Source organism: Phragmites australis, chromosome 11 (assembly GCF_958298935.1).
Source record: "Phragmites australis chromosome 11, lpPhrAust1.1, whole genome shotgun sequence".
NCBI classification, from domain to species: Eukaryota; Viridiplantae; Streptophyta; class Magnoliopsida; order Poales; family Poaceae; genus Phragmites; species Phragmites australis.
The window spans coordinates 29,769,589-29,876,312 of record NC_084931.1 but is presented as its reverse complement, the minus strand read 5'-3'; the positions used below and the strand labels follow the sequence as shown (position 1 = coordinate 29,876,312).

The following is a 106,724-nucleotide window of genomic DNA, read 5'->3' as shown; positions in this document are numbered from 1 at the left end:
GGCCCGTGCGGGTGTTGCCCGTTGAGGAGCCGGCTCTGGCGGCACCATGCTGAGAAGTGGCGCAAGGACTCCCGGCCTGCACCTGGCGACGAGCAGTGCCGACCAAAGCGACGACATCTTGTATCCACCGGCCTTCCGGAGTGTTTGGCGTGGCCTGAACGGGCGGGTGCCAGAGGAGAGCATGTGCTGCAAGCAGCGCGCTTCCTGGGCTGGCCTCGCTGAAAGCGAGCCTGCGCCGAGGCGGCACCCGACGTGGTCCAGAGGCGGACCTAGCGGCCGGGGATCCGACCACCTGCTGGGGGTCGGAAAGTACGTCGGCAGCGGCGGCGGCGGCCCTGCTGGGCCCAGCGCCTTGATCCCCTTGCGCGGGAAAAACCGCGCACGTGGATGGCGGCTGCCGCTGGTACGCAGCAGCGACGGGGCTCTCTCGGTCGTCGGGCAACGCTCCGTCACTGGAAGTGGAGCCGGAACGCTGGAGACGGTGCCCGCCGGCCATCTTTTCCTGGGAAAAAAAAGTGAAAACAAACAATCCAGGGATACTCCCCCCTACCTGGCGCGCCAGCTGTCGGAGGGTGAACTCCTGTCGCAGGGATCCCGAGAGACCCCTTTTTAGAGATTCGGCCGGGGGCATGATCCTGGAAAAGCTTGTTTGGGAAATAAGCGGGAACGGAAACAAATGCGATGGCTGGCGAGAGATGATTGCCCTAATGCGAGGAAAAGATGGGTGCACCGGGGTTTAGACAGGTTCGGGCCGCACGGAGGCGTAACACCCTACTCCTGTGTGAGCGCTATATTTATCCTTGAAGGGAATTCTTCAAGGATGTATCTGGTTCTAAGGGGAGAGCCGTTTACAAAGAGCTTGAGGCTCTCGTGTTCTAGCTTGGCTTGAGCTGGTTCGAGCGTCTGCGTCCTCTTCTTCACACACTTTCGGTTCCTTCGGTCTTGTTCGTCGGGGGGGGGGGGGTCCTCTCTTACGTGTTCTCCATCCTTTCCTTTTATAGGCGCGCCGACCTCAACATATCCTGAATGGGAAAGAGGGGACGCGAATGCCAAGGTGCCACGGAGAAAGGCGCAATCATTTCGTCTTGGCGAAGTGACAGGGGCGGTGGAGAAATGCGGCGCGCATCCGACCACCCGCCACTGTGGAAGCCCTCGGGCGCCATAAAGGGGGCCCACCGGGAAGCCTCAGAGGTGCCCGGTGCGCCCACCCTGTCTTGTTCTTCTGCCAGGGCAGGGTGGCAGGCGGAGCGCTTCGATTCTGGCAACGTTATCCCGAGGCACCTGGATGAAACGGGACGGGACCCGTGGATTTAATGGACCCACGCCCCCCTGCCAGTGCATGGCAGGGTCTGACACTGGGGCGTGGGCAGCTGAGAATGTCAGGATATCAGGATGTCAGACTGCACGTGCCTATTAAATGCGGCATTGGGCCTTTGACTGGATGACACCCTGACGACGGGACCCTTCGGGTCGTCGAATGATCTTGCGCGAACCTTCGGGGAACCGAGTCCTCGGGGGCTGCTACGTTCAGCCCCGAGCACTCTCCCCCGAGTACTTGAGTGAGACCTTCGGGGAACCGAGTCCTCGGGGGCTGCCACGTGCAGCCCCGAGCACTCTCTCCCGAGCACTTCGGTGGGACCTTCGGGGCACCGAGTCCTCGGGGGCTGCCACGTGCAGCCCCGAGCACTCTCTCCCGAGCACTTCGGTGGGACCTTCGGGGCACCGAGTCCTCGGGGGCTGCCACGTGCAGCCCCGAGCACTCTCTCCCGAGCACTTCGGTGGGACCTTCGGGGCACCGAGTCCTCGGGGGCTGCCACGTGCAGCCCCGAGCACTCTCTCCCGAGCACTTCGGTGGGACCTTCGGGGCACCGAGTCCTCGGGGGCTGCCACGTGCAGCCCCGAGCACTCTCTCCCGAGCACTTCCTTCTTGGTATTTGGGCTCTGCGGATCATCGGGGAACTAGGGTGCTCGGGAACCAGAGGCGGCGGCCCCGAGCACCTTCTCCCGGGACTTAGCTTCTTCTTACCTTGCAGGGTGGTGACATGTGGTGGATGGCCGGCCTGGCCTCGGGACTTAGGGACCCCTGGTTCTGAATACACCGACAGTAGCCCCCGGGCCCGTTGGTAGCCGATGGGACGGAGACTGCGAATGGGCCCTTCGTCGCGACCGAGGCCAAGGCTGGCGCGGACGCCATGTGGCAAGCTTTCGAGAGGTGGCCCTTGCGGACCTAGACTTCAAGTACGTTCAACGGGAAAATGAGTGGACGCGTGTCCACACAACTTCCGAAGGGTATGATAACCATACGGGCGGCACGCGCGGTCGCCGCGTAGATCGAGGAAAATACGCCTGGCAACCGCTGACATCGCGCGATCGGCGGGAGATTCGCCTGGCAGTTGCGCCGATCGAGGCGACGCTTCGCCGAGCGAACCGTTCGGGCGGCAGTTTTCGAATTTTGAGATATAAAAGGGGGAACGGATCGGTCCGTTCCCCTTTTTACGCTCTCTTGCACTTGTGCTCTTGCCTTTTTCGTGCTCTGAAGCCTTTAGGGGATTCTCAGGCAACCGGAGCATTCTTCCTTCTTTCTTCCTTCACCACCAAGAAACACCTTCCATCCTGTCGAGATGACGAGGGTTGGAGGAGGTCACCGGGACAAGACTTCGGACAGCATTTTGCCGGAGTCTCGTCTGAGGAACGAGGAGGCGGCGGACAAGATTAGGAAGCTGCTGGTGCCGGAGGGTCAGGAGGGTGCTGTGGCGGTGAGGCCGGCGACTCTGACGCCGGCGACGACCGTCCCTGGGCAGACCGTCCTCTTCACCTCCTTCGTGGCAGCGGGGCTAGTGCCGCCGTTCTCCGCCTTCTTTCTGCAAGTGCTGGAGATGTATGGCATTCAAATAGTGCACCTAAGCCCCAATTCCATCGTGGCGTTGGCGGTCTTCGCGCATCTCTACGAAATGTTCGTGGGGGTGATGCCGTCGGCGACGCTGCTTCGCCACTTCTTCGCCCTTCGGCCGGTGGGGAAGAAGAGGGGGCACTCCACGGTGGATGTCGCGGGGTGCTGCAACCTTCGGCTCCGGGAAGGCCTGGGGGACCATTACATTCCCCAGGTGATGCGCAGCAAGTGGGAGGAATGGCGACGGGACTGGTTCTTCGTCGACATCGACCCCCACGAGCGCCTCGAATTGCCAGAGAAAGCGGCGGAACCTCGGCGATCAACGTGGGAGGCGCCGCCACCAGAAGATGCGAGACTGAAGCCAGTGCTGGAGCGCATTCTGGAACTGCGCGAGGGCGGGCTGACCTCAGTCATGGTGGTTGTGGACTTTCTGCGCCGTCGGTTGGCGCCCTTGCGAGAGCGGGCCCGGCCAAGCTGGTTCTACACCGGGCCGGAGGACATCACCAGGACCCAGATTGGCGCGAGCTGGGATCTGGGGCAGGCGGAGCTGCGGGGGATGACCCGAGTGATCACCGGAATGGAGGACATGAGCCGGACGGAGCTCCCGTGGCCGGAGATGGCGCTCTGTGCCAACCCCAGCCGGGTGGCCATTATGGCGGGGCTGCCGGAGTTCGATGCCCAGGGGCCCGTGGACCGGCCAAGAAGCCGGAGTCCTGAGGCCTCCGAACTCCCCGGGCTGGAGGAACTACTTGGCGATGAGGTTGCTGGTAGTTCGGCGCAGGCTGGTGAAGGGGTCGCCGCAGGCGGCAGCCGCCGTGCCAGAGAGGAGGGCGCCACTGAAGTTGTTGAGGAGTTGGCGCCGGGAGATCGGGGAAAGCGTCCCCGGGCCTTGATCCTAGTGCCGGATTCTCCGCCGTCGCCGACGGCAGCGGCGGCATTTCCGGTGCTGGAGCCGCGCCTGGTGCGGATGGGGCCTGCATCGGCGCCCGCGACCTGCACGGCGGAGACCGAGACCCGTGCGGCGGCACCCGAGGCCCGCACGACGGCGCCCGTGGCCCGCGTAGTGGCTCAGCCGAGCCCTCAGCGGAAGAGGCGGCGGGAGGAGTCCGGACCGACGGCGTCGGACCTGAACATCAGGCTCCCACGGCCAAATGGCGGTATCGGTGAGTCTTCTTTCTTGCTTTTCCATGGGCATTTTCGGCCCGAACTAAGTTTTGACAATTTTCACTTGTCTCCCGTAGGCCGGCCGCAGGCGCTGCTGCGACGGAGAGAGAACAGGCGCCGGGGCCAGAGCCGAGCCCGCCCACTGCGCCGACGGAGGCCGGCATAGGAACGGCGGAGGCGCCAATTGACGTGGTGGCCCCTGGAAGAGAGGCGGAGGCGGCGGCCAAGAGAAGGGCGCCGGCGGAACCTACCCCGGGCGCGGAGAGCCCGGGGCGGATAACGGTGGAGGTGGATGTTCTGCCGGGGCCGGTGGACAGGGCGGTCGATGCGGGAATGCGGCCGCCGTCCGAGACCTTGGCTCCGGCGGAGCCTACCCCGGGCAGGCAGAGCCCGGGGCGGATGGCGGTGCAAGGCCCTGCAGAGAGCTCGGCCCCCCTGGAGGCACTCTGCGGAGAAGCCTGGGCCCCACCGGTGCCCGGCCAGCCCGCCGATCCTTTCCTGGTCGCCATTGAAGGTGTCCAAGTAGCGGTTGGGCGGCTGGGCGCAGTGGTGAACGCCAAGGAGGGGGAGCTCGAGGCCGAGCGCGCCCGCCTGGCACTGGAGAAGGCGCAGCTGGCGGGCGCCCAGGAGGAGGCCCGTGCGGCAGCCGCGCGGGAGCAGAAGCTCCTAGAAGACATCCGCGCGGAAGCCGCGCGGGAACGAGAAACTCTGAAGACCACGCGGGCAGAGGCCGCGCGGGAACGAGAAGACGCCGCCCGCTTGGCCGAGGCGTCGAGGCAGCAAGCTGCCGAGGCCCTTGCCAGGATGGGGCAGGCGCAGGAGAGGGAGGTGGCTGTCGCAGCCTGGGAGCAGGCTGCGGAGGAGCGGCAAGCCGAGCTGGCCCGCCGGGAGGGCGCGGCCGAGAAGACACGCGCCGACCTCCAGCGCTGGGAAGACGATCTCCGGAAGATCAGAGAAGAATTCAAGCGCTGGGAGGAGGACGTCTCCATCAGGGAAGTGGACAATGAGCTATCGGCGTCGGATCTCGGTGCCCGGGAGGATTCGGTGGCCCAGCAGGAGGATGCGTTGGCCCGGCGGGAGAATGAGCTGAGTCGCCGAGAAGGCGAACTGAGTCGCCGAGAGGGCGAAGCAGCTGCTGCGTCGGCCACCGCGGCTACCAGGGCGGAGGAGAACGCGAAGCATGAGGCGGAACTGGCCGAGCGCGAACGCGCCTTGTCCGAGATGGTGGCCAAGATGAAGCAGGCTGCCGCCCCCACCGTGGCTGGCGGTTCTTCCGGTCCGGCCGGGGACCAGGGACTCGAGGCACAGCTGCGGGCCGCCAAGGAGAAGCTCGAGACCTCTTTTGTCTCGCGGGTCAACCTCGAGCATATGCTGGAGGACATACTCCGGCGGATGCGACGGGCCGTGGAGAAGGGTGGTCTTGGACGGCTTGTCGACGACACGAAAGGTGACGGCCCCGCACGACAAGTGTTGGGGCTGCAGCAGGTCTGCGAGCACCTCGAGGCCCTGCCTTGGGCGGTCCAGGAACTCGCCGCCCGGGAGGGACGTGGCTTGGCGCATGCAGTGGCCGAGCACGTCCTGGCCTGCTACCGAAGCAGGGACCCGAACTTCCCACTGGAGCCGGCGCGGGAGGGAGTGGTCGAGGCTGAGGGGGAGGCTGCCCGGGCAGCGGTCCGGAGTACCGCCGCCGAGGTGGCGGTCGGCTTCAGGCGAGAGGTGCCGCCGCCGCCAGTCCCCGGGGATGACTCAGAGGATTCAGCCGACGCCTCTGCCGCCGACTAGATCTTTTGTAGCCTCTTTTCTTTTGTTGTAGATGTAGGAGTGAACCCTTAGAAAATGCCTTGGAAATATCCTGTGAATATTAAATGGCTGTTTTTCCCTGGGCTCGCAACTCCAGTTTCTCTGTGTGTTCGATGCTTCTTCCGATGTTTTACTTCGAAGTCCCGGGGAGTACTCAGTCGGGCCGTTCCCGACCTTCCCGTCCCCGAGGATGAAGTTGTCTTGATCGCTGTTGCTGGCACAGTCGGCCTTCAAGCTCTCACGAATCCGCATCGCCTAAGTTAAGAACAAAGACACAGACTTCCTTGCCCGGGAGATGGATCGATCCCGCTCGAAACACGCCGTGCCTGATGAACACTTTTTCACTTTGCGACCACTCAGTTAGTAGAAGGGAGACGCGTGCGGGCGAGAATGTGACCAAGAGTCCTCGCGGTCCGGTGGTGCCCGGGCTTTAAACGGGCCAGGTCGAGCACTGACAGCCCACCCCCGAGACCTGAGCTCCGGACTACCCGAGCAGCTCGAGCGGATTACCCAGGGCACCCGAGGACTCGGTAGTGCTCGGGGTCCTTAAAAGCGGACCGAACACCACGACCACCACGAAGGGCTTCGGTCAGACGTTATCGCAAGCACGCTACTCTTTTCTGCAGACCGTTCTGTCGTTCTGGGAAAAAGTAGTCACACGGCAGGGTTTTGCGTGCGAGGAGGCCACCTCGCCGAACAGATTAAACCGCGAGAGCCCCCGAGAGTGACTTGAGGACATAAATTTACTTAAAGCAGACTTGTCTGAATATAACCACTCACCGGACAGCTGTCGGCCTTCCGGCTCATCGATCCAGGAGGGATGTGCTTCCGAGCTCGGGTGCCCGGGGACTCTATTCTTTTAACGGAGCGCCTGAGTGCCCAGAGGCATACGAGGCTCCTAGGGTCGGGTGATCTCGACCACCCATGCCTAAGTGGTAGGACCGCCCGAGGACCCTGGAGCTGACCAGAGACCGGGGCATTGAAGCCCTCGCGGCCGAGCTGCTCGTGATCGCCAGCCTGTGACTTAAGAGAAAAAATAGGATTTCTTTGTCTGGTGCGCTCTGTCAGTGCGGTACTTGCTATAGACTGCTCTCGTTTTCGACCCGAGACCTCTCGAATACCCAAACCGGCGGACAAGAGCGGTCAGAGGCATAACTCAGAGGTCCTATGGTTTGGTGGTGCCCGGGTATGACAGACCAGACCGAGCACCGACAGCCCGCTCCGGGGGCCCGAGCTCCGGACTACTCGAGCAGCTCGAGCGATGGGATTACCCGGAGCACCCCGAAACTCGGTAGTGCCCGGGAGCCTGTCACGACACCGAACACCACAGCCTACCATGGCGGACGTAAGTCAGTAGCGACTGCTCACATGCATACCGATCGGGATTCTTTTGTCAGCGGGGAAAAAAGAGAGAGAGCGGACTTTTTCTCGCACAACCGAGCTCCTCACCAGACAGATTAAACATACGGAATCCAGAAAAAGTTTTTTAACATAGCGATTGCTTATTGAAATACTTAATGTGCAATATTTACAAGGTTGGGCGACAACGACTTACCCCACGGGGCGAAGCCTTCAGACTGCTCGGGCGGGGAGAAACCCCCGGCCTTGCTGACCTGAGCCGCGAGCACGACCATCTACAGGTAGAAGCGTCGGAGATGCTCGATGTTCCACGGATTCGGGAGTGGCTGTCCTTCCTCCGTCGCCAACCTGAAAGAACCTGCCCGGGGGACCGTGATCACGGTGAAGGGACCTTCCCACACAGGGGACAACTTATTCATTCCTTCGCGCGACTGGATGCGTCGGAGAACTAGGTCCCCCACCTCGAGAGACCGGGCCCGGACATGGCGCAGATGATAACGCCGCAGACTCTGCTGGTACCGAGCCGCCCGGACAGCAGCACGCCGCCGGCGCTCTTCCAGGTAGTCCACGTCGTCGCGCCTTTGATGTTCCTGCTCACCCTCGGAGTATGCATGCACTCGAGGGGAGCCCAGAGTGAGCTCGGAGGGGAGGACTGCTTCGGCGCCATAGACGAGGAAGAACGGAGTCTCCCCTGTGGCGCGGCTTGGCGTAGTCCGATTGGCCCACAGCACGGCTGGCAGCTCGTCTACCCATCCTTTTCCGTGCTTAGCGAGCACGTTATAGGTCCGGGTTTTGAGGCCCTTCAGTATCTCCGCATTGGCGCGCTCGACCTGCCCGTTACTCCGAGGATGAGCGACGGAAGCGAAGCAAAGCTTGATGCCGAGATCTTCGCAATAGTCCCCGAACAAGGCACTAGTGAACTGGGTGCCGTTGTCGGTGATGATCCGATTGGGGACACCGAAGCGGCTGGTGATGCCGCGGATAAACTGGAGCGCCGTGTTTTTGGTCACCTTGACGACTGGGACCGCCTCCGGCCACTTGGTGAATTTGTCGATAGCGACATATAGGTATGCATAGCCCCCGACTGCTCGGGGGAATGGACCCAGAATGTCCAAACCCCAGACCGCGAAAGGCCATGACAGGGGAATGGTATGGAGAGCCTGAGCTGGCTGGTGAATCTGCTTTGCATGGAACTGGCACGCCCTGCAGCGCCGAACCAGCTCGGAAGCATCCTGGAGGGCTGTAGGCCAGTAGAAACCTTGCCGGAAGGCTTTCCCGACCAGCGTGCGGAACGATGAATGGCCACCGCACTCGCCCTCGTGGACCTCAGCGAGAAGATCGCCGCCTTCTGCCCGAGAGATGCATTTCAAGAGGACACCTCCTGCGCTACGTCGGTAGAGATTCCCATCTACCATGGCATAGCGTTTGGACTGCCGAGCAACCCTTTCGGCAGACGCCTCATCCTCGGGTAGGAACTTTTCTTTCAAGTACCCTCGGATGTCAGACATCCACGAGGCATCTTGAGAACATTCGGCGAGCACAGCGCACTCGCCGGACGGCGGCGCCCTGACGGGGCTTCCCACTGAGGGCACCGCCGGGGTCCCCTGAATTGAGTTCGAGGTTTCCCCTTCATCCTGTTCGGCAGGCAGGACGGAAGGCCGTGCGAGTCTTTCTTCAAAGACTCCGGCAGGGACGTGCGCACGTGAGGAGGCCAGGCGAGAGAGCTCGTCGGCCGGAGCATTGTCGCGGCGAGGGATATACCGTAATTCGAGGCCGTCGAAGCGTCTCTCGAGCTTCCTGACTGCAGCTACGTACGCCGCCATTTGAGGATCCGTGCACTGGTACTCCTTGGATACCTGGTTGATGACCAGTTGGGAGTCCCCTTTGACCAGGAGGCGACGAATCCCGAGCCCCACCGCAGCCCGGAGGCCGGCGATGAGACCTTCATACTCCGCCATGTTGTTGGATGCGCGGAACTGCAACTGTACGACGTACCGGAGCTCTTCACCCGTTGGGGAGGTGAGAACCACTCCGGCCCCTGCGCCTTTCAGCGAGAGGGAGCCATCGAAGTGCATAACCCAGTACCCGGGCGCGTCGCGCCCGGGATAGGTAGAGATCTCTTCTGGGACGACGCAGGGGACGTGCGTCCACTCTGCCAAGAAGTCGGAGAGTGCCTGGCTTTTGATTGCCTGGCGACAGACGAAGTGTAAGTCGAACTCCGCCAGCTCGACCGCCCATTTGACAATGCGCCCGGTGCCCTCCCGGTTCCGGAGAATGGGTCCCAGTGGATAAGTGGTAACCACCAAAATCTTGTGCGCCTGGAAGTAGTGGCGCAGCTTCCGGGAGGCGACGAGCACGGCATAGAGTAGCTTCTGCGCCTGGGGATACCTTGTCTTGGCCTCCCGGAGGACCTCGCTGACGAAGTACACCGGTCGCTGTACCCGGCGGGCCCGGATGGTGGCCCTACCCGGGGGGCTGCCACAGCCCCCAGGGTCGGCGGTATGGTCGGGGCTGGCCGGGCACTCGGGCTCGATTCCTTGGCTGGGAAGAGCAGCATGCTCGGGTTCGACCCCTTGCCCAGGGGGAGCCACGAGGACAAGTGAGTGGTCGGGGGCCTCTGGGAGCTGGGACCCAGCACCCGGCCCCGAACACTCGTCGCGCTCCACCACCAGTACTACGCTCACAACCTGAGGAGTGGCCGAAATGTAGAGCAGCAGGGGCTCACCTTGAGAGGGAGCCACCAACACGGGTGGCGAAGTGAGGTACTTCTTTAAATCGCGGAAGGCCTGCTCGGCCTCCGGCGTCCAGTCAAAATGACCGGATTTCTTCAGAAGCTTGAAGAGGGGGAGCCCTCGCTCCCCGAGCTTGGAGATGAAACGCCCGAGAGCTGCCATGCAGCCGGCGAGGCGCTAGACTTCCTTGAGTCGAACCGGGGGTCGCATCTGCTCGATGGCCCGGATCTTCTCTGGATTGACCTCGATCCCTCGGCCAGAGACCAAGAAACCAAGGAGCTTGCCCGCCGGCACCCCGAAGACACATTTCTCCGGGTTGAGCTTGAGGCGGGTAGAGCGGAGACTGTTGAAAGTCTCAGCAAGGTCCTCGAGCAGGGTGGCGCGGTCTCGGGTTTTGACCACGAGATCGTCGATGTAAGCCTCGACGTTGCGGCCAACCTGCGAGTTAAGAGTGATACGAATAGCGCGCTGGAAAGAGGATCCAGCGTTGCGCAGGCCGAAAGGCATTGACATGTAGCAATAAGTCCCCACCGGGGTAGTAAAAACAGTTTTTTCCTCATCCCCCACGGCCATGCGAATCTGGTGATACCCAGAATTTGCATCTAGGAAGCATGAAAGATCACATCCCGCAGTTGAATCTATAATTTGATCAATGCGAGGTAAGGGGAAAGGATCTTTAGGACAAGCCTTGTTAAGGTCGGTGTAGTCCACACACATGTGATGCTTGCCGTTGGCCTTCGGGACGATGACTGGGTTTGCTAGCCAGTCGGGGTGGAGGACTTCTCGGATGAATCCGGCGTCGAGGAGCTTGCGGACCTGCTCGCGGATAAACTCCTGGCGCTCTGGCGCCTGCCGCTGGACCTTCTGCTTCACTGGGCGGGGGTCCGGACGCACGGCCAAATGATGCTCGATCACCTCCCTAGGGATCCCGGGCATGTCGGACGGTTGCCAGGCAAACACGTCCACGTTAGCCCGGAGGAAGGCGATGAGCGCGCTTTCCTATTTGCTGCCCAGGTCGCTGCCGATACGGACAACCTGGGTAGCGTCTTCGCCCACCTCGACCTCCTTCGTTGGAACAGAGGTGTCGGCGGCGAGTCGGGGTCTGGATGAAGAGGGTCCCGGGCCCCCTGTAGAGCCATCAACCTCGGCCTGCGCTGAGACCAGAGCCATGTATGATTGTTCAGCGCAGGAGACGGCGCCGCCGGAGTCAGCGATCACGGAGATAGAACCTGCGGGGCCGGGCATCTTAACCGTAAGGTATGCATAATGCACGGCCATCATAAACTTGGCAAGCGCCGGACGCCCGAGGATGGCGTTGTAGGGGAGAGGGAGCTCCGCAACATCGAAGAGGACGCACTCCGTGCGGAAGTTGTCCCGGCTCCCGAATGTGACAGGCAACTCAACCTGTCCGAGGGGTAGGGAGTGCCCGGGAGTTACTCCACAGAAGGGGAGTGACGGCTTTAGGCGTCGGGAAGATACTTGCAGCTTCTCAAAAGCCTCTTTGGAAAGGAGGTTGAGGCCGGCACCACCGTCGATCAGCACTCTGCCGACCTTAACATTGCAGATAGTGGGAGACACTACCAGAGGTAGCCGTCCCACGGCTGCAGTACTGACGGGGTGATCAGCCATGCTGAACGTGATCGGAGCATCCGACCACCTCAGGGGTCTTGTGGTCTCCTCGCTCGGGGTTGCCGAACACACTTCGCGCCGCATGACCTTGATGCCACGGCGCGAGCAGGGTGTGTAAGCACCCCCGTCGATGAAGGCGACCGCATGCTCAGGCTCCTGGAAGCCGAGCTCGGCGTTGTTGGGGACGACCTCGGCATCGCCTCCTCCGCGGGACTCGTCGCGCTCCCTCTGGCGCTGCTCCACGAGTCCTTTGACCGTACGACACTCCGTGAGGTCGTGCCATCTGGTCAGGTGTATGGGACACCATTTACCTGGCTCGGGCCCCGCGGGAGCGGGGGCCCTCGCTGGAATAGGAGCTCGGCCAGGGGCCGGGGCTCTTGCTGGAGCTGGCACCCTAGCCGGTGCCGGGGCCCTCGTAGGCACAGAGGCCCGAGGAGGAGCCCGAGCAGGGGCCCTGACGGGGCGCCGATCGACACCCGGCCGACGCTCTTGCCGGTGATCGGGCTCTTGCGGCACCGTGTGAGCGGGGACTTAGGCTGGCTCGACGGGAGCGGCCTCGCGCTTCCTTCTCTTTTTCTTTTCCCGCTTATCAGAGCGGAAAGAACTTGGCTGGTCGGGAGCGGGGCGAGGAGCATGCCACGCCCTGGCCTCCGCAGCCTTGGCGCACTTATCGGCCAGTGCGAAGAGTTCCGCAGTGGTCTCGATCTCGTGCGTACCTAGCTTCTCGAGCATCCGCTCATCACGGACGCCCTGCCGGAAGGCAACAATAACAGCATGGGGGGCCACTCGTGGAATAGTGTTGCGAACCTGGCTGAAACGCTGTATAAATCGCCGTAGCGTCTCCCCTTCCTGCTGCTGGACGGCGTGGAGGTCGCACTCCAAACCGGGACGCGTAAACGTGCCCTGAAAGTTGGCCACGAACTGGTGGCACAGGTCATCCCAGGAGCCGATAGACCCTGGGGGTAAGTTCATAAGCCAAGAGCGGGCGGAACCCCTCAAGGCAACATGAAAATAGTTTACCATCACCTTTTCGCTGCCTCCGGCCGCTTGGACGGCCGTCGTGTAGATCTGGAGGAACTCGACGGGGTCGATGGACCCATCGTACTTCTCCGGCAGCTCGGGGCGGAACTTGGAGGGCCACCTAACCCGGCGGAGCTCGGTGGTGAAGGCACGGCAACCGGTGCCGTACCCCGCAGCGCGAGCGGGGGTCCTCAGTGGCGAGAAGCGGCGAGCCGGGGATCCCCGGTGGCCGCGGGCCGGGAGAGAGGAAGCCTGGTCCTCTGCCCCAACCCCCTGCCTGGTCTCCCGCTGACGTTCGAGAGTAACTCGGGCATCCTCGTGGCCCCTCCGCTCATCAAGGTGTAAACGAAGGTCCCGGGCTTGAGACACGGCCAGGGGGACGGCGCTCCGCCTGGAGACCCCTCGGCCCGTGCGGGTGTTGCCCGTTGAGGAGCCGGCTCTGGCGGCACCATGCTGAGAAGTGGCGCGAGGACTCCCGGCCTGCACCTGGCGACGAGCAGTGCCGACCAAAGCGACGACATCTTGTATCCACCGGCCTTCCGGAGTGTTTGGCGTGGCCTGAACGGGCGGGTGCCAGAGGAGAGCATGTGCTGCAAGCAGCGCGCTTCCTGGGCTGGCCTCGCTGAAAGCGAGCCTGCGCCGAGGCGGCACCCGACGTGGTCCAGAGGCGGACCTAGCGGCCGGGGATCCGACCACCTGCTGGGGGTCGGAAAGTACGTCGGCAGCGGCGGCGGCGGCCCTGCTGGGCCCAGCGCCTTGATCCCCTTGCGCGGGAAAAACCGCGCACGTGGATGGCGGCTGCCGCTGGTACGCAGCAGCGACGGGGCTCTCTCGGTCGTCGGGCAACGCTCCGTCACTGGAAGTGGAGCCGGAACGCTGGAGACGGTGCCCGCCGGCCATCTTTTCCTGGGAAAAAAAAGTGAAAACAAACAATCCAGGGATACTCCCCCCTACCTGGCGCGCCAGCTGTCGGAGGGTGAACTCCTGTCGCAGGGATCCCGAGAGACCCCTTTTTAGAGATTCGGCCGGGGGGATGATCCTGGAAAAGCTTGTTTGGGAAATAAGCGGGAACGGAAACAAATGCGATGGCTGGCGAGAGATGATTGCCCTAATGCGAGGAAAAGATGGGTGCACCGGGGTTTAGACAGGTTCGGGCCGCACGGAGGCGTAACACCCTACTCCTGTGTGAGCGCTATATTTATCCTTGAAGGGAATTCTTCAAGGATGTATCTGGTTCTAAGGGGAGAGCCGTTTACAAAGAGCTTGAGGCTCTCGTGTTCTAGCTTGGCTTGAGCTGGTTCGAGCGTCTGCGTCCTCTTCTTCACACACTTTCGGTTCCTTCGGTCTTGTTCGTCGGGGGGGGGGGGGTCCTCTCTTACGTGTTCTCCATCCTTTCCTTTTATAGGCGCGCCGACCTCAACATATCCTGAATGGGAAAGAGGGGACGCGAATGCCAAGGTGCCACGGAGAAAGGCGCAATCATTTCGTCTTGGCGAAGTGACAGGGGCGGTGGAGAAATGCGGCGCGCATCCGACCACCCGCCACTGTGGAAGCCCTCGGGCGCCATAAAGGGGGCCCACCGGGAAGCCTCAGAGGTGCCCGGTGCGCCCACCCTGTCTTGTTCTTCTGCCAGGGCAGGGTGGCAGGCGGAGCGCTTCGATTCTGGCAACGTTATCCCGAGGCACCTGGATGAAACGGGACGGGACCCGTGCATTTAATGGACCCACGCCCCCCTGCCAGTGCATGGCAGGGTCTGACACTGGGGCGTGGGCAGCTGAGAATGTCAGGATATCAGGATGTCAGACTGCACGTGCCTATTAAATGCGGCATTGGGCCTTTGACTGGATGACACCCTGACGACGGGACCCTTCGGGTCGTCGAATGATCTTGCGCGAACCTTCGGGGAACCGAGTCCTCGGGGGCTGCTACGTTCAGCCCCGAGCACTCTCCCCCGAGTACTTGAGTGAGACCTTCGGGGAACCGAGTCCTCGGGGGCTGCCACGTGCAGCCCCGAGCACTCTCTCCCGAGCACTTCGGTGGGACCTTCGGGGCACCGAGTCCTCGGGGGCTGCCACGTGCAGCCCCGAGCACTCTCTCCCGAGCACTTCGGTGGGACCTTCGGGGCACCGAGTCCTCGGGGGCTGCCACGTGCAGCCCCGAGCACTCTCTCCCGAGCACTTCGGTGGGACCTTCGGGGCACCGAGTCCTCGGGGGCTGCCACGTGCAGCCCCGAGCACTCTCTCCCGAGCACTTCGGTGGGACCTTCGGGGCACCGAGTCCTCGGGGGCTGCCACGTGCAGCCCCGAGCACTCTCTCCCGAGCACTTCCTTCTTGGTATTTGGGCTCTGCGGATCATCGGGGAACTAGGGTGCTCGGGAACCAGAGGCGGCGGCCCCGAGCACCTTCTCCCGGGACTTAGCTTCTTCTTACCTTGCAGGGTGGTGACATGTGGTGGATGGCCAGCCTGGCCTCGGGACTTAGGGACCCCTGGTTCTGAATACACCGACAGGGAGTACATGAGGACAAGAGGATCCCGCTTCCTAAATGCTATACGTGGTCTAGGTGGGTGTGCCCCGCAATGGAGGGGGTACGACCAACATGCCATGGACCCGTCTCGTGCCTCCCACAACAGGCGGTCATCCAGTGCTCGTGAGGAACCCGTCCGGTCAGAATCACGACATACATCTTCAGCTTCGGCGCGTCATGTCTCATGTTCCGGTGCTGAGGCCGAGGAGTGCACGCAGCCTCCTGTGCCCGAGCAGGTTACGCTGGGTTCACTAGCACCTCCGGCTACGATGACACCTCCGGCTGCAGCATCTACTCATCAGGAGGACGTCGTTGACTACACGCAGCAGACCCCTTGCTGGAGCGACCCTAATGCTTTTGACTGGGGTGCTGCAATGCATGCGACCGCCACCTTCACTGATCTACTCGGCGGACAGTCCTCCCATGATCTCAATGAACCTGGAAGTTCACATTGGTACCAGCATGGCGAGCCTTCGGCACACTGGACTCCATCGGAGCACGTTCTAGGGCCGTCCACACTTCCGCACGAGGATCCTTCGGCATGGTACATGCAGAGCCGAGTAAGCGGGGCGGGATACACGTTCGGTGGGGTTCCCACAGGGCAGGCAGATGATGATGAAGACGACCAAGGGCACGCAAGGCAGGGGCCTGCGCAGGCTGCTGGGATGAGAGCCACACACCCGCCAGACGCTTACACGCCTGGAGATTGTGTGAGGCATCGTCACCGTTGAGTAGCCAGGACAATTTGTCATGACACATGTATTATTGATTTTAATGCCGAGGTCATCCCTATTATGTCTTATTCACTGTATTGTTAATTTAAGAAATTCTCAGTACAGAGGAAACAATAGTAGTTGTAAAGCATAAGTAGCATGGAACCCGGTACAGAGGTTACACATAAAGAGCGGACAACAACAAACATTATCATGTACAATACGCATAAAGAACATAATAACATGCCTTAAGGGAATAAAATATATAGGGTTACAATAGATGCTTAGGGCGAAGGAAAGTGGTGACGCAAATTACCGTAAGAATTCCAGGTGCGATGGTCAAAGCTATCCGGGTAAGATGGTTGTCGTCTCCGAGGTGGTTCTGGGAAGTTGTAAAAATGAGTACGAGCAAATCCATCATCATTTTCAGGGTCATCGGTGTCCTCTGGAGATGGAAGCCTCGGAGGGCGGGGTCGTTGTGGCATGAAATCATCGTCATCGTCATCATCATCATCTTGAGGTTTCTCCAAGGTGGTACCACGTCCTATTTCCCTATCAGTTGTATGGCATCTCGATGTTGTGCGTGAACGTCCTTTTGCAGTGTTCCTAGAACTTTCTCCTGTATTTCTGTTTGAACGTCTAGGCATGGGGGGCATGAAATCGTCATCGTCTTCGTCCTCGTCATTATCTGGATGATTCGTAGAGGTCGCCTCTGTACCCCTTTGATTCGCTGACTGTCGTCGTCTTCTACGCGAACCAGGCATCACACCCCCGCCGAAGAGCATATACATCGTCAAGAAGTGTGAGATTTCTTTGTTGATCAACTGTTCGTCTTCCGGGAAAGCCTGACGCAGAAGAGGACCGTTCGAATCAATAGAAATAAGATAAGTAGGGTGACCAAATGTTTATATGACATACCTGAATATGGGATGCATACTGGTCCGGTGACATTAATATCGTTCTTTGCCTCCTAGAGAAACCTATCACAGAAGGATGGTCGGCCAGTTCGCGGACCCTCAGATACATTTAACGCCGGTGATACAAGAGGGCCCTAAGGTCCTCGGTGGTTACACATTGGAGCGGCGCGGTTAACCTAGAACATATGGGTCTTGCATGCAATTTCGCCACGGCTTGGATTATGTTGTTCTCCTTTAACGGATCATCGTTTCCTTCGCGCACAACCTGTAAGGAGGCATTAAATGCTATAGCGATCGTTGCAGGTGTCCATGGAAAGCCTGTACTAGAGGATCCCGCCATAGATTTCTTGCTCACTGACTACCTACGCTCTGTCTCTGCATCAAAACACGGATCCATGAATATTTAAGAAACACGAAATAAATAAATAAAATTACATTTACAATACAATGGTCACTTCTTGTCTAAAGGGGTACAGTGCAAACCACATAATGCACAATAAGTAGTACAACTAACAGGTGAATAACATTTTACAATACAAAGTCTCTAAGACAGTTCAGTTCGACAGTGGACTGATAGTTTACTGACGGGTCGGGCAAGTCCTCCTGTCATGGCCAGGTTGTTTGCAAAATTTGCACCTGCGTAGGCCATCAACAGCATCTGCTTCATCCATGTCTCCTTGCAGCCTCGTAGATCTAGGCCTTCCAGGATCTGTGCGTCGTGCTCGTGGATAAGGTACCCACTTAGGGCCCTCGATCGATTTGTAGTTGGTTCCGATGTTAAAGGACCGCATCTTTGAAAGCCATGTACTCCTCAATGCTGTACAAGCCGCGGTCGTACACCCTCTAAGATAACAGTATGGGACTGCTGGTTCACACGCAAAAGGCGCATAATATGTGATTTCAGGCCATCTAGATCAATAGGTACCTCAACCGAACTCTCTATGTGCTGGCAATTCTGAATTATTACAAGTCTCCCGTGCAAAACTGTGGGACGTTCTCCATAATAAATATGGAAAATCATACCGTATCTCCTAAATAAATGTACATGTAATAAATAATAAGTACAAAAATAATACTAATTAAATAGTGTAATATACAACTAATATGCATCTTTGTTGCTACTGGACACTATCTTCTACGGTTCTACCAAACCTAAGTGATTAAACTAATTAATCAAATTAATTGATTAATTATATTACTTTAATAAAACTAATTACCTAGATTAAATCACGAAATTCATGTTACTATATTAAGTAAAGAATCTAATCACACTTACTAATAAAAATTATATAACCCAACTAAATCATTAATTTAAATACTCTAATTTACCAAAATAATATAATTAATCAAATGTACTTGAATAAATTTAACAATATACTGACGAAAGGACTAATATACTTCTGAACGAACTAAGAAAAATCTAATTACAATTACTAATTAACTACGTAATCTAAAAACTTACCTTAAGGAAATTGAGCGCGGCTGCTGCTCGCGTTGATTCTCTCCGGCTGCCCCCTCTGCTCGAGCTGCTTCTCCTAGCGTTGCTCCGCTGCTGCTCTCTTCTCTCCACTGCTGCTCTCTTTTCTTCTCCCTTCTCTCCTTTGCTGCTCTCTTCTCTTCTCCCTTCTCTCCTTTGCTGCTCTCTTCTCTTCTCCCTTCTCTCTTCTGCGAGCCAGGGCTTTTTATTAAGCGCAAAAGCAGCATCCCGCTGGCACGCACACACCGAAAGCATCGACAGGACGTGAAAGTGACATATGCACTGAATTCGGCAACTGAGGTGCCGAATACGGCACTGTGGGCCGTATTCGGCACCTCAGTTGCCGAATACAGCAGAGTACAGGGTGTATTAGGCAACTGAGGTGCCGAATACGGCCCACAGTGCCGTATTCGGCACCTCAGTTGCCGAATTCAGTGTTTTCGGAATTTCAGTTACCGAAATCCAAATTTCGGAATTTGAGATACCGAATACGAGTGCTAGATTTGCAAATACGTCGACATGTTGTCTAATTTCGCAAATACGGTTGCGTATGTTGTCTAAATTTCCAAATTTGCCGTTGGCTGAGTAGCTTGGCTCGTCTGGTATCGTTTCCACCCCTATTTACAATCACGTCAATCTATTAAATAGATAGTCAGTGTGGAATCAAATGTTTAGATGAATTTAATATTTTAGAATAAGAACACGTTGTTACTTCATAACTAGAATAACATTGCTCTCAAATTGATACTACTGACACTACCATGACACTAAGTAAATCTACTAACCAATAACTACTAACACTACTGAACAACTATCGATCCTATTGGCAACTACTGACCACTGGGGCATGAACCAGCTACTGAACAAAAACTACTAACACTACTAATACTATTTGCAATTACTGATAACTATTGACATAAACTACTGAACAATTTTACTATAACTTGGAACTATTGAACAACTACTGACAAAACTGAACAAAAACTACTGACACTACTGAACAAACTACTAATACTACTAACAACTACTAGTTCTACTGACACAAATTACTAAACAATTTTACTATAACTTGGAACTACTAAATACTGACGACTACTAGTGCTACTAAATAATTTTTCTATGACTTAAGACTATTGAGCATCTACTGACATAACAATTGAGCAAAACTACTGACAACTATTGAAGTATCCGAATTCTAAAAAATTACCGCATAACAACTACCGAACAACTATTAAATGATAACTAATGAACAACTATTGTGTTGGGCGGGTGGACAATTTTTTTTAGCCCTTTTTAAACTAATATTTTAATAATAGCCTGCCGGGACTTATATTTTCAGAAATGGCCCCTTTTGTCGCGCCAAATGATTTGGCGTGACTCACCACTATGTCACGCCAAAGACTCTGGCGTGACTCCCGTGCCACGTCGGCGGGCCGTCCGCCCTGTGCCACGTGGTCGTGCCGACGTGGCAGCCCGAGTCGCGCCAGGGGGCGTGGCGCAACTGGTGTCACGCCAGACACAACGGCGCGACAGAGGCGCCTGTATGCGCGAGCCCGCCTGCCCCTCGGTCACGCCAAGGGCGCTGGCGCGACTCGAGTCACGCCAGTCCCTTTGGCGTGACCGAGGGATATACAGAAGGGGGCGCCGGCCCCTTCTCCCGCACGCACGCATTCTTCCTCACCAGCCGGCGCCTTGCAGGAGCTCCTTGCAGCGCCGCCTCCCCCTCCCCCACCCGATTCTCCTCCGATTTGAGACCGTTTTCAAGGAGATTTGAAGGGAAAGCGAGCTACTAAGGTATCTCCTCCAATCCCCTCAATTTTTTTCCCTTAAATCGGTGTGCATTGCTAGGTTTTGCAATTTTAGGGTTCATAGTTTGATTTGTTTGATCTACGAAATTTCAACGTTTCGGCTTAGATCGGTGGTCATGAATCGTGCTATGTATGTGTAGGAATGCATTTGTATCGTGCACTTTTCGTTGCATGCAATCGGTAGACCGTAGAAAATTGAAATTCGTATATATGTACGAAATGTATATGAGGAACACAAGTTTTTGCATTTGTTTGCATGCGGAGGATATTATGCATTGTAGAGATGTAATGTAGTCGAATAGAAATGTTTAATGTGTAGGTTGTTAACGAATTTCGAATAGATGTAATGTAGAGATGATGAACATGTAATTTGTGGATGGTTTGTGTAGATGGAAAGTATTGTCCGTGTTTTTTATGGTGGCACGGTTAGTTCAACTGGGGAGATCGACAAGATGCGAGAGGAAGTGTTGAAATTTGGAAGCGTTCCTTGCTTCGATGAAATAGTTGGCAGGGTTAGGGAAGTTTTGAATGTTAAAGGGGAAGGGAGTAATGTAACCGTTCGGGGAAGGTTGGATGCTGGCAGAGGTGGTAAGGCGCACTATATTGTTATGGAGGTAGCGTAAGAAAATGACTGGAAGCTGTATAAGGAATGTTTGAATGGTTCTCAAGTCTGTTGCGCGGAGTTGGTAGTTGATGTTGCTGTAGGCGGAAGCTCGATGCCTTCGGTTGATGGTGTACCGGCCATAACTAGCCAGGATGTTGAGCCTATTGAGCAATTGACTCAGGAACTTGCAGGGACCACCATACTCGCGGATAGTACAATTGCAGAGTTACCACGGGCATATGTTGAGGAGGCACATGCTGGTGGTGCAAATAAATTTGACCTGGCAGTTGTATGTAATGATTTCGATGATGATTATTTTGAGGATGAGGAGGCTCAGGAAAATGCAGAGGAAACTGAAACATTTTCCTTCGACAGTGAGGACGATGTACAGGATGATGAGGCAGAAGAAGTTGAACATGTTAGGTAACGACACGGTGGTGTTGAGGCGGGAGCAGAGGCGGGAGGGAATGAGGAGACGGCTTGGTGGGACGGAATTTACACGGCGGAGGAAGTAAGGACACTGAAGGCGGTACATGTGGATATGCTCGAGGTGCCTGCTTCCGAGGATATTTCGTTGACGAAGAATGCTCTATGTGACAACGGCCTAATGTCGATGGAGGAGGAAGAAAACAGTGAGAATGAGTTGATTAAGAAGGGGATGGTATTTGATAGTTTTGATGAGGTGAAGTTTTGGTTCAGGGACTACTCAGTTCGGCACCACCAGCCGTACGAAGTTGTTCGTTCGAATGCGAAGGAGAGGTACACCGTGAAGTGCCAGAAAGGTTGTGGATGGGGTGTATGGGTCCAGTGTATCCCAGGTGACAGCCACCGATGGAAGGTCACAAATGTAAAGCAGCCTCACACTTGCGGGTCTGCGAGACCGGAACAAGTGCACGGCAAGTTATCTTGGTCGACGCATCGCCCCAATCGTTAGGGCAGACCCGGACACGACTGTGGCCTCTCTAATTGAGTCTATAGTTGGGTTCACAAATTACCGTGTATTGTACGGGAAGGCATGGAGAGCCAAGCAACATGCCATGGCATTACTTTGGGGAGATTGGAAGGAGGCGTACGCGAGGGTCCCTAGGATCTTGAATGCAATTGCATACATCAATCCCGGGACGAAGTGGTTCGTATGGACTGGTGGCATGATGGCCAGCGATGGCGGTACCATTAAACCCGTAATGCAGCATGTGTTTTGGTGCTTCAATCAATGCGTGGAAGGCTTCAAACATTGCCGGCCCGTGGTAAGTGTCGACGCCACATTCTTGACTGGAAAGTACAAGAGCGCACTGATGATTGATGTTGGCATCGATGCTGAGGATCAGTTGATCCCTCTAGCATTTGCGCTGACAGAAGGGGAGCGGAACAGTAGCTGGTCTTGGTTCATGTGCCTGGTCCGCCGTCACGTAATTGGAGCGGGACGACAAGTCTGCATGATATCGGATCGACACCAAGGTCTCCTCAACGCAGCAAGGGAACACATGGAAGGTTACCCTCCTCTCGTGCACCGGTGGTGTATGCGGCATTTTGCTGCGAACATTTGGAGAAGACAGAAAAGCAAGGAGGTACTTGCCAAACTCAAAATAGTTTGCAAGGTTAAAGAAGAGAGACTGTTCGAAAAAAAGCTAGTAGAATTGGAGAAGGTATTGAACGAGCCTGCGACAGAGTGGTTAAAGAGCGAACTACCTAACAAGTCGAAATGGGCGCAGGCTTTTGATGCGGGAGTATGTAGGTACGGGATTATAACAACAAATATCTCTGAGGTATTCAACAACGTCCTTAAAGGTATCCGTGCAATGCCGGTTTCTGCCATCGTTGAGTACACCTTTCATAAATGCAACTACTACTTTGTTGATCGGTGGAAGAGAGCACGCGCAGGTATCGATGCTGGTGACATGTGGGGAAAAGCCGTTGCTAAGCACCTCACGTCGCAGGGGGAGATATCATCTGCACAGGAAGCGCAGCTCTTCGATCCAAGGAGCTATGTCGATCCGCTTCATAACTACATGGTATCCGTATTTCGCCGTATCGTTCATTCTTTCATGTTTTGTACTCAATTTTACGTATTGCGTCGGTTTTGCAGGGACAGCAGCTCGGGCGGCTAGCCAACGAGGCTGGCCAAGCTTTGTTTGTCCCTCCCGGGTCGGCACAAGAGGTTGGGCAACTGCGGGCTTTTGTTGAGGTAATTGTTGGCTAAGTTATAACTGTTAAAATCTAATACGTACTTGTGGTCACACTCAATTATTTTGTACAATTTGTTTACAGAGGGTTCGTAGGAGCTGCCGTCGCCTTGCTTACAAGATGAACTGCATGACGGCCCCCGATGTGGCGTTTGCGCACGGTGCGCATTCCTCGGATCCATCGGCTGGCCACACGGGTGCTTCGACACAGCAGCAGACGCCGGTGCATTACGGCACCCAGACTCGCACCCGCAGCAGTAGTGTGGCTCGAACCCAGTCGCGCAGCATGACTGGAGCCGGCTCTACTTCCGTTGGGGCGGCTTCACGAGGCAAGGCCCCACAGGACCAGAGCGAAGAGAGCGAGGATCAGAGCTCCGACGATGAAGACCCATCGTACGGCGCCGATGTTATGGGGACCTCACAGCTCGGAGGGGCCCCTCCCGCTACCCAGCCTTCTCAGCCCCCACGCCGTCGCCGAGACAGGACAGACATCGCCAGTGACAATGTCCTTCCATCCAACACAGCCCGCGAAAGGCGGAAGAAGAAGCCCTACACCCCTGGGATGTGACCGACTCCATTGTTCGCTGCCGTAGTTGGTTTTGCGTGTTTGTGGTTGCAAGGACAACATGTAATGTTAAACTTCGACTTGTACCATGTCCCGTTCATCTTTGTTTGTTACCCGTCACCTGAGCTACCACGACTTTGTGCTCCATGACTTGGTTTCTGCTTTAATGTCTCGAATGTTAAAGAGATTCGATAATTCTGTGTCATGCTCTATGGGTCGTCACTTTTGCAAGTCATCCAACTTTCGTACTATGATTGTTCAATTTTAGTTTCTTTATGTTCAATTCTTTGTCGATTTGTTTTACCTTCAATTAAACTCGGATTACCCAATCTTCAAGAATTCGAGCTTCCTTTACAGTGTTTAACGATTTTTGGTTTTTGCACTGTCTGCTGAGTTTGTCGCGCCAAGTCAAATGGCGTGACTCCTTACTCAGTCGCGCCATGAACCCTGGCGTGACAAACCCAGCAGTCACGCCGAGGTCCCCCCTCCCACGGCCGAAGCTGACCTTTCCTGAAAATTAAGGGTGCCTGGCGCGACTGAGTAAGGAGTCACGCCAGGGAGGGCGGCGTGACTCATTGCCTGTACTGGATTTTGGGGACCTACGGCGTGACAGTGTACTGAGTCGCGCCAGGGCTCCTGGCGCGACTCAGTACACAGTCACGCCAGGCTGTTCCCCCCTCCCAAAATGATCCCCAGGGTACTGCAAATTGCCAAGGCCTGGCGTGACCCATGCATCTGTCACGCCAGGGAGGTTGGCGTGACAGAGAGCAGGCATTTTATGACATTGCTCTTAACTGTTCCTTCAAATTCTTTGCGCCCTTGGCATCCAATTAGCATCTTTTTGCTGGATTCAAAATTCCCTGGCTCATTTCACAAACTCTGCCACCGAAGTTTACAAGGAGGTCGAACGCAACATGAAGGTATGCGAGACAGAGAGCAAGGGACAGTAGTGTTAAAACTAATACTACAACATCCATTACCACATTACGCCCGAAATTGAGCAAAAAACATTAAATTTAGGTCCGACATACAAATATTCATTCCTCGTCGACGAGGATTACATATCACGTTCATAAATAGGCGACACACGACAATTTGTGCTGCTCCGTCTAATTGTCTAGCCCATCATATAACACATCGTCATTATCGTCGTCCGGGATAACCACGGGTAACTTACCGACAAGCGCCTTCATTGTTTCTATTTCTACCTCTGTAGCCGAAACATCTTTACCCGCCATGGTACTATTTCTTATGGGAGGATACAAAGCATGGTAGTAATCACGAGTTTCTTTCTTCCTGTTATCCAAATAGCTTGACAGCACGTTTCGAGGACGCTTACTCCGCCATGCAATCTCATGATCAACCACTCCTTTATCGAGATACTCCTCCCACGAACATTTCCGTGTTCTCTGCTCAAGGAAATAGATATGCACAACAGGTAAAAATATGATAGCGCATTATTAAATATAAATTAAACGCATTAACCAACCATATCGTTGCCGACCACATGGCCGCAGTAGTACCCCACTCCAAGTTCCGATGGCACTATCCCGTGATTCGCATTCACACCACAAGGACACTTTCTTGGGGCACAAGGTTCTATAACCCTTTTCCCCTTCACTTCATCTTTTTCTTCATCTTTCCATAGACCGTCAGGTCCGTACAAAGGATCCCGAAAACCACATGTTGCACCATGGCGCTGCATTACAGTTCGACATACATGTTACGCAACAAACTTCTCAACCGCACTCATATCGTAAACAAGGACTCCTGTACATTTCTTACCCTTGTCATCCCTTCGCAACGAAAGTAAGGCGACCCCCCAGAAGGTTCACAAAGTACGCTTTGCTTTTCACAATTGCACAACGGAGGATCCGCAACACGTGCAGTCTTCAATTGCCACTTCTCTTTATCCGTTAATTTTGGGGGATTTGGTGGTGGGGGGACCCAACGAACAAACTTCTCAAATGGCTTCGGATACTGACTAAACCGTTTCACCTAGAGAATCCTCTGATCATACATATCGGGCCCATCTATCCATTGGAAGAAATAGCACATCTCCCACTCCTACAAATTATTAAAACATCACATATGTAAAAGTATTGACATTTCCTTCTACCATTATCTTTAACAAAAAACCACTCACACGATAATCCGAGCACAGGTAGTAAGCCCGACCGGCAGTATCTTCGTGCAGCGACTGAAGAACCACGGCTCGCTTACCACAGTCACAAGTCGGAACAGGGAGGGAGGGGGGAACCGGAGCATCTTTGCAACTCACATCGGGATACTGCTTACCGATATGTGCCCACTTTTGCTTGCGCCATAAGTTCGACGTCATACCGATAACCTGCATGAATATCGAAGCTACTCATTATTCATCTCAATTCTACTACAAATCATCTCACAAATGCAAAAACTTGTGTTCCTCATATACATTTCGTATATATATATGAATTTCAATTTCCTTCGCTCAACCGATTGCATGCAACAAAATCTACACGATAGATATGCGTTTGTATACGTACATAGCACGATGTATGAGCACCGATCTAGAGCGAAACGTTGAAATTTCGTAGAACAACCGAATCAAGTTCTAAACCCTAACAACCCAAAAAGTTGCAATGCAAATCAATTTAACCGGAAAAAGTTGGAGGGATTGGATGGCATACCTTCCTTCACCTCTTCCCGCTCAAATCCCTTCCTATTGGGCCACCAAATCGATTGGAATGCAGAGAGAGGGCGCCAGGGGGGTTTTGTGTTCTGCCTCCGTTCCTGAGGAAGAAGTGACTTGCGTGCGGGAGAAGGGGCCGGCGCCCCCTTCTGTATATCCCTCGGTCACGCCAAAGGGACTGGCGTGACTCGAGTCGCGCCAGCGCCCTTGGCGTGACCGAGGGGCGGGCGGGCTAGCGCATACAGGCGCCTCTGTCGCGCCGTTGTGTCTGACGTGACACCAGTCGCGCCAGGGCGTGGCACGACTCGGGCTGCCACGTCGGCACGGCCACGTGGCACGGGAGTCACGCCAGAGTCTTTGGCGTGACATAGTGGTGAGTCACGCCAAATCCTTTGGCGCGACAAAAGGGGCCATTTCCTGAAAATATAAGTCCCGGCAGGTTATTATTAAAATATTAGTTTAAAAAGGGCTATAAAAAAAACATGGTTGACATGTGGCAACGTGAGGCACATATCACTCTAGACGCTTCGATTAGCTCAGCTATCACAACGGGGTGGTGGCGCAGTTGGCTAGCGCGTAGGTCTCATAGCTTGTTGAGTTATCCTGAGGTCGAGAGTTCGAGCCTCTCTCACCCCAAATAAGTTTGGCCAAGCGATGATGAAACGCTCGTGACACATGGGTCGTCACTATTAGTCATCTTCTCAGATGATTCGAGCTCCTCTGAGCTTTGGTCCAAAGTTTTTTTGTTAATCTCGTTTAGGGTTATTTAGATTTATGTTATTATAAATATTGTGATTTTAAAATATGATATTATAGATTTGATACTTAGAAATATGCCACTATAAATATCTTAAAATTAAACATATTTCGTAATGACATATACCTAATTTTAAAAGATTTATAATAATATCTTTCTAAATACCAGATTTAGAATGGTATATTTAAAAACGTAATATTTATAATGGTATGAATTAAATAACTTTTGTTTTCCTGTCTCAGCCTTAGGAATGAATCTTGGCCGTTAATTTCTAATCTAACGAACACGATCACACCGGAGCCGATCCATTCCGACCGCAAGAGTGCTAATCTAGTTTGCTCGAGCCGCCGCCACCGCCGTCGTGACGGCACAGTCCGCAACGATGCCGCCGCCACCGCCGTCGTGACGGCACAGTCCGCAACGATGCCGCCGCCGCCGCACTCCCACCTCTTCCGGAGCCAAACACTAACCCCTCTCCTCCGCCTCCGCCCCAGCTCCAACTCGTCGCCTCCGCCCCTATGGCGGCCTAGGCGGCACCTCTCCGCGTGCGCATCCGCCGCGCGACTCGCCGACCCGCTCGCCGCCGCCGGTTCCGCGACACCACAGCAACCTGTCCTTGGTTAGTTTTTTTTCTCGTTCCCTTGTAGCGTGCTTGTCACTTCGTGGCCGTGGCGGCGATGGTCGGTGAGTTTGCTGTAACCGTGGAGTGGGTTTTCGTTGCAGGGGTGGAGGAGGCGGTGGTGGGCTTCGTCACCGGCAAGCGGAAGGCCACGGAGGTAGCCCACGCGTAGGTACTAACACCATTGTTGCTTAGTGCGTAGGCTTCTCTTCCGGTGCTGAAATTAGCCACATGGAATTCTTCTGAAGCTAACCACCAACTCACCCAGTCCAATTTGAGCCCGATGTACTGAGCAACTGTGGAAGGAAATTTACATTGTCTGACGTAAATAGTCCCCTTGCACATAGATATAGTATAGAACTCTAGTGAGATCTGTGAAAGAAGCCATTTCCTTATTTCTCTAATACCTAATTTTGTGTGTTTTTATGATTAGGGTGTGGAGAAGTGTTGTTCAGAAAGGGGATACGGTGGTTGATGCCACATGTGGGAATGGCAATGATACGCTTGCTTTGCTTAAGATGGTGGCTGATGAAAGGCGACAAGGGTGTGTTTATGGTATGGACATTCAAGAATCAGCAATCGAGAGCACTTCCTCTTTTCTGCAAATGGCTATCAATGATGGCCATGAGGTATGTTTTCGTTGTCGTTGGACCTTAGTATTTTGAAACAAAGAATGATTGTCAACTTCTCATGAGAGCTCTTTGTACTTGTTGTGACTGTATTCATTCCATGTTTGCAGAGGGAGCTAGTAAAGCTATTTTCAATATGCCATAGTAGAATGGAGGAAATTGTTCCAAAAGATTCTCCTGTCAGGTGACCTGGCCTTTCTAGTGCATTGCTATTCCAAGTTTTCAACTCATGTAGTGCTATAATTCAACAAACAGTATCCTGAAATTGCCGGTTCAAGTAATTAGAATCTTAGACATGCTAATTAACTGTGGCACATTTTTGCTAGGCTTGTAGCCTTCAACCTGGGCTACCTTCCAGGAGGAGATAAAACAGTAATCACAGTACCTAGGACAACCGAGCTTGCATTGCAAGCTGCCAGCAGAATTCTCAGTTCTGGAGGACTCATAAGTGTGCTTGTCTACATTGGGCATCCAGGTGGAAGGTAAACAACAATTGCTAATATTGTGCCCCATGTTCTGTAATTTCATCGATTGATTGCTGATTGCAAAAAAATATATATAATAATTGTAACTCTAGATGCTGGACAAGGAATGTGTTATTTGATGAATAAATAAATAAAACTTTTTGCTGTTAGTTTTGCACCATTTTGACATGCCAGCACAATCTTATTGTTTAAGAGCACACGGAAGTCTGATCAAATTTTCTTTAGAAGATGAGTTATTTATTTTCTTCTCTGATCCCAGGGATGAACTTGATGTTGTTGAATCATTTGCATCAAGCCTTCCTATTGATACCTGGGTGAGCTGCAAACTTCAAATGGTCAATAGGCCAATTGCTCCAGTACTCATTCTCCTGAACAAGAAATGAAACAGTTTCAATCATAGAGCGACACAATGTTGGGACTTGGGACTTGTGAATTACCACAGTAAGGATTCAAGCTTCACCTTGGCATTTGTTCAAGCTTTGGCTGAGTCTGGTAGCTGGGGACTATGCTTCAAATTTGTGCAGTACATGGAGCGGAATATTAGCAATCTACACAAGCTTTGGGTGAGTCTGACAGCTGTGTTGTAATTTGTGCAGAATTTAAATATCGCCTCTTAATATGTCTTGTACTATTTCACGACTTGTATAACTCACAGCATTGCAATTTACAACTAGCTGCAAGAGTTAATGGTATCAGGACTTGTTGATTCTTAAATGAGTTCGTGGATTGCATACAAGTTCCCAAGTTGGTAATAGTATCTCTTGCAGAAGGCATATTCTGCATGTCTTTGAAACCGTAAAAGGGATTCCAGCATAGAAGTTCAGCTGCACACCCAACTCAAGCACTGGAGCAGTGCTTTTTTTAAAAACGTTGACAGCGACCATGACCACATTAATTATGACATGATAAACTCTTTCAACAAGAACATAAAATTTCGCATTCTGATACTTACACGGATAAAATTACACACTCATGTGCCATCCTAGATTTTATTTATTGCTGAATTCACGATGCATACAAGCACGTATTTCAATCAACATGGAAGCCTTGGTCTCGGCCTTCTAACTCAGAGAGGTTGCAGGCTGCAAGCTGCAATTGAGTCGATGATCCATGCGCTGCTCACCACTTTGCCACCAGAGGCACAGGCCAGAGCCTGAGCATCGGCTTGGCTACGACCAGTGTTGATGCCGTCCTTGGATTTTGATTTTGCCATGTCTTGATTCTCGACGCTGTAGAGGATGAGGATGAGGGAGCTGTCATCCAGCAACTTTTGTTGGTCTCTTGACACAGGCTTCCTTTGCAGAACAGTTCCACCGGCTGCAACCACTAGGTCTTGCAGGTAGCCCCTGTAGGACTTTGTGTAATCTCCATGGAGGTAGAACTGAATGCCGTCAAATAATTTAGGTTCCTGCAGAACAACGAAAGAATGTGATTGCTAGAACATATCCCTGCGAGCAGTCATGCTCGTGCGGATGTTGAGAAATGTTTTTAATCTAGCCTTGTAGTGACATTATTGTTTATGGAAGTGTAGTTAATATAAAACAACTAAATGGAGTATGTAACAATGGCAAAATATGTTACCTTGTGGATTACTCTTTGTCTTCCCAACATGGGACCCTCACTAGTCCCATGTACATCAACGGTCACTTCAAATCTCTGTTCGTCAACAGGTTCCATACATTCCATGCAAGTTTTAACCCCTATAATATAAAGTCAGTATTTAGCAACAAAGGACATCAATTTTACAAATATAAGCTGTTCTGCACAGATACAACAATGTCCCCCTTAGGCAGCACAGTGCACTTACAGTCTATGGAGACGATCCATTTGCCATTCAAGATTGCCATCAGAAACTTCAGTGTGCGCTTGCAAGCACCAGACTGGTCAGTTGATGCAATAACATGGGTAACAGTGGGACTCCAACTTGTTGAAATAGACACACCAGCTATTTTTGCGAATTCTGATACAGTACCCTGAGTGATTTGTTCATTTTGTTTCAGTTGAAACGTGCATGAAGCAAATGTCATAAAGTTAATGAGGAAAATAAGATGAACTAAAGAAAAACACCTTTTCAGCAGCAGAAAGGGCTGAACAGCAAAGAATCCACTTCTGTGGTGATCCAGATGGCCATGTCCATTTGTTACCATAATCTTGACGAGGTCTTACTTGAAATGACCTGGAAAGCAGTTATGCTGCAGTAAGTATGCATATCTTAGTCAATCTTAGACCATTAAACTAATATGCCCCAAACAACAAGCTCTAAAGATACCCTTTTGGTGTTAGTTTCCTTTTAGACTCCTTTTTCAACTCAGAAGTTTCTATGGGCAACTTTGAAGATTGGTGCAAAGGGCATAGCACCACAAAGTTTTCCTGACAGGACAAAATGAGTCAGCAATAAGGTGACAATTTTGGACTTTGCAAAATGTGAAGTTATAGTTGAAAACACTAATTTAACAGCATGATATATTGATATGAACTTACATTATCCCATCTACATTGTGGGATCAACTTAGCACAGGTGAAGTGGAAGCTTTTTCGACAACTCATCTCAAAGCATCCAAGTGCAGCACCTTTAATTCCACAGCAAGCACATTTGATCCTTCTACTTCGAGCCAACTCAGTTGTAAGATTAAAGACAGTCTCATCTTCAAAGTAGACATCAGGAGCCCTTCAGTGAATAAAAATCATACACGGATTAGCTAAGCATGCTGAAAACCAAAATTTTCCCAATATAATCTTGAATTAGAAAGGGTAACATACCACTCCAGGCAGTTCTTGTGCGAATGTATAACATTAGCCCCTCCATTAAATTCTGCAGGCACTTGTTTTCCGTTATGGTAGTGAACCATCTCTCCAGATTCCTTTAAAAAAGATAGATATATTTGGTTGCCTTATTCATTTGGTAAAAGGAAGGATTTCAATTTCAAGGAATAAAACTTTTTGCAAGCCAACTTATCTGTTCGTACCTCTGTGATATCATCAGACTGGCAGAAAGCACAGGAAACCTTGGAAACTTTGTCCTCACATTTCTTCAGGACTGCATTATGTGCAGTGCACAATCTGATCGATCCTGAGTAATCTGATTGTTCAATACCTTTTGCACCACCGTTTTTAAATGAGACATTCTCTATTGAAGGAACTGTGTGTATTGCCGTTTTACTTTGGCATCTCCCAAGTAAAATGTTCTGTGTATTTCGACTAATGTTTGATTCCATGGTCTGTTTGCTTCTACCATCCAAGGGTTTATGTTGGGTGCAGCCTTTTATAAGGTTGTGAAGCTGCAGCATTTCTGTTTCATTTTCAGTCTCTGAAAGAACTCTTATCTTTTCAGCTACAGCATCATCAGACATTCTTTTGATTCGCTTACTTCTTTGTTCTGGTTTATTCTCTGCAGCCTTCACTGTACTCTCCCCTGCTATTTCAAGTTTTCGTCCACTTTTCTTTTGTCGAGTGTTTTTATCCTTTTTTAGGGACCTTTCTGAAAGCTGGTTCTCAGGTGCTTCAACCTCCAAACCATTTTCTTGAGGGCCAAATGCCTCTATAGATTTATCAATAGCACAAAGAATTCTTTTGCTGTTCCTAGAGACCTTGTTTCTTCCACTCCATGGGTTTCTCTCTTTTGTACTGCTGTTCTTCTGGTGTGGCTTTGCAGCGATACTTATAGGGATATTTGTACCTTGTTGATCAACATCAGAACCTTTTGTACATAGCTTACCATGATTGGGCAGTTTTGAATTGTTTATGTTCCTAGCTCTTGCCTTCTTTCTCTTCTGCTTAATATCTTCAGCATTGACAGGCTGAGGCTGAGCTGCATTATTTGCATGATCTAACTTATCAAATGAACCACCATGATGCATATCGCCACCATCATCCTTCTCTGTGATTTGATCTAGTATATTCTTAAATTTGCCCTGAACAGACAAAATAGCTGAGTCAAAATACATGGGAAATGCAAGATATATGTAAATAGTGAAATAATTATAAAGAAGGTGGGAAAGTTGAATGGGAAGTATAGAGCCTCTGCCACAGTTAACCAAAATACCTGCTTTTTCAATGGAGTAGAACACAGCTCAGGGGAGCAAGGTCTTTGACTCCATTCAAAGATTTCACTATCGAAGACTTCTGTAACCTTAGCTTTGCTCTGCAACACACGTAGCCAAATGATAAGAATAAAAGTTCAAGCAGAAAAATAAAAGGCAAAATGCTCAGAAGAACTTACATTAGGAGTCGTATTATTGGGGATTTCATTATCAGAATCTTTGATATCACTAAAAGCAGGTGCATTGTGACGCAAGGGTGTGTCTAATGATAGTGGTTCACTTAAAGTTTCAGCAGTGCCACCTTCTTCTCCTCCTTCCCTTAGCCAAAAAAAAGGTGACAATGAAGGGCTTCCTGGTTTATCAGAAGTCAATGTTTTATCTTTATCCTCTCCAACATCACCATTCAGCTTATTTTTTGGCTCTTCGGGCTTCATAATCTTTTTAGGCTTCATTGGTGTCTCAGATTCAGGGAATGGTGTCACGTGTATTCTTTTGCTCGTAGGGAAAGATGGCTTTGTAGTGGGACAAGATGCAGAAGCTGCAGTAGCCTTGGTTGTATTCTTTTCCTTCTTGGATGCTACCTTCTTCTGCAACCGTTTAGTCTTGCAGCCACTGTTACCACATTCTGATCCATCTTCAAGTAAAAATAAAACAGTAAGCTCTAGAATAATTGTTCATTTTCTCTGAAATTCCATTGCTATAGACAGCCAAATATGCTCAAATAGATTCAGCATATGTGGTTCAGAAGACAGAGATGCAAAACGATCAGTGTAAGTGTGTAACTCATTCTCGCACATATGCCACAGAACAGAAAAAAATTGTGCTAAGTTGCTAATCACCTGCAACTTTGGGTGCAGGAGCCACCTGTGTTGACATAACACTAGTACCTGCTGCGGCCTCCATGCTTTTGAAAACGGCCACCAAATTGTCCATGTGAGGTGCTGGCCGTATTTCTACAAGCAAAAGGCCATCATGGGATGTGAGTTTTGCACCAACAAGAGATCAAGGCATTACCTAATGCATTTCCAGTAAACACCATTTTCATTGAAATCGGATAGTTCTGAATTTATCAGAAATCAAATACACCGATGAAGCCCAAGAAATCATTCTTTGTAGATTTGGAATTTGTTCAGTAAATTAAGGTGGGTGAATTTGTACGCAAAACATAGGCAATTTAGCTACTGCACTAACGGACTAACCTCTTCGGCGGTACGGGACCTTGCACACTGGGCAGCTGGAGGCGGATTTCATCGACTCCGTCAGACAACCACTGCAGAAGGGAAAAGAAGGTGGGAAAGGTGGCGCATTAAATCAAAGTAGACGAGATCGTCGGAAGCAAAAATTAAAAATAAAACGCAACCAGATTGCAACAGAGAGGAATAGGGAGATGGGACTCACTTGCAGAAGATGTGGTTGCAGGTGATGGATACTGCCGAACTCAGCAGGCTCAAGCTGCCAAGATTAAAAAAAAAAGGATCGTCAGCAATCAGATAGACAAATGCAAGAAGACGAACCCAGGATGAAACCAAGAGGAGGCGGAGCGGCGGCGTACCAGATGGGACACTTGAGCTCCCGACCCATCTTCTCGAGGCTGCCGACGTCGGCCATCCCAGTCCCTCGACCTCCCTCCGGATCTCACGACGAGTCTTGGGTTTTTGCGGCTGGGGGGATTTGTGATTTCGGGTTTGGGAGGAGGGGGAATTCGGGGGGGGCGGTATTTATCTTGGCGGGAGCTTTCCCCTCCAAAGTTTTCGTTCGATTTTGGTGCTCCTTCTCTCGCAAGCTGGCGGGGCGCGCGCCTGCGGGCCCACAACTCCTGATTTGAAAGCGCGCGATAGCAACTCAAGTCGTGCGTGATTTAGCTGTCAGAACAAGATGGCTCATAGGAGTAGCCGGATTGGTGCGGTTACACCGCACCCCTTTTTTTTGTTACAAAGAGTACGATAAATTAAGACTAAAAAATTAAATTAACATTTTTAGATATCTCAATATTTATTTATGAATTTATTAATATTTAACACATTCATTTAATTATAGAAAAAACAGTATTACTTTCATACATGCACATAATTTTAACATGTAGACAAAAGTAATACGAAAATAACTAATTTGTTTCATATTTTTTTGAGTTTTAGATATTTTCCTATGCATTTTAGATTATTTTAGCCGATTTATCAATACAAATATTATTTCTTTCGCTATTTTTCTAGAATTTCGAAAAAAATATGTGTATATATATACACACACATGTATATATACATATGTATACCTATGCATATATATATACAAATACATATATGTATCGATATGTGTATACATACATATACTTGGGACCTAGATGAACAGTAGCTATAGCAGCTTGATCTCTGGAATTGCTATAATTCTTGGCCCTTAAATATATGCAATATATTAGTTTTCTGATATATTGAACTGGCTTTCTCTTTTCTTAAATTTTTTGCGCTAAATTTTTTTCATTAATTTTTTCTCAAAACATGTAAGACAAAAAAAAATTGCAATTTTTCTCACATTTTCTGAGCTTACTTTTTTCTAGTTGATTTTTACCTAAATTTTTTTTGTCTTTTTTTTTATTCTCAGTAGTAATTTTGTCCCGGAGAGCAGATGACTCTCTCGCCGCTAACTGTCAGGAGCTGTAGGACATGTCGCTAGCATCTGGCGGAGTAACTCGTGCTCGTGCGTGCGGAGCGCTTCTAGGGCTAGACCACCGATACAACTCGTCTTACCATCTTCCTTCACCAATGAACACAATCTGGATTTCATTTCTGTTTCTCTCTACACCGATCGTGTTAGCCCGTGAAATTTCTATACAGTGTTGCAGTGCTCTGCTCCCCGGCTCCACGATTTCCAGAGCTTGTGCAGCAGCAGCCATGGCTGCCAACTGAGATTCACAAGATGCAACCGGGACGAAGCTCACCGTTCCTGAGTCCCCATGCCGACGGCACTTGGCACTCCGTTCCTGAACATTGGCCAGTCGTGCCGACCCGTTGCGCACTCCATGGCCACTGGCCAGTTGATTCACCAGCCAATGGTAGTACAGAACTGCAGATCTGCTCCCGGTAGACACTGGCAGTCAGAGTGTATGTTCCGCTCTCAGACACAGCGTTACAGCATTCAGCCAGGCGACGATCAGGTTCTCCAGCATGAAAACAGTCTATCATATCATAGCAGCAAGGAATAGATAACCAAGAACCATCCAGCCAACACATTGGGCAGCAAGAGTGCAGGGGGGAAAATAAGACAAAATCAAACGGGCAAAACTGACGCGACATTCTCAATTTTGTCCACATAACATACTCGAGCGCTTACGCTTATACAGATTCACAGCATAGTGCTGCAACATTAGCAAACCTTTTTTAAGTAAAAGTTTTACAGCTTTGGCTAATTCGAATCTAAGAGCCCACCCACGGCACACATTGATGCACAGAGCAACATCACATGTGATGTGACTGCGTAGTGCGAGCCATTCTGCAAACAGGCAGTACAATCCAAAGCGGAAATTAACATAAGGTTAGTAGCTTGATGTGGATACATGCAGGAAAAAAAAAATCTATGCCACCACATCTGACATCTGATCTGACAAAGATAAGGGCTTCCTCAGAGAGAACACCCACAACCACAACAATGGCTTTGCCTCTCGACTCCAACATCCATAAATTAGCACTCGGCTTCTCTTCATTTTCATCCATGTTCTTGCTGAGAGATGCTCAACATAAAAAAGGCATATATCAGTACATACTTGGAGCGAATCCGAAGAAGGTGCAGATTCAGGTATAAAAGGCAGCCAGAAAACTTCTCCATTTGCATGTCATGAGAATGTAATAACATCCTGATAATAGAAAAGAATAAGATTTCAGCAACATGCCAGAAGATTTAATTTATTAAGGGGGTGAAGGGCTTCCATACTTGAAATACTGATTGCCAAAAAGTTTAACATATTTACTTCTTACGTTGTTGGAACATCTGGTGGAACAATTGTTGACCACACCAAATCCAATGGGCAAAATGAAAATATGACATCCAATCTTGCTTTTTATGGAGGTTTATACCATGCATATGCTTGCGAGTTAACAAGGTAGTGAACATTAACTGGAGTAAACTTAGAGATTATTTTTTGGGGCTCCAAAAGTTTCCTAGGGCCCATAAAGTAACTGGTTAACCCTATATTCAGGCAGGCCCTTCCTAACCTCTCTCTTCCATTGCACAGAAAATTTTCCCATCACTACGACACAAAACAGAGGCCCTGGAGCAAATCTAATGAAGTTAGGTGACTGACATGCAATGCGCACCAAAAACTAAGGCGTGGGGCAAAAGATTTCTCGTATTGCTTGGGAAAATATGTAGAAAGTAGTAAATCACTTAACTTAGTACTTACAAGTTACAACAAAAGTATGCAGACCATGGGACCATAATGGAAGATCCACATGATGGCAAGAGATGGAATCACTAGATCCTTTCCAAAACTGAACAATGTCATCTGTATACGGCTCTACGCTACAAGCACACTTGGCTTCCACAAGCTTCACGCCTCATTGACATTTTTTCTTGTTCCTTAATTGAATAATTCCAAACCAGTAATGTCATAGTAAACCTCGATGGGTCGCACAATACAGCTCTTATCAGTTATCATCATGTGTAAAAACAACTGAAATCCACAGTTTGGGACAGATTTTAGGCAGGCAAGTGTGACAGTACGACCCATCGGAGCAATGCAAACACACCTGCATGCTTCTGTAGCAACTAGCAAGGGATTTGGGAAAGTAATTAAACTTATCCAACTAGACCTGTTTGCTTAAAGACGAAGGTACAGTTATGCTTATTGCAAGAAAAAAACGATTTCAATTATAGACTACATTTCTACGAAACCGAATTATCCCTTGTTCATTACTCACTACTGGACTACTGGCTAGGGCATCCGCAAGTTTGCTAGGATCCTGTCGGGTGAGAGACAAAATGTTGTATTTTCAAAGTTCCGAAGGCTTACGGAAGAGGCATCAGAATGAAGTGGCATTGCACAGTGATATAATCAAGCAAGCCATGTACAGGATAGGCAAAATGAGGAAGCATAATATTATACTCGGCACTCAGTATAATGGTAGAACCAGGAACAGGCTAAATCCTACTCAACTAATGAGAACATCTCGTAGTAATCCATACACAAAACTAACTAAATATGGAACAAAACTAAATTGTGAAGAAATGTGCAAAACCAGTGTTGGCTCAACAATGTTGATGCGCGGTAAGGTCACAACAAAGATGCGCTCACAGCATCTAAACATGGCAAGGTCGATGTGCAGCCTCATAGAAAGCTACCGAGAAAGCAATAAAACTGTGTTGTAAGGAGCCAATGGATAGTGGATTTGTGCAGACTAGCTAGTCATGTCTTCCAGTTTTGTGGTCCAGGGCCTTAGGTCTTTTGTGCTTTTGTTTTACCATATGGCTTTTAGATAAGCTTCGATCTGGCCATAGAAGGGCTCGTGCATGGCCAGGGGAGGTGTGCCTAATAGATGTTCCAATTGGATGCTTGAAGGGACCATGTTTTCTCTTGGGCTGGGCTGGGGCAGCCATCTTGGCCACCCCAAACTTAGTTCCACCTGATTGAACTAAAATAGCAATTTTGCAATACTTTGCTTATTAGATACAACACAACTACACCTAAATAGGTCCCCATAAAGCCAATCCAAGACACTTTAACTCATGCCGTATACAAAAATGCGTGTTTGTAGTGGTGACCTGGTTGTACTTGTGTCGCAATTATGCTAGAATAAGATTGGAGCAGTAAGTAGAGGCAAAGAGACTCAAACATGATCTGCAGAACCGTAGTTACAAGCAAAATCAAACAAACATTGGATTTAAGTTTAATGTGAAGCTTACCTCTCACATCTGAAGCTTCCGAAATGCCATCTCCTTCCTCCATGGATTAGAATGAATTCATCTCAAGGCTGTAAGTCCTCCGTTTGAGGAGCATCTTGACTGCTGACTGATATGGCTCCTCAAAGGCATCTAAAACCCAGGCCAACCCATCAGTCCCATTATCAACTGTGTCCCTTGTTGCCTCCTCGCTTGGTTTGATGGCCACCAGCGTCGCACCATTCAGCACCAACCCCCCAGGCAGCTTAATGCATGGTGCGTACCACAGCTGCATGCTAAGCTCAGGCATGAGCGTCCGGTGCGAGCCCCCAGATGCTGATAACGGATTCACCCGCAGCTCCTGCAGTTGCCACTTGTCCATGGTGAGCACTCCCTGCCCGTCCGCGTCCGTCAGGTCCAAGCTATCCAGCGTCGTGTGGTCGGCAATGATCGGCTGCAGTAAGTAATGCCTCGCCGACGCCGCAATCAGCGAGCTGATGGTCCACACCACCCGCAGCTTCAACCCTCCGTTTGTGTAGAACGACTCTGGGATGCTTCCTGAATCGTCAGTCTCGCCACCGCCACTGTCAACAGAGGGAGCTGTGCCCGCGCCATCCGAGACAGCGGAGGATGGCGAGGCCGAGGACGCGCCGAGGATGACGCAGCTGCCGAGCGTGGACCCGAAGTCAGCCTTCCACTTGAGCATCACACCGTCGTCCATGCCGAGCTCGCCCGCCGGGAGCTCGATGCGCAGGTGGCGGAGCTCCTTGAAGGAGCGTAGCACCTCCGAGGGCGAGTGGTGCGACACGTCCCCAGGAGGCAGAGACGACGAAAGGGAGGAGGAAGCGGAGGATGCCGGGGAGACGGGGGCGGAGTTAGCGGGGGAGAGGATCTGACCGAGCGCCTGGATAGGCTTCACGATGCCGCCGAGCACGATGCGCGCGATCTGTGAGAAGACCCCGCGGGCGCGCACGGAGGCAGTAGGAGAAGAAGGCGCCGACGGGGACGAGGAGGAGGGGGGCTCGTCGGGGATGACGCAGTCAACGCGGACGAGGACGGAGTCGACGAGGGGGATGAGCTCATGGAAGCGGCGGGAGACGAGGGAGCAGCGGCCGAGCGCCTTGACGTCGCCGATGCGATTGAAGATGACGAGGAGGAGCGCGTCGGGGAGGCGGTCGAAGTGGTCGTCGCCGGCGGCTCCCGAGAGCCAGCGGTCGTCGCCGTCGGGGTCGCACCTCCAGCGGCGGGATCCCGCGGGATCTTCGGCCATCGGCCGCGGAGGGGAAGACCGGATCTGGAGGAGGCGTGGGAGACGTGGGCAGGCGACGAGGTGACGGCTCGCACTCTCTTGTTTTCGTTTGGGATGATGCAGATAAGCCCCTAAAATCTTTCCGAAATTACGATGGAATGTACAATTTCACAATAACACCCAGTTAGAGTTTTGGTTGAAATTCCTAGTCGAACCTGAACTCTGCCAAAATCAATACTACACAGCTACCGGTAATTCCAACCAACTTGGGCAAAAGTAACGACATTAAATAGTTAGCTTGTAGGGATTTATAGATCAGTTAGGTCGAAGACCAATATCAACAAAAATTAGGTTTATTGGACCATTGTCGGCTTTTTTCTAGGAACCTTGATAAAGTCCAATAAGCACCTAAATTGACAATAACTTGCCATAACTACAAAATTCTTGTGCTAAGGTCATCTCCAGCAGCTACCTTAAATTTTTATTCCCAAAAATACTATTACAGCATCTTCTATCACTATTACAGTATCCCTTATTTTTTCATCTCCAGCAGCTACCCAATTTTCTAACTTCTACTCCTCTTTTTCGCTATCGGAGCCCGTCTGCATTTATGAACATTGTTGCTACAGTACTGCTACAGTACCCGACGCGTTTTTCTGCCTCCGGGCCCACTGTCAGTCCCTGCCAGCAGTATTCCTACAGTACTACTACAGCGATACGCGCTGCCACGGTGGTCCGCAAAAATACAGACGCCGCTCCCTCTCCGCAACACTGTAGCGTTACTGTTTGACACTGTAGCGCTGAATGAGGTACCTGTTGGAGTGCAGTTTACTGTGGTACGGTACTTTGCGGAGTACTGTAGCACTGTATATTGACTTTGCTGGAGTTAGCCTAACTAGGACAAAAAGAAGTCAACAATTAGTTCAAGACTATCTCCAAATACTATATGGCATAGGCTCATTGTCTCTCTTTGTCTCTCTTCCTCTCTGTAATTATCCGAATGCTATTTTTTCTCGTCAATAAAAGTTTCAATGAACTGCCGTAGTTTCCTTTACATAAAGTCCAAGGATATGTTTGATTCATCACATTTCTCCCATCCTGATACAGCAGATGCGTATAATTTCGAAAATAAATTTGTTTGACTACATGTATTCACTGTTGTAGTCTGGTCTAGCAGGTTTAAATATACGATCTCATCCTAACTCAACGACTATAGACTCTATATTCGCACACACAGACTGGCCCACTTGTCATATTCATAAAATCATCTTCATACGAATAATCAATCATAATTTCAACTCTGGTATCCGTTTATACGTTTTCAGATTCAATCAACTAAATAAAAAATCAATTCAATTTATCCAACAAATACTATCAACAAAATACTTTTTTAATAAATATAACTTTATCTAATCTACTTCCGCTAAACATACTTATATAATATCGCTCTACGAAACCAGTGTCAGGAATCAAACACACCCGAGCTACTTTCCTTTCCCTCTCTTGGTCCAATCTGGAAATAGTTAAGAACCGAAGGTATATGGGTGGGATAACGAGGAAAACCCGCTGGGTTTTTGTTCTTTTCCGTGGGATTCTGTTGTAAAGGGTGGTGGTCACCGGCGTCAGTTGCTGACGCAGCCTGCAGAATGCAGATGCTATGCTGACAGCGACTGCAGAACGAAGTTAGGGCTTCATCATCTCATACTATGCTTAGTGGGAGTCATATTTATTTAAAAAATATTTAATTGATTATATTTATTTAGAAATATTTAATTAATCGAACTTATAGTTTGTATGAACTGATAAAAAAGTTAAAATTATGATTAGTGGTTCTTATAAAAATGATTTTATGATATATAATAAGTTTATCCGTATAAATGAATACATGAGCTTGTATCCATCAAGCTAGACTGAATACGTATATTTACATCCGTCAAGTCAGACTAGAACAATAGATACAGATAATCAACATACTTTTTTTTATATTATATGTATCCATCGAATCAGATCGGTACAAATTCAAGCAGCCAAACACACCCCAGGTAAAAATAGGATTTGCCCATGCATAATCCATTGGTAAATTGGCCCGAAAAGGATACACAAATCCAAAACTTTACATGAAATTCTATTTTATCCATATAGGAACATGAAAAAAAAAATAGGTATTACGTTCCACACGAGATTTCTTAAAATTAGGAGCATTTCAAATATGACCATTTCTTCTCTATTCCTACATCATCCACAGGAATTAGATTGTTTCATCTGATATTTCCACGATCCAAACAAAGCCTCGGAACAATCCTATGGCATCTTCTCCCAACGCGATCCAAAATCATCTTTGCAGGCTAGCTAGCACGAGCGCGCGGACCCATCTGCATGCTGGGCTGGTGCGCGCGCATGGTTGACGGTGACGGAAGCTGCGTGCGCCGTGCCGCCGTGGCTCGTCTCGAGGATGCACGCATCGCACGTACCGCTCGCCAGTCGCCACGCCACCGGTAGGAGCGTGGAAGTGAGCCGAACGGCGGCCCGCGGCTGGACCGGATGCTCGGTGTGACGCGCTCTGGCACCGGCAGTGTCGAGGGTACTGGTCGCTGAGTCGTCTGAGCTCGAGCCTGACAGCTCAGGTGTTGCATGTACCCGATAATGCTAGCTGAAGGTGGTTGGTCGTCGTCATCTGGACCGTCGGGCGCAGGATCGGGCGGCTCTCGGTACGATCCATTGCTTGGTCCGGCTGGATATACGCCTGTCGATCACCCAACCAAAATTAGTTGAAATGATTCAGGCTTCTCCACAGCAAACAAACTGTGTAACAGTTTCTTATTCCAATCTTGAATCCATGCACGTACCGATAACCAAAGTATTCGTTAAAAAAATATCCAGTACAGTTGGGAAGGGCTCAGTTTGATTCGAAAGCGATGCAGCAGCAAGCAATGATTCCGAGGCCAGCAACGAGTAAACATGGACCATCCTTTTTTCACGTGCCCCTTTGTTCTTCTTTCAACTCATTTGCTACCCTCTCTTTTATCCACACAACGCAAGAACCGAATGCCAAATGGCCGTGCTGCTGTTCCTGAGCAGGACAGCATCACAGCAAATCCGTTGACAGCGGGACAGGATAGCTGTTCTGAAACAAGTTTCGACACAACCGGAAATGCAGACACAATATTATCATTTTTATCATTGGAGGTACTAACTCTCTATTTTTCTCGAATGCGCAGCTAGATGTCATTTCATTAACAGCAGAAGAAAAAGTTTAACAAAAAACCCAGGTTTTACACAAACCGGGTACTACGTCACTATTCAACCCTGAGCTTTATATTCACCTGCTCCTTGATATGCCTGAAAAAATCTTGCGCCTACACAGGCAGCAATAGATGACATAGCGAAGTACACAAGGCAACAGGGGTGGGCACTTCAAACGACACAGCATGCTCATGAGCCATCAAAATTATCATTTCAGGCGCGAGTTGCTTTTGGAGATTATATCCAAGATTTTCTGATTGTTTCTATTGAATGCATATCCCAAAACTAACTTAAGCCCTGAAAGGGCTAAAGTTCATTTGAAAAAGGGTCGAAGACACAACATACTCATGCTTTAATCTGCCAGCTATTATTGTACAAAAGGAGAAGAAAAATTCTTCTACGTTCTGGACACAGAGGAGGGGGGTGCCTATAGCATGGGGAATAACATCAAAAGGAATATTTTACAAGTAACTTGGCCGCTCCTTGTCTCAACCTCAGCAAGGAAAACAAAAATGTCCTCAAAAATAAGCCGCACAAGGAGCTGGTAGTTGACCAACAGGTTCCAATTGGCACCTAAAATATCAGCCATAAGAAATGTTAGCAACCCAGAACATTAATTGTAATCAGGCACAAGAAGATTAACAAGATAAGTACCAGGGCAATCAAGTGTTTCCACATGAAACAATTATAGAGTCCCACAAAAGGTAATTTTTGTATCAACCGTCAAAATTTAGATCCATAATTAAGTAGCTTTTGAAGAACTACCGCATAAAAGCTAAGCATCCGATGAAAATATGCCCTCAAAGTACGTTCTCAGGCGTTGAATGAGATGTTCCATCAGTGGCTCCGGAACTTTTGACCTAAACATTCTTGCAGAATCTACTAGCTGCTTCCTGCATTACATGAAAAAAAAAACATACAATGTTAGACGAATTGCATAAATGAGCCACCTAAAAGTGGATTTCAAATAAGATACAAGGGAAATGTGATATCATATTTGATCATATGCTTCAAGAACATGGACTAGTCCAGAAACATCTTGAGAATATGTAATCCAACCAAGACCTTATATATATATTTTTTAAAAAAACTATAGAAACTACAGACTATTAATCAGCAAATATCATGCAATCAGATCTAACTATTTTCTGCCACTGAATACAGTGAAGGACATCACCTCATTGCATCAATATCTCGAGGCATGACTGTATTTTGAATACACTGCCTCTTTTCCGAGCGCATGAAATTACAGACATCATCCACCCAAACAGATGACCGAAGCTCAGAATTGGCTGACTCAGCAAGCCTGGATTTTTTTTTCAACAAAACATCCCCGTTAGTATTATGAAATTATCACAACTGAAAAAATGATTAACATTTGATGCGTAGAAGTAGCTAGAGGAAATATGCTAACACAGTCATTCATAAATGGTTCACTGAATAATGTCAGTTGGATCAGATCTAGAGGGATTTGAGGAGTCAAGAGCCTTGATAAACCCTAGGGGTACTTGCAAAGTCTCATTCATTTCTCCCAGAATCTACTCCATCCAAGCCCCATGCAACATTAACACTGTAAAGTAGAAACTTTCGTTTTCAAAATAAGCTCAAAGAAACATTGGTCTGCTTCCGCTGCAACTTAGTTTGCAGCATTAACCAATTATCCATTTCTATGGCAACGTATCGAAATGAATAATATATGTTACTACTAGTTTACAAATCAATTTTTATTGATGTGCAAACCATAATTGAAAGCTGCTAATTTCTGAAAAGTGCAAAAAAACATCTGAATGGAATGGATGTTCAGTATTTCATGGAAAGAAATACAAATAACAAAAGCAACACATAGCAACTAGGGACTTACATTTCTTTTAACTTCTCTTCTTCACGTTGACGTTTCAAGCATGCACTATTTTTGGTCGAAGTCACCACATCCTTTACTGAATTTGCAGACTCTTCTTGGTATAAAACTGAACTTTTAGAGGCAACAACACCAGATGACTGCTCTGAATATCGTTGAGCACATGTGGCCTTAGCATTACTGGTTTCAACAAGATATTGGAAACGAATTGGATGTCCATTTCCATTTGCATCCTGCGATATTCTTTCTGAATTACCATCCATCTTTTTACAAGAAATAGTGCTGTTATCACTCTTTTTACTGGGTTCCGCTGATTTTCCAGTCTTACACCCATTTGATTCTGATGGTATAGCACTCTCATTAACTTCCAGGTTATTTCTTGATGTGAGGTTTACTTTGCCATTTAACTTAAGCTTTTCCGTTGCACTATTCTTCAAGTGAATTGGCTTGATATGTGGACCTGATGCAGTCTTGCCATTTGTCAGGGATAGTGGTGCATTACCTTTGGTCAAACTTGAACCGTTCTGTTTAACTAAAGGTATCTTCTGGGTCTCACTAGATGTGGTGCTTGATATGCCATTTCCATTGGTGCTGAAAGATTTAGCTGCAGTAGAAGAGTAACCATTTGTACTAGGCTTTTGAGTTTTCGAACTCAGTATATAAAATAGGATATAGACCTTCTCAGACAAAACTTCTTGAGAGCTTGATAGGGAGACATGGGAATCATTACAACAATACCACCGACCAATAGCATCCTGCAGATAATGCAAGATCCCAGTTATCGCTTAGCTAGATGTAAAACAATGGGATTGAATAAATCTATATAGTGACTGAATACTTTATTACCTTAACATATGCATAGTAGTGACCAGACTCTGGGGAGAGCCCTGAGTGGACGATACTGCCAAAAAGATTATATACTGGTTGTGAATCCTGCAGCTCCATGCAAAAATGCATAGTTTAATCAATCAATGGGATACTTGATATGGAATATTGCTGATAGTACGACGACATGCACTAAAAAATGTTAGCAAGAGAATATGGAAAGGCATCCTGTCTTGGCTGGACCAAATTTTTATTATTCCAAACAGGAGCGTCACTCTATATGATGAGCAAATTAGCAAAGTTGATACAGACTACAAACAAAGGAGCTTGAGTGGTCTACAATCAAATAACGAAACAGATATTTCAAGGGAATAGAATCATTTAAAGGAATGTCACAGTCCACACTTGCTGTTGCACCTTTGTGATACTCTTGCAAGGGCATAACCTTGAAACTAAATGACATGTAAGTTTGGTTTAGGCTGGCACGTACTTTGGTGCATTCGAAGTTTCAGTAAAAATGACCATGTGTCTAAATTAACAATGTAAGAGGCATGCCAAACACTAGTAAAAGTCCAAACATGGGAACCTCAAATTCTATGAGAACCTATAAATAAAGCATGCATAATAATTAACGACGTAAGAGGCATGCCAAATGCTAGTAAAAGTCCAAACATGGATAACTAGACCTCTTACACAGGGATTAAATGCCATTACAAAAAAGGGTCCTGAACTGAGCAATTGTTTGCCCAACAAATTAAGCACTAGCTCAGACAGAACCTTTGGAAGTAAGTAGCACATATTCTTAGACAAAATTAATCATAAAATAGCTTCTTTCAATCTTTCTGTTTAGTTCATTGGTTACTTGGAAATCAATTGCATTATTCAACACTCACTCATGATTTTGAAGTTTCATGCAGTGAACCTCACAGAAAGTTGACCAACACATACTTGCAAATATTGACCTTGAACTAACTACTGATGCCACCTGCAATAGTATATCCACAAGAAAGAAGCATAGCAAAACCACCAAATGAACAGCAAGCATGTGGTTACAACTTACAACTTAATGAACAACCTAAAACAAGTGAGTAAATAGATTTTATAGACAGCTTTACATTCACGAGATTTGCCTGCCTAAAAAAAGGTTAAAAAATAAGAAGGAAGAAATAAAAAATCATGTTATACCTGTTTTTTATTATAAATGAAGTCAGAAAGAACAAGAGCCTCCTTGAATTCTATATTCCTGTTGATCTTTCCACCATTTATTCCCTCAAATCTCTAATAGCATCATTCCAAACAAAAAACATAGATAATCAGAAACACCTCCTGACCATGTCAAATGAACAAGTTTTTTGCTCAGAATAAAACATCAGGAATGCCTGAATGAGGGTCAATAACCTTGAGTTGTATGACAAGCACCTTAGGTGCCCTGAGTATAAACAGTTGCTTCCGTGCCGAAGTGAGCTTTTTGCATCTGCCATAACCAAAATCACCATTTAAAGCATGTTTGAAACACAGGAATTGGAAATACAGGAGAAACGTGTTCGGATGAGTGAAAAGACAAACACAGGAAATTGTAATCACATCATGAAAAGGCACCATCAAAATAAGCTTTGGATATACTGGAAACTAATACTAAAGCTAACATTAGCTGCTTCATATTTTACGATGTCACTCTTAACTCTTCATTACTATAAAGAGAGTTTATTTTCTCTTCCACTCTATCCCCTGATTTATTAGCAACAACGACATCGAAAATAACATGGATTGGCGGAGATGTAAGCAACTAATGATGCTGGGACTAAGCCACTAACATCAGCATGCAGTGGAGGCAATGACAGTAGCCTGCAATGCGGCATTTCACAGCACTGATGAGACTCTTCCGGTCTTCCCAATCCATGGTTGGTTTTTTTTTTTTACCAACTTTGCCTTGTTGGGCAATGATAATCTGGCCATCCAGGCAAAGGCGCATAAATGTGAGGTTAGCATTTAGCACGGCTAGCTGTGATTCTTTTTGCCTTGGTGTAAAATGAGTGTACACTTTCAAGAAATGCAGAATAGTGAGCTTTTCCTTATCTACGCAAATAGCCAATTAGGAAAGGTTTCAAGAGGTTCGAGCTAATGGTTAGACTCCTGTGGAATCCAAAGAAAAGGAAACTGATCCTATGTTTTTTTACTACAGGGATTATTGCATCGCAAAGAGAGTTCCTAAATGATTCAAAATCATGATTTTGCTTCCTCCAAAATATTAGAATCAACCCCATGTTTTTCATAAAAGGCTTTCGCATTCCAAACAGTGAATAACGAAACTTCCTATTGGATATCGAATCCTGTAATTTTCCTCTGAGAATCCTTCATTCCAACAAGCACTTCTAAGCTCTAAAACCAGGGAACAAACATACCTTTCACAACTATACTTGTTTGCACCCTCCAATATCTCTGGCTGAAAGAAGCGGACAAGGGCATCACCAACGGAACTGCTCCCAGGAAGGTCAAGACTGATGTCCATGATCTCGTCGGTCTTGTTTGACTCTCCCTTGCACACAAGGCACTTCACCTGACTGAGCACCGCCCCACCAAATGTCTCCTTCATCACCATACACGGCCCCTGCCCCCGGCCCTCCTCCTCACCACAGTTTCCATTGGCACCTGCCGCAGGTAGCCGCTTGCGTATGCGGAGACCAGCAGTGTGACAGGCGTCTATGACGTAACGGAGGAACTCGTGGGCATCCTCTTGGCGCCCCCACCGGAAGTGCTCGGCGAAGAGGGGTAAGCAACCGATGACCTTTGCTGGCGAGTCGAGTGCCCCAGCATCCGCCCGAAGCTGCCGAGCGATCTGCCGCTCGAGCACGCAGAACACACACTCCTTGTCTCTGTTCGGGAACACCTTCTTGCCTACAAGCAAACAAACCTACACGAACATCAACCGCTTGACGAATTGAAGGAACACAAGTACACAAGGGGAAAGCGCGCGCTAGGGTTTCGTACACAAATTAGAGTGGCGAGAGGCGAGGCAGAACGTGGCGAGGGGAGGCGTGGAGGCGAGGCACTGGAGGACGCTGTTGAGGTAGCAGGTGTTGCCGAGGTTCTTCAGCCCCGGGGGCGGGCCCGTGCGGGGTCGCCGCGGCGGCGAAGACGGCTCCGCTGTCGGGGCCATCACCGGCTCCGAGGGGCAGGTGCGGCGGGGGCAACACCGCCGCTGGACAGCCAGAGGTCCCCCTCCTCCTCCTCCTCGTCTCCACGTGGCACCGCCGCCGCCGCCGCCAACTCATCCGACCGCATCGCCCACCAGCGGGCGCCGCGCAGGACTGGCCACCGTGCTATTGGCGCTCCGGACGAGAGCTTGAGGTTGGCGCGGCCGGCGAGGCGAGGGCGAGAGGGGTAGGGAGGGCGCGCGCCCTCGAATCGGGGAGAAGGCAGTACGGCGACGAGGGGACGCGAGAGGAGGGAGAGGGAGGGGAAGTTTGGTGGATTTTTCTCCCCTCGGGCTCGAAAGAGAGGAGAGTGAAGAGTTGGATTCGGCCCGCGCGGTTGAGTTCGGCTGCCAGGAGAGCCATCTCCGACGAATCCTGTATCGAGCGCAGCAGTGCGTTTACCGATCGATCTCAGTCCGTATCGCTTCTACAGGGACGGATGCCTTTTTCTTGACAGCGCAGAGTTAAATTTGCGAATAAAAATAGTATCTCGCAATACTGATTATAGAGTATGTTTGTAGATCTGAGAAGAGGACGAGTGTAATAAGAGGTAAAAAATAAGATAGCTGTTGGAGATAGAAAAAATAGATGATGTTATAATAGTATTAAGGGATGCTATAATAGTATTATAGGGAATGAATTTTTAAGTATCTACTGGAGATTGCATATTTTGATCTTTTCAGTACGTACAGTACCTGGCTGTTTCTCAGCAAATGCTGGTTTTGCTACAATTTGTGTGTTTGAAAAAATTATGTCTCCCTTGAATTTTCACATCTTTGATCAATGATGAGATTCGTGTTCGGTTATTATTCTCTTTCAAAAATACTATTATTCATAACTATGTTTAGATCAGAATATCTTCATAATATCTCTAAAACCCACCCTTATATTCTCGTATATGGAGTCTTTCTAATAATATTTTCTCTTTAAATCTCTTTCTTCTTCAACGAACTTTAGATACCTAATTCCCTATATTTTATCTTATATGTCACGATAGATAGATCTCAACCTTTCATCTTTCTCTTTCCTTATTTTCACTTCACGAGCAAACAGAGGACATATTTGGATCCTTTGTCGGCTTGCCTCACCTGGCCTCGTTCGGCAAAGCAAGCGAGTTTTTTTCATCCATTTAGTTGGCTTGTCCATCTCTTTTCTCCCCCTTCTTTTAACCCATGAGGGGAGTCCATGGAGAGCCTAATATGGCACAAAAGAACATGATTCGGGCTACTAGGAGCTCGATTTGATGAGTGAAGGTTGATTTGCGCGAGTGGAGATCTATTTGGTGTTGGTTCGAGGCCATTGCTCCTGTGCGGGAGCTATGGGGTCCGAGTGTGCGGTAATGGTGAAGCAGGCCAGCACTGAACAAACATATGTTACTTCAGTTGATTAATTTGGGGCATGTGATATCATTTTTCGTTGTGTGTGGGTTCAATTCGCAGTGTGAGAGCTCTATTTGGAGGCATGTGGCTCAATTGGCAACCCGGACGCTTGATTTGGTGCTGATAGGAGAAAACGAGAGCAGCATTCCAGCGGGAGGCAGCAGGAGAAGAGAGAGCAAGCGAACGTGGGGCGGCAAGAAGGATGACAGCTGCAAGTGGTCCCTCTCGTGCAGCGAGGCGCCGTCATTGGCGTCGACGTCTTCGTCCTCCTCAGATGACACGCTGGCGGGTCCTCTACGCCACGGTCCGTGTTGGTCCTCGTGCAGATTCTACGGCGAGAACTGGAGGTCGTGCTCCGACGGCTCAGCCATGGGGAGCCCTTTGATGACAAGCTCGACGCAGTGGCCGCCATGGTCGCGCGATAGGTGTGAATAACTCCATCAAGGACAAGGTGCTCCGGGCCAAGGCGGGTGGGTGGGGATGAGGTCGGATAGGGAGCGAGAGATGTTCACCAGAAGTAGTGAGGTTGGAGGGTGATTTTAGGTTTGGTAAAAATAAGGAGTCATATTGGGAAGCTGTTGGAGCCGTTTTTTAAAGTTAAATTCTTAAAATACAGCTATTGAGAATTGGATAGGGCTTCCTTGAGGTGCTCTTAAAACTAAAAATTCAAATTTATTTTAGCCCCGTTAAACAGTTGAGTGGAAGGGTAACCAAGAAAAAGTTATGCCATTGTTGCCTCTTAGATCACATCGTCACCCCCTTAGATCACATGCAGCAATAGACAAGACAACAATAAGTTAAGCAAAAAAATCGACAATGACGAAACACTGAAGATGTGAAGAAAACCGACGAGTAAGGAATGGATGGAGGGATGGCCAATTCACAAAAATGGAGGAGGGGCTACTATATCTTGTTTCGTGAAGAGGATTTTTGTGAGAAATGGTTTTTTTTTCAAGCGCCTGAATGCTAGGCAAATCAATATTTTTTATAGATCTTGTAGTAATGTTAATGTTTATTTATGGCAATATAACTAGAAAATGACTCATCACGCTATCAAGAAAACTCTAATTTGATTGGTGGCTTGTTGTCCAATTGGTAACCTTAATATCTTGGTAAAATTCTGGTTTTACAACGATAGCAAGATGATACGTTGCATTATAAGTATTGTCTCTTTATAAAAGAAAAAAATGATGCCACCTTTTCTACAGTAAAATGTAGGCCAAATTACTAAAATATTTATACTAGAAGGTATTAGTGCCATATTAAATCACTACCTACCTTTTCTTTTTCTTAAAAAAAATCGCGTAGGAACGTAAAGTCATAACTATTAATAGTATTATACACTAACACTTTCATTATTGACAAGCATTTAAACCCCTATCCCATATAAAAAATATGGGGAGCGTCCCTCTTTGTTACTTATTTATCATCGATACAGGGCAATACTAGACTTAGTGATTCAAGCATATTCAATTTCAACTTATGTGTTAGAAAAGAAATCGAAGAAACACGAATTTAAAAACCTCTAAGAAACTCATATACATTGTTGGAAAATTCTTTCTTTGCTTGGCAGAAGCTACAGCAAAAAGGTCTCCGAAAATCGAAGGCAACCAGACTTTCAGTTCCAGAACCAAAAGAATCCGCGCTTAGCTAGGAACCCCATCGAAGCAATCCCGCTGCCACTTCTTCCTCTACCCCACGCAAGGTATCCAAGTCACCGAGCGCCTCGGCACCTCCCGCTCAAAACCCCCCGCCGCACCGTACTCCCCGCTCGCATGAGGTGCGCCTCCCCGCGTCCGCAGCCATGGGAGCTCAGCAGAGCATCAACGCGGGGAAAGGTCCTTTCCCTGTCTCTCTGTCTCCCTCCCGGTTTGTTTGCTGGGGCACGTTTCGTGCTTGTTGAGTCGCTGGCGCCGTCGCTCACCTGTTCGTGGAAATGCCGCAGCCAAGGTGGACGTGCACCTCGACCTCACCAACATGCTGTGCGAGGCGCTGCTGCTGCCGCCCCTCAGGTGCTCGGCCTTTTGCCCGTTAGGGAGAACTGGGACGCGTGCGTGGTTTTTATGGCCGTTGAACCCTCTGACGTGTTGGTTTCCTGTGTTGTTTCAGGGGCTCTGGCGTCGCGTTCTCGCAAATCGTTGGAAGGTAGGCGTGTCTGTTTGCATTCTTTGGTAAATTTCGTTCATGTGCGTTCCAGATTTAGCTCATGCATACTTGGCGTATCTCTGCCTGTCTCTGTGACTATGCCTTGGACCCTTGGTCCTCTGCACACGTTTGTGCTTGCGTGATCTTGCATGTGTCGTGCGTTTCTGTGGCTGTCCATCAGTTCATGCCCGAGCAGGTTCTTGCGCGGTCATTGGATCGGATGTATTCATTCACTTGCCATCCCTGTGCATCTCTCTGTCTAATTATTGTTGGAACTCTGTACCATTGTGTTGTGAGTTTTGGAGTTTTTCCTGTAGGATCTCTCTCAAACACCCGAGCCTCTTTGGGAGGAGCGAGAAGTTGGATGTGATATTGGACAAGGGAATCAATGACTCCAATGTTGTTGTTGCCTTTAGACGTCCAAGGCCTGAGTGGTTATCACAGCAATCATTCGTAATTCAGGTTGGCATCGTGTTCAATGTATCTTTTTTATTCCTTTAAGTGTCGTGTCTAAAGTAATGCTACCATGGTACAGCACGAGTATGCCAATTTTTCATATTGTTATGTTGCTTTGCATGCTCTTACTGATTCTACGATGAATTCATTTACATTTTGGTGTTTCCTTGGACCAGAATTAAGTGAACAGGATCTAATAGAGTCATAGTTGATCCGTTAACCTACATTTTTTACGGGGAACTACGGTAGGCCTTACGGCTGACCTGAACAATTTTATTGCTTCTTGTAAGGGAACAAAAGTTTTTTTTTTTTTTTTTTTTTTACAAAGCAGAAGGAAGGGAGAGGTCCTGGAAGATTACAAGGAAGAATTATTACATGATTGTATTTTTACACCAGGTAACTAGAGCACTTCTATCTCTATAATGAGGAGCCCTATATTTCCAAAGGAGGATGTCATCCTTGATCCTGAAGAAGACTCCTCTAGTCGTCCAGTTCTCAGAGTTAAACCTTTCGCATTTCGTGCCTTCCAAATCTGCCAGAGCACAGCAGCCAGAATCGTGTGCTGAACGATCGGTGACAGATCTGCATTCATGCAAGAAAAAAGATCCCAAAGCATTTCCGGAGAATGAATAAGGTTGACAGAGTTACCATCAAAGCATAAGGGCAAGTAAAACTACTGTAGCTCTACGGGTAGGCAATGTCGAAGATTCGTTCCGACAATGTGTCCGTAAAGAATGGGGTTACCTTCGTTGATTAGGGATCGAGTAAGAAACGAGAGACACAATGTATACAGGTTCGGGCCTCTGATTGGAGTAACACCTTACGTCATGTATGGATGTTGATGTATATGTATTCTTTCGAGTACAAACAATAGAGCTAGACCTATTACAAGAAGTGGATCAAATCTAAACTAAACTAGAGATAAAGTCGTCGAGTATCTCCTATGATCTTGGTGCTCGCGTCGAGATGTGTATGCCTTGAGTTGTTTCCCTCCGGGGGTCTGAATCCCCGTCTTATATAGGGATAATGTATTGTCTCCTATCCAGCCGTAATCGATAGGGAGTTCTTCACCTTGTCCGCCAAGACGAAGCAGATAGATCCGGTCGAGATACTAGTCGTACTCGAGTTGGGTAATCAATCGAGACATTTCTAGTATACACCTTCTAGATTTCTAGGTATATTAGGTACCGCAGATTCAGTTTCACAGTATCCAGAGTTGTTAAGTATGCGCGCGGTGTACCCTGTCCGTATACAGTGTATTCTTTGTGCGTATATACCTTATAGTTAGATAATATTCGACAGTAGCCCCTAAGTCTGCTCAGGAGGAAAGGTTTCTACAAGTGTCCACTCGAGTATTGCTAAGTTTAAACTTGATCGAGTAAGGTGGATCAGGCTTGCCGTCAAAAGAACCGAGCATAAACGGATCTTGTTCCGGGTATCGAGTGGACACATAATTGGGTTGAGCGCCCTGCTGTTAACCGCACTTAAGACTCGAAAGATGACTAAAACTTGACTAATCGACACACGACTCTCGTGACTTTCACCGTTGTTGCCGGTGTCCATGAATTGTAGAACATTGGGCTCTATGGGATTCCGTCTCAAAGTTGAACCCTCAGAAGGCAAATTTGTATTTCAACCACTTGTCGCTGAACAACTGAGGTGAGCTGGGGGCCAGGATCAAGGTTTAAATGTCTATTTTGTAGAACCTTAGCAACCGAGTTATTGTTCTTGGTTACATGGTTGTAGAGGGCGGGGAATTGATCTGTGAGAGCGTGCGATCCAATCCAAAGATCATGCCAAAAAGGTGTAGAACAATCATCACCAATTTGAACGTGAGCCACTGCTCTGAAAGTGATTAGACCAGCTTGAATATCAGTAGATTTGCTATCATTGAGGTTGCGCTGACCAGACCAACCATAATTAGTTCTAAACCACGAAAGCCAGGGACTGGTTTGGGGTCCATGGAATATAATTAGAAATTTCTGTAGCAAGGCATTATTCATTTTCGCTAAATCTTGCACACCAAGACTAACGGCAGGGAATGGTTTGGGGTCCATGGAAGGGCAGTAAGGACAATATCAACCATGACCGTACTCCCAGCTTGAGTTAGCAGCCGACCCTTCCACCCCGGGAGCCTTTTATCGAACTTATTGATCAAGGGTTGAAGATCCAAGTCTCTGAGTTTGGAGTTGGTGAGAGGGAGGTTGAGGGAAGTTGGATAACAGACATCCAGGAATGTTTGCCAGACTTTGACTCTCGTCATGTTCAATGTTCATAGGAACAAACGTGCTTTTATCAAAATTTATGTGCAACCCAGAGAAAGCTGAGAAGGAGTCTAGTATTCCTTTCAGAGTATTGACCTGTTGATGGCCAGCTGGGCCGGAGCAATGATCAGGGTGCCGTCAGCATATTGAAGCACCGGGCAGGGGAGAGCAGGATCGATTGGATGATGAAGGCTAATGCCCTGAGTGCCAGACTGCAACATCTGTTGCAGAACATCAGCCACAAGGATGAAGAGATAAGGAGACAGAGGGTCGCCATGCCGAATGCCTCGTTTGCATTGAATCCATTTGCCAGGTACCCCATTGAGGATCACTGCAGTTTGTCTACTGTTATTCATACTAGAGATCCATTGCCGCCACCAGGGATGGAATCCTTTGTTTTCTAGAACTAAGTTCATTGCATCCCAACTGACCGAATCAAAAGCTTTCTGGAAATCAAACTTTAACCTACATTTGACGTACTACACTACAAAAAGTCGGTATTTTCCTAGTTGTTTGAGGGATTAGCGAAAACAATAGCTTTATGTGCTAATGCTGTGCAATTAAGATTTATTTTTGTCACATGACTTCTGCGGTCAAAGCTTAGATATCGTGATACTTGATCGGGTCATGATTCAAATTGTATTGATAGAACGAGACAAATCTAATGTAGGAGGTCAAAGGACCTTATGTAGTTTTGTTCTAATGCATAAATCATAATGCTAACTATTTCCTTTTAAACATTATTTCCACCCTAGCAAACCTACAATCGTTGATGATCTTGTAAATAACTTATGTTTGCATATATAAAGATGAAATGAATATTTAAGTTGACTTTTCATATTTTTTTCTCACTTGCCTCTGTTTGAGCAATCAGCACTCAATGACACCGGAGATTGCTGTGCATGGATTTCCGGCTGACAACTTCACACGATCAGGGAGCAGAGGGATAAATCTTAGTAGGCTGTCGTTTGGTTTGGAGCTTAATGAACCAGCAACATCAAACTGGACTTCCGGAACCAGTGTTAAGTTTGAGGTGGTCCTCTACCCAAATTCAACTGCTTGCATATTTTATTGCATACAAGTTCTTTATCTGTTTCCTTTCCTCCCAGCATATCCGGCCTGTTAATAATCAGGGTCGCTCCATAGCCAGAGATCATGATGGCTTTCCTCTAACATGCAGGTGATGATTATGTTTTTTTAGGGTATTGGTTTAACACAGTTCAAAGTTCTTATCATTGATCGATACTCTTATCATGCAGTGGTAACCTCCATGACAACATAATTATCTTGAAGCAAGAGTCTGGTTACGCAGATGTTAATGATAAGAGCTTCTTAAGAGTAAGTTCATGCTTGCTTAATAATACCATTTACCATAATGCCTACCCTATATAATAATTCCTATTGGTAGGTTAACTTCCAAATGGAACAAGGATTGCCACTTGTACCCAAATCACTGATCTTCAACAGAGTTAAATGTTCAGTTTCGAAAGGCATGAAACTGGGGCCAACATTTTTTGTTACTAGGTAATACCTGTTCATACTATTCATTCTCTAGAATCTCTTATCAGATGGTACTTCATTTTTCCTATCTTGCAGCTTGACAGGTGGTTCCATTGTGGGGGACATGGCACCATATCAAGCATTTGCAATCGGTGGACTTGGTAGTGTCCGAGGCTATGGTGAGGGCGCAGTTGGTTCAGGAAGACTATGCCTTGTTGCTAACTGTGAATATAAGATTCCTTTGGTATGTAAAACAGATCCTGCCTATATAATGGATTAAGTTTGATGCCTATAATTACTTGAAAAAAATGATTCTTAGAACAAAGGTAAATGTGAACCATACTAAATATGAAGAGAGAAGCAGTTGACAGCAACACATGGAAGCAATAGCATTTACTTTTGGCTAGATGAATGAAGTAGCAAGGTATTTTAACTAGGTAATTTAAGCAGTTAACAAATAGTTATTCTTGATTCCTAACCTTTAACGGGTACCTGTGCACTGTTTATCATGTGATACATATTTGAAGGTCTCTAGATGTTTTATGGTGGTAAAAATTAATGGTTTGATTGTCCTAGTCCATATTTACGAGTAGCACTTGTTGATCAATGGAGCTGCTATGCTAAAAGATCTAAATTTTGAGAGGTGCTTCTATGCGTCACCCCTTTAGAGTTGCACACAGATTAAAGCACTAGACAATGGCTGATATTAAGTGCTCACCCTTTCATTGATGTTGAGTAGTGTAACATCTATCCTTTACACATGATTTGTCTTTGATGATGCAATGCGCTTTTGTAAGTTAGAAATTAGCAATCAGACTCTAGCTAGAGAGAAACAATGGTCATGGTGGTGGTTTTGTAAAAGTAAGTACTGTCACTAAATTTCCATGGATGTGTCTACTAATGTCAGTTCATTGTGAATCATTGACATTATGTTTATATTTGTGTTGTCCGATAAGTGTCTACTGTTCAGAATAGCCATGTTCGTTTGGATTGACCACAAAGTATTGAAACTTATGTTTCTGTGAAGGCGAAGCATCTGGAGGGTTCTATTTTCATGGACTATGGCAGTGACTTAGGATCTGCTCGCCATGTACCTGGTAAAGGAGTAACTTCCTCTGTGTATACTTGTGTAATAATTTCTCTTTGTTTCGAAATAGACTGAGGTTCATTTAATACTCCCCATGAATTTAACAGCATAATTTTTAAAGCAAAATGAGGGGCTTCTTTTTTAGCCACCCACAACTCCACTACTACTCACACAGTTTAGGATATGTGCAATTTAGTTTTTTAAAGCTTGGAAGCTTTACTAAATCTTTCAAAGTAATTATAAATTCAGATCAGGGATTGCAAAGTTTGTAATTTACCAGAAGCTAAAATAGTTTATACTAACCTGCTGTATGGGATATAACCAAAATGTTTTGCAAGGGAATTTATGGAAATGTCTCGATGAGATATTATACAGATTGAACTAAGGAAATCAATAGTTGGCATGATATACATCATTGTGTTGTATTTCATTACGCTTACAGAAATACGATAAAAATAAATGATTGATAACCGATAACCGCATACTCATCTCTAGTTATGGCTCAGGGAACATATATTTTTTAACATCCTCGTGCTTTCTTGGCATCAGATGTGGTAATTTCTATGGTCTTATGGCAAATTATTCCTTCCAGTAAAATTGGTATCATCAACAATTATTCAACACATAATTGCAGGTAATCCAGCTCTACGGCAGGGGAAACCAGGATTCGGTGTTGGATTTGGATATGGAATTCACTTTAACACAAACCTAGGCCAGATTCACGTCGACTGTGCTATGAATGCATTCAGTCGCAAGACCATCTACTTTGGGATCAGCAGTGGTGGTGGCTCATAGATTATGAAAAACAAACTTCTCACTTAACATAGACTTGCAATTCAAATTGATTCTTTCGATACACACAGAATACCCTCCCAGGCTCTTTCTTGACAGGGAGTTCTGGACACGCCAGCAAAAATCATCTTGTTTGTATATGCTGGCATTCAAAAGCTGTATAGTTGAGATGCATGCCCTTTATTATTTGTTGTTGAACTTTTTTTTTTGGTTAGATGCTGAACGCCATTGCCGATAAGATGGAGTAGAACTGCTCCAAAGATGTGATAATTTGTATGGATGAGTAGAACTGCTCCAAAGATTCTTCCAATACATTATAACTTTATTAGGTTTACAAACATATTACAAACAGATATTTATGGTCAAAGTCATATTGTGGAGTTGTGTCCATGTCGGGCGTTATTTATTTGTAATGTAATCGAAGGGCAGTTCGTTCGCTGGGATAAACTGTTTACCATAATTCATCAACCATTTTTATTTAAATCTGTCACCCGTGTGGCAGATTGGATCTGACGTCGTCTCCGATACGGTAGTGATCTGCATCGCTTGCCTTTTGGTTGGGATGTGCTGATGTTGCTGTTGTACCATCCAGCTTTCTGGAGTGTCAGTTGTCGGCACAGTTCATAGGGAAAGGGAAAGAGGGTATCTTTGTTTTCTTTGCCCAGTAGTCTTGTTTGGTAGAGTAATTAGAGGAGCAGATCTTCGCACAAATTTAAATCAAGCAAACAAACCAAACATGCTTGTTTATTCTCTAGCGCTGCTAGATAGGAGTAAGCAAAAGAACCAAACATACCTATAGGCCATGGTGCCATCATCCAAAGCATTTGTGTAGTCCATGGCCACCCACATCGTCCATTTTCTTGGCTTGAAGGAGCCAGCTTCACTTCACTGCCACACACAGAATTTCCACTGTTTGACTCCAGAAATGAACACCTTTCGATGGAGGCAACCCAGGTGGATATTTTGTACTACTAGTATCCAAGGTCAAGCAAATGGAAGAAAAGAAAAATAGGCGCCAAATTGACAAGATAATTGACTTCACATTATGCTCAAAGCTGCAAGCTCAATTCACAAGGCAAAGATCCAAACATTGACGAGGAAATATGTCACAAAGTATTTGCAGCATCACCCAAAGCAAGAAACCAAGAACGCGGCAGCGAGAAGTGCCGGCGAGCTTACACCGGCGAGGTGGCCTCGAGGAGGTCCTCGCCCAGGTCGCCGTCGACCTCGTCGCCGGTGATCCGGTCGAGCACGAGGACGATCCCCATGGCGAACGCGGCGTCGAACCCGGCCCGCACCCACAGCACGAACACGTCCCGCCCCATCAGCACGTGCGCGCCCTCGTCCACCTTCCTCCGGACCTCGGCCACCACCACGTCCTCCTCCGCCTCGCCGCCGTCGCCCACGCCGACCTTGCCGGCCACCACGCGGCAGCACCGCCTCGGGAACGACCCGTCGACGCGGAACTCGCCGTGGGCGGCGGGCGCGAGGAGGTCGACGAGCACCGCGGCGGCCCCGGTCCCGGCGCCGAGGATGGACGAGCGGCGCGCGGAGAAGATCGGCTTCTGGCCCTGCGCCGCGCCGTCCCCGAGGAACCCCTCCCAGCGGTTGTGGAGGCTGGGGCGGCGGCGGCGGACCGTGAGGACGGGCTCCCCCTCGGCCCCCAGCAGCGCGAGGTCCCCCGCCGCGGCCCCGCCCCCGCACACCCCGCCGCGGCCGTAGGTCTCGACGCGGAACGCGAGCGCGCCCGTGCGGTGGTCGTACGCCTCCAGCCCGTCCCCGGGGGTGAAGAGCGTCGTCTTCCGCACCGTCAGCTCCCTGTCCTCGCCCTCGCAGTGCTCCTCCCCAACTATCACCACCTGCTGCTGCGCCATCTCCCGCTCCCCTCTCCGGCTCCTCCGCGACTGGGCGTGCCACACGTGCTGATAGCGCTGCGCTGTGCGAGCGTCGAGTGGAGACGGGCTAGGAGGAGTTTGTTTGGCTTTGAAGGAGGCAGACGCTAGAGATCTCGGCGTTCGCTTTCGCGTCGACCTCTCTGGCCGGAGCCGTTTATACACGCTCGCCAACGCCTCGTCCATGGCGGCTTTGCGGGGGCAGATTTGATTATATTTGCCGTCCGCCCGCCCGCCGTCACTCGCCGAGGCCACAAGCTAGATGAACGAGCAGAGCGGAAGCAACCAAAGAAGCAACGCATACAGGTTGGATTTAGGTGTAGCTACGAATCTGAAAAACAGTTTTTAAAAACTAAAGCTAAAACAAATAAACTGATTTTATAATCTGTTTTTTTTAAATATCATCTTATTTTTTACACAATCTACAAGCTATCGATTGTGACCACAACTAAAATTAATGTCCGTACAAACCTCATGTAATTAATACTGTTATGGTTCCCAGAACCGTTATTTTTCCTTCTCCCCGTCGTATTCTATTTTGTCTCCTCCCCGCCGTCCGCTCCACGCCACCCCCTCCCCACCGTCCTCCGCCCGCCTGTCGCCGCCACCGCCCCCCCCCCCCCTCTCCGGTCGCGTGCCCGCCCGTCCAGAACCCGATCTTCGTCGACCCCAGCGCGCCGTGACTGTGACGGCCGCGCTCGTCCCGGAGTGTTCCGGCGCGCGCGCACCACGAAGACCATCTCCAAACGCAGACTTGGTCCTGGCGAACAATACCGTGGGCGTGCGTCCTCGGCTGCCGCGGGGCGCTACGTCGACAAGCTACTCCGCGTGGCTCCTGAAGATCAGCGATCGCTCGATGCGGCCGGCCCTTTCGTCCTTCCGCGATGGAGGAGGGTGACTTCGCACGGATAGTGCTGACCAGAACCGTTATTTTTCCTTCTCCCTGTCGTATTCTATTTTGCTGGAATCTGCAAGAAGCACGAAAGTATTTGGGTAACGTGGACTATGTTAAATAGACATAAATATAAATTTAAAAAATTAGAGTATTTAGCAAACATCTAATTCACCGTAAGATCCAAAATGACAAATAACCTTTAGCCTTATACTCGTAATACAATACAAATAAACCCAAATACTTACACATGTGTTTGTAATACAAACTACTTTAGTACAATACAACACTTTAATACTAATAATTGACAACTACTTTTCAAAATATCTAGATAAAACAAATAAACCCAGAGTCGATGTGATTGCACTCGAGTTTGCATTTGGCCTAGAGCATATACAGTAAAGTGCTTATAGAAAAATCGGATTTTTTTCTTAACTATATGAGCACATGTGCTTAGATAGTGAGTAACGTACTTATTTAAGTACAACTGTTTTTATTAATACTAATAAGATATTTAATTATAATTATAATTTTTATATAGGTGCTTTACAATATCTTTTTTTTAAATATTTAGTATTGTTCACGCCGTTAGAATCCTGATTAAGCACTTGCGTTTGTTGCAAGATAAGCATCGTATAGATGTGATCAAAACTCACAGAGTAGTTGCTAGCTAGACTTGTCAAAGTACATCACGCTCCATCACATCTGTTCGTGACCGGAGATCGTCGTCTGCCGTGCAGCCCCGGCTCGGCGGCTCCGTTACCACCGGAGTACAGGTTTCTCCGGCGAACGTACGTGTCCTCGCCACATGGCAACTAGTACTACAGATGTGTTCTGAGCGGATCGGATACTCTGCAGTAGCCACTGTATAGAGCTACAGTTAAATGCATTAGTCATTCTGGAACCGTGGATTTCGAGACCAACTACTCGGATCTTCTGCTACATTACTCGCACAATAAATGTAATACAGTAAAAACAGCGTATGGTGAATTTAAGATACTTCGTCAACAGATAATTAAAAATTCGTTCTATATAATATTATCATAGTATTTTTTAATACTATTATATTTTTTTTTTATCTCTAGTAATTATTATATTTTTTATTTTTTATTACACTCTTTTCTTTTAACGTACCGTTATACACTGTGAATAGTGATATAGGAGCTCTATCCTTTACCTGCTGTAGCTCTAGCTACGGGCTCTGCGGGAGGGCGATATGGCCAGCATCCGCGGTTAATACATCTAGTTGTTAAATAGCATATGAAAAATTAAGATCATAAATAACATATAATATCTATATCCTTATAAATTATATAGATCTAGTTGTTGAGTAGCATATGAAAAATTGAGATTACAAATAATAGACAATATCTATATCCTTATACTACAGACCGTCTGATAATTAATAAACGGTATTTCTCTCTTATTTCTTTTTCATCCCTCTCATGAAAAATTCTAGTTGTCATCTTTTCTAAACGACTGTCGTTACTCCAACAATGCACGCCCTTATGCTAAAAGGTTCATAACCGATCATGGTGTGGAATAACCGTCGATATAAACTTCCTAGACAACTAACTTTTATGTGGTGAGACTTACAACTCCACACATTAGGATTGAAGTCCTAGTGGCTATGATTTAGCCACGAGTATTTCTAGCGATTTTTTATAAACCTGTGATAGTAGCACATTCATGCGTCATCCTTGAATTGCAAAAGAAAACTTCGAACTTCGTATAGATACTAGCTGCTTCTCCTAAAAGCAAAAGGGGATATTAACTTGAGGTTACTTCCCATCCAGATTCATTAACCTATCCTATCTACGAATCTCAACAGCTTCGTCTTCCTTGCACTTGTCACCATGTCATTCCCATGAATATATCAACGGAAACACAAGAAAATCAATTTCTGGACGGAAATAAGTTGTTACAGCATCACCTAACAGCGTTAGCGACTAATGTATTAACAGCTATGAGGTTTCTTCATATTCGCTAGAAAGTCAACGATACAACTTCATTTTTTTTCCGTTCTGAAACCAAAATGAAGGATTAACCTACTCAACGTTTCCGTCTAGATTCTTTGGTATATCAACTAGGAACTTCAGAATGCTTACTGTCGAGACCACACGTGAGCCCGGGCTGCAGCATGCTGCTCCCGCTGTGCTGGTCTACGAGTCTGTCGAAGATTAGTAAAATGTTAATGTAGTATTTATATGGGTAGGAATTACTTGGCGGAACTATCAATTGTTAGATTGTACGGGATACGCGATGCAGATATGTTCAGATTTTTCGAATGATAATAACCCTATATCCTATATATTGTTTTAAGCCTTATATTAATCCGAGAAAAATATTGCAATGTAATATGTTAGACCTAAACTCTAAGCACTCAGAGAGTCCTTCAAGCTTGTTAAGTTATTCTCCTAAGCATAAGTTCCATTGAGTGATATTGAATTTATCTAAGCGTACCCCTACCTTATTTATATGGTCACGCAGAGAGTTAGGTGTGTCGTACTCGGAATCTTAAACGTAATGGACTAGTGTGTCTCCCAGGATATTCTTAGTTTTTATTTTCTTATATAGAGATTTTTTTACGTATATATAGATCTAGTACCAGAAAAATAAGATCGTATCGTACTTATCAAGAGGATTCTAGCAATCCATAACTGTACGATGGATGCTCCGTGATCGGTTGCTGGCAGTAAGGAAAGAAAATACCTTTGGACCTGTTGCCCGTCTAAATAGTCGAATCTGGATCCAAAATTTTTAGGATCCCGAGAATTCAGATTTCAGAGAGCAAGATTCTTCTTCCAAACACCTTGAACAAGAACAGACTATGAAGCATTGGCATGTGCAGATGTGTAATTTCCCTTTTCGAGGAAGTGTGCAGATGTAATTTCCCTTTTCGAGGAAGTGTGCAGATGTAATTTCCCTTTTCGAGGAAGTGTGCAGATGTAATTTAGAGTGGAGCTGCTTATTTCTTCGTATACATGTACTCGAAATTGGAGCTAAGGCTGCGCGCCATTGTGTGCTCTGCTGACCTGCTCACCCGAGCCCCCGACAGGTCAAGCACACCTGCTCCATCGCGCGCGCCCGGGTCGGCGTTGCCACCGCGCTCCTGCTCCGCCGCAACACGCGGGCGGAGCGTCGCCGTGTGCCGCATGGCTGGAAAAACACTCACGTCTGTCCTTGCCAACGCCCCCGGCGGGGCCGCGGGGGAACGGCCGTTGTGCCCGTGGCTGTGGCTCTGTCACAGGGACTGGTTGCACGGATCCACCGCGGCTGCCAAGGCTCCAAACCCGACCGTGCGCCCCTCTCCGCCAACGTGGCCGCTACCGCTGAGTCGCGGACGCGGACGAATGCCGAGTCCTCTTCACATATGTAAGTGGAATTTTCACATGCCCACGCATAGTTTATTTGTATTAAGATTTATATAAAAAATACGAGAGAAATGTTATAAGTTAGTTATAAAATAAAAAAGATAAGTTTCATATGAAAATATGATGAACAATGAAATAAGGAATACGTCAGAATTCAGTAAACTTGCATTTTCCCTGCACAGATCTTGCTTGCGCTGGCTGCCACGAGCATCTCGAGGTTGGATTGAAATCCTCTTATTTTATCATAAGTCACGGATGAACAGTAAAATATGAGAGTGAGTAATACTGTAACTTCAAACATTGTAGTGATACTGTAACATCAAATCGAATCCGTCCGTTGAAATTTAACAGTTTACATTAATTTGAAGCCTACTTACTTCACCGGTTGGTGAAGTCAGATATCCCATTCGTTCACCACGGTAGCATCAATTTTTAGTCACTTCTTGGCGGGCAACGATTGCGATCCGACAGGTGGGGCCAAAAACAAAGAAAATTTAAATCTGACAGTCCGGGCCCACTCGAAGCCTCTGTTGACCTGCCCTCTGTCCGCTCCGCACTCACGCCATCCGCATCGCATGTGCGCACCCTTTCCGGCTCCGTCCTCCGCCGCGTCAGATCGGTCCTCGCTCGCCGAGCTCTAGCCCGCCCGCCGCCGATCCCGAACCCGCCCCGGAAACCGCGAGCGCCTTGCGGATCGGAGTCGCCTCGCGGCGGCGGGACCGATGGGCGAGGAGGCCAAGTACCTGGAGACGGCGCGGGCCGACCGCTCCGTGTGGCTCATGAAGTGCCCCCCCGTCGTCTCGCACGCCTGGCAGGCCGCCTCCTCCTCCGACGCCAACCCCAACCCCGTCGTCGCCAAGGTCGTCCTCTCCCTTGACCTGCTCAGCTCCGAGGAGCCTTCCCTCCAGGCAAGACCCCCACCCCCGCCGCTCCCCTGGTCCTCCGTGCTTCGGATTTGATCTGTAGGGTCACCTCGAGCAAACTGAAGGGAACCCGTGAAATTGCTGTGGTGAAGCATGCTTGAACATATCGTCTGCCTGTTTGGGTTAGTTGCATGATAGAAATAGGTGTTTACGTGGATAAGCTCCGGTTGGAGAGAAATGTGCCTACTATTAAGCGGATTATAAGAAATGTTTCTAAATTCCAGGATTGGTTTTGGTTCCCCGGGTTGGATCATGTTTATTTGGTACGAACAGGCTGGGGAGAGACTGATTGAACTGCAGCCATGGTTTAGATGGATGTATGAGATGAGGGATTGACTTTAGTCTGTGCTAGACTGCTAATAGAACAGATTGAATCGATGAGTGATGTTCAAGGGAAACAAGTACTTCTGTTTCGATTAATCATGTAATTGATGTGCTCTGCATACACTATGAAGGGTATATCAGTCTTGTTGCTAACTGCATTGAGTGATTCTGAATGCTTAGGTGTTTTATTTGAAGAGCTGATGCCATACTGGCTCTGCCTAAGTGTTATTACTACTGATTCTGTGTTTGTTTCATACTCTACCTCTTGCCTTTGTTTCATACATGATGCTACTGGAATGACAGTTCAAGATGGACTTGGCTCAAACAAACACTGGCAATACACCAAAGAGTTACTCTTTGAATATGTTCAAAGATTTCGTGCCCATGTGTGTTTTCTCCGAGTCTAACCAAGGTAGGAACCACATTCCCGGGTTTCTTGCAGGTTTACTGCCTGTAACTAGTTGGAAAAGTTACAACTTTCCAGCAGCTATGCATTTTTTTTTAGCTCTTCCAATAGCACCCTATTAGTTCCGGGCACCTCTATTTGTTGCAGGGAAACTTTCATGTGAAGGAAAGGTGGAGCATAAATTTGACATGGAGCCTCACAGTGATAATTTGGTGAACTATGGAAAGTTATGTCGTGAAAGAACACAAAAGTCCATGATTAAAGCTAGACAAGTTCAGGTGGAGTGCTTCAATGGTTATTTTACCTTGTTGTGACATTTTCTAAACTCCAAAGTACTACCATTTACCCTTGTGTTCACCACTTGTAGGTACTGGACAATGACCATGGGATGAGCATGAGACCAATGCCTGGTATGGTTGGTCTAATACCTTCTGGTTCGAAGGTAGTTTCCTCTTCCATTACAGCAGTTGTATACATTGCGTGCTGTTTCCCCTGGTGAGAGATATCAGCATTTTTTAATATGTCTAGGTTGTTGAATGTGTGATGCACATGGACCCTAAACCCACTCTTGTGTTACCTATAGGATTATTGCTTATGAATCAGTCTGCATGTTGAAGTTGCTCTCCTTTTTAGATCTTCATCACATTGTCAGTCTCAATCATGGCTTTTCATGACATATTTAATTTTTTGCTTGTCAGGAGAAGAAGAAGCAGACACCAACGAAACCATCTGATGTGAAAAGAACTCGTAGGGATCGCACAGAAATGGAAAATATTATATTCAAACTTTTCGAAAGGCAGCCCAATTGGGCACTAAAGGCACTAGTGCAAGAAACTGACCAACCGGAGGTATTTTCTGGGCTCATCACTACATTGTTGCTTGGAAAAAGCATCTGCTAAGATAAATAGGTTTCAGCTACAGATACTTTTTAAGGAAAAAGTCAATTTTACTCTCCCGAACTATGCCAGTAGTTTGAATAACCCCTTGAACTATTAAACCATTTGTTTTACTCTTCCAAACTTCGAATACCGGATCACATAAAGTTCGGGGGAGTAAAACAAACGGTTTAATAGTTCAGGGGGTTATCCAGACTACGGGCATAGTTTGGAGGAGTAAAATGGACTTTTTCCTTTTTTTTTATCTGTCATTCTCTGTCTTGTCGTGTACTTACTGTTTGCGGCCTTGTGCTCTGACTTTGTGCAGCAATTCCTGAAGGAGATACTGAATGATCTCTGTGTGTACAACAAACGAGGACCGAACCAGGGGACGCATGAGCTCAAGCCTGAATACAAGAAATCCACAGGGGACACCGATGCTGCTTGAAGATGCTAGTCCATTTAACTGTTGTTGTATGGCTGAGATACTGACGACTTATTGGGCTGACGTTCCGAATCGTTAGTTCTCTATTAATAGCTCTTGCTGAGTGTATGTAACATCAGATAATTCAGTTACATTTGATTGCTTTATGAGGCATTGTTTGTACAGACAAACTGATGCAAACATTGATTGCTGTAAAAGAAAAAAAAAATCTGAAACCACAAGGAAGATTGTGAGTTCCAGGATAAATGTGTCTCATGGGAACCCCGATGAGGATTTGACATGTATAGAGCTTTTAGCCGTTTGGTGCAGAGAAAGGATAGGCTTAATGATGAGTAAATATGTCTCCATACTCCAAAGAACTTCTTGGTGTTCTGTGCTAGACTCCAAGATTATACTGGCTCATGAGAGTTGTCTGGTTATAGCTATCCTTTCACAGCTCTTCAAAGCACTCGGCTGCAGATGCAGCAGCAGCCTGGTCGAGCGCTAGAAGAACCTGCAGATGCTAGAAGATGAATGTTGCCATTCTCAGTTCCAGCATCACTGAATATCCCGGCATTTTGAAACTCTGGTGGTAGATCAGTGTTGGGATCATCTTCTTCAGTTAAGTCCATCTTCCTTAATCGCCTTCCTACAACAATACATCACTGTTGCCTGCAGCATTTCGACCAGCTTTTCCCTGTCTCCATCGGAATCAGTGATTACTTCGGTGAAGTCCCCTCTCCTCATTGAGCTCATCAGTCATCATCCTCTTTACATCTCTCGTCAGTAGAGTCAATTTCCTCAGTGGCCTCGTCGTCTTTGGATCGGAGAGATCCTCTGTAACTGCACGTGACGTAGTCGCTGGCGTGTGGAGCTTAGAATGTCATCCGTGCAGTTATGTCACAGAAACCGCGTCTCTGTGGATCACCCTGTGGCATACCATTGGGTGTCCATTCCTCGTACCCGACTAACCACAGACGTCATCTCCGTCTTTGGTTTCATTGTCTGTCGGGGGAATGAGATTGTCTGACTTCACCGGAGGTGACTTCAGCGAGCTACGAACCATTAATTTGAGATAACGGGTCAAATTTGATGTCACAGTGACGTGAACAGCAAAAAGTTGCTACAGTAGTGGGCGGATTTGCTGCAGTTCTGTCACTACAGTATCGCTACTACCGTGTTCGACATCAGAGACACTGTTTATCCTACCACAAAATACTGTTCCTATCTGACTTCGGTGAAATCAGAGGAATGGGGTCCATCTGTCGGGTGGAAGCTCACTGCCAGGTGGAAATGAACCTTCCGATTTCTGTAACTCGACAGTTGATACCACGCAAATCTGGCGCGTTTTGGCGTGTCTTTAAGAATACCCTTTGATGACGAACTTGATTCAGCACTAGGAAGCTCACTGGAAGTCTTGATTTGTCTGAAGAAATCTATTGAAGCGAAGCCATTTGTAATTCAGATCACAACAAAAATTAATATTTCACAAACCTCCCCTAAAATGATTGATGAAAGACGTATGCCATTGTACACATCGCTGATCATAGAATCTAAAGGAGATCTAGACAGAAACTCAACAGCGTTAACACGTAATTCTTTCAAATCTATAGACCAAAGGTTTGGCCCCAGGGGCGGAGCCAGGATTTAAATGTGGGTGAGGGGAGGGGGCTAAATGGCCAAGTAGACGGTGATCTCAATAGTGCTTGCGATCTATTTGGTTGTAAATATATCGTTTTAGACTTCAATAGGATACTGAAACATAAATTTTATCATTGTATTCTATTGTATTACGAGAATGTATTTTTCTATTGACAAATCTATACATATATCTGATTTTAACATTTCTAATCTAAATATTTAAATGGATATCAGATCAGGTTTATTATCTGCGATCCAATCTTTTTCATAAAGCTCCGTAAAACGGACCAAGATCCAATATTTTACGTAAAACCCTTGAAATGGATTGCAAATATTAATCGTGATCCAATATTTTACATAAAACCCTATAAGATGGATCACAACTATTAATTGTGATATAATATTTTACACAAAACCCTCTAATATGGATTGCCATTATTAATCGCGATCCAATTTTTTTTAATAAAACCCCCTAAGACAGATCTTGCTCAGTTCTATATCTCTATGTTCTTCTTAGTCCGTCAGGAAAGAGTAGTGCCGTCAGACGATCCTTTACATTAATAACAATTAATACAGAGGGATCACTGTTTATTGCTACAGTCCTCTATAATAATTAATCACCTATTACAGTAGAAACAGTATTTCAACGTACTGTGCGGGTATTCTGGTAATGTATTCCATCCATCGCGAAACCGACTGGTCTGAGTGGAAACTAATGAATCCTCTGCGTCAGCTCCTCTGCTGCATAGGATCCGTGTCCAACGCCGACTCCACCAGCGCCGGGAGGCGCCGACGGCCTGCTGCTTCCTCCTCTTACAGCCCTGTTAGCCATCTCAGGTTGCTTGCTGGAATTTCACGCCACCTGCATCGTATGATAATGCTTTGCTTGGCACCGGACAGGCTAGTAACTTGTGAATTATGTCAAGGTAAGGGGGGCTCTACGCTGTTGTTGTTTTGTTGTAGCCTGGGATGACGAGATTCTTGAATTATTTGAGCCTTTGGATGCAAGAATTGTTGTGAGATTCATCTCCTTCAAGCACCTCTAACATGTTCGGGGTTTCTTTCTGTCACCATGGCCTAAGTTATGGTGTTTGGGTGGAGGGATATTTATAGATGGGAGATAGGTCCAGTTTTTTTGAGATTTTTGGTTTGAGGGTAAGCTGGATGGTATGGTCACCTAAAAGGAATATTTTTATCAGATGTTGAATGATTCTATCTATGAAAAAGTGCTAGACAGAGCTATTCATATTTTGGATGAGTTTTTATCCTTGCTTATGTGACATATTCTGGTTGGTCAAAATAATATGTTTTTTTAGCACGCTTTAAATGATATTATCTTTTAAATCGTTTATTTGATATGTGACTTCATTGTAATTTATATTAATAAAATAATATCCCTGTGATTATATTTTGATGGAAAACAGAAAATATGACAAGTGGGTCATATAAAATTTTAGTTAACCTCATATAAATTTTATTTTTCTAACCAAACAAAAAAATTAGATCGTTCTATCTATATTACCAAATAATAAATTAGATCATCTCATCTAATAAAACATGAATGGTTATATCTTATCCAATCTTGTCCTCCAAATAAACACATCTTTAATGGTTAAGAAGATATATTTAGTTTATTATTTATTTATTTTTATTTTTTAGATTTGGGCCTACTTTACCTGGTCTTCTTTGGAGACCTTATCGAAGAATCGTGCAGAATGTGGGATTCTATCTCATGTCGGCTCGACACCTACCTCGTTGCTTTGCCACCGGGCTTCCTGCTCGTCTGCAGAAGATATATTTAGTTTCCTAGCATAGTATGATTTTGGACAAGGTGAGCAAGTGTTTCTCTTGCTTCCTCTGATTTCCTTGCTCACTCCTCAAGAAAGGGAAGGCAGGAAAGATGGTATGAGCATATGTTATCACAGTGAATAAGATCTTTCGGATGACTGTATCTTATAAAATTTATTTTCGGCAAACAAGCGAGCAAAATAACCAAACATATCCGTCGTCTCCGTTACTCTTTTCTGCATGAGCTGGCTTGCCGTTGCTGATCGAGATCCCTGCCATTGTCATTGCCAGTGATGGTCGTGCCACCGTAGATCTTGGTCTTCAGGCCCTGTCCATGTCTCCAAGAACCGGGAGAGACAATGCCTGGACCGACCGAGAACCGGGAGAGACAACGCTGACGTGGGGACGACCATGGCGAATTGGCGATGGACTCAGCGGTGTCCAGAGGTTTTGGGGACTTGGCGATGCGACTTTTTTTTTTTTTTGGGTTACGATGCGTGCACAACAGAGCATAAACCCGATAGAGAACGTTGAATGCCTCAACACACGTCTGCTGGAGATGCCCTCCCTCTCCTACACGTACCGTAAGCATGCGGACACGTGTGCCCCATGCACGCGAAGCTCGCATTCTTGATGACTCCACTCGCTCACAGCCGCCGACTTTATGTGGCACCGCCACGAATCGTCGCCATCTCCGCACGCGCAGCCGCGGCGGCGTAGGACCTCGACCCTGAGGTGACGGTCTGCAAGCGGCAGTGCACGCGGCAGCCTCAGTTCGGCGCGGCCGCCGCCGAGCGGCGGTTACCGCGTGGCGCGGTGCGACGAGTACGGCCGCGCCAAGCGCGAGGGGCGGGAACGGGAGGGGCCCGAGCGGGAGCGCGACCGCTGCCTGCACGAGTGCCGCGCCGGCCCGCCAAAGCCCGGGTGCGTGCGGGCGCAGGTGCCGCGAGGCGTACGAGCAGGCCACCCGCCGGTGCGATGGGCCGCGCGAGGTGGCCGCCGTGGCAGAGCGCCGCGGCTCACAGGGTTGTGGGTCTATGGAGTGTGTTGGTAACCGTGGGCCGTGAGCCCGTGACACAAATAAGTACAGGTGTTCTGTTGAAAATTACTCCATACGAACATAATAAAAGAAGGGAAATTCTGAAACAATTCACGAGCAGACATTCAACAATTCAAGCAGTTAATCAAGTCAAGCATGATCTGAGACCCATATAAATGCCTCAAATCGGAGCTCAAAATGACCAAAGTACCGTGCTTGTTTCTTCTTTATCAACTAGCAAGTTGACACAGGTTAATAGCGTGACTAGCCTCGCTGTAATATTTTATCACAATAACATTTGATTCATTGTATTTTATATTGACTATTTATTTATGTATTTGATTTTTATAATAATTTGATTTTTTCTAAGACTTATTCGATATGGATCCTTCTTTTTTCTATTTAACCCTAATTTTAATTATTATTTATTTCATCTTATTTGTAATTTTTATTTAGATATTTTATTTTCCAAACTATATGAAAATTGAACTGCTAATTTTTTTATAATTTTTAATTGCGAATAAAGAAGAAATTTTTTGTTGTAGGATACTGATAAAATGTGGCTTTGGCTGTAGGGCACTGTCATAGTCGATATTTACTGAAAGACACAATCAAATTGGGTGTATTTGCTGCAAGACACCACCTATTTGCTGCAAGACACCACCAACTGTGGGTGGAGAGAGAACTTTCAAAATCACCATTATGTCCTTAGATTCACATATCTTGAGATTTTTTTTCTCCTTGTATAAATTATAACCCATCCTGAAAGTTTGCAGTGTGATTTTTTTTTAAAAAAAAAATCCACGGAAATTTTGCAGAATAGTCCGAGGGCATAAGGACCTTTTCACCCTCCTTTCTCCTCTAATGTCCCACAGCCAATACTACAATTTGGCAGTGTCCTTCAGCAAATATAGACTATAACGATGTTCTACAGCCAAAGCCATCTTTTATTAGTGTCCTACAACAAAATTTCCCAATAAAGAAGGCTATTAAGGAGCATAGAACTAGATTCACAAGAGAAGCTTGTGGCACCTTTTTTCTTTTGCATGGTTAAACAATACATCTATCGTGAGGAATTCTTAACAGTGACCTCATCATATTATAATCAGGTTGCATAACTCACTGATGATAGCAACTAAGCTCCGAGTAATAAGTATCTTATTGCCAATGCCATACTCGTATCTAACAAATAGGAGTAAATTTTAAAAAACTACAAGTTCTTTGGCATACGTATCAACCAAACTACACACTTAAGAGCATATAAAAAAAAAACCACTACACATTTAAGACCTCATGTTTTTTAAAAAACTATAGTTTTTAGAATTTTTGTCACCTTCAACCACATATGACAAGGATGTCCCACATGTCGGTGTAATAAAATATTACAACTTCCGTTAGATTGTGTTGGGCTGACACATAGGCCATCCTTGTCAGATGGGGTAAGGGGTGACAAAAGAAACTCTTAACCTGTAGTTTTTTATACATATGCCAAAGAACTTAAAGTTTTTTTTAAAAAAAAATACTCAATAGATAAATTGGGCACTACAAACTGGAGAAAACAAATTTAGTTGTTTTAAATTAAAGACAGAACAGCACGTCCGTTAACAGTCATCTAGTAGGAAATATTGGCTGCTGAATGCCTGAATAACAATTCACAAGCTGCTAAACCTATCATTAGCAATCTGCATGCGCTAGCTGGAGAATTTTAGTTCTGAGCAAAACTCTCGGTGTTGTATGGAAAAATGATGTACCCTAGTTCGGAGGAGGAAACCTTGAGACTTTTCGCAGCCGTTGGGGCCGAGGAGGGAGCATCCCTTGAGCACCGGCAGCATCCGTCCCCACCTTGTTGTCACCGAGAGCCCGATGCCACGGCCCTCGATGGCAGGCGGAGGAGAGGTCGAGTCGAGCACCCGCCAGCTTGGGAAAGGGGCAGCAACCAGGGTGGGTCGAACGGGGGCGGTGACGGAGGACAGGGAGGGGAAGCAATGGAGGGGGAGGCGCAACCGGCGATGCCAGGGAGGAAATCTATATCGCTCACGCGGTACCTGGGATGTGTCGTGTTGCACTTTAAGTGAGGCTCGTCATTCTCCTCGCAGACCCGACGTGTCTTCTCCCCTCCATCCCTCGCCTCCGACAACTTGCTCGTCGTCCTCGCCCCTGCATCACCCTTCTTAGGATCCGCCTGTCAGCACCGAGCTGATGCTTGGTTGGCACTTAGATGGCTTCCGCTGGAACTGGTACAAAAGGAGGTTTCATCATCAGAGAGAGGAGGGAACATAATACATGACTTGGTTGTTTCTTCTCCCGTTCTCTCCTCCCTACTATTAATCTTTTTCCTCCTCTAGACCTTCCTCAGTGCTTCTCTCTGAGTCCCTCTCTCTCTCCTATCTGCTTCTCTTCTCCACCCCGTTTCCATGTACCCGAACTAGAGCTCTCCTTCCTTTGTGTTTTCCTCTCCTCTGTATCGATTGATCGGTGTTATCCAGTGGGTTGTTAACAATTTGGTATCAAAGCCACCCTTTCTGGCCACTACGACAGATGAAGATTGCGCCCTCATCCTCGCTGAGATGTGAAAGATGTTCAAGGGATTCGAGGCGCTATCGGATAGGTGGGCTGCTTCTAGTTCGAAGAGTGACATCCACTCTGTCGAGCCCAACTCCGACATCAACGCGAAACTCGACGACATCTCCATCACCTCCTTCGACTCTGAAGGCCTCAACATCGACTCTGAGACCTCCATCCTTTTCGGCACCAGCACGAAGTAGTTGACCGCTGCAATTCATGGAGCCTGAGAAACCAAGTTGAAATATGTCTAGGTTTACTTGTGATGAGTGATTGATATTGGTATTTATTTGGTTTGACGATCTTCGGTTTTGCATGAGCTTTGATGTGATTTGAATTGATTTGAGATTTCATTTGAGCATATTAATTATGGATTAATTGGAATTAGAGTTGGAGATATGTGTTTGGTTATTTCATGATGTGTAGATGATGGATGCAACTTGGCAGTCAATGGAATGATCGAGGCCAAGTGGAGTGCTTGGTGCCAATGATCAAGGAGGCCAAGCGGAGTCAAGGGTGATCCTAGCTGAATACGTGGAGGTCAAGCAAAGCATGAAAGACGGATAAAGACGATGTGTTGACAAAATCAAGCGAAGGGGATGCCGGTGCAAGTGACATGGGTTCTCGAGGGATTGAGAGCGGGAGAGACTTGCCAGCGATCAAGATTACAAGACGTAGTATACGTGTCGACATCGGAGCGCTTACTTAAGGTGCAAGTAAGTGGGGAGTCACGCTTTGAGAAGCATGCTAGGGTTTCGCAGTTTGGCCTCAAAACCGTGGGAGGACTGGAGGAGTACGTGGTACCATCATGAAGCTTACATCAAGGAGAAGCTAAGTCGTGAAGATGTTATGGTTGTCTGATGAATCGTGAAGAAAATAGACCAAAATACACTCGGTGGTAGATAGGAGTGTACTAAAATAGATGAGTATTTTGAGAAAAAGCTAGGAAACTTAGAGGCCAAATTTTTAAGCTTATAAATAGAGGGGTAAGACTATGGGAGGAGATGAACCAACCATTTTGAGCCCCTTATGCCATCTATATGAGAAACTTGTGGTAGGGTTTTAGATGAGATGAAGAGTAGTGTTTAGCCTATGTATTAGGTGGGAGCTTTGTGAGAAAAAAATCTTTATAATCTGCTTAAAATAGGGCTGACCTCTACTGTAATAAAATTTATTTTTCTTCATGTTATTGTGCTCACATACTTCTAGTTTTCCTTTATTGGTCCTCTTGCAAGTTTGCAAGTTTTTCGGTTTCCAGATTTGATTTTCGTTTTGATTTTTGGGCTAAAATTTCAACACCTTGTGAGGTCATTGTTCTTGTTGCTAGAGGCATAAAATTCAGATACACACGCTTATGTGATGGGGTCTTGAATTCCCTCCTCTAGATAATTAACTTGGAGAGTTTCGTTGCTCGGTGTGTATCTTTTCTTGTTTCTTTGCAAGTTGTGATCTTTCAAGTGCTAAGACACATCGATTGATCTTAGATGAAATCTATGGTTCATATACTATCCATGGAGTCATGTTACCTCAATTTTCTCTTGTTAAAACTTCTCTCTATTTGTTGCTTTCTTTTGAGTTTTGAGGTGCGTTAGGTGATCCAAATAGGAGAAGACAATCGATTTTGCAAGAAATTTTTTGAGATGTCTATCCACCCTCTTCTAGTCACCAATCTTGTTCCTACAGAGCCACGTAGATAGAGATCCCGCCACCCATCCATGAGGACGACAAGGTGGAGTCACCGATGGTGCAGTAGAGCCCCTGTGTGGTCCTTGCATCCATCCCCATCATCATCGGCAACAAGGATGATAAGGCCGAGAAGATCCTTCTGAGTATCGATGTCCTGCTCAGCTTCCCAGCTCAAAAGGCATCCGCGATGACCAAGGAGGTCGTCCTCGACCTTGACAACCCTACCACGGCTCCACCGGAAGATGACATCGTCCGCAGCGTCATCGACATCTGGGTGTCCAACAGTTGTTCGATGAAATGCCCAACCCCGACGATGAGCGTGACTCCCTCACCTTATCCAAATCGACCAACTTCATTGCCAACTGGATCAGTCCCATCATCTGCGGATACAACGGTGTCTACTTCGCACTGCCCCCATCTTTGGCCAGATGCTGCACGAACCCACCGATGTGGCCGCAGCTGCAACGGGCATGAGCGACCGTGAGTGGATGGCAAGTCAGAGACCGGGGTGCTGATGACGCTGGTGCTGCTTGTCGACAGCACCAACAATTTCCACAGGACATGGTTCATCAAGGAGTTCTTTGGAGACGCGTGGGAGGCATAGATCAACCTCTAGCTCCAGGAGCCCTTCAAGCACCAAACGCTCCTCAGTCTCCTTACCTTTCTCGGTGGCGGCACGACGCTCGTGGTTGACAACAGCATATCATACACCAACGTGTTCAACGCCAACTTCGACAACTTGGTGGCGACGTTCAAGGCGGTTGGGCATGACGACCTATCCATCATCATCGGTGAGGTCAGCAGGTCCACCGAAGATGACAAGCACGCCACCAACACCTACGTGCAGGTGCAGAGGGACACCCACGCCGCATTCGATTTCTTCCGCTGGGCCAACTGCCAGTGGTGCTACCGTCATGCCCCGGAGGTGTTTGATCCCGACATCGACGAGTACGATACCACTGCTGCTGCGAATGCCGACGTGATGGAGAGGAGCATGGCGTGGAAGCGCGTGCTTCTATGGCTGCACGCGCTCTACATCGATGACGAGTTCGAGCTTGGCGACGGCTCCAACGGCTTCGGGTTTGGCCCCCTGGGCGTGTCCGCGCTGCCTCCCATCCCTGTCCATGGCGTCAACAACCACTAGCGCCTCGCTGACTGTGACATTGGATCCAACTGCAATGCCATCGGCATCCGTGACGACAAGATCTACGTGGTCACCGACCCCACTAACGACGACTCCATCTTCCCGATCATCTTCAAGCGGGACATGGTCATCACGCTCAAGCAGGAGCTCATCATGAACAGCTTCAAGACCATCGACGGTAGTAGCGCTAATGCACATCGCCAACGACACCTGCATCACCATTCAATACATCACCACGAGTTCGTCATCAACCCCACCCCAAGCATCATCTATGTCCACCAGCTATTCGATGAAATGCGTAGTTGACAGCGCCACTGTAGTCAGCGTCGAACTGCTCTGTGTCGACACCACCATGGACGCAGTGGACGCATGGTGGGTGGAGAGGCTTCAACACCTCTGGGTCAGCAGCAAACACGTGCTCATGGAGGCTGCACGCACCATGAGAGAGTTCGCCAAGTGCTACATTGAGCTGCATGGGGAGCTCGTGTTCGACCATCTCGCCCCCTCGTAATGCCACCAGCTACCTCACCTTCGGCCCTAGGCCTGAGGACATCGCAGCCATGCCGGCTCAGATGCCGCTTCTGCTCGACCGCAGGATGAGCCCGTTCTATGCCGTGACGGCCGACGTCATCCACATCACGAGAGAGAAGCTCAACATCCCCGTGGATGGCTTCAAATCATGGCTGGTGCATAGGTTCAAACACTTGATTGGCAGTGAGGAAGTCAGCTCCGAGTACAAGGGAACGACCGACGCGTGCTTCAATTGCATGTATTGGTGTGATGATGAGTCCGTGCTCTGGCACCTGGTCGCGACCCTCGACGATCGAGACGTCCTATGGGATCCCGATGGCGTGACGATAGCGGCTTCGGGGCAAGCCACCTTTCAAGGAGGGAGGAATGTCAGCACCTAGCTGATGCCCGGTTGGCACTCAGCTGGCTTCCGCTGGAATCGGTACAAAAGGAGGCTTTTTCATCAGAGAGAGGAGGGAGCAGAATACACGGCTTGGCTGCTTCTTCTCCCGTTCTCTCCTCCATACTGTTCATCTTTTTCCTCCTCTAGACCTTCCTTAGTGCTTCTCTTTGGGTCCCTCTCCCTCTCCTGTCTGCATCTCCTCTCCACCCCGTTTCCATGTACCAGGACTAGAGCTCTCTTTCCTTTGTGTTTTTCTCTCCTCTGTATCGATTGATCGGTGTTATCCAATGGGTTGCTAACACCGCCGCCAATCCAAACTCTAACAACCCCTAACACTAACCTTGGACCCTAAGCCGCTTGTTGGCGGTGCCACGGTGGTGGCATTGAAGGGGTGAGGGGAGTGCGCAGCATGGAAGGAGGAGAGACAACGGTGGCACGTTGGTGCGAGAGAAAGACAACTACTCCTGCCATGCCATGGAGCGGCTGGGCCGATGCTGTCAAAATGTTTTCTAGTGCTAGTTAGCCCATAATGGCCATGTGTGCACCCCGCAGAAAGTAAGGAGATTTTCTAACGTAACTGTATCGTGACGTGAACTATCCCAGTAAATCACTACCAGCCACGGTGCCCACTCTACACGTGGCCACCGTTTGCATGCATTGCAACCCTACCGGCCGGCATGGGTCGCGGTGCAGTACACATCTGAGCCTACCCCCTAAGCCCGCCGTGCAAGCGCGGTGTACTACACAGTACACACCATGCCATCCATATGCATCTCCCTCGTCACGTCGTACACCACACCACGCGTGGGCCGTCTATATAGCCAACACCCTACCACCCTGACCTGTTCGATGCACCGGCCACCACATTCACGTGCCGACGCAGAGAAGACGTAAGCGCAAGGATCGATCAAGCGCGCGCGGCCTCGCGATGGGAGACATGGGAGGGCACGGCATGGGCATGGGCGGCATGGCCCCGCCGCCGGCAGCGGCGACGCACGGCATGGGCATGCGGAGGAAGCGGTACATGCACATGACCTTCTACTGGGGGAACAAGTCGGAGATCCTCTTCACCGGGTGGCCCGGCGCGCGCGGCGGCATGTACGCGCTCGCGCTAGTCGCCGTCTTCGCGCTCTCGCTCCTCCTCGAGTTCCTCGGGTGCCGCAGGCTGGAGTCATGCCTCCCCGCGTCCGCGAGCAGGCGCGGCGCGGCGGCGCGCGCGGCGGCGCACGCGCTGCGCGTGGGCGTGGCGTACCTGCTCATGCTCGCGCTCATGTCGTTCAACGGCGGCGTGTTCATCGTGGCTGTGGCCGGGCACGCGGCCGGGTTCCTGGCGTTCAGGGCGCAGGCGGAGGACGGGTGCAAGGAAAGAGAGGTCGCGCCGGCGGCGTGCTGCTAGGTGTTGGCGATGGTGTCGAGATGATCGATCGATTTAAAGGTTGTTGGTGTGCGATTTATTGGATGCACGCTGCCGTTTGGCTGGTTCTTGACGATGTTCCATCGTGGATTGCAGGCGATTGGGAATTCTGCAACGTTGAAATTTCCGTTTGATCAATAAGTTTGTGACTTTCTTGGCTGTATCCTCTTCAATCCATACCATATTCGATCGAATTGTCTGCATCTGCATGTGCATGCAGGTTGTTTTCCAGAACTGTTACTCTTCTACTTCCGCATCATAAATCAGAATGCTTCGTTTGCATATGCACTAGCCACCAGTGCCGTTTATGTGAGAGTCTGACCAATCGGTGTTGATTTCAAAATGTAGGGCGTATTAGGATTTGGAGAAGTCAAGCTTCATAAATTTTGGCTAACAATTAGTTAAATTATGTACATGTTTAGTGTACAAAAGTTATGTCAATAGATTCATATTTTATTGATCTTTTAATACGATATGTATTTTGTAGCAATTGATAATATATTGTAAGAGAAATTGATGATCAAAGTATGCTTTTAATGATTTTTTAAAATCTAATATGTCCTATAAAAAGAAATAGAGGGAGTACTTGGCAATGCGCATTACCCAGTTCTTAACTCAATGGAAGAAACTAGAAACAAGTGATGTTTAAACTTAAACCAAAAGAAGTCATAGTGAGACGAATAAACACCCCTAAAAAAGATTCCAGTGGAATAAAAACTTAACCTTCTGCTGTCAAAGTGCTCTCCAATACATTTCTAGAAAATCCAAACAAATGGAATAAAATATAGAGAAACATGTTGAAGAACTTCAAAAGATGCTAAGATCTAAGTCATGGTCACTCTGATCAGTTGGAGACGCCTCTTGTTTGCACTGACGGTGTGTTTGGTTGGGGGTAATTGGTGAGAGAGAAGAGGCAGGGCTTCAAAATCTCTTATTTGTTTTGTGGGAGTAAAAGTTTTGGAGGGATGGAAACAGTGGCGGAGCTAGGATTTTTTCATTAGATGCGCACTCTAAATTTTCACAAGACTGCAAAATTAGTATACGAGTATAAATTTACCAAAATATAATACAAATATATTAAAAAGTCTCACAATATCATAAATCAAACAAATAAGTTTGAAAATTTGCAAAAAAAAATATTATAAATAGTTCAAATATGAAATAAGGTCTTACACAAATAGAATATTACAATACTACAATTAATCTGAGCTGATCGGAAGTTCTGATGAATAGTGACAAAACTCCCGATGAGCAGTAAAATCGAAACTTCTGGTGAACCGTACTGGAACTTTTGATAAACAGTAATTTCAGAGCTTTCTATTAGAGTTTTCTTGTATATCTTGCTAAATTTGAATAATCTTTGTCATATTCTAGGATTATAACCTTCACGCTTATTTAAGGTGATTGTGCACTTAGTTGAGCTTAACATATTTAAGTTTTTCGATTGTGAAAAATACATTAGTTTATTCTCGTTGCAAGTTTAGGTCAAATAATAAAAGGGTCAAAGTTTTGTTAAAACATCTATTCACCCCCTCTAGACAACATTTTTGTCCTTTCAGATGCTGACAATGTCGGACATGAATTCTTCTTCGGATATTGAGTAAAAGCAACAGTGATATATATTGCATATGTTATGATCATTTGACCATTCTACATATCCAAAACTCAATTACATTAGCGGTTTAACATGTAAATTAGCAAAATTATTGTCATGTTCGAGTGAAGCCGAAGAAGTTACTAGTCCCAATATGTTGGCCGAAGCTTCTTATAATTATTTGGACATATTAACTAGTTCAAATGAAAAAAAAAAGACTCAACTTCAAAGTTCTAAATCTCGTCAAGAGCTAAATTTTCATATATATCCGATTTTATTCTTAGATATCTATATAAAAAAGTTACAAGCTCTGAAAGACAGACTCAGATAGTCATCAGATAGTCTTCATATAGATCCAATTTTATTCTCGGATATCCGATTTCTGGCAGATACCTATCTCCCTACATCCGAATCTATCCGATATCTGATACAACCATCCGGCTCCGACTCCGATATCCGAAAAAAAATTCCAGAATATATAATTCTCGGATGTCCACATGGACGCTTCTCCCAGTCGGCGGTTTCGAAAAGGTGGGGGTGCACTTAGCATGTTAGTATTACTCTTTATTTTCTTGCGTAATCAACCCGGTTCTATTTCTTGTGTCATATTGCTTGCAAATTATATTGTTTCCAAAGAGCCTGAAGTGAACATTTAAATGCTTTTTATTGGCTATTTGCCTTCATTCTCTAGTGCCTCCCCCCCCCCCCCCCACACACACATACATCTAATCAACGTGTAGTTCTGTCTAGAATTGCATTTATTTTAGCAACATATCATCCATGGCATATTAGTTCAACAAGAAAATGAAACTCTTTTTGAGGCTATGCCAATTTTTTCATGTCTGCACACACATCTTAGTATTCATGAAACAGTTCAAATTATTACATATGTGCTTGGTTATATTTTTATTAAACCCTGTTTAGTTTTAGGACCCCTTGGATATTGTAAATAAGTGAATGCTCTTCTTTTCAAAGTAAACAGGTGAATTTTCTGATGAACTTTTCCTTTGATCCATGTCTTTTCTTTTCTAGGGTCGCAGCTACAAAAAGCTCTGTGATATTTATTGGAACGGGAGAACACATTGATGATTTTGAGCATTCCAATGCGAAACCATTTGTTAGTCATCTTCTTTCTAGTTTACCTAGCTTCGTGTAATTGGCAGGCATGGGAGACATATCTGGCTTGATGAACAAGATCCAAGATATTATGCCTGCTGATCAACAATCGGAGCTTGTGCAGAAGCTGACTGAAGGAACCATCACTCTCAGATTTCTATATGAGCTGTTCAAGAGTCTTCTGAACACGGGTCCTTTTGGGCAGGTTAGCTATCCCTTTATTGTGTCAATACATTTAAATCTGATTAAATTTGTTGCTTGCATTATTGTGTTTAGTTTCAGATGAAATTCTGCAACATGAGGAGGATTCGAACTATCTACAGCTCTGCTATAACGTTTTTAAGCATGTGCAATATCAAATAATCTATAGTGATGCTATAACACCATTTAAGCATGGGCAATATTTCATATTTGAGCTATTTATAGTTAATTATAACAAGAATGTAAATGCAAAAAATAAATGTTATAATTAAATTGCTCCAAGTAAGGAGTTGGTGCCCACTAGTACTCGTTGGAGCACCCATACAATTGTATAGCTTCCTCTTGATCCCGTACAAGAGACTAAACACTCTCTAGTGGTAGTCCTTCACATTGGATCGGTGGATTCCAAACTGGTACATGTTCATCTTAGGGTTTCAACAATCACTCTACCATGAAATTCCTCAACATCAAACGCCGTCAAGCCATCTAGGTGACATCAATTACCAAGAGTAATACTAAGAACCTTACTTGACCTAATATAAGACAAAGAGATGACTGAATGCACACTAGCTACTCTTCTAGCACTAATAATATCCTTAATCTTGTAATTAAGAAGCTTATAAATCATTCAAGTTGTAGCATCTAGTCCTTTAGGTAAGTGATAAGTGTTTCAGTAATTAATAACAATCATATCATTATGACTACTAAGTTTATTTTGAAGAGCAATTAAAAAATTAGTTCACAATATTGTTGAGTGGTCTTAGTCCCTTAATTGAATGGTTAAGCGATTAGAGGATGTGAACATCAAAATTAAGGAACTTCTAGTTCTAAACGTCATAAGAAGATTAATGACACTTAGAATAGCATAGGCTCTCTTTTTTTCTTTGATAGTACTATAAATATAGGCTAATAGTAGTAGCTTGATCTAGTTGAGTCTAGATTTGGTTGGATACAGACTCTGAAATTCTAGCACTAGGTAGCTCAGAGAAGTCCATGAATGAGTTAAAGTGAAGATATGACTTAAAAAAGTTTGAATTGGATAAGTTCTGAAAACTCTATACTAGCCGAATGGTCCAACGGTGAAAGTGTTGTACACTTCGGAGCTTTTATCTCAGCGCTCTTGTACATGCTGGATGATCCAGCGAAGAGAAGTTGGCAACGCTGGAGTTTTTTTTTTCAAAAGAGGGATTTCGAGTTAAACATGTCAGATGGTCCAGTGCATATATTGGAGGTATCACTGAAGTAAAGTCCAAATGATTTCTTTGTGTTCACTGGAAGACGGACTTATACGCGTCGGAATGGTTTGGCACATATATCGGAGGCGTTGCCGGAGTAAAGTCCAAAAAAATTTCTTTCGGTTCAATGAAAGTTGGATTCATACATGCAGGATGGTCCAACGTATGTATCGGAGGCTTCACCGGAGGATTCAATGCTTGAAACGGCTAGTGATGGCTAGTTTTGGGTGGATGATTCACACCGGATGGTCCGGTGTCTGGAGCCTGTGCATGTCGGGTCATCCGACGTTCACGAAATATGGGTGGTTGGGTAATGACTATTTTTGGATATCTAGCCTATATATACTCTCTCATTTCATCTCACTAGGTAACCTTGCGATTCAAAAGAGCTGAAATACTTAGTATGTGATCAAGAGGTAAGAGAGTGCACTAGGGTGATTTGTAAAGTTTTTAATTAAAGATTAAGGACATCATTAGTGCAAGAAAAGTAGCAAGTGTACATCTAGCTGTAGTATATGCTTGATTTGGGTCAAGTGAAACTATTGGCTTTGTTACTCTTTGTGGTTGACAACACCTAGCCAGTCTTGGGGATTTGAGGTGTCTTGGTGAGCACTTGGAGTTATTGTGAGAGCCCTAAGAGAAAGCTTTGTGCTTGGTTTGAAGCTCACCAATCCGAAGATGGAGAAGTAGCCATTACTAGGGAGCACTTGAGTCTTGGTGACTCAAGGGAGAGCGATATCCTTAGTGGATGTTCCAACGAAGATTAGGGAGGAGTGTCAACTCCTGGATACCTTGGGAAAAAAATTATGTGTCTTCTTGTCCATCTCTTTACTTTCCCGTATTTACTTTAAGCATTTACTTTCTTGTAAGCTAATGTTTCGTAATTATGTTCTTGTTGTAGTTTGCATGTTTTCTTGCTTAGCATTCTATCAACGTTGGTTGTTATATTTGTTTTAGTATTCATCTAGGATAATGTTGTTTACTTGTCCTAGAGTTCGGTTGAAATAGTTTTAATTAAGGCCCAATTCACTTCCCTCTTGGGCCATTCGATCCGTTCACAAGTGTTTCTTCTTCCTCTTGACTCTCCAAATATGCCACTGAGCTCAACCACCAGCCAAGAGTTACAAAATAAACCAGGTCGGGGTGTGTATAGCCCAAGGGTAGAAACTAGCTATTGCCTAACCACCCAGAAAAAGTTACACTCAATGGAAGTTCCCGTGAGGCCAACTTCTCATCACCAGAACATCTGATGAGGTTAACTCCAAAAAATATTCATTAACTTTAATTCTACTCACCAAAAGTTTCGATAGGAATTTCAAATTCCCCATCGGAACATCCGGTGAGCAGAAGGACAAATTTCCACAGCTAACTCACAAACAATCACATTCCTCTAATGAGAAGCTTTCGATGCTCTCACCGGAATTTCTAGTTAGTAGACCGACTAGAACTTCACAAAACCGGTCCCCTACTGGAAACATACTCCGATGCAAGCTTCAGATTAGTGGAATACCCCTATCTTCACCAAAACAAACCCTACTGGAAAACTTTTCCGGTGAAAGCTTCCGGTGAGCATAACCAAAACAGACTTATATTGCCTTTTGAATAATTAAAATCATAGTTGTCTTTCTAAAAATCCATCAATATGCTAATGACATGTGGAATCCACATGTGTCACCGACAATGGCAAATAAGGGATTTTTATAGCTCCCTTTGCATCTCAAAAGAATGTAACGTGCCATGACACTCAAGGCACGAGACAAATAGAGCTAATACATGATTCGTTACTTTCTTACTGCATACAAGAAACACTTCATCCATGAATAATTGCATTGAAGTTTATTTATGGTTTTCTTCTTTGAAATGCAACGTTAGAAAAATATCAGACCAAAGAAGGTTATGCATCAAAGAATGTAGATAAAAGGGCAAATTTGCAATACCTCCTAGGAGTAGTCTAAGTTCCGATTCCCCCCTTAAGAGTTTAAAAATTACATTTTACGCCCCTACTATTTCCATATCTTTTGAAAGCCATATTGGCAACCTGTTGTTCATGCAAGTTGCATTGACATGGACATCTAGTCCGCCAAATAGAATCAGCCCACAACATATGTGGCAAATTTGCCCAGATGGATTGTATCTTACTCGAACCGAATCATGTTAGCACCAAACTAGGGGGCTTCTACTCCAAAGTCAAAGTGGCTATGCATGGGTGGGTCGCCAACCTAGAGTTCAATGGCATGCCCTTCGACGCATAGCAAGAATATGATAATCCACGCGGTGACGACGTACGACCTAGACATGTCGAGAAAGCCAAAAAGGTCTTCATTAATCTCGCCCAAACATCCTACCATGTTTCAAGTCGAGCCAACTTGGCTAGATCAAGCCCGATACAATCCAACAAAGTGGATTTGCCAACAGAAGTTGTTATGTACAATTAGATTTGGCGGACCAAGTTGTCTATGTCATGCAACTTGCAAGTAAACAGGCTGCAAGGGTGGTTTTCAAAATACATGGAAATAGATGTGTGTGGATGTGGGTGTGTATGGTGTGTATGTGAGGGGGGGGGGGGTTGAGGGGATGCAAATTTTAAACTTGCAAAAATGGAAAATCAAAGTTAGACTACCTAGGTCCTATTTGCAATTTTACCTAAAAAAAATAGATTCAAACAAAAAAAATCAATTCATACTACCAAATTGATTTTGAACATACAAAGGTAATAGAAGAATAATATCTCAAATTCAAATTAGGAATAATGTTATACATATTAAAATGAAACTTTGCATGCTTCTCTTCAACTTCTCATGCAAAAATTCACATTACCTATTATGAGATTAGTACGAATACCAAGATATGAGTAAGTTAAAATGGACCAATTTAGTAAAAGCTACCACCAAATTTTGTTACAAAATTCCAGTAGACAACTAATCAACTCTTTGTAGAAGAACTTTATCTCAAACTTCAATAACCTTCCTCCTCCCATAAACCAATAACTCTTAAAGGTTCACAAAAGGTGGGAAAAAAAATTAAAGGATACAAATTTGATAACTCCCGAATCAAATCTCTACTTGACCAAACCCATCTATGAAAAGGTGAAAACGTAAAGGATTTAATTTCTGAAACCCAAAACAAAATCCCTAACAAACTGAATCCATTCAAAGAAAAGGCAAAAACGTAAATGATTTAGAATTTTGAAACTCCCAAACCAAATCCCTACCAAACAGAACCCATCCAAATTCCAAAGCCAATCGGCCCAACCCCAACAATAAAAGGCAAACAAAACCCCAAAAACTTAGGAAAAAAAATGCAAAAAAACCCCCAAAAGTTACTTGGATTTTGACTCCCCCCAAAGTTGTTTTGTTGCAAAAAAACCCCCAAAAGTTTGATTTTGTTGCAAAAAACCCCCCCAAAAATTCAAAAAAATAAAAAAAATTACAAAAAATTCTAAAAAAACTAGAGACAATTTTAAGACCTTCTGTGAAATTTGTTTTCAAAAATAATATCCTTTGCATCATATTTCATGGAGAGGAAGTTTGAAAAAAAGAAAAATGTGCAGCTCAAGTCAAAATTCATGTTACTTTTGGAGGGTTTTACATTTTTCCAAAAAACTTAAACACTTATCCAAGAAAACACCATAACCCAAGAAAGAAACCCCACAAGGGTGGCCCAGCGAGTGGGCCCACCCCTCATTCTAAAGAGGGGAGCCACCTCCTTCCCACGCGGAGCCGTGTGTGAGCGCCTCCCCTCCCTTCCCCTCCCCTCCTCCTCTCGTGCTCACATGGAGGCCACCCCGATCTCCGTGAAGCCGCCGGCGGCAGCGTCGGCGGCCATGGAGCCCCGGGAATCTCCGCCGCCTGCCACCGGAGCGTCTGAGGCGGAGCCGTGCAGCATAAACCAGCTCGTGCTCCCTCCGGAGCCCAAGAGGTGAGGGTTCGGCCCCGGACCTGGGGAACTTTGGTTTCTTGATTTGGGCGTGTCGTGGGGATTTTCGGCCGTCTGATTTGTGGGGTTTTGTGTTTGAGCAGGCAGAAGGTGGAGGAGACTGCGGATGGGAACGGGTGCAAGCATTGCGCCTGCAAGAAGTCCAGATGCTTGAAGCTGTAAGGAACCTACTGTTTCTTTGGTTTTGTTTCGATTTTGTTGGTCAATCTCAGGGTGGAATCGGTTTTTCCTATGGCGATTCAAATTCTTAGGCATTTGATTAAGGGTAGAGTGGGAAAGGAAATGCTGGGTACTATGCGGTTTGCATCCATTTTGGCAGTACAGAAAGGGAATGGTTGCGGGGTGATGCTCGTTTGGTTGCTTCTAATCTGAGGATTTTGTTCATATTTTGTCGTCTAGTTCTGTGGTGCAGCTCTTTCAACAGGTTGCAGCATGGTTGTCTTGGTTGGCAATGTAAATTTCAGCTATAGGCAAACTTTGAGTGCTAGCGGTTGTGTCTTCGGAATCAAATCCAAAATCTCATGCTGGAAAAGATTTCGCTTATTTTTGCATCTGTTTGCGCTGTTGCGCATTATTCGATTATTGGAGTACCTCTTCACAGGTTATCTCTAGTAGTCCTCTGAACCATAGAGATTAGGACAGCACAGCTTCTACCTATGTGATGAACCTACTATAGCTACTGTGGAAGTCATAGTTATCATTTTCCTCTTGAGATGGAAGCAATACCTTCTTACTCTACCGCTCTATTGCAACAAACTATAGCATGGAAAATTTACTACCTGTTTGGTTGATGCCAAGTCAAGTTTGGCAAAATTTGGTACATACTTGGATGGTTGCCAAAATTTTGGCAAGCCTGTGCCCTGTTACTCATATCCAATCCATTTCTGTCCAATCCTTGGTCAAATCGTTGGCAGAATAAACATTTGCCAAAATTTGTGCTAACCAAATTTTGGTACACATGTTTTGGCATAAACCAAGCAAGCCGTAATTGTTTCAAGTTTATTTGCCGGTCTGTGCCATTGATGAAATTATGGACTATATGGAACTCATAGTTATCAGTATGTTACCTGGTCAACACCTAGTCTAGTCGACTTGGGGTGAATGCCATGACACTCCATCTAGATCCAGACTTAGGCGACCGCCTGGTGGAGTTGGGCGTTGCTTGGGCAGGCGTCCGGTGCTTGACTAGGTTGAAAGACCTAGCAGCCGTCACCTTAAATCGAGAGAGGAACAGGGGCAACTTAGGAGCTCCGCCACCGCCACTCGAGTTTGCACTCGCTGCCACTCCCCGGAGCACGTCTGCCCCTCTTGATCTGCTTCTGCTGCTCGTCCCTCTTCCTCTCTATCTCTCTTCCATATTGCTGCCTGTGCTACTAGAGGGAGTGAGGAATGGAGGGAGGGAAGGAAGGAGAGGTGGGAGGTAGAAGAAAGGCGGTGGCGGCCTATTTGTGGTGACGAAGAGGGAGATTATATAGGGTTTGGCTTCATCTGGGCCAGTTCTGGGCCTTCCGTCTACTTCTAGGCCGAGCTGTATGAAGTGGGAACCTGGCTGTTATATAGAGCTATGGTAATATTAGTCGATATCGTAAGAGCTTGGGGTTAATTTGTAGTGCTATTCTGCAGCTAGACTTCCTAATTTGTTGCGATGTGAGGTGTATTTATTTAATTTCCCTGCCATGTCAGGTATTATTTACTATTTTTATTTCCACCAGCTGACTGTTTGCCTAGGCAGGCTCCTGGGTTTGTCACGACTGCTGGATCACCGTGATATCTATAATTGAAGTGTAAGAACGCTTTGCTGATCCAATAACTCATATATTATTATTGTTTGCATTTGCAGCTATTGCCCATGTTTTGCTGGAGGTGGTTATTGTTCTGAAAAGTGTGGATGCCAACCATGTTTCAACAAAGATGCCTATGCAGAAGCAGTTCAGACTACGCGCAAGGTGTTACTATCAAGACAGAAGCGTATGTCACTGAAAATTAATAGGAGATCTGAGGCTAATGCTGAAGCTATGGTTGTTATCCTAACTCGTTTAGATAATGTCACACTATTTGAACTTCTGTTTGGTTTAATTGTAATTTCAATACTCTGTTCACCTGTAGGAAGATGCTCACCATTCTTCTTCTTCAACTCCACCAAGGAGAGGTTGCAACTGCAAGAAATCAAGTTGCCTAAAGAAATACTGTGATTGCTACCAGGTATCATCTTTATCTCAAATGCTTTCCTAAAGCTTTAAGTACAACATGATTATCAAACTCATTGTTATGAACAGGAAGGGACCGGTTGCTCCTTGTTTTGCCGTTGTGGAGATTGCCAAAATCCTTTTGGGAAAAATGGTACCTAAGAAATGCTTCTCATATATACATTCACAAACTATTCTAATGATTCAAATAATCTTTTCTCAGTACATGCTCCCTATATGAAGTTCTCATTATGCCATCTTTATATACTAGCTAATGATTGTTTCCCTACTGCAGAAGGTATAATGGCTGAGGATAGTAAGCGCTACCTGTACACTGGTGCAGATTTGGATCATAGTGAGGGTGAACATGACTTTGTTGTGGAGCGTTCACCTCGTATACAGTCACCTATCTCCAAGGATTCTTCTTTCCACCAAACCCCACCTCATATCAGAGCCTCAAGTAGAGACGCACATGTATTCCTGCAGGCAGTGTCGCAGTGTCAGGCACTGCCTCGCTCATGGCATTGTTCCAAGAGGAACAGCAACGACCGAGTGATGGATGATTCTGCAAACTACAAAAATTCAAATCATGACTGGCAACTATCGAAGCAAGAAGACAACTACAGCATATCAAAATGCGTTCAGATCCTGAACGGCATGGTGGAGCTGTCGCAGGTGGAGAAATCAGTCGCCCCTGATGTCTTCCTACAGCCTGGCAACCGGGAGATATTCATCTCGCTCGGTGGCGACGTGCGGGCCCTGTGGCTGAAGCGCAAGATCCAGCACCTGACTTAGGGCATGATTCCTAGTGGCGTTTTAAGCAGAGATTGGAGGTAACATTAAATTATGCTATAAATTATGCATGTCCTGCTGGTCGTTCGGCATGTGCAGGATCTTAGGCTTTTTCCTGTATACTGAGATGTATTTCCGGATTTCCATGATGTATCGTCTTTGTAGAGCTAGCAGCTGCCAACTGATAAACCGTTATAATAAAATGAGATTACGCACCTTCAGTTACTGTGGTATTATGGTTTTTAATGTAAGCTTCTAGAACTATTTTTCTTGCCGGTGCGTGCGTCCAGCCCCTATGGTTCAGTGATCTTCAGTGTTCTGACTCTTGTTCCAGAGAAACCTCGTGGAGGCTGATCAGCTAGAACGGGGATTTCAGTATAAACGTGTCTTTCAGGATTTGTCACTCATCACAATGACACGTGGGTCATCCTAAGCCACTGACGTGTAGAGTAGGGTGACAAATTCCAAAAGGCTTGCAAATTTAGTGGTATATATATACTGAAATTTCCTTAAGAAAGCCCGACAAAAGCTCCTCCACCAGAGACGATATCAGAAGCAGCAAATGCTACGCCGTGGGCTTCAGTTCTCTGGACCCACTGGGTCTGCTACACCGGTCGGTGCTACAACCCCCAACCCTCGTCGCCAACGACCACGGCTGGCGCCTCAAACACCGAGGCGGCGTGGCATCCGTCGCAGCCCAGCCGCACCGCCTAACCCACCTCCGCGCCTTCTTTCCGTCCCGCCCAGATAGAGAGGCGCACCTGCCAATCGCGGATAGAAATTCTGCCATGTTCAGCACGCTGTCTTTGCCCTTCGAGGCCAATTCCCTTTAGTCCATCACCACTCGGCCGGTGCTGAGGAAGACGGAACAAGGCAGGATGGTTACGGTTCAGAGATCAGAACATGGTGGCTTGAAGGCGGCATGCTGCGACGAGCGTGGAGGCATTCATGGATAATCGCTCGCTCAAACAATGGCGCATTAGTTGAAGGTTTTCGTCTGCCCGAAAACGGGCTGTCGGAAATGATACGTGGTGCTTTGTGGGAAAAATCGTGTTGTCCTGTAGATTACATCACCATGGACCAAAACTTGAACTGGTTCAAGTTATCTCAGATAGGGACTACCTCAATTTTATAGCCTTATTCATTATTGAGAATGAAGTTTAAGTTACACAAGCTTTATAATGGCATGCTGCTTAATAGTACACATTATCCAGCCCAGTGAAACGCTTTTTAATAGGCATACAACTTGCTCCACTAAACGGGCAGCGTGACATCTCGTTTGCAGATTCATTAAGAAGCAATAGGGAAATACTACCAGTGCAGGCTACAGGCTTCGAGGTCTTCAGGACTTCCAACTGAGCTAAGCGAAGTACTTGCTGCAAACATCGAATCAGGAATTAGGAGCACAAGCAGTGCCATGTAATTATGAGCTATATGAAGAAAGGTATTCCTGCATACCTAGTTAGCTTGAAGGCTTAACAAGGTCACCACCACAAAGATGAGATCGCAGATCAGATTAACAACCGACGGCGGTAACAAAATTTAGCAGTTGAGAGTTTTCTGATATGCAACCTGCAGGCAGTCAAAAGGAGATTATGAAACAAATTTATGAAGACACTTTCTAAGCAACAAACAACCACATATAAATAATAAGATCAGAAAAGTAGAAACATACTGAGGTCGAAGTCTTCAGCAGCTCCCTAATAGCCATTGTAGCATAAGATGATGCTGGTAAAGTAAATGCTAGTTTTATGGCCAATTTTGTTGGTAGTGTTTCTGGGCTGCCAACAGGCTTATTTTCTAGGACGCTACTTCCAATAGTTGGCATGGATGTATCTGAAGGCCTTTCCAACTTATCCTGTGACTGGTGGTCAGAAATCCCACTAGAAACAAGCTCATTTGCTTCTGTAGGCTTGGTTCCGGACAGAATATCCAAATCAGTTTCTGCTAAAGATGAACTGTCATCCGTGTAAGTCATGAGTTCCCTGCAGTCATACTGAAGCATTTTAATGGAAGGACCAAGCAAAGTTCCTTGTGTTATGCCTCCAAAGTTTCTCATGCAAGAAACAAATTGAGACCAAGCAAACCCATGGAACCAAAAGGTAAGAATGTTTAAAATTGCTGAGCACGGTAAAAGGAGAGTGCATTTACACATACCACTCAAAATCACTAGGCCGCTGGAACACCCGACGGTAACCTCCTTTCATGCTTGTGATTGAGAACTCCCTTACAAATGGCGATCACATTAAAGGCATAACAATTAGGATATGAAGTTGCAGTTCAAAACAAGCACACCAAGCTACATAAAGAAACTCACTTGACACCATGAGCATTCTCCGTTAAGCTAATGCCATCCTGAGACATTAAAGCAAAATTCAAAATATTTCCATATGTTTTGTCATGACCTTTACTCAAAACATGTTGTGTCAATCATAAGATCATAACATATTTCCTGATAAACCTGTAAGTAAAGAAATACTACGCAGGCATGAAACACTCACAAAATTTCCGATTTTGAGTTGACACCAGCATCAGCATGCTATCAATTCAAATCAACATGCTAAATTGCTAATGTTGTAAGTTCCACATATTGACAAATTTTGTTATAGATATTAAAATCAACAAAATTAATAATGGTATGGCGTGATGGTCACCATATTAAAGCATAGATATTGAGACTGGACCGGCAAGCCTCTTGGTTCAATGGTTCATTGGTCTGACCGGTTGGACCGCCGGTTTGAAACTATCTAAATATTTATGATTCATATCATACACAAGTCAAAGTGTGGCCTGGTGGTTAGTATCCTCCTAGCTATGCGAGGCAGGTCTCAGGGTCAACCCCCCCCCCCCCTCTCCCTGCTCATTTTTCATAATTTTCCTCCTTCCGTGAGCGTCCCCCCCCCCCTCCACACGTGCCCGCACCCCCATCGAAGCGAGACAACGGCTTGAGCTGGGCGGTTTTTCCTCCAGTGTCATCCAAAACTGAGCGGTTCAGCCGATTTCTAAGCACTTCAGTGCACAAGCAGTCTTTTAATCGAACCAGACCAGACTAGCCTCCGGTTCCGGTTTTTCCCGGTCGGACATCCAGTCTGGTCTGGTCCTAATAACTATGTATTAAAGTAGTAAAGAATTCATACACAAATAAAAGGGGAAACTCAAATGCCTATTTCACAGTTAACCTAGTCCAAATGTTGGTTTGGACTTTGGATATGTACTAGACTCACAGCTTGGTATCTGATTTTGTGAAAAGCACGAAATGCTTGTGGAAAATTCAACATTGCACAAATTTCTGCTATAAAAACAAGAACATCCTAATAAACTACTGAAATTACTAAATACACATTGTAGAGTAGTGTTACCTTTCTAGCCATTTCATGGTAAATCTCAGCAACTTCATTCCCAGGAAGCAATGCTTGTGAACTGCAAACTAATGCAAATAAGCATAAATGAAAATTGAAAGTACAAGTACAAGGAAATTGGTACTTACCCAGGCAAAGGAAGGACAACATCATCAAATGTGTATATCTCTTTTAATAAATCTTCAGAATCAGCTATCTACAAAAGAAATAAAAGGGGGATGATTAGGATCTTTAAAACAATGAGTTTTTTTGTGTATGAACATGTATGTCACGCATCTGTAGCAGACCTTCACAAGCTGGATAGTTTCTTCTGGTTGTGCTTCAGAACATAGATCAATCTCAGATGAATTTGTATGGCCATTATCAGCTTCCAATGTATCTACTGAAGTTGCTTCTCCACGAGGGCATTCTTTGTTATAAACTAAGTCACCTTCTACAACCTGTGAAATGCCTGTAAAATTACTAGTTAGCACATGAAAAAAGGATGAAAATTGTTTCATGACAATAATGCATGAGTAGAGGAAAAGTTCGCCATAAAATGTCAAATTACATAATGATTTTATTAAAAATTGTAGTAGAAGAAGGATGAAGTAGACTAACCATACTTTTCCACTCTCATGCTGGCAGCATGATTCCACAGGTAACTTTGGTAACTATGTACGTACCTACATGGAATATTCAAAAGAAATTTTAGAAAAAGTAGAAAGAAAACATGGGTATCATTCAACAAAACTCAATTGGCAAAATAACACAGACATAAAAATATACAGTAATATGAACCAATACCAACTACAGGCTTACCAAATGACCATCGCTGGAGATCATTTAGGAAACAGAATATGACATGGTAACAAAGCTTCACCTTAGAATATAAAATAGGCAACTAGGCAATGCTAAATGATGTGAGACAAACACACTACATGTGTAAGCTGTGATGCAATGGCTTGAGAATTGACAACATTAACAAAGAAATGCATCATGCAAATACATAGCTGGACAAAGAGTTACAGTTGTTATTAGAGACCGAGAAACAATTTTAAGCACAAGAAGTCAAGAATAACATATAAACATGTTCTTAAGAGGGGGAAAACATAACAGTACAATAATAAGAAAGCCTTTTTATCCCAAGCAAGTTGGGCTAGGCAGCATGATTCTTAATGTTCTGAAAGGATGTACCTTAATTTGCAGTTATTGATGAATATCAAGAAACATGGAATAAATTTGACTTAAAGGATGTAACATACATCATTCTTAATGTTCTTGGTATACCCTTTAGTGCTTGTAGATAGTTACCAGGGCATTTCTTCAAACATTGAAGCTGGAAACATGGAGATAATGGAACATAAGAAAAGAATCAGTACAAATGCACAAAAGCCACACTTGTTCAATTAATACCATGATATGTAAAAGAACTACACTTACAATAGCCCTCTCAGCTACAAGGTGTCGAGGGAAGTTCCTCAATGCCTTATCAATGTCACCATGTTCCTTGTAATGTTTGCGTACCTCATTTATGTCATCACGCTGTTCGAAGTACTAAGTTATGTTTAACAAAAGTTGGCAGAACTCAACATGCAATTCCTAACTGGATGCAAATAAAATATTTGTAGGATATCTCCTTCCCTTGGATCAAGAATCAAGTTTACAGCAGTCTTCCACTCTCCTCTAAGCAAAGCAGCCCCAACAAGGTGTGTTGGTACCGAACCACTTCCAAAACGCTAAGCAGATGAAATAGATAAACTCATGAGCTTCAGAAATAACAGGGAAAATAGGTTTTCAAGCCTGAGGAAATGCTACCGAAATTATACCTGCAAACCATAGTAGTTGATAAATCCATTCTTTCCTAAGCCATCAACAGCAGTTTTTATTATGTCTTCGGATTCTGCAACGACACCCCTGAAGAAATGCAGGGAAGCATAAGTTCTCATTTTGCTTTGTTTTATTAAATGAGAAAACAGGTTTGGTGCATGTGGACTGAAGTATCATAGCAGACAGTACAAGCCACAAGTGCACACAACCTCATGCAGTTATGCTAACAATAGAATGTTACAAACATGATCCCAAGTTCGTGTGTACCATGTATATACACTTAGTCATAGAAGTTACAAGCATTCATGTCGAAGGATGAGCAATTTAGTACCAGGAAAATATCATAGTTTGTACACTAAAAAACTAAATTGTAAGCATAAACAGAAGAAAAAATACCTCAGAGTAATTGTAAATCGATTTCCCATGAGTTGACCAAGAACAAGTCCCTCCTTCACATAACTAGAAAGGGTTAGTTAGTTGCCAAAGTATCAACATTTCAGGACAGCTATATTATGGTTATATCTACAAGAGGATTATGCTGATCCCGTACCAGAAATTTCCAACTTTAATCCCAAATAGCCGATTATTAAGAGCAGTCAATCTATTGGCTTGCACCTTGAAAACAGTTACCTAATAAAAAAACAGAAAAGTATACATCAATCGATAATATAACTATTTACACAGGAAGAATAGATAACAAAGCCTATCATATAGTGAAAACAATCAAGCAAAGTATGAAAACACATAAAGAAATATCTTGGATAGAAAACTAATAATATAATTTAGAAGACATGTAAATTAATAATTTAACATTCAGTTCGAGACCAGAGAAGCTATCCATTAGTTATCTGGTTGTAAGTTGTAACACCATAGTCAGCCTGAAGCGTCAATTAAAATCATTTAAGTGCTTCCTTCCACACTTCTATGTCATGTCTCAGATAATATGAAACTCCCCGGCTGAATCAAGAAAGTTCAGTGTGCTACTGTGCTGCTATAAACTTGAGCAATGCATACCTGCTGTGAAGTAACAGCACGTTTATCCTTTGTCCCTGCAAATCCAAATGAACGTGACTGCAAAAGGTTCAGTAAATAATCAATATTCAATAGCAAAGGAAGGTAAGTGAATCCAACCATCCAAGACAATGTAAAAAACAATGCTACAAATCAGCAACCGCAACATACCTGAAGTCCTAACATTTTTCCTATTACACCTAATGCTTCTTGTGTGTCCTTGTTCTCTTTGTAAAGGTGAAACCTGATCAATGTCCCATAATGGTACTCCAGTTACAATACTAGCTAGCAGAAAAATTAGACGTATATTATTCACTGCACAACCATAGAAGAGCGCTGTGCAGATACATCATATGCGTCACTAAGTTTGGACGAATAGAACGTATCATAAATGTCATAGACTCATACATGTGAAAAGAACTCATTCCAATACAAACAACTGAAAATCACAGCACAAAGTGGTAAAACTAAACAGGATGCCATCACCTCAGGAACTTCCCGACATGATCTGACCAATTACTTGACCCTCTGCTATCGAATGGCCTGTCATCTCTCCAATCAGAACCGCCCATGTTCTTCCTCTTCCTCCCTCTCCCGCCACCACCCCTCCCACCACCTGCTCCCGACCCCAACCGCACCCTGATGCACCTCTGAACCCCATCGCTGTGTTCCACCGTGTCCGTGACAAGGAACTTGAAGTTCTTCTTAAAGAAGTTATGCACCGCCTGCAACCAAACAAACACCCCAAGTCACACTGTTTCCACCCAGCACCGTCACACAAACAATTAGCAACCAGTAACTGAACCGACCGATCGGTGAGCCTTGTCAGCGTCAGCAGAGAGAATGATCGGCGAGACATCACCGTCACCCCCGGCCGCCACCCTCTGGAGGAGCCCCCTCAACGCATCGCAGTCTGCGTCGCCGCAGAGCGCACCGAGCGACTCGAGGGCCTGCGAGTGGTCCGCGTCGGCCGAGGGCGCCGCCTTCTCCTCCTCCTTCACATCCACGCACTGCAATACCGCGAGTGGAAGCGGGATTGGAATCCGAGCAGCAACATTGTGAACCCAAAGTTGCAGCGAGGGCCTGATACCTCGGTGGGGAGATCGAAGGAGGTGAGGCGGACGAGGGCGCCGTCGCGGGCGACCTCGTGGACGATGAAGTCGGAGTAGCGGTGCTTGAGGACGCCGCGGAAGCCGGGGAGGGAGGAGGCAAAGCAGGAGATGCCCGCCTCCGCCTCGGAGAGCGAGCTCGAGCGCGCCATGGGAGCTGGCTGGTGGAGGGAGGCTAGGGTTTCGTTTTGGGCAAATTCCTATTTGCCATCAGAAAAAATAATCTTGCCACAGAAGAATCAGATTTAATTATGCCCTGTTTATTTCAGTCCAGTATTATAATAAACGGCTTATACACGAGGTGAATTATAATAAGTTGAATTATGATAAACTGAAGGGAAATAAGTTGTGAGCTGTTTGACAACCTAGATTATTGGCAAAAGTCTGCAATGCACTTAACAGGGTTGGGGGATTCGGGTGTAAGGTGGGAGGAGTGATATTGGCGGGTAATTTTTCTTAAATTTGATGGGTACTATAGTAAAAGACCAAAATAAGCTAGCTGTTTGTTTCAGCTCAGAACAAATAAGCGGCGTATAGATGGTGGATTATAATAAGTTAAATTATGATAAGTTGGAGGAAAATAAGTTGTAAAGTGTTTAGCAACCTAGATTATTTGAGTCTGGATTATTGGTAAAAGTCTGCAATGCTCTTAATAGTGGGCGGGGATTCGGGTGTAAGGTGGGGAGAGTAGCATTGGTGGGTAATTTTCTCTAAATTTGATGAGCAGTATAGTAAAAAGTCAAAATAAACTGAAATAAGCTCATTTTCATAGCTTAAAAGATTATTATAATCTGAGCTTCAGTTTATAATAATTTAAACAAATAATCTAACTGTTAGTTTCAGCTCAGAACAAATAAGTTAGCTTATTATAATTCTGAGCTGAAACAAATGTGCCTTTAGCCTTTCAATGGACAGCTCCAATTTTCTCCTCATCTGTAGTCTTCTATTTCTTAAAAAATTTAGAATTTTTTTATGTGTTCTATAATACATATGTAACTTATTTTAATTAGATTCACTAACAAATTTATGTAGAATTTAAACTAAAATTCTCTAAAAAAAAATATTATTTTTATAATTTTTAACAATTGTTAAGCCTCAAATAACATCTTAAATATCTAAGAAAATTTATTAATATTTTTTTATGCGATTTACTAATTTTTTAAATTATTTTCAATACTAAGTTATATGGTGAAAAAGTAAGTTTCTTCGTAATACTCTATTTATATGTTTTCAAGATTTTATTTGATACCTAATAATTATTAGAAGTTATAAAAGTAATTTTTTTTTAGACTTTTAGTTTAAGTTTTACATATGCTTTTTGGTGAATACAATTAAAATGGGTTACAGATGGATTATGGAATACGTATAAAAAATTCTAGGATTTTTAGAGAAACAAAATATCATTGTTTTTAATAGAGAAGATGTAAAATAGAAATGAGAGCTGTCGAGTACTGGTGAATAACTAATTTCGACGAAAAGGCTAGCAGAGTGGCATGGAAGGAAACGAAAATAAAACCGATCGCGAATGAAGAAAACTGATATCATCTTTTACAGTGATAAAAGAAGAAAGTCTCATCTTTTTTAATGACAAATAAGGAATTTGCCTTTGGTTTTTGAAGGGAAAGGTAGAAGAGGGTTTATGGGAAATGGTGAGGAGACAGTTGCGCGTAGGTCCCTCAGTTTCCCACGATTTTCGAATTAAGTTTCACGTTGCCATTCAGTTGTTTGCGCGTTTGAGTCTGCAAACTGAGCAAGCCACTTTGAATTTTATAGTTAACACTTAACAAAGAGAAATTTCACATGAGTTTTACAATACTTCCGTTACGTAAGAGACGGTTTTAAAATGTTCAGAACGACCAACTTTTGTTCATGTTCTGCTGGAAAGACATGTGCTACGTTTATGTTCTTGGTCTTTCTCGAAACTCGAACCTGTGAAAAGCGGAAAATACAGCACGAAATCGTCCAAGTTTCGTGTTCTCTGTTCTCTAGATTCTCGTTGGATCCACGTACCGCCACTTTGTGAGCATTTACCAATGGTTCACACGAACACTACTTGGACGAAACTTTTTTATGACATTCACACGAACACTACTTTTTTTATGGCTTTCTCGGTTTATATTGAAAGTTAAATTAGACACCACAAAGTTCTTAACATCTACCGGGGCTACCAGCTTACAAGACCATACCAAGACCAGGGCAGACTACCAAAACAAAGCCAAGCCTCACACGGACAATACTATCATTGCAGAAAATCAAATTTTTGGTTCGCAACATTCGAAACTTAACAAGGGTATGGATATCGTGTTTAAATGGACTAACAACACGAGCTTAATAATACTACAAAATGAATAGCACAACAGCAAGGCGGTTGATTCTCCCAGTTTGCCAAGGGTTCAGCTTCTTTACCGGTTGTCAAGATACAAAGCTTTTGCCACTGAATATCAGCTCAAGAATACCTTATTGTCTGTATCAACGGATCTGTTTCTCTGATAGTGCAGAATAAAAGTTAAGGAAAGCTTCCATTGATGGAACAAAAGAAAGCTTCATATAAAAAGAACATGTCCTTCCGCTGTTTGCAGTTTGCACACCATACAGTGCGAACCAACTTATTTGTGTGCTCGTAATGCTTCGGAGCAAACCTAGCAGGCATCTAGATCCCTGCATGGAGGTGGCTTCGGCTCTCCGTGCAAGGTGGTGGTCCCTCCAGCAGGGCCACAGTTTTTCCGCTCTGGGTGCTGTGTACCTCGCTGCAAAAGTCGTCCGATCATCAAAATAGGGCATTAACCGAAGGGAAAAAATTACTGGGGCTTGACATAGAGAATTGGACCAACTAAAAGCTGTGCCTAAAAAAAGTAGAAGAATCCAGTTAAGTTAGCTCATACTTACAGGGGGGGTTTCCCCTCTTCTCAGCATCTCAACAATCTCAACAACTCGTTTTGGAGTGAGGTCCTCCTGAAAAGGATGTAGGGGAAAAAAAACTCAGTGTTGTGGCACAGATAAAATTTGACACCTTCAATTTCATGCCATGAGTACTTCTGTTTCATGGAAATAGAGTTAAGAAGATAGCAAAATAATGGGAAAAATTATAATAGCATGATAGTGCCAATGCATGCAAATAAACTTACATAATAATTGTATGTGTAACCTTCTGAACCTTTCGAGTAGTCAGCCACGGCAATCATGGGAGCATTCACACAGCAACCCTGCAAATGAAGGATAGAAATGTGAATAAAAGTTGCTTTCCACAGCAGAACTAATTAAAAAGGCAACATTTAAAAAAAAATATTTATCAACAACACACTATAGACCATTCCTGCAGTTAGACATTTAAAACCCAACTGAAAAACATTATTTGCATGTATCTGAAATGGCATGTCATAAACATGTAGATCGTGGCATTACCATGCACTCCATTTCTCCAACAGAAAATAAACCATCGCTGGTCAACTCTGCGAAAGAAACAAAAGTGTTAATGATATCGCTGAGACAGCAAGAGAAGCTCAGGCTCAGAGGACAAGATTAGTGGTACAAATCAGAAAGTGGCATGCTAAGTTAACAGGATAAGGTACTGATAATAATACAAACCATTCCGTTTAACTCCAAGGTGGTTTAATAAGGTTTCTTCGATTTCACGTGAACCACGAATCATACAAGGTGTTGTTCCACACACCAAAAGGTGATATTTACCCACCTACATGGCATGAAAGGTCAACAGTATAAAAAGAGGTACAAGTGGGGCAGCAATGCATGCAAAATAGGCGGCAACACATCAATATACCTTAGCTCGATTAAACATTGTGTAAAATGTAGCAACTTCATAGACCCTGATTGGTGCAACTTCAACTATTTTAGCAATCTGAAAACCAGAGACAACATTTTCAGGAATATAGAAAAATAGAAAGTATTTTTTTCCAAACGCAGGGAAAACAATCAAAAGGTGAACAGGTAACAACACGGTTTACCATAATACACACTAAAATACTTGCAGCAATGATGCCAGCATTGTGACACTGGCGAGAAGTAATTAACCCCTTTTAATATTCATCTGATGATGTTCCCTGGGGATAATATAAGCTATCACATGAATATTTGTGGATGTTTATGGTATCAGCTCTACCCCCCTCCGCCCATTTAACAATATAGCTGAGACAATGACTATGAAGGTAACTAGGTAAGGCGACACGGATACTTAGTTTGGCAGCAGTTAAATTTGTTTTTAGTAGAAGAGCTAGGGTAACTCTTGGTAAGAGAATCTCAGAAGTCAAGATCATTGACATGCACATGTCATTAGCTAAACAAAGTGCCAAATATGCACTCATTGTTTCTCTGTGCACTTAGACAAACTTTAATTAAGTAAAATTCCTGAAGAAGTGAACAGGAAGACGATTATCCTGGAAAGGATAAAGGACAGCAACTATAACAAGAAATCAGGGACAATCAGGAGTGTCTGCTATACAAATTACAATCAAGATGTAACTATGTAAGCGCTTCAGTGAATATAATTATTGGCCCGTAAAAAGGGTTCATCATTGTCTTATCAGATGGAACATAAGGAAACATACTGATGGTAGGAAACAGGTAATTATCTAGTTTTTACATAGTAGAACTTACAGCATCCATTGCTGCAACTGGCACCCATCCACCATGCTGCTGCTGCGCAAGATCAAGCAGCGGAATAATACCTGATTGCTTGTAGTTGCTTGGATAGTGAGACAGTATCTCCTTGACCTGAATCCGCATTGAAACATATAATTTAAATTGCACTGCTAACAAGTTCCATACCATCAATATTAGCTACATTCACTAAGTGCATTCTCGGGCCAACGAGGTACAACATTAAGCCCCACCGCTATATTACATCTGCTCATTGGTAAGGTATCACATTACAAGGAATGATGTCTCCTTTCTCAGTAACCACAGTCAGCTCAAACTTTAAAACTTAATCATCCAAGAGTGTCAGTCAATTCAACAACATCACAGTGCCACTGGAAATGCTATCGTCATAACCATATCTGACGCTCTGAGAACCCAAGCACAGAATAGTCTGACACAATTACTCCAAATCTAGCCAACTGATCCTAGTGAGTAGCGCTACACGCGAATCACAAACTAACGGCAAGGGCAGTCGGTACCTTCTTCATGTTCGCCTCCGAGAACTCCCACTTCATGTCCGGGTTGTTATCAGGAGAATCAAGGTGCTGCACAACAACACAACACGTCAACCCAACTCAATCTTCAGTGAACCAAACAGATCAGGCGAAACTTGGGGGGAGCGGATCCGAGAGTCCTCACGTAGTTAAGCGCCGTGGAGAAGGGCCTGGAGACGGAGCCCCTAGCAGCGGTGTACCCAGCTGCGGCGATCTGGGAAGGAAATTTTCCGGGAAGAGATCAGACGATTAGTTTGGGGGGGAACGGCAGAGTAGAGGCTCGGCGGAGGGGGACTAACCGGAGACGGAGCCAGGCGGCGGGCGGCGGCTTCTGATACGGAGGCGGAAGCGAGGCCGAGGAGGCGGCGGGCCGCGAGGCGGGCGGCCGGCGGCAGCATGGTGGCGTTGCCGGCGGGGGAGGCGAGGGAGCTGGTGGTGGTGGGTATCGGCGTGTGGCCGGCCGCCTTGCGAGGAGTAGGACCGTAGGAGAAGAGGCGAGCCGGTCTCGCTGCGTCGCTAAGACATGAGCAATCGAGCATCACGGGCTCGATCCAGCTTCTCGGCCCGGATTGGACTTGGGCTTTTCTTTTTGAAAAACGAAAGGCTTGGGCTTAAAGCCTCTAAGCTGTAGCATCGGCCTGGCTTGATACGACGGCCGTGAGAACTCACACGAAGATGACGAGTTTTTATTTAAAATATTTTTTCTTTTTATTAATTTAACAAAATTAGTTGACAGTTTCAAAAAATAATAAAACTAGGCGACTGTCATCCGTTCTTCGAAAAACATATAAAAATCTCCTAATAAAAAGGCAACAAGGTGAGGTGTACCATTTGCAGCTGTTTAGATGACATTTCGCTTCGTGAATGGGTGATTTTTAGGCATGTTGTCCTATGATATTTTTGAAAAATGATAACTTTTCTATACTAACTTAGATGGAGATGATTTTTATATGAAATTGTAGCTCTCTATGATATCTACAACTTTATAATTGATTTTTTTTTATTTGAAGCCATTTGAATACTAAAAAAGTTGCTATAATGTTTAGATCTAAATTGTAGATTTGAACATTCTATCACTTTTCCAGCAATAAAATGAATTCAATAAAAAATATTAATTATAAAGTTATAGATCTCATATAGGGCTACATTTTTCATATAAAAATTATATTCATCCGAAATTGTATAAAAAAGTTATGATTTGTTGAAAATGTGCTATACAGTCAGGTCACCTATTCATTGGGTAACAAGTCACCTAATCTGCTGCTAATGGTGTACTCTACCTTGTCGCCCTTATATTAGATGATTTTTATAAAAAACGCCCAGTTAATGGGCATTTTTTCCTCGTCGCCCAATGATGGAGCGGCGGTCATCTAATTTTATCATCTATATCTATACTCCTATAAAATACACGGGTTGTGACAGATCCGATCGATCTACACCGTCCACCCAAATTGATCAAACAGTTAACGTGCAAAGTTGAACAATATTCTCCCTTCTAAAAATATTTTTAATCTCCCATCATTTACCTTCCATACATATACGTTTAATATTTATCTTCCATACTTAGACTTTTGATGCTTCATGTGACCTATGCATGGCAAGTAAGAAAAAAATCTTATTTCCACATTTGTGAAGTGGCAGCCGGTAGACATATGTTGATAAGTTTACCTCACAACAATACAATATATGTCAATGAGAAAGAAAACAGATCTTTCATTTGATCTATGCATGGCAAGTAAGAAATATTCTTATTTCCACATTTGTGAAAATGGCAGCTGGTTCTATTCTTCTGATTTTTCAATGAGGTTACAAAAGGCGTTTTGGTTTTCAGTTTATTATTCACTCGTTCTTTTTAAAAAGCATTTATCATGGTTATTTGCATTCTGTTCATTGCAAGCATGTGTCGTTTACAGTGTTGTCTCCTACCTAGTTAAACTGTGAATGCATCAGTGCTTTTTACCTCATTAAAGTTGAATTTTGCCTCTCTTTCATTCTTGAATGAGGTGATGTAGCTCGGTGAAGGTGTGGACAACACAAGGAAGCATTCAGTCAACCACACTGCTGGAGCGATGATCTTCACCTCAATTCAACGTATGTGAAGATCGGATCCATTAGAGATGTGTGAGGAGTTTAACCTAATGTGAACTATCAAGTCATCACAGGCTCTCCCACCCTCACGTATTTATATGGTATTGTCCGAGATGGGATCGCAACCAAGAGTTGATTGCGCTCCCGATCAGAGGGTGTGGGGAGATTGGATTCCCCCTCTTTCTCGGTCTCTTTCTGTTAGGATACGTTAGGACTACCGAGATCAATTCCATCAACCATGACTTAGATCTTAACATCTTTTCAAGTTCTCTAGTATGTTTATTAGTTGCTGGAAAAACAGCATGTTTCATTGTGTGTCATCTATAATAATTTTCAATCGATTTATCTGAAAATGTTTTGGACCGTACTTCAACAGCTGAAAGGTAAGTGTTTGCTCAATTGAAATCGTTCTTCGGGTGTTTATTCAATCTCTTTTATGATTTATCCTGGTTTAAACAGCTGTAGTTTCTTCCATTCAGATAGATGAGCTATTAACATAACTAAACTCTGTTTATCTTTATTTTTTACCCACTGTAGATAGTTACTTTGCTCCAGCATCATCAAGAAATCAAAGAAGCAAGTACTAGACTTTGTTCCATGCTAAGTGAGCAAGCAGAGGACAAGAGTACGATTACAAAGCAAAAAATGAACTTGAAGGCAATCGTGTCAGAATGCATTCTCTTGAGCTCCACCTATCTGTAAGTCACTTCCACGGTGCACTACAGTTGCTATCGATTAATAGAGTGAAACAAATTTTCTCTAAATGTTGTTTTACGATATATGCTTTTCTGTTTACCAATTGCTTAGAGCACTACTAGCTACTAAGTGGCCTGAAAGAAAGTTGAACCATGAGCTTGCTTTATCGACATCTGTTTTCCAATTGTTAACTGCCACCTAAATTGATCTGTTTTCCAATTGTTAACTGCCACCTAAATGTATATGATGCAGTCTTGTGCTTGTGTATTACTGCTAATCTGCTCAGGCAAAAGATAACCACAACCATGTTATATTCCTTTTTGATATCCTCTTGGTATGAAATTTATAAATATTAAGTCTTCTGAAGCTTCCCTTCCATGACATCCTCAACAAGGCGCTAAATCAAGATGGCCGGAAGCTAAGGTATGATGTCCAAATTCAAAAACACCCTCATTTTGTTTGGAATGGAATACAAGCCTGGTACATAATCTTAAACATCTCATATTTTAGACTATACACATGATTGTGTTGTAATCAAAATTTACAAAACCAACAAAAATCCAAGAATGGCCCTGATGTTGTATACCTTACTATCTAACTGTTTTGTTCTGTCTAGGTTCCTAATTTGAATTCTTATTATACATCTCATCACCAGATTTCGACTCGGATATCTGACTAAAGGTATAGCAGCAAATAAAAA

The 106,724-nt window shown here is 46.0% G+C and overlaps 12 protein-coding genes and 1 non-coding gene across 18 annotated transcripts; 6 read left to right on the top strand and 7 right to left on the bottom strand.

Moving 5' to 3' along the window:
* Positions 1-24,383: 24,383 nt before the first annotated feature.
* LOC133885690 (uncharacterized) lies at positions 24,384-26,263 on the bottom strand. 2 transcript variants are annotated; one of them, XR_009903251.1, is made up of 5 exons: positions 26,060-26,263; positions 25,534-25,737; positions 25,173-25,454; positions 24,877-25,086; positions 24,384-24,796 (listed from the first exon to the last, which is right to left on the bottom strand). XR_009903251.1 is itself a non-coding variant. In XM_062325426.1 (5 exons), exons 2-5 carry the CDS (start codon positions 25,726-25,728, stop codon positions 24,497-24,499), a joined length of 918 nt encoding a protein of 305 aa, XP_062181410.1. In that variant the 5' UTR covers positions 25,729-25,737; positions 26,060-26,263; the 3' UTR covers positions 24,384-24,496. The 2 variants fall into 2 exon arrangements, 1 of the variants encoding a protein (XP_062181410.1); XM_062325426.1 differs by having other exon boundaries at positions 25,173-25,385.
* Positions 26,264-26,611: 348 nt separating this feature from the next.
* Positions 26,612-26,697, top strand: TRNAM-CAU (transfer RNA methionine (anticodon CAU)). Its single transcript is given in 2 exon segments — positions 26,612-26,649; positions 26,662-26,697. It is a non-coding gene; the product is annotated as a tRNA-Met (tRNA).
* Positions 26,698-27,197: 500 nt separating this feature from the next.
* Positions 27,198-29,243, top strand: LOC133885471 (tRNA (mnm(5)s(2)U34)-methyltransferase, chloroplastic). Its single transcript, XM_062325193.1, has 6 exons — positions 27,198-27,437; positions 27,542-27,605; positions 27,871-28,066; positions 28,177-28,250; positions 28,393-28,548; positions 28,811-29,243. The coding sequence occupies exons 1-6, from the start codon at positions 27,242-27,244 to the stop codon at positions 28,932-28,934; spliced, it is 810 nt and encodes a 269-aa protein (XP_062181177.1). The 5' UTR covers positions 27,198-27,241; the 3' UTR covers positions 28,935-29,243.
* A 98-nt stretch (positions 29,244-29,341) lies between these two features.
* Positions 29,342-34,354, bottom strand: LOC133885470 (protein BREAST CANCER SUSCEPTIBILITY 1 homolog). 3 transcript variants are annotated; one of them, XM_062325190.1, is made up of 14 exons: positions 34,144-34,354; positions 33,990-34,043; positions 33,791-33,861; positions 33,431-33,544; positions 32,771-33,216; positions 32,594-32,692; positions 31,518-32,462; positions 31,312-31,412; positions 31,033-31,219; positions 30,821-30,921; positions 30,619-30,727; positions 30,359-30,524; positions 30,133-30,251; positions 29,342-29,959 (listed from the first exon to the last, which is right to left on the bottom strand). In XM_062325190.1, the coding sequence occupies exons 1-14, from the start codon at positions 34,197-34,199 to the stop codon at positions 29,618-29,620; spliced, it is 2,910 nt and encodes a 969-aa protein (XP_062181174.1). In that variant the 5' UTR covers positions 34,200-34,354; the 3' UTR covers positions 29,342-29,617. The 3 variants fall into 3 exon arrangements, with proteins under 3 accessions (XP_062181174.1, XP_062181175.1, XP_062181173.1); XM_062325191.1 differs by having other exon boundaries at positions 32,771-33,225; positions 33,479-33,544; XM_062325189.1 differs by having other exon boundaries at positions 32,771-33,225; positions 34,144-34,353.
* Positions 34,355-35,849: 1,495 nt separating this feature from the next.
* Positions 35,850-39,792, bottom strand: LOC133884625 (F-box protein At5g46170-like). Of its 2 annotated transcripts, none has more exons than XM_062324099.1 (2): positions 38,481-39,792; positions 35,850-36,435 (listed from the first exon to the last, which is right to left on the bottom strand). In XM_062324099.1, exon 1 carries the CDS (start codon positions 39,724-39,726, stop codon positions 38,527-38,529), a length of 1,200 nt encoding a protein of 399 aa, XP_062180083.1. In that variant the 5' UTR covers positions 39,727-39,792; the 3' UTR covers positions 35,850-36,435; positions 38,481-38,526. The 2 variants fall into 2 exon arrangements, with proteins under 2 accessions (XP_062180083.1, XP_062180084.1); XM_062324100.1 differs by having other exon boundaries at positions 35,850-36,302.
* Positions 39,793-43,185: 3,393 nt separating this feature from the next.
* LOC133884622 (ubiquitin carboxyl-terminal hydrolase 25-like) lies at positions 43,186-49,170 on the bottom strand. 2 transcript variants are annotated; one of them, XR_009903146.1, is made up of 9 exons: positions 48,620-49,170; positions 48,034-48,526; positions 47,030-47,105; positions 46,817-46,909; positions 45,653-45,739; positions 44,810-45,561; positions 44,126-44,254; positions 43,603-43,841; positions 43,186-43,521 (listed from the first exon to the last, which is right to left on the bottom strand). XR_009903146.1 is itself a non-coding variant. In XM_062324096.1 (9 exons), the coding sequence occupies exons 1-8, from the start codon at positions 48,786-48,788 to the stop codon at positions 43,724-43,726; spliced, it is 1,917 nt and encodes a 638-aa protein (XP_062180080.1). In that variant the 5' UTR covers positions 48,789-49,170; the 3' UTR covers positions 43,186-43,521; positions 43,714-43,723. The 2 variants fall into 2 exon arrangements, 1 of the variants encoding a protein (XP_062180080.1); XM_062324096.1 differs by having other exon boundaries at positions 43,714-43,841.
* Positions 49,171-51,734: 2,564 nt separating this feature from the next.
* Positions 51,735-58,838, top strand: LOC133884623 (outer envelope protein 39, chloroplastic-like). The gene is made up of 11 exons (XM_062324097.1): positions 51,735-52,042; positions 52,150-52,216; positions 52,314-52,349; positions 52,667-52,811; positions 55,944-56,102; positions 56,179-56,249; positions 56,329-56,407; positions 56,478-56,593; positions 56,666-56,813; positions 57,597-57,666; positions 58,291-58,838. The coding sequence occupies exons 1-11, from the start codon at positions 52,009-52,011 to the stop codon at positions 58,449-58,451; spliced, it is 1,086 nt and encodes a 361-aa protein (XP_062180081.1). The 5' UTR covers positions 51,735-52,008; the 3' UTR covers positions 58,452-58,838.
* A 630-nt stretch (positions 58,839-59,468) lies between these two features.
* LOC133884624 (protein LURP-one-related 5-like) lies at positions 59,469-60,638 on the bottom strand. Its single transcript, XM_062324098.1, has one exon. It carries the CDS (start codon positions 60,524-60,526, stop codon positions 59,624-59,626), a length of 903 nt encoding a protein of 300 aa, XP_062180082.1. The 5' UTR covers positions 60,527-60,638; the 3' UTR covers positions 59,469-59,623.
* A 4,510-nt stretch (positions 60,639-65,148) lies between these two features.
* On the top strand, positions 65,149-67,865 carry LOC133885648 (uncharacterized). The gene is made up of 6 exons (XM_062325382.1): positions 65,149-65,514; positions 66,157-66,265; positions 66,407-66,537; positions 66,627-66,701; positions 66,958-67,107; positions 67,463-67,865. Exons 1-6 carry the CDS (start codon positions 65,329-65,331, stop codon positions 67,580-67,582), a joined length of 771 nt encoding a protein of 256 aa, XP_062181366.1. The 5' UTR covers positions 65,149-65,328; the 3' UTR covers positions 67,583-67,865.
* Positions 67,866-79,259: 11,394 nt separating this feature from the next.
* On the top strand, positions 79,260-79,727 carry LOC133885435 (copper transporter 3-like). The gene has a single exon (XM_062325149.1). The coding sequence runs from the start codon at positions 79,260-79,262 to the stop codon at positions 79,725-79,727; it is 468 nt and encodes a 155-aa protein (XP_062181133.1).
* A 7,865-nt stretch (positions 79,728-87,592) lies between these two features.
* On the top strand, positions 87,593-91,026 carry LOC133885433 (CRC domain-containing protein TSO1-like). The gene is made up of 6 exons (XM_062325148.1): positions 87,593-87,809; positions 87,911-87,985; positions 89,668-89,845; positions 89,934-90,029; positions 90,104-90,167; positions 90,309-91,026. The coding sequence occupies exons 1-6, from the start codon at positions 87,664-87,666 to the stop codon at positions 90,806-90,808; spliced, it is 1,059 nt and encodes a 352-aa protein (XP_062181132.1). The 5' UTR covers positions 87,593-87,663; the 3' UTR covers positions 90,809-91,026.
* Positions 91,027-91,884: 858 nt separating this feature from the next.
* Positions 91,885-98,324, bottom strand: LOC133884880 (multisubstrate pseudouridine synthase 7-like). Its single transcript, XM_062324459.1, has 20 exons — positions 98,075-98,324; positions 97,794-97,994; positions 97,471-97,709; positions 97,156-97,228; positions 96,988-97,044; positions 96,524-96,603; positions 96,370-96,432; positions 95,973-96,060; positions 95,780-95,882; positions 95,587-95,690; positions 95,409-95,482; positions 94,765-94,829; positions 94,452-94,615; positions 94,293-94,360; positions 94,165-94,225; positions 93,123-93,160; positions 92,963-93,031; positions 92,481-92,790; positions 92,264-92,377; positions 91,885-92,181 (listed from the first exon to the last, which is right to left on the bottom strand). Exons 1-19 carry the CDS (start codon positions 98,243-98,245, stop codon positions 92,348-92,350), a joined length of 2,058 nt encoding a protein of 685 aa, XP_062180443.1. The 5' UTR covers positions 98,246-98,324; the 3' UTR covers positions 91,885-92,181; positions 92,264-92,347.
* Positions 98,325-100,442: 2,118 nt separating this feature from the next.
* Positions 100,443-103,814, bottom strand: LOC133885609 (NADH dehydrogenase [ubiquinone] flavoprotein 2, mitochondrial-like). The gene is made up of 10 exons (XM_062325339.1): positions 103,540-103,814; positions 103,386-103,454; positions 103,226-103,291; positions 102,705-102,821; positions 101,872-101,949; positions 101,679-101,784; positions 101,496-101,542; positions 101,219-101,296; positions 100,980-101,045; positions 100,443-100,840 (listed from the first exon to the last, which is right to left on the bottom strand). The coding sequence occupies exons 1-10, from the start codon at positions 103,777-103,779 to the stop codon at positions 100,733-100,735; spliced, it is 975 nt and encodes a 324-aa protein (XP_062181323.1). The 5' UTR covers positions 103,780-103,814; the 3' UTR covers positions 100,443-100,732.
* Between the last annotated feature and the right edge of the window lie 2,910 nt (positions 103,815-106,724).

Bases quoted from the DNA above. Each gene is read 5' to 3' on its own strand.
- LOC133885690 (XM_062325426.1), bottom strand. From the start codon at position 25,728: ATGACGTCGAACTTATGGCGCAAGCAAAAGTGGGCACATATCGGTAAG. The intron at 25,386-25,533 runs GTGAGTGGTTTT...AGGATTCTCTAG, and splicing joins ACCTGTGCTCGGATTATCGT to GTGAAACGGTTTAGTCAGTA. The intron at 25,087-25,172 runs GTAAGAAATGTA...ACTGTAATGCAG, and splicing joins GTTGCGAAGGGATGACAAGG to CGCCATGGTGCAACATGTGG.
- LOC133885471 (XM_062325193.1), top strand. From the start codon at position 27,242: ATGCCGCCGCCGCCGCACTCCCACCTCTTCCGGAGCCAAACACTAACC. The intron at 27,606-27,870 runs GTAGGTACTAAC...TTTTATGATTAG, and splicing joins GCCACGGAGGTAGCCCACGC to GGTGTGGAGAAGTGTTGTTC. The intron at 28,549-28,810 runs GTAAACAACAAT...CTCTGATCCCAG, and splicing joins ATTGGGCATCCAGGTGGAAG to GGATGAACTTGATGTTGTTG.
- LOC133885470 (XM_062325189.1), bottom strand. From the start codon at position 34,199: ATGGCCGACGTCGGCAGCCTCGAGAAGATGGGTCGGGAGCTCAAGTGT. The intron at 32,693-32,770 runs GTAAGTTCTTCT...CGTGTGTTGCAG, and splicing joins CCAATAATACGACTCCTAAT to AGCAAAGCTAAGGTTACAGA. The intron at 30,525-30,618 runs GTGTTTTTCTTT...CAAATCACTCAG, and splicing joins CCCTTTCTGCTGCTGAAAAG to GGTACTGTATCAGAATTCGC.
- LOC133884625 (XM_062324099.1), bottom strand. From the start codon at position 39,726: ATGGCCGAAGATCCCGCGGGATCCCGCCGCTGGAGGTGCGACCCCGAC.
- LOC133884622 (XM_062324096.1), bottom strand. From the start codon at position 48,788: ATGGCCCCGACAGCGGAGCCGTCTTCGCCGCCGCGGCGACCCCGCACG. The intron at 44,255-44,809 runs GTAAGTCCCTAG...AAAAAAATCCAG, and splicing joins GAAGAGAAGTTAAAAGAAAT to GCTTGCTGAGTCAGCCAATT. The intron at 43,842-44,125 runs GTGATGTCCTTC...CATGTAATGCAG, and splicing joins CGAGATATTGATGCAATGAG to GAAGCAGCTAGTAGATTCTG.
- LOC133884623 (XM_062324097.1), top strand. From the start codon at position 52,009: ATGGGAGCTCAGCAGAGCATCAACGCGGGGAAAG. The intron at 52,350-52,666 runs GTAGGCGTGTCT...TTTTTCCTGTAG, and splicing joins TTCTCGCAAATCGTTGGAAG to GATCTCTCTCAAACACCCGA. The intron at 52,812-55,943 runs GTTGGCATCGTG...TTGAGCAATCAG, and splicing joins AGCAATCATTCGTAATTCAG to CACTCAATGACACCGGAGAT.
- LOC133884624 (XM_062324098.1), bottom strand. From the start codon at position 60,526: ATGGACGAGGCGTTGGCGAGCGTGTATAAACGGCTCCGGCCAGAGAGG.
- LOC133885648 (XM_062325382.1), top strand. From the start codon at position 65,329: ATGGGCGAGGAGGCCAAGTACCTGGAGACGGCGCGGGCCGACCGCTCC. The intron at 66,538-66,626 runs GTGGAGTGCTTC...CACCACTTGTAG, and splicing joins TTAAAGCTAGACAAGTTCAG to GTACTGGACAATGACCATGG. The intron at 67,108-67,462 runs GTATTTTCTGGG...GACTTTGTGCAG, and splicing joins AAGAAACTGACCAACCGGAG to CAATTCCTGAAGGAGATACT.
- LOC133885435 (XM_062325149.1), top strand. From the start codon at position 79,260: ATGGGAGACATGGGAGGGCACGGCATGGGCATGGGCGGCATGGCCCCG.
- LOC133885433 (XM_062325148.1), top strand. From the start codon at position 87,664: ATGGAGGCCACCCCGATCTCCGTGAAGCCGCCGGCGGCAGCGTCGGCG. The intron at 87,810-87,910 runs GTGAGGGTTCGG...GTGTTTGAGCAG, and splicing joins CTCCCTCCGGAGCCCAAGAG to GCAGAAGGTGGAGGAGACTG. The intron at 87,986-89,667 runs GTAAGGAACCTA...TTGCATTTGCAG, and splicing joins AAGTCCAGATGCTTGAAGCT to CTATTGCCCATGTTTTGCTG.
- LOC133884880 (XM_062324459.1), bottom strand. From the start codon at position 98,245: ATGGCGCGCTCGAGCTCGCTCTCCGAGGCGGAGGCGGGCATCTCCTGC. The intron at 97,710-97,793 runs GTCGGTTCAGTT...GTTTGGTTGCAG, and splicing joins CTGACAAGGCTCACCGATCG to GCGGTGCATAACTTCTTTAA. The intron at 92,791-92,962 runs GTATGTGTAAAT...GTATGACTGCAG, and splicing joins CGGCCTAGTGATTTTGAGTG to GGAACTCATGACTTACACGG.
- LOC133885609 (XM_062325339.1), bottom strand. From the start codon at position 103,779: ATGCTCGATTGCTCATGTCTTAGCGACGCAGCGAGACCGGCTCGCCTC. The intron at 101,543-101,678 runs GTTTGTATTATT...TTTCTTTCGCAG, and splicing joins CCTTGGAGTTAAACGGAATG to AGTTGACCAGCGATGGTTTA. The intron at 101,046-101,218 runs GTAAGTTTATTT...CATCCTTTTCAG, and splicing joins GTTACACATACAATTATTAT to GAGGACCTCACTCCAAAACG.